This window comes from Mustela nivalis (assembly GCF_964662115.1).
Source record: "Mustela nivalis genome assembly, chromosome: 7".
In the NCBI taxonomy this organism is placed as follows: domain Eukaryota; kingdom Metazoa; phylum Chordata; class Mammalia; order Carnivora; family Mustelidae; genus Mustela; species Mustela nivalis.
Window position 1 is genome coordinate 90,479,930 of NC_139026.1, and position 102,191 is coordinate 90,582,120.

The 102,191-nt window shown below is 49.8% G+C and overlaps 5 protein-coding genes across 13 annotated transcripts; 4 read left to right on the forward strand and 1 right to left on the reverse strand.

The window, feature by feature from the left end:
* The first annotated feature begins 691 nt into the window (after positions 1-691).
* Positions 692-33,095, forward strand: EIF4B (eukaryotic translation initiation factor 4B). 4 transcript variants are annotated; one of them, XM_082741438.1, is made up of 15 exons: positions 692-965; positions 9,215-9,352; positions 10,408-10,616; positions 14,337-14,453; positions 16,303-16,357; positions 16,854-16,988; positions 22,171-22,308; positions 22,412-22,585; positions 26,097-26,325; positions 27,217-27,329; positions 28,786-28,999; positions 29,538-29,593; positions 30,142-30,247; positions 30,527-30,599; positions 30,971-33,095. In XM_082741438.1, exons 1-15 carry the CDS (start codon positions 953-955, stop codon positions 31,049-31,051), a joined length of 1,851 nt encoding a protein of 616 aa, XP_082597564.1. In that variant the 5' UTR covers positions 692-952; the 3' UTR covers positions 31,052-33,095. The 4 variants fall into 4 exon arrangements, with proteins under 4 accessions (XP_082597564.1, XP_082597563.1, XP_082597565.1 ...); XM_082741437.1 differs by having other exon boundaries at positions 703-965; positions 30,139-30,247; XM_082741439.1 differs by having other exon boundaries at positions 703-965; positions 27,217-27,314; positions 30,139-30,247.
* Positions 33,096-37,681: 4,586 nt separating this feature from the next.
* Positions 37,682-53,855, forward strand: TNS2 (tensin 2). 4 transcript variants are annotated; one of them, XM_082741434.1, is made up of 29 exons: positions 37,682-37,853; positions 42,331-42,439; positions 42,886-42,923; positions 43,797-43,835; positions 44,132-44,170; positions 44,316-44,365; positions 44,548-44,719; positions 45,010-45,060; positions 45,383-45,505; positions 45,593-45,657; positions 46,494-46,577; positions 47,033-47,145; positions 47,240-47,300; positions 47,586-47,661; positions 47,907-48,036; positions 48,118-48,183; positions 48,257-48,370; positions 48,568-49,779; positions 49,917-50,067; positions 50,195-50,787; positions 50,903-50,992; positions 51,329-51,454; positions 51,658-51,750; positions 51,878-51,955; positions 52,129-52,206; positions 52,616-52,784; positions 52,867-52,935; positions 53,052-53,081; positions 53,211-53,855. In XM_082741434.1, the coding sequence occupies exons 1-29, from the start codon at positions 37,779-37,781 to the stop codon at positions 53,347-53,349; spliced, it is 4,233 nt and encodes a 1,410-aa protein (XP_082597560.1). In that variant the 5' UTR covers positions 37,682-37,778; the 3' UTR covers positions 53,350-53,855. The 4 variants fall into 4 exon arrangements, with proteins under 4 accessions (XP_082597560.1, XP_082597562.1, XP_082597559.1 ...); XM_082741436.1 differs by lacking the exon at positions 37,682-37,853 and adding an exon at positions 39,601-39,652; XM_082741433.1 differs by lacking the exon at positions 37,682-37,853 and adding an exon at positions 40,626-40,715.
* A 240-nt stretch (positions 53,856-54,095) lies between these two features.
* On the reverse strand, positions 54,096-69,324 carry SPRYD3 (SPRY domain containing 3). 3 transcript variants are annotated; one of them, XM_082741441.1, is made up of 11 exons: positions 69,206-69,324; positions 67,379-67,525; positions 66,326-66,401; positions 65,689-65,813; positions 65,231-65,366; positions 64,209-64,394; positions 57,332-57,481; positions 56,844-56,901; positions 56,051-56,170; positions 55,792-55,964; positions 54,096-55,472 (listed from the first exon to the last, which is right to left on the reverse strand). In XM_082741441.1, the coding sequence occupies exons 1-11, from the start codon at positions 69,226-69,228 to the stop codon at positions 55,338-55,340; spliced, it is 1,329 nt and encodes a 442-aa protein (XP_082597567.1). In that variant the 5' UTR covers positions 69,229-69,324; the 3' UTR covers positions 54,096-55,337. The 3 variants fall into 3 exon arrangements, with proteins under 3 accessions (XP_082597567.1, XP_082597569.1, XP_082597568.1); XM_082741443.1 differs by lacking the exon at positions 64,209-64,394 and having other exon boundaries at positions 69,206-69,315; XM_082741442.1 differs by lacking the exon at positions 57,332-57,481 and having other exon boundaries at positions 69,206-69,315.
* Positions 69,325-84,753: 15,429 nt separating this feature from the next.
* IGFBP6 (insulin like growth factor binding protein 6) lies at positions 84,754-88,443 on the forward strand. The gene is made up of 4 exons (XM_082738231.1): positions 84,754-85,185; positions 87,175-87,314; positions 87,501-87,620; positions 88,098-88,443. Exons 1-4 carry the CDS (start codon positions 84,858-84,860, stop codon positions 88,218-88,220), a joined length of 711 nt encoding a protein of 236 aa, XP_082594357.1. The 5' UTR covers positions 84,754-84,857; the 3' UTR covers positions 88,221-88,443.
* Positions 88,444-89,330: 887 nt separating this feature from the next.
* SOAT2 (sterol O-acyltransferase 2) lies at positions 89,331-99,238 on the forward strand. The gene is made up of 15 exons (XM_082738255.1): positions 89,331-89,635; positions 90,083-90,138; positions 90,598-90,734; positions 91,078-91,137; positions 91,457-91,564; positions 92,992-93,268; positions 93,686-93,755; positions 94,553-94,637; positions 95,133-95,178; positions 95,388-95,517; positions 96,473-96,570; positions 96,994-97,092; positions 97,842-97,977; positions 98,444-98,589; positions 98,785-99,238. Exons 1-15 carry the CDS (start codon positions 89,560-89,562, stop codon positions 98,833-98,835), a joined length of 1,575 nt encoding a protein of 524 aa, XP_082594381.1. The 5' UTR covers positions 89,331-89,559; the 3' UTR covers positions 98,836-99,238.
* Positions 99,239-102,191: the final 2,953 nt, after the last annotated feature.

The window sequence follows — 102,191 nt, forward strand, 5'->3', positions numbered from 1 at the left end:
AAAAACATACTAATACAGTATAGGACAAATAATATGTAATAGAATGTAGCATAAGGTAGGGGATGAATAACACTTGGCTGTGAAATCCTAAGCGCGGGGATCTTACTGAAGATAGTCGATGAAATGAAGGACTAATTGAGCTACAAGTTCATGGAAATTAAGTGTTCGTTATTTGTTACTTCCTTAATCCAGACCCGCTGTTCCCTCTCCTGTGCCCTTTACCAATTACCAAATTTAATTCCAAAATATATCTGCATCTGTCTCTTTCCATCCCTACACTCACATCTAAGCCACCATATTCTCACATCAGAATTACAGCAGCCAGGGGCACCTGGGTGGCTCAATGGGTTAAGTCTCTGCCTTTGGCTCAGGTCATGATCTCAGGGTCCTGCAACATTCTAAACATGCCGAATTAAAATCATCCTTAGGTAAGATTGGGCTTGTTTTCCTTCAACAGAAATCGACTTTAAAAAAAATCTCAATTAAATTAACCACATACGTCTTCACGCGTGGAAAATCAAAAGAAAAGAAACTTAGAATCTTCCCTTTCATAAAATGAATTGCGGGACGCCTACTCCTGATTCCAGCCCACCTCCATTCCGCCCCAGACTACTGGAACCTGCAGGCCTGGCCCCGCCCCTTCCGTTTACTGCACCGGCAGGAAGTTAGCCGATCGTGAAACCTGCCCCCTCGTAGCCCTTCGTAAAGCGTGAGGGATTTCGCGACAGCCCAGGCCCCACCCCTTTCGCCACATGTCGCGCAAGTCTTCCCATCCGACGCCGCGCCACCTCCTCGCGCTGCTTTACGAACCTAGAGCAGCGCCGCTCCGCCTCCTGTCTCCCTCCTCACCTCCCCGCCCCCTCCCAGTTTCGCATCTCCTAGCCCGACGCTCCCGCTATAATCACGTGATTGCCTCATCCGGGTCCTTTGCGTTCTCTCTCCCTCTCCCAACATGGCGGCCTCAGGTGAGTGAGCGGCCGAGCGCGGCCAAGGACCAGGCTCATCAGCCACTCTCCGAGCCTGATCCACTGATACCCTGGAGTCGGGGAGAGGGCGGCACCGCTTTCCTTCGGGCTTTGGTGCTGCGGCAGGCTGGCGGCTTGGCCATGTTAGGTTATCGCCTCGGGATGTTTGGGGGGAGGGGAAGGACACCTTCCCCTCCCCCTCACACCCTTTTCACCCCGTCAGCGCGAGGTTGGAGCGGGGAGTAATGATGGACTCTGGCTTGAGTTGGAGTGATGAGGCGCTGAAAGATCTGCGGGAGGCGTGAGGCCTTCTCATAGACGTGAAGCACTGTGCCCGCGTGGAGGAAGGAAGGAGGCGGTTGGCGCGCGGACGGGTGCACAGTAGAATACGTCTCCCAGGCGCGAGGCCGTTGCGGACGGGAGTGGGGGCAGGGGAATAAAGAGGGGGGGGCAGTTAGAACACGAGCCCGAGTCGGTGGAGGGGCGGGGGGAGCGACGACGCGCCTGCGCGGTAGCAGAGACAAGGGTAGCGGAGACCGGCGCGCCTTAAAAGCACGCGCGAGGGCCCAGATGGGAAGGTTTTGCGCGCATGTATTGCTTTCCCTATGTCCTTCCACTTTCTGCTCTTCCCGTTTTAGAGTGGGGCCTGGCCCCTATATTCTTCCAAGGGTGAAAGTGTTAGGTTTGGAGGTTGAAGCTGCTGGAGTTAGGTGGGGGTGGGGAACCCAGTGTGGTGCGCCCACGTGTTGGAGGAGAGAAAGCAAGGATGGAGACCTAGATTTCCTCTAGGCCTTTTTTTTTTAATTCAGTCAGTATTTAAATCAATCAGTTTACTGAGCGCAGACAAGGGTAGGCGTGGTTCTAGGTGTTGGGGTTGGATAAAATGGTGAACAAGATCAGAACCCTTGACAGCTTCCATTTTGGTTTATTTTGATAGCTCCGATAGTAGAGTTACCTTTTTTTTTTTTTTTAATAACTGCACAACTGGGGAGTGCTTTTTAAAATAATACTAGTGAATAGAGTTGGGGGGGGGTTAGACGACTTTGGAGTCGAGAATATCCGTGTCCTACAGGTCAGCTTGCGTTTCTCAAGGACTTGGCATTGGGCTTTGGAACATTTTCAGCATCCGTTTATTCTAGTTTAGGGGGTGATAGTTTCTCTCTCTTGATCATGCATTCTACAAAACAGTGCTTGAACCTTTGCTATCTGTAGACACTCACTTCTCATCAAGAATTTATTTACTGTGTTACATAGAAGACGAAAAATTATGTATGTTCTTGAAGAACGTTGGAGGAGTTGAGGTGCATTTGAACATGATGCCTTTCATTGGTGTGGCTCTTGACAGTTAACCAGGCTCTTGTGTGTATGTTGTCTCATTTGATCCTCTGAGATAATGTAGGCAGATGGTGGTATCTCCCAGATGAGAAAGATGAAATTAATTTGTCCAAGGTCACATGGCTGCAGGTAGCAGAGCAAGGTCAAAATCTTTGAGACTCCTGACTGCCCTCCACTATCAACTTGGAAATAACAAGGTTGGCTTCCATGTTATCATGTGTAGGGTACTTATTAGGCCTGGATTTGCCTCTTGACGGCTTAGTGCCATAATTTAGTGAAAAGCCTACATTCCCTTTTCACTAATTTGTGGAATTTTTAAGGGTAGAAGACACTTCGGCGGTCTCTGCCCATCATTTTACAGAACTGAGTGAAACCAGGACTGGTTAAAGGGATTTGCTTGATGTCCCCTTCTCCTGCTCTTCCACATTTACTCTACCCACTTTGAGCCCCTCATCTCTTTTCTTTAATTTGGTTCCATAAGTCTTAGCATTGTAGTATATGTAAGGGACACTGATAGTACTAGAGTACAAGGTTACATCTGACAGTCTGCCTTTGATGAATTTGGGATTTATCAAACTTCTTTTCCCATTTAAATCTTTTCCAATCTCATTGATTTTGTTCAATGGCTAATATTCCCAGATTTGGCTGTGTTAATGAGACTATAAAATTCTTCATATATTTTCAAATACTTTTTTTTTTTTAAGATTTTATTTATTTATTTGATAGAGATCACAAGTAGGGAGAGAGGGAGGGGGAAGCAGGCTCCCCGCTGAGCAGAGAGCCCGACACTGGGCTCCATCCCAGGACCCCGGGATCATGACCTGAGCCAAAGGCAGAGGCTTTAAACCACTGAGCCACCCAGGCGCCCCTATTTTCAAATACTTCTTGATGGTGCCCAGTATCTTGTTGAAAGTTGATCTTATATTTTCTCGGTGAAAATATATGATAGAACTTAACAATACTCTTGTAAATGAAACTGAAAAATTCTTTGCAGCAATACCAGTATCCAGTTGACCCATTACTGATTTTCAAGAAATCAAAGTGTCCCAGAGCAGGTTACTGAACTGCTTACTTATAGGGAATCAAATGTCTTTGATACAGGTTAACATTTTTTTTAGACAAATGCTTTCAAATTGGAAAATAGTGCTGGTATGCACAGAAGGCTTTTCATTTGCATAGTGCTTCAAAATGTCATATGTGGCATCTCGTTTGGTTATTTTCATGGGAAGAGGACAGTATCCAACAGTTGGTTTCATACAGTGCCGGTCCTTACAGTTTAAAAGAGTTTTATTATATGCTTTTCATATAGTTTACCCTGCTACCCAGATGTAGAACATACTGGTTTTTTGCTTTGTTTTTTAAAGATTTTATTTATTTATTTACTTACTTAAAAAGAGAGCATGGGCGGGGGAGGGTCAGAAGGAGAAGCAGGCTCCCTGCCGATGCGGGATTCCATCCTGGGATTCCAGGATCATGACCTGAGCTGAAGGCAGTCACTTAACCAACTGAGCCACCCAGGTACCCCCCCCCCAAGTGCATATTTCTAAGTATGTGTATGCACACTTACAAGTACCCACACCAGAGTCCATTTTGAATTTTTATAGCTCTTTTACCGAGAAGCTCCCAAGTACTTTTTGTAGTGGTTAGCATAATGTGTGTTGGGTGCTTGTTTTGTATTTTTTAAGTAAATGAACAAATTGAGTATGGAATGGTAAGGGGAAGGCAGTATGGCCTTTTTTTTCCAATTGTGTCAATTTGAAGAAGTTGGGTCATGGAACTAAACTGGTGGGTCGAGGTGTTGGAGCATATTCTGATTTGGTTTTCATTCTCCACTGTGCTCAACTGTAGCACACTAAACAGTGAGACCTGTTGACACCATGGTATTGCATTGTATGAAACCTCATGGCTTGGCTCTAAGGAGCAGCATAGGGGTGCCTGGGTTGCTCAGTCGGTTAAGCATCTGCCTTTGCCTCAGGTCATGGTCCCAGGGTCCTGAGATTGAGCCCCACATCGGGCTCTCCGCTAAACGAAGAGCCTGCTTCTCCCTCTCCCTCTGCCTGCCCCTCTGCCTACTTGTGCTCTCTCTCTGTCTCTCTGTCAAATAAATTTTTAAGAATCTTTTTAGGGGCGCCTGGGTGGCTCAGTGGGTTGGGCCGCTGCCTTTGGCTCAGGTCATGATCTCAGAGTCCTGGGATTGGGTCCCGCGTCGGGCTCTCTGCTCAGCGCAGAGCCTGCTTTCCTCTCTCTCTCTGCCTGCCTCTCCATCTACTTGTGATTTCTTTCTGTCAAATAAATAAATAAAATCTTTAAAAAAAAAAAAAGAATCTTTTTAAAAGGCGGGGGGCAGCATAATTAGTTTAGTTCTAGGCACTTTGGTTGGGCTCATTGTATTTATACAGACCATATTGTTTTCTTAAGGAAATATTTGTTGATCATGAATTCATTTTTAATTATGGAGGATTTGGCAGGATTCACTTTCCAGAAAAAAATGTCTTGCCCCATTAGAAGTCATTTTTTCTGCCACCCCCCCATCTGTTTCTTTGTATTTACCTATTCTGAACATTTCATATAAATGAAATCATATAGCATGTGGACTTTGTAACTAGCTTCTTTCATTTAACATTTTTTTCAGGGTTCATCCATGTTACGGAATGTATGGGTGCTCAGTTCCTTTTTATTGGAAAATCTATTGTATGGACATCTACATTTTATTTATCCATTCATCATTTGATGGAAATTTGGGTTGTTTCCAGTTTTTGCCTATTATGAATAATGCTGCTGCAGTCATGTACAGGTTTTTAGGATACTTTCCAACTTCCTAGCCTGTAGATACTAACATTCAGAAGAATTGGTAATCCTGTAAAATAAGTGGGACTTAGTTTAGCAAGATGTAAAATGAAGAAACTTAAGTTTTGACACAGCCCCCTCTGATTGTTAAGAGTTTTGTGAATTCTCCTTCCTAAATAAGAAATAATAGCTAAAGATACAGAAGTAGGGATGCATTGTACAAATAAGCTTTATTGCTAATAGTGCTTTAAGATGTCCTTTTGAGGGACACAACACCTGGGTGACTCAGCCCATTAAGCGTCTGCCTTTGGCTCAGGTCATGATCCTAGAGTACTGGGATTGAGCCCCACTTCAGGTTCCCTGCTCAGCAGGAAGTCTGCTTCTCCCTCTGACCCTCCCACCTCTTGTGCTCTCTCTCTCAAATAAATAAATAAAATTTTTTTTTTTTTTTTAAGTGTCCTGGGGCGCCTGGGTGGTCCAGTCCTTAAGTGTTTGCCTTTGGGTCAGGTCATGATCCCAGAGTCCTGGGATCCAGCCCTGCATGGGACTCCCTCCTCAGCAGAGAGCCCACCACTCCCTCTCTCACTCCCCTCTCACTCCCCTTGCTTGTGTTCCCTCTCGCTATGTCTCTGTCAAATAAATAAACAAAATCTTTAAAAAAAAAAAAAAGTTCTTTTGAAATTAAGATCTAATAGCCAGTCAATAGATTTTGTCACTTCAGTATCTGACAGTTGGTGCTTTTATTGCTAATACAGTACAGTGGTAACAGGGAAACGTTCTAAGAAAACTAAATGAATCCTCTAATCTTTATATACTGCAGCCTGTTAAGTCCTAAAGACTCAGTTTATTGCAGCCACTTCCAGTAGTGTGCTTTATATAGGGCTAACATCCCTTTTTATTTGTCCTTTTATGTTTTGATGTGAAACCACCACTTAAACCAGTGGTTCTCAACCAGGAGACAATTTTGTCTCACCCACAGAGGAGTCACTTACAGTGTCTGAAGGCATTTTTGGTTGTCACAGCAGGGTGAGGGTTTTGGTACTGGCTGGAAATGTTGTTAAACTTCCTACAGTGCACAGGACAGCGCCTGCACAACAAAGAATGACCCAGCCTAACATGTCAATGGTGCAGAAGTTGAGAAACTATAAATAAAGAGTTAAGCTGGTGTTAGTTGTAAAAAAAAACCCAGTTTATTAAGGACACAGGTGTTTTGTCTCTTGTTTAAGGACTTGTAGACTTAAAAGTTTTTGAAAATGCTATCTTTTAAGCTCTTATTTAACCTATACGAGTATATAAAAAGCTTCACAAATACCTGGTACTTGTTCAGTAAGTTGCAGTAGTAACTAAATCAGAGGATTTAAAATTCCTGGGATATGTGTGTGTTTTCCCTTAGTCCATGTGGTTTTGACCTTAAATAATTGAGACATTTACCGTTTGTTACATGAAGTGGTTGGTTAAACTTTTCAACCAATTCACATCAGATTTAAAGGAAATTAAGAGTTGGACCAGTTAGATCATGTGGCAAGGAATTGATAAACCTGGAACATTAAACAATGCTTTCCTTAATCCACAGAAGACTGTTGAAATCCTAAACATGTAATGGGCCTAGACTCTAGAGTAGCAAAGGGCATGGAGGATTTAGATAACATCATTTCTCAGTTATTCAAGTAAAAATAGAGTGGAACAAACACTGGCATCCACTTTAGTTTACTGATTTTATTTTCTAAGGGCTAGTTAGTTCCTTTAAATCCGTTTCTTTTTGTACTAAGTTACTGCTGCTGCTAGATTTTAAAAAATGTAAGTTACAGATCTTGTGAAAGAATATTATCTTTAAATGAAGATCATCCATCATCCAGTGATTTCTCAGAATTTTTGGAGGAGACGGCAACAGAATCAGAGGAGAAATGAAGATACGTGTTTTAAAAAGACATTCTGAACAAACGGTGCTTTAGTGCCTTTTTTTGTTGTTGTTATGATGTTTAGTTCATTATTTTGAAACTTCCAGTAACATTAGAGAGGAAATTTTGTTGGTCAAGAGTCCGGGGTTTAAAAAAAAAAAATTAAGGGATACAATTGGAGAAACCCTGATCTAGAAAGTTGGTATAAGCCAAAAATCAGACCAAAGACAGGTTAATTCCAGATTCTGCTCTTTTTGGTAATAGATACTAACGTAGGATGAAGGGGATGGGGATGCCTTAATCGAATTATTATTTTTATGTTAAACTTGACCTCATTGTATGGACTAGCCATCAGTTCTGTTTTTATTTCCCTGGTGACTAAACAGATCAATAATTGGGTATTAGCTTTGGATACTAGATTAAGCCCCATGAGGGTAAGGATCTCTTGCTGGCATCATATTAGTCCCCATCACGTTGAATTAGAGGATGTGGAAAAGGTGAAAAGAAGCCTGTACACTGTGCGCATTCAACCTCAGAGGCTGGCTCTATGTCTTGTTTGTGTTCGCTTATTAAATTTCTCCTAGGCCTTTGCATATAAGCTAGGGTCAGTATCAGTGCTGTAGGACCCAACCTCTGTATTACTGCTTTCTTTCAAAGCATAGAATAGATCCAAAGTATAACCTGGTTAATCAGAATTTCAGAGTAGGACTGGTAAGAAGTCACTTAAAAGAATTAAGAAAACTATGTTCAGTACCATCTTTTCTCTGTCTTATTGCAGTCAAGTTCATCTGGTCACCTCATTGAGACCATATGCTCCAGGTCTTAGTGTGTTCATTAACATTCATAGCAAGCAGGTCATCTTTATTTCTAGAAAGTTGGGTGTTTTGTTGTTTGTTTAAAGTGGGGAGGACAGAGGGAAAGAGAGATTACCTGCCGAGTGCAGAGCCCCAAGATGAGGAGCTCAGTCCCCCCACCTGGAGATGATAACCTGAGCAGAAATCAGGAGTTGGCCACTTAATGGACTGAGCCACCCAGTCCATGAAAGTTGGATTTTAAAAGAAAAGGTCCTGGTGAGAGAGGAACCTTCAGTTAAATGCTTGCATCATGTTACAAATTCTTAGTCTTCTTGGGTTGAAAATTAGATGAGAATTGGAACATGGAGGAGAAACTCAGGATTATAAAAGCCACAAAACTGGTCTTTGTTACAGCAAAGCTGCTTGCTTTTTTCTTATGATGTAGGGGCTGCTCTCAGGAGCAAGTTTTAGAACCTCAGTTATTCCTTTCAGCTCTTCTGCTATAGCTGCTAACTAGAGCCATGTCAGAAAAAGACCTGAGAACTAGATAATTAAAGAGCCGAGGTCAGTCCGCTAGAGAGAGCCATTTGGAAATGTGTAAAGCTTTCATAACCATAGAAAACCTTCATATATGTTGGTTCTTAAGGTCTCTTATGTTTTCCCTTCCATACCCTATCTCCTTTTCATGTGTGGTGTTAGGGTAGGGAAGGAGAGAATTTTTTTCCATAGAGAGCAGGAAGAGCCAGCTCTGTGTAGAGTCATATTGTGTGAACACTTTGAAATGACAGTAACACAGTTTACTGTGGTTATGATACCCTCCTTCTCCCATAGAACTAATAACAAGCTTAGAGGCTGGGACTCCTGTGGGAAGAGCTCTAGATTTGGTATCCAAAACCCTGGGTTTAATTCTAGCTCTGCTATCTAATATCTTTGTAACTGTAGGCTAGTCCTTTAACCTCTCTGAGACTTAGTTTTCTTTTCTGTAAATTGATAGTAATGATTCCTTCCTCATGTGGTCATTTTACAATCCTCATAAATGCCAAAAAGAATGTTATTAGGGATGGGAGTTTGTTTTAGTTCTTTGTATACCAGGAGTAATGGATATGGTCACCTGTCTTAAACACAAGTAGTTACTAAATAAAAAATTTCCCATGATATATGAGTGAATATAGTTGAAATTAAAAAGTTGACCCCCACCCGAGTCTTAATGTTGAAATCTTTCTAGACCCTTTCCCATACATAAAAATTTATTTTATCAGTTTTCATTGGGTTTTCTTGCTGTGCCAGGATGTTGTGCTTTGTCCTTATTTATATCTGTGTAATATACCATCACATCCTTTGGTGGCCCTTTATGTTGCTTTCTTTAACAGTAGTGCACTGTACAACTCTTTAATACCCAATTAATGACAGTGTTTCTTTTGCCTTTTCGAAACAGCAAAAAAGAAGAATAAGAAGGGGAAAACTATCTCCCTAACAGACTTTCTGGCTGAGGATGGAGGGACTGGGGGAGGAAGCACCTATGTCCCCAAACCAGTCAGCTGGGCTGATGAAACAGATGACCTGGAAGGAGATGGTAATTTTTTCCCCCCATCATGCTTGGAGTTTTCCTTCTTTTCGAGGCCAAACCCATTCCATAGTAATGGTTCACACTTGTAATCTGAAAGGAACTTACTTATTTTATAGAACACCGAGTCTTATATTTGTATATTCCATAGAATTTTTAGGTTTAAGCTATAAGTTTATGATTAGGGACTGAAGTGATTCAGGAGAGCTTAGTACCTGTTCTGGCTCTTATTAACAGGCTTTTCTCAAGGTATTAATTTAACCCTCATTTTCATTTCAAAAGTGGAAGACTGGATTACTAAAATTCTATGACATCCTGATACATGTAATCTATGAGCTGTTTATGTTCAGAATCAAAGGATAATTTGTTCTGGGAGCTATTTTGTAGGAAGTCATAGACAAAAATGGTCTGAGGAATGGGACAGAATTGAGCTTTATTTGCTTTGTTTCATTTTTAAGAGGAGGATAAACCATTAAGAAAACACTGTCCACCTAAAAAGTTAGGAATGTAAGAGTTGTCAGCAGTGTTTAAATCTATTTGGACTGCAAGGGTTTGAGTCCTGCCTCTACTAAGATTATCATCTACTTCTCTGCCATCTTTGTGATCTTGGGCAAGTTATTGAATATTCCTGAAATCTGCATTTCTGTTTCTGTACAGTGGGAACAGTCTCACAGGGTTAGGGAAGAGATAAGATGGAATATAATGAATATAAAATACCTGGCTCATCCTAACATTCCATAAGTACTTGATACTTTTCTTTTTCTTTGCTGCATAAGGAATGAGAGTTACCATGATACTGTTAATAAAAGCCTGGGCCTTTAAAGGCCTCAAAATACTTCAAAACCAAGAGACAGTGAATATTGAGTCTTTTTGCATTGTTAACCTTATTCTGACATTTCAGAAGCACTTTCTCTTTGATAAAAAAGGGACTTAACCAAGGGCACTTTACAGTTCTTTCCTGATGTAGCTTATTTAATCCTTGGCAGTTAGCATGAGTTCTCTTAGTCTATACCAGCGGTAAGGGAAGTTTGCTCTAATTTCTTCTGTTCACTTTCCTATCCTAGTTTCAACCACTTGGCACAGTAATGATGACGACGTGTATAGGGCACCTCCAATTGACCGTTCTATCCTGCCCACTGCTCCACGGGCTGCTCGGGAACCCAATATCGACCGGAGCCGTCTTCCGAAATCGCCACCCTATACTGCTTTTCTAGGGAACCTGCCCTATGATGTGACAGAAGAATCCATTAAGGAATTCTTTAGAGGATTAAATGTAAGTATAAAGGGTTAAGGCAATTAACTAGACATGGAGAATGACTAGATATAATTAACTAGACATGGAGAATGACTAGATATTAACTAGACATGGAGAGAGAGATACTGGTTGTGACTATCTCTGAATTTCTAAGCTAGGAAATAGTCTGAGATTGAATCTAGATGTGGAAGAAACGGGTGTTTAGGCCCTTTGAGAATGTTCTTGTCCCACACTCTTTTTTAGATTTTATCTGTTTGTTTGTCAGAGAGAGAGCACACAAGCAGGGAGAGCAGGAGGCAGAGGGAGAAACGGACCCCTGTAAGTGATAGACCCAGGAGCACCTGCCTGGCTCAGTCAGTGGAGCATGGACCCTGAGACCCTGATCTTAGGATCATGAATTTCAGCCCCACATTAGGCATATAGATTACTCAAAAAGTAATAATAATAATAACCCTGTTAGGTTGTAAGGCAGAAAGTTTGTCTGAACTCAATTCTGTTAATGACACTCAGGTTTATATCAAAATCAACTTTTTAATTTTAAATATGAATACGTTTAACTGGAAAATGTATAATTTATACAAACAAGAGTGTGCTGAAATGTATTAAAGGTTCTGTGAGCTTGGTGCGACATATAGTGGAATTCACAGTGTTTATAAGCATGCTTAAAAAGCTTAAGGGAAGATGTTTGGAATGCTGATCTAGAAGATTCCAGAAAAATGGAAAAGTGAGTATACAGGTCCTCAGGAGAAGTCCTTTTTCCAAACTTTGATTTAAAATAATACTTAGGACATGGGGTGCCTGGGTGGCTCAGTCCATTAAGCATCTGTCTTCAGGAGCACCTTGGTGGATCAGTCGTTAATCGGCTGCCTTCGGTTCAGGTCATGATCCTAGGGTCCTGGGATCAAGCCCCACCTCAGCCTTCCTCACCAGTGGGAAGCCTGCTTCTCCCTCTCCCACTCCCCCTGCTTGTGTTCCCTCTCCCACTCTGTCTGTCTCTGTCAAATAAATAAATAAAATCTTTTAAAAATATAAAAATAAAAGCATCTGTCTTCAGCTCAGCTCATGATCCCAGGGCCCTGGGATTGAGCCCTGCATTGGGCTCGCAGCTCGACAATGAGTCTGCTTCTCCCTCTCCCTCCGCCTGCTGCTCCCCTATTTATGCTCACTCTCTGTCAAATAAATAAATAAAATCTTTTTAAAAAATAAATAGAAATACTTAGGACACCTGGCTGGCTCAGTCAGTAGAGCATGTGACTTTTGATCTTGGGTTGTAAGTTCAAGCCCTGCGCTGGGGGAAGGAATTACTTAAAAAACAAAATCTTAAAGAAAGATACTTAAGACTTGAAAAATCAGAATGAGTCACAATTTCCGGTCCTTTTGGGTTTTCTCTAGAGTTTTAGCCTGTGGGAGCACATTAAATAGTACATTTCCTTGGAGTGTCTGGCTGGCTCAATCAGTAGAGCATGTGACTCTTGATCTCAGGGTGGTGAGTTCGAGCCCCATATTGGGAGTAGAGTTTACCACCACCCCCACCCCACCACCCCCCACCCCGCTTTAAAAAGTGTGTTTCCTTTAAAGATCTGCTGTCTCCTTCAGTCTTACTTTGTTTTTTACTCCATAGAGTCTATTCTCTGCACTGGGCTACCAACTTACGGGTGGCTTTTTTGGTGGTGGTTTTGTTGTGTGTTTTCTGTTTTGTTTTTACTATTTTTTAAGTATCTCAGCACCCAGTGTAGGGTTCAGACTCAACCCTGAGATCAAGAGTCACATGCTCAGGGTGCCTCGGTGGTTCAGTCAGTTGAGCATCTGACTCTTGGTTCCAGCTGGGGCCGCGATCTCATGGGTTTTGGGATTGAGCCCTGTGTCAGGCTCTGTGCTCAACAGGAAGTCTGCTTGAAGATTCTCTCCCTCTGCCTATGCCCTGGCTTGAATGCTGCTCTCTTTCTCTCTCAGTTTCTCTCCAAAATAAATAAAATCTTTAAAAAAAAAGTCCCATGCCCTACTGACTGAGTGAGCCAGACACCCCACAATGTGATTATTTTTTGACTGGTGCCTATAAATGTCCTCTCTGTACGAATTTGTAGTAGAACTAGAAGGCTGACCTGTTTTTGATTTCACTTTCTTGGCCTCTTCTGTATAATGTTGAATAACCTCTGGCCCACTCAGGCTTCTCACTGTTTTTTTTTTTTTTTTTTTTTTTTTTTTAAGATTTTATTTATTTATTTGACAGAGAGAGAAATCACAAGTAGGCAGAGAGTCAGGCAGAGAGAGAGAGAGAAGCAGGCTCCCGCTGAGCAAAGAGCCCGATGCGGGGCTCGATCCCAGGACACCGAGATCATGACCTGAGCCGAAGGCAGCGGCTTAATCCACTGAGCCACCCAGGCGCCCCAGGCTTCTCACTGTTAATGCTCTAGAATTGGTCTGGAGCTACTTCTCCTGTGGCATTTTCTTTTCCTGCTCTATGGACGAGCTGGCTTAAACTATAATTTAAAAGAGGCTATAACAAAATCTGTGTCTTGGGAGCACATCAGTGCTGCAGAAGAATATAACTTGAATACATGCAGAACCAAAGGATTGAAGTAAAAGGGTAAGAAAATATATGGAAGCCATCAAAAAGCTGGCCAGAAAATAGCTAAAAGTATTTGGAAATGGTCCTAAAATTGGAAATGAAGATTACATGCCTGTTGTAAATAATAAATACAAATTAGAGCCAGGGAAAGTTTTTATATGAAACTTGAAGGAGTCCTGCAAACCTATTAGAAAACACAGGGTAACTTCAAAACCAGGTTAGAGTAAATTTTTTCTGTGCTTTAAGACTAAGAGTTCACCAGTTTGCCGTCTTAGAACTCAACAGAAGAGGTAGGCCTGGTAGGGGTTTACAATCCAGGTTTGATTCAGCCAAGCTATTGTTAATATATGAAGATAGTAACATTTCTCAGGTAAGGTCTCCAAGAAGTAAACAGCCTAGAAACCTGGCAGAAATGGAGTTGAATTTCTGAAATAGAATTGGAAATAATGTATTAAAACCAACTGTAAGGGGGCGCCTGGGTGGCTCAGTGGGTTAAGCCTCTGCCTTTGGCTCAGGTCATGAAATCAAGGTCCTGGGATCGTGCCCCGCATCAGGTTCTCTGCTCAGCAGGGAGCCTGCTCCCCCTGCCCACTTGCCTCTCTGCCTGCTTGTGATCTCTCTTTCTCTCCGTCCAATAAATAAATAAAATCCTTAAAAAAAATAAAACCAGCTATAATACAGGCATAAGGAGATTACTAAAATGAACTGATTCTGGAATGGATAGTTGATTTTTTTTGAAAACTAAAAACTTGACTTGTAGAATGAGGCAAAAGTCAGGGATACAAGGACTACCCTGAACTCAGGTTCATTTTTGTTTGTTTTTTGGGTTTTTTTTGAGGGTTAAATTCATATTATTCAAATGGGAAAGTTTCAGTGGCTTAACAGTGAAGTCTGTCTTCTGTCCCTTTGCACCAGTTTTCCTTCTGGAGACAACCAGGTTCTTGTGGTTTTTTTGTTTTCAGTAGGCTCTAGGCCCAGTGTGGAGCACGTTGTGGGACTTAAACTCACGACTCTGAGATTAAGAGTCAAGCGCTTAATGGACTCAGCCATCCAGACGTCTCAGTTCTTTCGTGTTCAGAGAAATTCACTGCATATGCAGTGGTTGGGGGGGCGGGGGGACAGATGAACAGGAACACTCAATTGGGAAATATGTTTCTTTACTCCTTCAGATCAGTGCAGTGCGTTTACCTCGTGAACCCAGCAATCCAGAGAGGTTGAAAGGTTTTGGTTACGCTGAGTTTGAGGACCTGGATTCTTTGCTCAGTGCCCTGAGCCTCAACGAAGAGGTAAAGAAAAGAAAAGAAGGTGGGGAGTTAGAGGGGTGGGAGCTAACCAGTCTTAACATTTATCAATATATTTTTGGTTGGGTTGCTAGCTATTTCAAAGATTGTCGTAATATGTACAAAGAAAAGCACAGTGTAACAGCTGACATTCAAAAATCTAGCAGGTCTCATTTTGCTTTAGCAAATTCAGTAGGCTCCAATAACTCAGGGAGGTACTCTGGTGGAAAATAATGGAAGAAACCCACCATAACCAAGTCTTTAATAGAAGCTCTCGTTCATTCGTTCACAGCTTTGTCTCAACTCTCATGGCTTTGGCTTTTTAAAATAATCTGACCAGGTCAAAGCAAATAGAAAAATGATATTAATCAGTTTAGTGTTAAAGGCATTATCTGGTTTTCAGAGAAGTTAATAGTGTTTTTGATAATTTTAAGAGAGTTTGGAAACATTTCTCAGTTGAATGTCATTTGTAATACATTTTCCTAGGAATCTTCCTGCAGGAAAATGATGATCAACATTTAGTACTTCTGCTTTTTAACATTGCCCATAGATGTTTTTCTGTCCAGACACACAAGAGATTAGTAGGAAGAGGATATTGAGCTATTAATACATGAGGGGGATAGACTAATTAAAGTTATTTGAGTAATTTGTGCCATGCAGTGATCCTTAAGCTAGCCCAAGCAGGATATTTTAAAGATTTAATTACCTGTTAGTTACGGAAGTTTCTAGTGTAAGACCCGCTTTTGTGTTTTGTTTTGTTTTGTTTTGTTTTTTAACCTCTAGTGACTAAAAATCAAACTAATTGTATCTGGGAAGGAAAGGGGCTTTTTTTTTCCTCTTTTAATTCCAGAAACCCCTTAACTTTCTTGAGAAGGCAATTTCCAGGGCCATTTGTGCCAAAACTCTATGGTCAAATCTGCCATTTGACGAGATTGAAATCAGTATTCCTCCTTTCTCATAATTGAGTACAACCATATAATCTGAAGTAAATTACAAAAATGAAATACATGAAAAGCTTAAAGTTGTCCCAAAGTTTTTTCTTGTCAGATCATTTTCAGGTTTTATTAACCTTACTAATTTTTAATATCAGTCTGGATAAAGGGAAGACTACCATACAGTTTTATTATTTGAAGTTTGCTGAATTGTCTATTAGGTAAATGCTGTCACGGTCCAGACTTAGGAGTTACTTTGTTTCTAGAGATTGCATCATAGTGGCATTTAATATAATTCCGGGTGTTTTCAACTAAAACTGGCTGTTATCCTTCAGCTGTAGATTCTACTGTGAAATGAGGAAAAATCAGCAGTAGAATTAATTGGGTTCAAAATGTATAAATAATGATGTGGGAAGGGGAAGTCAGAGGGTGTTCTGGAGGAACTGATTTATCCAAAGGTAGTGAGTGGAAGAACTTGAGATAATAGAGACTATGCTTGTTGCACCTTTGCTGTGCATAGTAGGAGCTCCACAAATGTCTGTATGAATCATTGTTCTGGACCCAAATATGCCTTTTATTAGCTAGTTGCCCGGGAATTATTTTTAGTTTATTACACTTGATAAATTGCCTTTGATAGTTAGAAGGCATATTTTGTGAAATATAGCTTTATAAAAACCGTAAGATAATTGATGTGATGTTGATATAAGCCCAATTTAAATTTGTTAATTCTAAGGGGTTATTTCAGTTTTCAAGTCTTTATAAAGGATTCTTTAGCCAACAAATTGGAGTGTTGGCTAGATTACAGTGTTTTTCCTTTATCTTCCTTCCCCCAGTGCTTCTGCTATGCCCAGACGTTCAAGGTCACTCATGGGATTTGTGCATAATGGGGCAAAAGGTTGGTTAATGTGGTCCTATGCTCTCAGTCTCTAGGTAACAGGAGAATTCGAGTGGACGTTGCTGATCAAGCACAGGATAAAGGTAAGAAAGCTGATAGAAATCTTACTGTTTTGTTTTGGTCCTGAGATGACAAAGCAGAGGCACTCCTTCCCAGAAAATTTTCATAGCATTGGAGAGCGGTAGGCCCTCCTGAAACAAGAGCACTAGTTCTCAACTAAGGGTGATTTTGCCCCACAGGGAGTGTTTATCAGTGTGTGGAGACATCTAGTGTTATCAGAACTGGGGAATGCGGCTGACCCTTACTGGGTAGAATCCTGCGGTCGATCGTAGGACATGCATAGGACAACTCCCCACAGCGAAGAATGATCTGCCCAGAATATTGATAGTATTGAAGAGGGGAAACCCTGATTGATCTGGGTGAGCATGAATACGTAATAAATAGATGAGGTGAACCTAGCAGAAGAAGAAGGGCCTGATTCATTTATCCAGTCTGTCGGAGGTGGGGTCTGGGTGTGTGAGAAATACTAGGCAGAAGTTTTTGTGCGCTAACTTGTGGTTTTTAAATTTATATCTATAGACAGGGATGATCGTTCTTTTGGCCGAGATAGAAATCGGGATTCTGACAAAACGGATACAGACTGGAGGGCGCGTCCTGCCACAGACAGCTTCGATGACTACCCGCCGAGGAGAGGTGATGATAGCTTTGGAGACAGTAAGTTCATTTTTATCAAGTGAGTTTCTTCTGTGTTCTGAGGACTTTGTAATAGGATATTACTTTTATACTCACTTTTATCAAGTGAGTTTCTTCTCTGTTCTGGGGACTTTGTAATAGCATAAGTATATGAATGTAAATGACCACGTAAGTATAAAGGGAGGGAGCAGTATACCCCCCCCCCCCCCAATTTTTTTTTTAAGGATTTTATTTATTTATTTGACAGAGATAAGTAGGCACCCAGGCGCGCACACACACACACACACACACACACCCGCGCGCGCAAAATCTTATAATACCCAGAGGAATTGATAGAGGCAAAAGAATTTTTTTTTAATTTATTTTTTATTTTCAGCATAACAGTATTCATTATTTTTGCACCACACCCAGTGCTCCATGCAAGGCAAAAGAATTTGATAAATTTATAATTTTTTTTAAGTACTCTTAAGTTTGTGGGTTTTTGTTTTTTTTTTTTTTTAAGATTTTGTTTATTTGACAGACAGAGATCACAAGCAGGCAGAGAGAAAGGAAGCAGGCTCCCTGCTGAGCAGAGAGCCCCATGTGGGGCTCGATCCCAGGACCCTGAGATCATGACCTGAGCCAAAGGCAGAGGCTTTAACTCACTGAGCCATCCAGGCACCCCAGATTTATAATTTTAAAAAAAAAAAAAAAACTTGCCAGATAAAGAATAAATCAAGATTTCTCTCTCTTTTGAGAAACAGTTGTTTAGGGGCACCATCGTGGCTCAATCAGTTAACCTTCAACTCTTGGTTTTAGCTCAGGTCATGATCTCAGGGTCATGAGATCCAGCATCTTGCCAGGGTCCATGCTGGGCATGGAGCCTGCTTAAGATTGTCTCTCTACCTCTGTGCCCCTCCAAAAAATAATAATAAAATAAATAAAAATAGGAACAGTTGTTCACAAACCCAACTGACCTTATAAAGAAAGGAACAAAAGTTCAGCAAGATTGCTGGGTTAAGGGGCACTTGGGTGGCTCAGTGGGTTAAGCCTCTGCCTTCGGCTCAGGTCATGATCTCAGGGTCCTGGGATCGAGCCCCCATATCGGGCTCTCTGCTCAGCAGGGAGCCTGCTTTTCCCTCTCCCACCCCCACTGCTTGTGTTCCCTTTCTCACTGTATATCTCTCTGTCAAATAAATAAATAAAATCTTAAAAAAAAAAAAGATTGCTGGATTAAGAGCATTGTACAAAAAGATTGGTTGCATTATTAGCCAGCCAACAGTTAAAATGGAATTTTTAAATATACCTTTTAAAATAATAGAAAATTCATTCACCTCAAAAATAATAAATGTCAGGCACCTGGGTGGTTCAGTCATTAAGCATCTGCCTTTGGCCAGAGTCCTGGGATCAAGCCACAAGTCAGGTTCCTTGCTCGGCGGGGAGCCTGCTTCTCCCTCTCTGCTCCCCCTGCTTGTGCTCTCCTGTGTTGTCTCTGTTAAATAAATAAGTAATCAATCAATCAATCAAAAAGAAGAAGAAGAATGTCTACCATGTGCCAGATAGTGTTCTAAGCTCAGGCTCAGCGGGGAGCCTGCTTCTCCCTCTCTGCTCCCCCTGCTTGTGCTCTCCTGTGTTGTCTCTGTCAAATAAATAAATAGATAGATAGATAGATAGATAGATAAAATCTTCAAAAAGAAGAATAATAATAAATGTCTACCATGTGCCAGATAGTGTTTAAGCTCAGGATATAGCAGTGAACAAAACAGACAAAATTTGTACCCTCATTGGACATTGTTTATACTGGGGGAAAGAAATGGTACTCAAATAAATCAACTATAATTTAGAGAAAGGAGAAGGGAAATAGAGAATGTCCTTAGGTAAGTGTTGGGGTGAATCCACAACTTCTACATATACCACCTAAATCCAACAAAAGATAGACAAAACTTTCATGGGGAAAATCGGCAACTTTATTGAAATATGTGAAGAAAGACCACTAATGCAGTAAATAAATGACAAACTTTTCCGTATAATAAAATTTAGTATACACATAATGATCTGGATGAAATTCAAAACCTATAATGTTGAGGGGAAATGGCAAAATTGTGTAAAAATTTGAGAACTGTCATACAGTGTTAATATGTAAATTGTAAGAACGTATGCATAGTAATGTAACTAACCACCACCATCAGTTTGGGTGAGGGTAAAGGGGGCCCTTTATCTATATTTGTAACCTGCTACTTTTAAATTTAAAAACTGAAGTAAACATGGCAAGCTGTTGGCATCTCCCAAACCTAATAAGTACAGGTACAGAAGTCTGTTACAGTTGATTCTGTTCTTCCTTGTGTGTTAGAAATATTTTTATAAGTAAAAAGAAAAAGAACAACCTCAGTTCATAAGTATTTTAATTTTGTGAAGACATTTTGTGAGGTCTGTACCAGATAAAATTGAGGAAGCAACAAGAGATTTCTGTTTTTGAAGAGTCCTCCCTAACCTAAGAAGATGTCAGAGAAGGAAGAAGGAATCAAGTTTATATCTGGTTTTTCAGTCAAGATTTTGTGACCAGGCAAAGTCTTGGGGAGAACTACCTTTCATGTCAACATTTATGCAAGAGGTTCTGTTGTTAACAGGAAGAAATGACTCTTTTTTTTTTTTTTAAGATTTTATTTATTTATTTGTCAGAGAGAGAGCGAGCGAGCGAGAGCAAGCATAGGCAGACAGAGTGGAAGGCAGAGTCAGAGGGAGAAGCAGGCACCCTGCGGAGCAAGGAGCCAGATGTGGGACTCGATCCCAGGACGCCGGGATCATGACCTGAGCCGAAGGCAGCTGCTTAACCAACTGAGCCACCCAGGCATTTCAAGAAGAAATGACTCTTGAAAGAGAAAGCAGTCAGACCAAGGGTCCTGTTTTGAATTAAAGAACAGGACTATTTTCTCAACCTTGAGCTTGGGTAGGGAGTCTGGGTGGCTCAGTTGCATTGGGAGTTTGCCTTCCACTCCGGTCATGATCCCAGGGTTCTAGGATCAACCCCCATGTGGGGCTTCCTGCTCAGTGGGGAGCTTGCTTCTCCCTCTCCTCCCTCTGTTGCTCTCCCTGCTTGTGCTCACACTGTCTCTCTGTCAAATAAATAAATAAAATTAAAAACAACAAAAAAAGAAACCTTGAACTTCGAGCAAGCAGGATGGATAACAAAGAGTGAATGTGAATTACAAAGCTGCCAAGTTTGTAAGGCTAGGTGATGGCCCCTACGTCAGCTCTGCCAAGTTTTCAGAGACTCCTGTTCTAGGCATTAGGCCCATAAAAGATTCAGGGGGTGGGGGTAGTTAACTAAATGTTACTGTAAAAATCTCAGCAAACATTCGTATGTTTCCTGGCCAACTGTTTCAGTGAGAGCAAGCTTATTATCTAAGTAAGTGTATAGTTCATCTGCCTCTAGAAATCAGATTTGGATTTCAAAATAAACACTAGGCTGATTCTTGGTTTTTGAATTCTGTTTTAGATTCTCTCCTTTGTATAATTGTTTTGCCAACATTAGCATGTCCTTTAACTTAAAATTTAAGCTAACAGGGAATGTAGACAAAATGATAATCATTTCTAAAATTAAGTCATTGTTTTAAAGGAAGTAGTAGTAAAATTAAAATCCTTGTTTGGTCTGCATGTATAAATTATTAAACTCAAAATATTGTTAAGGTTTTTCTGTTTGTTTTAATTGATTCATGTTTGGGAATTGAGATTTTTTTTCATGTAAAAATAGGGATTACAGCTTTCTCAGAAAACTGGAAGATCTAGCACGTTAGCCAAAGCTAATTAGCCCCCACCTCCTTTTATAAATGCCTTACATTGTGTAGTTTGCCACCTGAGCTCTACAACAGTCTTAAACAAATTTCTGGTATTTGGGCACCTGTGATACTGTTACTCGTGTATGTGTTAAAATACAGTTTTCAAGTGTCATGAACACGTACAGTCAGTCCTTTTCTTGTTCCATTTTTAATGGTTGCTTTGTATGGATGCCCCCTGATTTATTTAATCCATAGGTTGTGCACTCAACACCTTCAGTATCACAAACAACATTGCAGGGGCACCTGGATGGCTCAGTCTGTTAAGCGTCTGCTTTCAGCTTAGGTCATGATCTCAGGGTCCCGGATCAAACCCACGTCGGGCTCCCTGCTCACTGGGAAGTCTGCTTCTCACTCTTCCTTTACCCTCCACTCGTGTATATGCATGTGCTCTCTCTCCCTCTCTCTCAAATAAATAAATAAAATTTTTTTAAAGAAATATTGCAGTGAGCCTCCTTATACATGTGTCTTCATAATATTCCCACTTGTTTTCTCAGGATAAATCCCGAGAAATTGAATTGTTGGCCCAGAGAATATACGTGATTTTAAAGCTGTTAGTGTATATTTCTGGAATAACTTTCAGAGTGGTTGTGCTATTTTAGACTCCACAGCAGCAAAGGAATCGACTTATTCCCCTAAACTTTGCCAACATCAGTGGTACCTCTTATTTTTAGTCTTCGCCATTTTGGTGGTGGGAAACAGCCTGTTAATAAGTTTCTCTTCCTTAGGTGATAGCCAATTAATCTGCTGTCCTGTGTCGTACATATTTTTCCCATTTTGTTTGCCTCTCAGCTTTGGGGTTTGTGTGTTTTCTTATGCTAACTTTTTAAGTGGTCTTTGATTCTTTAGAACCAACCAGAAAAGATAGATTCCACCTATCTTCTAATGTATTTAAGTCTTTAATGCTGGAAATCCATTATGAGATATATAGAGATTTTTCTCTTTCTTAATTCCTAAAATTATTAGCTTGGCAATGTTTATTGAATGACCAGAGAAAATTTTTTAAATCAAATACTAAAAAAACTTATTTCAGTTTACATTTTCCCACTTTGGATTTAAGGTTTAAAAAAAAAATTTTTTTTTAACATTTTACATATTTATGTGTGCAGAGGGGGAGCGGCAGGCTGTGGTGGGGAAGCAGACTCCCCACTGAGCCAGGAACCTGATGCAGAACTGGATCCCAGGACCCTGGGATCATGACCTGAGCCAAAAGCAAACACTTAATCAACTGAGCCACCCAGGCATCCCATAAAGTGATTTACTTTCATGAAAATAAGCATAGTAGTGACTGAACTCATGAAATCAAATGGACTTCATGGGCTCTCAAGCTTCTTCCTATTAATGGTGTCAAAGAAAAGGGAATGACATTACCTTGTCTTTTTTCTCTCTAGAGTATCGAGATCGTTATGATTCAGATCGATACCGCGATGGGTATCGGGATGGGTATCGTGATGGCCCACGCCGAGATATGGATCGATACGGGGGCCGGGATCGCTATGATGACCGAGGCAGCAGAGACTACGACAGAGGTCATTACAAAACACAGCCAAGTGAAATTGCTGTCTTTCAAGAACCCCTTTCTTGCCTTTGTTCCCTCCAGTGTGATGATCATAATTTGGAATATATTTACAGGCTACGATTCCAGGATAGGCAGTGGCAGAAGAGCATTTGGTAGTGGGTACCGTAGGGATGACGACTACAGAGGAGGCGGGGACCGCTATGAAGACAGATACGACAGACGAGACGATCGGTCATGGAGCTCCAGAGATGATTACTCTCGGGATGACTATAGGCGTGATGATAGAGGTAATCATTTCTTTTGCTTACTAATAGAGCAGACTACCGGAGAAACTGATTAGAAAATTATCAGTTATGTCTCAAACCCCTTAAGTGGGTTTTAGAAACAGGATGGGATTTATGTTATAAAAGGTGTGGCAGAGCGCAGCAAAAAGACCACAGGACAAAGGTGACCTAATGGAAATAGAGCAAAGTCGAGTTCTTCTAAGTTGCCTTAGCATAGAGATTTTTCAGTTAAAATTGATGGAATATACAGACGAGAAAAGGAGAACATTTGCCACATGGTCTCCTAGGCAGTGATTGGCACAGCAGGATTAAAAACTGAATGTTGGTGATTTCAGTGCCATTACTCCACGGTCATTGTTAATTAACGGTGAGGTGTCAGCATACCTCTTCTTAAATTAAGTCCCTCGTGTTTTAACATTTATAGAAAACTATTGTGTTACAAACCTCCAAAAGTATCAATAAATGGCTGATACTTGCATCTGACTTCATTAGTATCATCCAAAAACTAAGATGTCTGACCCAGTTTTTCTCTTCAATTATTTTTAGCAGCATGCCTAGCCTTAACATCTCAATGTTAGCCCTGTGCACCAAGTTGTTTTTTTTTTTTTTTTTAAATAAAACTTCAATTTATTTTTAAAGCATTGCTGTCATTGCTGTTAGCAGTTTCTCTCTTCCCATGCTGCATCCTAGAAATACTAACACTGAGCATTTACTCTGCACCAGCAGTGAGCTAAGTGCTCTCACGGGTATCACAGTCTTTTTTTTAGATTTTATTTATTTATTTAAGAGGGAGAGGGAGCACAAGCAGGGGAAGGGGCAGAGGAAGAAGAAGAAACATATGTTCCCCACTGAGCAGGGAGCCCTATTTGGGGCTCCATCCCAGGACCCCAGGATCATGACCCAAGCTGAAGGTGGACACTTGACTGACTGAGCCACCAAGGTGCCCCACAGATACTATACAGTCTTGAGAATTCTATCTGGTATAGATAATGTTTCTCCTTCCCACTTTACTAGAGAGAAAAGTGGAGTTCTGGGTGTGGACTTTGAGTCTCCTTGACTCGTGACCTTTTCCTCTCTCACATCATTCTTTCCTCCCTCAGTAACTGCACACCTCATCTCTCTTTTCCAGTGATCCTGCCCTGCGCCTCCTCTGTGATCTGCCCCCTCAGCTCCAGAGTCACTGCCACTGTTTTATTCAGACCTCATTGCTATACCCACATTACTGACAAATTTCCCTGACTCATTCTGTCTTCTCACTAGCACAGATTGTCTTTTGAGAACAAGAGCTAATTAGATTATTTTGCTCCTATTCTCCACGGCCTGAAAGATAGCCATTTGTCTGTGCCCCCGACATACAGGGGTCTTCACTCTTCTGCCTACAGTTTACGTATTTAGTGCTACCTACCATTAGGTGCTTGCTAAGTTTTCTAGACTTTAAGGAGTTCCCATTTTGAAGCCTTCACAAGCTTCTCCAAACAGCCCCAGTCTAAGAACTTCCAGGGGGCATAAATCGGTTCTGTAGAGCTTAGCATACTGTGTTCTTTTTTTTTTTATTATTCTGATCCTCCCATTAAATTGTGCTCCTTGCAGGCAGGAACTAAAAACTAGCCAACTATCATATATCTGGCCTTAGCGCAGTATTTGTAATGTAGGTGCTCGTCATTTTTTGAGTAGCTAAAACAAACAGAAATTATCAGAGGAAGAAAAAAAAGACATTATGTGTACTATAGTGGGAGGAACATAGAGTTGGTTTGACAATACAGATTTCATCCTTTGGTCTTCCAAATATTAGGTGTATGGCTTAAATGAGTTACTCTTTCTGATCCCCAGTTTTACCCTCTAAAAGAGGAGTTAATGGGCCCTTCGCAAACTTACACATATTAAAAGTGGATCTCCAGAGTTGGGGTGGGTCCTGATTGGCTCAGTTGACAGAGCATGCAGCTCTTGATCTCAGGGTTCTGGGTTCGAGCCCCTCATAGGATATAGAGATTACTTAAATCCTTTTTTTAAAAAAGCTGTATCTCAGAAGTTTTATATAAATTGCCAGCTTAAAACCCTTACTGAGGGGCACCTGGCTGGCTCAGTGGTTTAAACCTCTGCCTTTGGCTTAGGTCATGATCTCAGGATGGTGGGATCAAGCCCCCACATCGGACTCTGCTCAGCAGGGAGCCTTCTTCCCCCACCTCCTCTATCTGCCTCTCTGCCTGCTTATGATCTCTGTCTGTCAAATAAATAAATACAATCTTTAAAAAAAAAAAAAAAAAAAAACCTTACCGAAATTTAAATTTTGGGGTACATGGGTGGCTCAGTTAAGGATCTGTCTTTGGTTCAGATCATGATCCTGGGGTCCTGGGATTGAGCCCCTTTTCAGGCTCCCTGCTTGGTGGGGAGCCCACTTCTCCCTCTCCATCTGTTAATCCCCCTGCTTTTGCTCTCTGGCTCTCTCTCCCTGTCAAGTCAATGAATAAAATCTTTAACATACCTGTATTTTAAAAATATAAATCTTGCGGTGCTTGGGTGGCTCAGTGGGTTAAGCCTCTGCCTTCAGCTCAGGTCATGATCTCAGGATCCTGGGATCGAACCCCACATCGGGCTCTCTGCTCAGCAGGAAGCCCGTTTCCCCCTCTCTCCCTGCCTACCTCTCTGCCTACTTCTGCTTGCCCTGTATGTCAAATAAATAAAATGGTTTTTTTAAATAAATAAAAAAAAAATTGTAAATCTTGCTAAAAGATCCTCTTTTTGCAGATACATGTATGTGTTCCATAGTAAAAGTATAAAGACCTGCATGGAAGTGATAAGCCCCAGATTTGAGCATAGTGGTTATGAGAGGACAGAACACAGCTAGACATGTCATGAGGGGAAAGATCCTCAGGAGCCTTCTGTGTGGATTTTAGGATGTTTTATTACTTAAGCCAGGTGGATGGTTGGGACATGTAGGTTTTATCTTGTTTATCTTTTGTATGTCTGAATTATTTAGGATAAACACTGATTTTGAGAAATACGATTCTGTTGAAACACTAAGGTTTATCTTGATTTTGACAGCTTGGATCCAAGAGGAAATCCGATTCCTTTAGCGTTTACATCAGCTGTTCAGTGCTTTGTGAATCACTGTCAAATTCACATTCTACACAGACAAATGTGTAGGAACTAGTCTTCCCCATGATACTGTCATGAGCCCTTCTTAGCCTCCAGAAGTAGTCCATCTTCCAGACCACATTTTGACCAAGATACTTTCAGAAGCTTATCATAATTGGACATTCTTGCAGGTAGTACTAGTTGTGGTGACTCACCATGTGTGTAATACAAGTGTTTACCTTTCCCAGTCTCCCCTTCAGTGTCGCGCTGCCTCATGGGTATGGTAGTGGAGAGACTGACTGTTCTTGGCTGTGTTGGCTAGGCCAGTACTGCGAATCCCATGCCTCAGTTTCTTACACCCGTGTCTGGGCATCTGGCTTTGAGCCATCAACTTCTGGTGATTTTGAAAAACTGTTACTTAGAGTTTTATTTAACTTAGGTCCCCCTCAAAGACCCAAACTGAATCTAAAGCCTCGGAGTACACCTAAGGAAGATGATTCCTCTGCTAGCACCTCCCAGTCCAGTCGAGCGGCCTCTATCTTTGGAGGGGCAAAGCCTGTTGACACAGCTGCTAGAGAGCGAGAAGTAGAAGAGCGGCTGCAGAAGGAGCAGGAGAAGCTGCAGCGCCAGCTGGATGAGCCAAAACTAGACCGTCGGCCCCGGGAGAGGTGAGGTTCTCCTCCATTATGGCTTTCCTGCCTGGAGGTGGAGTGGCTCCTCCTGGTGGGCCGGGCAGCGCATCCTTAGGGCACCCTTGGGAAATTCATGCAGGTGTTGCTGGTTGTCACTTACTAGCAGTTAGTGTACATGGGCTGGGCCGCTAGGGGCGCTGCAGTATATGGACAGTCACACCTGATGAGTTCGTTGCCTGGCCTTAGCAGTTTTTAAAAGGGCTTAAACGGCCTTAACTTCTGGCAGGTAAAAATTGGTAGTGATTTAATATAGGAGTGTGAAAATTATGGCTTGTTCCTTTTTTATAAATATAGTTTATCTGACTCAGTAAGAAAAAAATTGCCAAATCTGGCTTTAGTGTATGGAGTAAAATCCCACCATGGTGAGGTTAGTGGATGTGCCTCCTGCCCAGGTTACTGGGGTAGAGTAGAGAGAAAATGTTTTCACTCGTGTTACACATCAACTGTAAGATATTTTTCATTTAATTTTACTTGGGTGTATGTTAAAGGAGTCATTACTGAAGTGTTTGTTATTAAAAGGTGGAATTGGATCCAGTAGGGTAGAAACCTCTTGTAATAATACTCTGAAAAGTGGCCTAGTTTTGAGTGGTTTGTAGAGTTGGGTTACTAGTCAGGGTAAGGCTGTAGGTTATATAGGAGAATATTCTTAACCCTGGTTGGTCCTTGAAGTGTTTAGAGCCAAAGTATCTTAATGTCGGCAGCTTTCAGATGGTTTGAGAAAGAGAGACAGGATGTGCACACCAACCCCACCCATAAACACAGCATGGTAGAATATTAGTTATAGTTATTGAGGGGTCAGCATGGGTCCAGGGTGGCCTTGATTGAGCTGGACATAAGTTGTTTTCTATTTTTTAAATCTTTGTACAGACACCCAAGCTGGCGAAGTGAAGAGACTCAGGAACGAGAACGGTCCAGGACAGGAAGTGAGTCATCACAGACTGGGACCTCGGCCACATCTGGCAGAAGTAAGTCAGACCAGGGTGGGTATCGTGTTATTACCCCTTTCCATAAACGAGCCATAACCAAATTACGCAGAGACTTTAGGGTTTTAAATTGAGTCATGGAAGCTTTATTTGGATTAGCATAGATTGATCAGAATGTCACGTGTCCTGGTCTGAAAAATCTGACATGAGCACCAGAAGAGACTTAGGTGATCTGTTTAATAATCTTCCACTGAAGAGTATACTTGACTATTAGGTTTGTCCCTTTCTTTTATGTCATGATGTTCCAGAGTTTTCTTTAGAACGGTCACCTTCACACAGCACTCTCACCAGCCCTTTTGGATGTCAACATATGACCAGAGCAATGTCTCAAGTGATGATCTTCTGCTCTTGATCCATCCATCCATCCTTCCTTCCTTCCTTCCTTCCTTCCTTGAATTTATCATTTGTCACAAACATGTTTAGTGTTTTTGGAAACCAAGTGATTAAATCATAACATCTCCCTTCCCTTATTGTGAACCAGTGTTTTTTAAGTTCTTTCTTCCCACCTCTAAATTGATTTGTACTTAAGCATTTCACTTTTTTTTTTTTTTTTAAGATTTTACTTATTTATTTGACAGAGATCACAAGTAGGCAGACAGGCCGGCAGAGAGAGAGAGGGAAGGAAGCAGGCTCCCTGCTGAGCAGGGACCCCGATGCAGGGATCGATCCCAGGACCCTGAGATCATGGCCTGAGCCGAAGGCAGAGGCTTAACCCACTGAGCCACCCAGGCGCCCCTGTACTTGAGCATTTCAAAGCATGACTCTGGGCTGAGAGGATTTAAAAATTCATCTAGGTGTTTTAGAAGGTTTCTGGAAATTATTCCTACTGGGGTAGCCTTTTAGTAACAGGATGGTAATGCCTCTGTTTGTAGCCAGGTGAGAGTGTGATGGTTGGGTTGATTATGTACTTGAGGAGGCTGCACAAAGAACCGGGCAAGTTTTGAGGAGACACTTGGTGCCCTTAAAAAAGAAGTATGTTCTGGGGTTTTTTGTAAATGTGTATCTGTGTGCATGTGTTTGTGTTGAGCCTCCAAATTGAAGTTTGATCAGTGGTTCCTGGGGTTGGAGGTTCATCAGAGGTCCTCTTCCACAGAGGATACATACTCTCCAAGTACAGACATTTTAACAGTGCGCTGAAAACGTGGAAAGACTGTAATCCTAAAATAGAGTACTCATTCCTAGGAGAGGTCAGGTGGCTCTCCTTGGAGAGCCATGATTTTTCCTCTTTTTCTTGAATCAGTAAAAAATGTTACTTTTCTCAACATGACATATAGTAACCACCGATTTGGGGATAATTTCATCTGTTGGGCCCCAGATACAGGTCTGTATTTAAGAATAATGGTGAAAAGAGGTCAGCTTAGGTGTGAACCATTTTCCATTCTCTTGAGATCCTGAATAGATGTTGTTTAATAGCTTTTCCTAATAAGGCAGCCTTCCTATTCTGACTTCACAGATGCACGAAGGAGAGAGAGTGAAAAGTCTCTAGAAAATGAAGCACCCAGTAAAGAGGAAGACTGTCACTCTCCAACTTCCAAGCCTCCCAAATCTGAACAGCCTCTGAAGGTAATGCCAGCCCCTCCGCCAAAGGAGAATGCTTGGGTGAAGCGAAGTTCCAACCCTCCTGCTCGATCGCAGAGCTCAGACACAGAGCAGCCATCCCCTACCAGGTGAGTCAGCTTGGGAGCAGAACAGTTGCTTAGCTGTAGAATCTTAAACATGGTGATGTCATAATGGAAAGGGCCCTAGCTGTTGGCCTTACAGCATCTTTTTAAGTTATGCTATCTTTGCTCTTAGTTCAGAATCAGTGGTGTGCTGGAAGAGGCTCATTGAAGCCATTATTCAGTTTTCTAGAGTTCTGATAACTGGTTGACATCTACTCGAAATCTGCAGATCAGTAATCAGGAGTTGCTGCTGCCACAGTTCGCAGCATGGCTTTGGGGGTCCATTTACTTCCCTAAGTATTGGGATTCTTCTTTGTAAAATAGTAATACTCCCCTTGCATGCATGGTGATCCTACAGGACATCGTACTTCGTGAGTGTTCACATAATTGCTTTCATTGTTGTCTTTCCTGTATTTTAATGTTCCACAATGTTAAGTATGTATTTTGGGTTCTCTGTAAAGTTTACTATTTGGAGAATGATTATACATTTCTTTTCTGTTCCTTCCCTAAGACTGACGAATATAATTACATGTTTTCCTTCTAGTGGTGGGGGGAAAGTAGTTCCAGCTCAACCACCTGAGGAAGGTCCAGCAAGGAGAGGTAAGACCAACAGGAAGTCAGTGTTTCACGTAGCTAGAGGCCTCAAAAAAGGCCTGTAGGGGTCTCATGAAATGCAGAACTCTAGTGTAATTTTGCACCTGTTTTTGTGTTTAAAATTCTTAGACTATCTGCTCTTTCTTACCAGTAGAGGGCAGGAGTGGTCTCTTTGGAGAAGGGCATGGTGCCCTGCCTTTTCCTGGTAGAACATTTCTTTGAAAGGGGAAAAAAAGAATTGGAAGGAAATTAACATGCTCGGTCCAGATTAGAAATGTCACCATCTCTAAGGCCAAGGTCCCTACACAGCATCACAGTTCTTCATTTCCACTTTGCTGTTAATGATGGCATAACCCTACTGTGGAACTTTTTAGTGGGTCTTATTTGGGGGCGGGGGAACGTGGGAAGAAGGTTTTGGGAAGAAAGTCTGGGTTGGGGTGAGGCTGAATTTCCCTCGGTACAAACGGGCATGCTTTTCTGCAGCTGAAGGGATACCTAGGGCAAAGAGAGTGGTTACTTGTTTTTCATTTATTTTTGTGTCCCCACTCAAGCAGATGAAAACAAAGTAGATGGGGTGAGTGTCCCAAAAGGCCAAAGTGGGAACTCCAGCCGTGGCCCAGGAGACGGAGGGAACAAGGACCACTGGAAGGAGTCAGATAGGTATGAGTGTTCTCTCATCATTTGTAATCTTTCATCTAATGCTAGGTACATGTGTCTTTGTAGTTAAGTTGTTCTTGGTCCTCCAAGCGTTGCCAGATCTCCTGCTATAAACAAAGGAAAGTCAACCAATATGGACAGTCAAAGTTCTAAGAATCTAGAAACGAAAGTCCGGATAACAAGGACTGCTGACTGGAGGTACCTATTCAGTGCCTCCCAGCTACCTGTGGGAGTTGGGACAGTCCTCTCCTAAAGATTGGTTTTACCCTTACGCCTCTGCAGGAAAGATGGCAAAAAGGATCAAGACTCCCGATCTGCACCTGAGCCAAAGAAACCTGAAGAAAATCCAGCTTCCGTAAGTGTTGGGTGCTTGCTCATGTCTGCCCTTGAACTCTATGTTCGGGGCTCCCAGGGAGTGGTGAGGAGTCAGGCACTGCTGTTTGTTCAAGATAGCAAATGCACCTGACTGTTACCGTTTTCTCCCTTTCGTGCCTCTCATCCCCTCTCAGAGATGAAAGGTGGTGGAGGGACTTCAGTAAGAGTACATGGTCCTCTGAGCCACTCACCTTAGCTACTCTACAGTGAGAGATGCTGAGTGAGTGAGTGAATGAGTGAGTGTGGCCTGGGCTGTCCCCTCCATTTTGCCCAAGTAGCTGTATGCTCTTTCTTGGGTTTTGATGTGAGATTTCAAGGCGTTGGTGATTTTTTCCCTCTTGTCTATTCCAGAAGTTCAGTTCTGCAAGCAAGTATGCTGCTCTCTCTGTTGATGGCGAAGATGAGAACGAGGGAGACGATTACACCGAATAGACCTCTGCATCCTGTGCTTTCTCCTAGTCTCTCCACCCTGGAACATTCGAGAGCAAATCAAACCTCTATCCAGACAAGACAATAAAACTCACCATCTCCTGGAGACCTTTCTTAACTTTTTTTTAAAAAAACAAAAAACAAAAAACAAAATGAAATGAAATTCTTTTGCATGCTGCTGCAGCCTTTAAAGTATTGAACTAACTGGAGAATCGCCAATGTAGCCAGAGAGAAAGAGACGTACAGCTTTTCATGGGAAGGTTGTGCGTTTTTGCGACACATGCAGTTGCCTGTGTGAGTAGTACCTGGGGGCCTCCATTTAGCAGAATGGCAGTGACAGCAATGCAGTGTCTGGAACCTGGTTGAGCAGTAGGGCAGGCTTAAGGAAGAGTGTGAGATTTCTACCTTTTAATTCTTATGATCCTGTTGTGGCATATATGAATTCTCAAACATTATCTGAATAAATTTTCCATCCTTGGAAAGGTAGGTTTAGTCTCTGAAGTTCTAGTCTCTAGGAGGCTGCCTGCCCCTCCTCTTTCTTAATTCGGAGTTCCTGGGGCTACCTGGGGGGATTCTTTCATTTTTACTCCCCAGGGGGGTAGTTGGGAGTGAGTCTCTGGACCACTAAAGAACAGGACTGCTTGGTGACCAAAATACGCAGGGAAGTCGTAGTTTGAAAAGAGGCTATGGGAAAGGGACTAATTATTTTGCACCAATGATTGGGGGGAAATGGCATGACCTCCAGTGAACACTGGAGCAGGAAGCATTTCAGGATCATGGGAATTCCCAAGTCTTTACTGTGTCCTGGTTTTGCCCTTTCTTAAACACTATCCTTTCTGGAAGTTCACATATATCCACAGTCTGTTGAAATCTTGAAGCTTTGAAAATTTAGGCTCTCCTCCTGGTCTCCTATCCTCATGCTACTCTTCGCTGTTAGCTCCCCCAAAGCAGCTTCTGCTTGAACCACACACCTGACCTGGGCTTTTTCTGTCCACCCCAGGGAGCAGAAGCAAATAAGGAATCACAGGCTCTTCTCCAGCAAATCTTGGCTCTTTCGTGTCTTTTGGACTCTCACTCCTTTTCCTCCATTCCTGCTTCGATTTCTTTGACCCCTGTTACACCTCAGAAAACTGGAATTAATGGTCTTGGGTGGTGAGTGAGGGTGGAAAATAGGGACACTGTGAGCTGTTCTTACAACCTTGATGGGGGCTTTTTGGTTTTCTTAAGTTTTCCTTCTCCACTGAAATTCCATACCAGTGTTTGGATTTATAATGTGGCCTCAACCAATGTGTGATTTTTGGTGGTTTTGAGGGGGTTTTTTGTTTTCTTTTCTAAGCTTCCCTTGAAAGAACAAATAATGGGAGAGAACTGTTTAACAAGGTCCTGGTTTCTGTTGTACCACAAGAGCTTAACTTCCCTCCTTTTATGTGCACCTTTGTACTGTCAGCCCAGGGGACGGTGTCCTTTCGGGTAATACTGAGACCGGCAGAGAAATGACACCTTGGTCTCCTGTTCGCGAGCCCTTCTCCCATCAGTCCTAGGTTAGACCCTGCCCTTCCGGCAGACGTGTCAGTGGAGTGCTGCAGCAGTGAGCTAATGAGTCCTTTACCCCGTGGACCTAAAAAGACTGACCAAGTGAAGTAACTTTTTAAATAATTGGCATGGATTGGCCAGTAGCCAGGAAGTGGATTTTAGAGAAATACCCAAAGGCTGAAAGGGGTTGGTGTTCTGTTGTTGTTGTTGGGTTTTTTGTTTCAATACCATTGAAAAGGTAGGTTTTGCCCTCTTTGGGTCTACTCCTTCCAAATGGTTGTATCCAAAAAAGCTGTTTTTTCCCACTCCCCTCCTGCCCCCGTTTCCATAGAAATGGGTTCTGTCCCGCTCCTTAATACATGTAAAATTTGTACAAAATATCTTCTATGAAAATGATTTGTAATCTGTAGACTTAATACCTGGGAGATCTCTTGAGATGTAAAATCCCATCCTTTGGGTTGTGGGCTTTTTTTTTGTTTTGTTTTCTCCAAATAAATCTGATCTTTAAAGTTCACCTTAATGCTGAAATTCTTTTGACCATATACCTGTGCCTTTCTGTTGCCTCCCCACCCCCATCTCTCTGGTCCTGTCTGCAGGAGTCTGTTCTGTGCAAGAACAGAGGGTGGGGTTACCAAGGGAAGCTAGGTTTATTGAGGCCCAAGAACTGGGAATTTGCACCCACTCCCCTCCAGCTTTTTTGTCTGGTGTTAACATTTAATACTTGATATCTGCTCCGCCCTTCAGCAGCCTGGAGAGGTTCTGCCTCTGCTTTCCAGGCTACTCAGCACGGGAATGGAATGACCTTGACAAGCTGTGCTGGGTTATAACTGAGACCCCTTTTCTCTTAATTTCTTTTATTTTTCTTTAATCAGGTTTTTTACTGTTCACAGCAAGTTGCCTGTTTGGGGGCAGGGGTTACCTATTTTTTGCGGGTTTTTTGTTTTTGTGTTTTTTTGTTTTTTTCTTAGAAGTGAGGGAAGGGACAGAGTTGGAAAAGAAAATCTTAAGCAGACTGTAGGCCCAGTGCAGAGCCTGATGTGGGGCTTGATCTCACAACCCTAAGGTTCCTGACCTGAGCTGAAATCAAGAGTCAGGCGTTTAAATTTGACTGAGCCACCCACGCACCCCTTTTCCCCTTTTCTCTGTCATAGACTTCGTGGGAATTTTCCAAATGGCTAGAGACAGATTGTTGGATTGCAAGGCAGGAACAAGGACGGTGGCTGAGAATCCTTAAGGTCAAAGGGGGTGGAACAAAACCCTGGAAACCCCCGGAAACAATTTGGAGGAAGATGGGGAGGCTATGCAGACAGGAGCCCAGCTACCCAAGTGGCTTTTGCAGTAGCTGCTCTTGGGGTTCCTGCCGGTACACTGATCTCTTCAAACGTGGAGGACTAGGGGCCCTGTGCTGACTGCAAGTCTTCCACGTGGGTTTAGGTGGGAACAATATTCCCAGGCCACCTGGGAACCCACCTCCACCACTGGCATCAGTCTGCCGCTTTCTCCAAGCTTTCATTTCAAGCTCCTCTCCACAGTGCCAGGAAAATTATGGAAAGAATAAAAATGGAAAAAGCTAACTTAGAGCTTCACACTGGTTGGGCACATGAAGGGTAGAGAAGGCACACCCTGTACTGTGTCCCAAGAGGGCACTCGAAATCCAAGGGAAAGGTAGGTGCTGGGATGGCCCCGTCCTCAGGATGTGTGGACACACTCAGAAGCCCAGCAGCAGAAACGGATCCCAGAACTGGTGTGTCCTGTTATCCTGCTATGAACCTTGAGTGACCAGAAGGGATCAGGAATGGCATCCTGTTCTCTAAGGGTCACTTCCAAGCAGCTTGGATCCTCTGTAAGTACACATAGCGGAGATTCTCCCAAACAATCACACACTAGGCTCTGGGACCCTGGCAGTGAGGTCCCAGCCAGGCCCGAAGGCATCACCTCAGGCACAAAGCAAGCTCACAGCATCTGGTTTCTCAGAAAGTGGGAGAGGAGCTACACATCTGCTCCTGGGAAGCATTAGTTCTCAAATAAAACCTCGTTTCTTGGCAACCATTATAGCCCCCAGGGCCACGAGTGAAGGGGGGACTGACTTCCCTCACCCTCCCGCCTCACCAAAGAGGAGTTTGGAAGAGGCGAGCTGTGCTGCTCCACGCCCAGCTTCAGCAACATCCCGGTTGGACAATACGCCCTCTGTCCTCTGCCAGCAGATCCGCCTCTGGTCTCAGCTCTGCCCCTTCCCCTGCTCTTCCTGGTTCCCAGCACCCAAACCCTCCACCAAAGGACAGCCCATGCCCCTCAAGGCCCTCCGATGTTCCCCCACCCAGAGGATCTGAGCACACACTATCACAGGCATGGGATCTCCCCAGACCTCGGAAGAGGGGGTTCAGCCTTCAGTCCCCAGATGGGCTGCCCTCTGCATAGTCAAGGTAAGAAAACCTGCATGGAGGAAAGGGTCAGGGGGTGTTCCTGAAACTCTGTTCCACCTTTACTAACACCATCCTTTCTGCTCCCTTTCCCCTCCCTTCAGAGGCTTCCACCACTCGCCACTCTGGAATGGTAGTCAGGATGTCTGGCTGGCTCCATATGCCACCCACGTTAATTTCACTCCCACCAAGCCACCTCCTATATATACTTTTTCACTTTCAACCTTCCTCATCATCTTCCCTCTGGCAGGCCCCTAACCACCTGTTTCCTGGGTCCCTCAAGTCTGAGCTGGAAGTTCAGCTACCCATCTTGTAACTCCCAATTCCTTGGAACCTTAGAAGTTCCTCTCAGGGGCAACACCACCAGCAGGATCGTGAGGCTCAGCCCTGCCCCCGGCTCGGGGATCCAATCAAGGGCCTATTTTCTAAGTCCCAGTCTCTCCCTTGGTACCTTTAAAGATTAGAACCTGGGGTGCCCGGCTGGCTCAGTCAGAAGAGCGTGGGACTCTTGATCTACGGGTCTTGAGTTCAAGACCCACACTGGGAGTAAAGTTAACTTAAATAAAGAAGCTTAAAAAATAAATAAAGCTTAGAACCTACCCCTTCAGCAGGCATCCCAGTCACCTAGCCAATGACCCCTACTGAACTCTGGGAAGGACAAGATTTTAAAAGAGATGGCTATAAAGGAGCCCCTGGGTGGCTCAGTCGGTTGTGTCTGACTCTTGATCTCAGCTCTGGTCTTGATCTCAGGGTCATGAGTCCAAGCCCCTCACTGGGCTCCACACTAGACATGGAGTCTACTTTAAAAAAAATTTTTTTTTAAGATTTTATTTATTTATTTGACAGAGATCACAAGTAGGCAGGGAGGCAGGCAGAGAGTGAGGAAGGGAAGCAGGCTCCCCGCTGAGCCGAGAGCCCAAAGCAGGGCTCAATCCCAAAACCCTGGGATCATGACCCAAGCCAAAGGCAGAGGCTTTAACCCACTGAGCCACTCAGGTGCCCCTAAAAATTTTTTTTAATTTAAAAACAAAAGAGTTAGCTATAGACTCCAAAGAAATGAGCAAATTTTCCTGTGTTATCTTGATTACATAATCAAATCTTCCCAAAATACACAGAATGACCCTTACCCCTGCCCCCTCTTCACTAGCCTCTGATAACTGTTGCTCTCTTTGGGGTTCCCCAAACTCTGGCCTCCCCCCTCCTCCCAGTGCCTCCCCCTCTTCCCCTCCCACACAATTCCAAACCCTCTGCCCCTCACCCCGCCCTCCCTCCAGTGGTTCCTGCTGCTCTAACCTCTTAGCAGACTGCCTACTAGACATGAAACCAGCCACAAGCAGTAAGATCCAGGCTCCCCAGTCCCAGCCACACCCACCCCTTCCAAATGCCAGTCTCTGAGGGACCCACTTTGTCACCATGTCTCTCCCAAGCTGCCAGACTGGAATCAGAACCAGACTTCTCAGCCTTTGCCAAAGGCAAGAGGAGCACAGAGATGACCCAGTTGAGAGCTGAGACAGGGAGGGAGAAAGGGCCTTGGAGCTGGTGGTACTGGCTGCCTTCAGCAGGCATTGGACATTGAGCCCTGGGCACTGGCTTCTCAGAATCCACCCCCCCCCCCCACCACCACCACACACACACACCAGTTTGCATCATGGAAAATCCAGTGGGAGGGTGAGGAAGGGCAGGAGGGAGGGTGAGGAAGTGCTCAATACTAGAAAATACCAATGAATCTGAGAATGCGAATCTATTCGGAGTTTCTAGAAAAGCATCCCTTCCCTCTACCTTCCCCCCCCCCCCCCAGGCTGACACAACTCAAATCACCCCAGGGCCCATTCGTTTCTATCCAGTACCAGATCCAGACACTGCATAAGGGAATGGCAGACCACAGACTGAACTTCTATTTCCACTGGAACACCTGGGACTTAAGTTAAATAGGAGGAAGACTTTCTTGTTCTAGGCTCAGAAAGTGGGCATCACCATCCAGGTCCAGCTCCAAGGCAGAGTGATGGATGAGCCGACTGGAGCTGCTTAGGGGGTGGGAGCTTGAACTTGACGTGGAGGTCCTCGGCTGTGAATCCTTAGGGGAGAAGAGGTGGCCAGGATGTCTCCCCGGTGGCAGAGGACTAGGGAAGGGTGTCCAGCGTCTTGGGACACCAGGAACGGCAGGCATCTTGATCTGAGTCTGGCTCCCCGTGGGGTAGGTGGCACGGGCCCCACCAGACCAGGCCGAGGGTGGGTCCTGACTTAGGGGTCAGGCTCAATCCCAAATACTCTACTGTGGAGGGGACGACTGAGAGAGGCCGCGACAGCTCTCTGTAGCGTTTCTAATCCTTCTGGACCTATGGCCACTTTTTCTTCTGTGTCTGTCTGGCTCCTGCGTTCTGTTTTGATTTTTGCTGTGTCCTGCCGGGGTCGTCTGTCTCGGGCTCGGAGCCTTCCCCGTCCGTGTGTCCTCCGTGTCCGCCTCCTCCCGCTCTCCCCATCCCGGTCTCTTCCTGTCTCCGTGCGCCCTTGTGCCAGCCTCCGCGTCCCTCCTCGCCCTGCGCCCTGGGAGCGCGGGCCCGCAGAAGGCGGGGAGGACGAGAGGGAGCAGGAGACGGCCGAGGGGCGGGGAGCGGGGGAACGTGGGGATTGGAGCCGGCAGGAGGGAGGAGAGCAGCGCGGGAGGGGGCGAGGGCGGGCGCGGGGCGCGGCGGGAGCGGGAGGGAGCCCGGGCGAGCGCGGCGCCCGCTCGCGCCTCCTCCGCCTCCTCCGCGTCCGCTCCGCGCGGGCCGGGCGGGATGGGCTGGCCCGGGGGCTCCCCCTGCTGCTGCCCCGCCCCGGCGCGCCCCCGCCCCGCCGGGCGCCCCCCGCAGGTGAGTGGCCGTACGGCGCGGGGCGGGAGGGCGGCGGCCGGTGCGTCACGGCGGCCGGGCGGGGCCGGTCGCCAGGGGGCGCGGGACGGGGCGGGCCGGGGGCTCGGGGGCCCGGGGACCCGGGGAGGCCGCGCCGGAGGTTGGGGCTGGGGCCGGGGGCCGGGGAGCGGGAGGGCGGGCGGGCCGCGGCGCGCCCAGCGGCGGGAAGCCCAGCAGGGGACCAGGGGGCGGGGCGCGGCCCCGGGTCACACTGCTGTCCCGCCCTCGCGCGTCCTGGGCGCCCCGACCGCCACGGGGCGCACGTTGCCCCCACATGCGGGCCGGGGACCTGGGCGGGAACGGGAGGCTGCGCGCCGGCCTGGCCCGAGAGAATGTATGCGAGGCTTTTCCTTTTCTAGTTCACTTCTGGGGAGACTGAGGCTGGTTCGATTTTTCAGCCCCACTCCTCAGCCCCCCTTTCTGCTTCTCCCCTCAATTCTACAGATCCCTCCGGGCGCACTCATATATCCCGCCTCTCCTTCCCGGGGCCTCACCCCTCCTCCGCGGCTGGGCTCCCAGCCTCTCATCCAACCACAGCTATTTCCAGGAAGGGGGAGTGTGGGTGGAGGGGTTTCTCCAAACAAACCCAAGGCTTCGAGTGAGAGGGGGCCAGGCTGGGGGAGAGACTAACAGGCTCCGAATGTTCCAGGCAGGAGGAGGGCGAGGGTCCTAGGGGGTCTGGCCATGTCTTCCAGCCCTGCCCCTGTGAGCTCCTTTTCTCTCAACTCTGGCATTCCCCATTTCCATCTCACTTCGGAGGCGCCCCACGGAGTGGGGAGAGACTCAAAGCCATGCTTCCCTGGCCAACCCACACAGGGGTTAGTGAGTCCCCCAGAGGGAACTACCGTGTGAGGGGACCTTACAGCTCCTCTGGGGACAGCAGGTACATAAGGAAGAATGCTGAAGGGGTATCCTGGTCAAGGTACGTTCAACAAGAGCAGAGAAAGGCCACCCCAACCTACCCACCCACCACAATGCTCCTCCTCTCCTGCAGCTCGGCTGCCAACTGGACCGGGCCAGACCCAGTTGCCAACACTGGCCAGGGGCCTGGAATGTCCTGGGACCCAGCCAGGGTTGATGGGATGGGAGTGGGTCGCAGAGCCAGTGCCCCTCTCCAGTTACAAGCTAGGGGCCCAAGCCTGACCAGAGATAGCTCCCTGCCCAAGGTACTCTGGGGACAGACTTCCTGACCTGAAAGGAGAATTAGGGCTTCAAAGGCGAAGCTTCAGCCCAGGCCCATGCCAGGCAGGTCCAAAGAAGTGTCCCGAGTGGGCTCTCATAGGGGAGCTCATCTCAGAGATGGCAGGATTAGACCAGTCCCTCCGGCATGAAGGAGGGAGAGGCAAGTCTGAGGACCTGGTGGGAGAAGCCTGAGCTCTGGTACATTCAGTAAATACCATGCAAATGAGGAGAGGCATATTTGCGCATTCTTTCAAGTGACAGCTCCAACCAGTCAAAGGGCTGCTGTCCAAGACTTGGGGCTGAGGACCCCCTGGCCCTTAACCCCATATATTTTTGGAAGATTCCATCCCTCCCGTCCCCCCCCCCCCCACACACACACACACACACTTCCAAGGCCCCAGTCCACCTCCTTCCCTTGACTCCTGGGACAGGAAGTTGGCCATACTCCCAGGAGGGAGGCAGGAGGCCCTCAGAGGGAGGTGGAGTATGTGTTGGGAGGGGGAAGCCTCCTGTCTGTCAGTCCTTAGGCCCTGGGACAGCTACTGAGGAAGGAGAGCAGAGCTAGGAGAGCCATGAAGGTAATACTCAGCCTGGGGTGTTGGAGGGGTGCAGTGCAGATAGGGCCCAGCCCTAGGACCTGGGTGGAGGGCCTACATAGCAGGACTGGGAAGAGGGGCTAGGGATCTGGGAAGTCTGGCAGGAAGAAGCTAAGGAATGGGGGTTCAAGGAAGTGGGGTGGGGTGCAGGGGAGGGAGGGAGGACTGTCAGGAGCAGAGCTGCTGCGGTGCTCTCAGGAGAGAGCCTCCAGCACCTTGGGCTGGAGCAGGAGAATGGAGCACTCCTGTGGGTAGAACACTCTTTTGGCTGGAATTAGGCCTTCCAGTGTGTATGGGAGGGATGGAGGAGGTAGTATGTGTTCTCCTTTTCCTATTTCACAACCAGTGAAACTGAGGCAGGAAGCTGGCCCTCAGTTTATTTTCCCTGCCCCTCAGGATGCACTCCTGATTCTGGCCTAGCTGGAGTAGTGATTCCTAGCTCCCTCTTCCTCCCCACCAGAGGTCCCCTGAGAGCCTGAGAGCTCAGGCTGGGAGGCTGGCCTGGTCAGGGACACAGTGTTCCCCACTGGCCCTTGAGCCCTGCCCTAAGACCTAAATCCTCACACACAGCCCCCCCCCCACCCCAATCCCGCCCCATCGGGGGCTGGATCTCGGGATCCTTGCTGATCCCTGGATAGGGTGGATCCCAGGACAGGGGCAGCTCCAGAGCCAGGGGACTGGGGGCAAAAGATCCTGGACTGACACTCCCAGCAGGGTAGATCCTGGGAATCTGATCTCCTAGCCTCCCCCACATCCTCCCCCCCCCCCCCACTTCCTGGAGCAGCGACCTGCCCCTTTCCCGCCTGCACTCCCCTCCACTTCCAGGGCCGGGCTTCTCCTCACACCAGCCAGACAGCCTACCCTCCACCCAGGGGAAGCAGCTGCCTCCGCCAGGCCGCTTCCAGGAAGCCCCGGGCCGGGCCCCAGCATTGTTCAGGCCCGCAGTCAGCACCCCAGCCAGCCGGACATCATGAAGTCCAGCGGCCCCGTGGAGAGGCTGCTCAGAGCCCTGGGGAGGAGGGACAGCAGCCGGGCCAGCAACAGGGTAGGAGTGCCCGCTGGCTGGGCAGAGGAGGGACAGGGGAGGAGGTATGGGCAGTGGGGGAGGGGACCAGGACTCAGGCCAGACCCCCCCCCCACCACCACCACCCTGCATGCCCTCACCACACTGCCTCTTTAGAGCCGACCAGACTGTGGTGTGAGCAGCAGAAGTCTGGATTAGGGCAGAATCTGGTGTCTGCTTTGGCTCCTTCAGCTTCCCTGCCCTAATTGATGGCGACCCTGGGGATCCTCACCTCTATACCTGCACTCGGGTATACAGACTTCATGGTAGCACTTTTCCAGGTCCCACCCAGAGCCCCAGAGCAAGGCTAAGAGATCAGGCCCCTTCCCTGAGCTAAGAAGTTTGGGGGAAATGGAGGGGAAGTGGCAAACAGAGGGTGGTGGCAGCTTTAGACACTGGGGCTTTGCTTTCCCCTGATATCGTCTGTGTGCACTGTTAGTGCCAGAATGCACCCAGCTTTCCTAATGGGTCTGACTAGGTTGGTCCAGACAGTTCAGTTGGGGTTTAATCCAGCTGCTTTGGAACAGCCAAGAGACCAAAAGTGCTGCCTGGGTCCCCAGGATGGGGAACCTGGAGGCCTGTCATTCCATTTCCCCCTATTTTCTCAGCCTTACCTCCAAAAGCAGCAGCTCAGGGCAACATGAGACTATTATGGGGGTGGGGGGGGGGACTTGAACTCCTTATGGAGGAGAAACATGGGTAAAAGGGAGAAGACACGTACAGTCCCCAGACAGAGGGTGAGTGAGGTGAACCCACAGTGGGAGAGATGGGACTTCAGGGCCATGAGAGGGCATCCCTGCCTCACTGCACTCCAGGTAGGGAGGGGGTCTAACAGGGCATCTAGTACATCCCTTCTTATATTCCATGCTGGAATCCCACTTGAACCTTCACAAATGACGGGGTGCTCCCTACATCCAAAAGTAGCAAGGCAGCTAAAGGTCTCCCTCAGTGTGCCGCCTCTGTCTGCCTGTCCCTCCAGCATCACCACCCCCTCCTTACACAATTGCTGCCTGCCGCCTCAATGCACACTGAGTAAACATGTTGTTCTGACAGTAGGGGGAGGAGGGCATGTCAGCTGTCTGGAGCGTGGGGACAGCGGGAGCCAGGGGAGTAGGACTGGCTGAGGCCACTCCTGCCAGGTCAGTCTGGGTGTCATGTGACTGACATCCTACATTCCTGTCGGACTCCCCTCCTGCTCACTCTCCACGGGGACCATCATCTGGGGAGGGTATATGGGAGGAGAAACAGGGAACCTTTGTACAGCAAAGTTAGCACCCCCAACCAGGAGAAAAGCTCCAGCACTTCAGGAGGCAGTGACCACAAGGGTCTCACACACCAGGGCCACATGAGGGGCCTGAGTGATCAGGAGGTGACCCGGCTGGGGTGATGCAAGGGGCTAGATCCCACACACCATCAAAGACAGGCCCCACAGTGGCCTGGAAACAGGTGTGGCCAAGTGCGTCTTAGGAGTGTGGGAGCTTTATCAGGACGGAGAGAGCAAGAAACCAGTGCCATGCTAAGACCCTGGTTCAGTCTCAGAGTTGGGGCCACTGAGAACTGATCTGATACCTCTGCCCATGTGTCCCTCCACCCCCAGCCCAGGAAAGCTGAGCCACACAGCTTCCGAGAGAAGGTCTTCCGGAAGAAGCCACCAGTCTGTGCAGTGTGTAAGGTGACCATCGATGGGACTGGCGTCTCCTGCAGAGGTGAGGTGCCCTGTCCTGTGACTGAGACCCTCCACCCAGCACCACTTTGGGCACAACCGCAGAAGGCAAACTCACGGAAATCATAATGAGCCTGCTGCCCCTGGACCAGGCAACACAGGAGCCAGGAGGCAGTTGCCTCCCCTCCAAACAGGACTTGCTCTCCATGACAGACAACCAACTACCCCAGAACCCAGGAGACCCACTGCTCCCCACCACTTCCCCCACTGTGACCTGTTATGTGGACTTCCCTTCCTCCCTCCCTGGCCTGGGTAGTACTACCAACTGCCGTATGCCTCCCTTGAACTGCCCCTGCCCCTACCCCCACTCCATCTCAACACATTTGTGGAAGTCCCAAGATCTGGTCCCAGGGCCTGGGGAGATGAGGGGAGGGGTGCCCCCAAAAGGCCCTTGCTAACCTCTCTCTTCTCTGCACCATCCCTCTCTAGTTTGCAAGGTGGCAACACATAGAAAATGTGAAGCAAAGGTGGGTGCTTGACTGGGAAAGGGGGACTGGAATCCCTCGCTCTGAAACAGGCTTCTCTGGCCACACTGACATCAACCCTCCACCCAGCTCATCACTGGGGAACCTCTGCTGGGGTGGGAGAGGGTGTTGTACTGGGCCCTTTAAGAACCACCCTACTCCACCCCCTGGAGGGCTGGCCCAGGCCGGTGGACAGGAGACAGCGTTTGTCTTGGTGCTGTGCCCAGGCTGCAGCTGGCGAGAGGATGGGGGTGGGGAAGAGGAGGAGAATGAGGAGGAGGAAGGGTGGGGTGGGTGGGTGGGTGAGCAGGATTTCAAAGACTTGAGCAGCCGGATGGGCTGTGCCTTCCCTCTGGGGAAGGGTCCTCAGGATGCCTGGGTGGGTCTCGTCCTGGGCCCTGGAAAAGGCTGGGCAGAAAGTACAAGATAGCACCACTGTCCACTGGGGACCTGAGACAGCCCCATCTCTGCAGAAGTTCCCTGGTCCTCGTCCTGCAGTGCGGGGGGTCCCAGGGCTTGGAGTTGGTCTGGGGGAGCTGTGTGCCCAGGGGCGGGGTCTCCCGGTGAAAGAGGCCAGTGTCCGCTCCTGGCCATGGCCTGCCTCCACGGCTCTATATATAACCCTTGCCCGCAGCTGGATGAATGGGGGTCTGTGTGGGAAGGGGGCTGGGAGCCAAGAGCAACAAATGGGGGGCCCAGGGGTGGGAGACCAAGAGGCCAGAGGGGAGGCTCTCTTAAACAGAGGAACCTCAGCTGGAGTGTGCGCCCATCTGTGGAAAGCCCCTCCACCTTGCTGAGGCCGAGGGTAGCCCCATCCTCGAGCCCAGGAGAGCCCACCGCACCAGGAGCTCAGTGCCTCACTCGGTCCCCTTCCAGGTGACTTCGTCCTGTCAGGCCCTGCCCCCTGCGGAGCTGGTGAGTGCGCTCTGAGATGAAGTGAGGGAGGCAAGGAACCTGGCTGAGGTGTCCCAAGGTCTGGTGGCCACAGACCGGGGGCCCCCAGGGGGTTAACTCGAATGGACTACTGTGGGTGGAGAGGGAAAAAATGAGACCTCTGCTCTTCTTGCCCCTGGGCCAGCTGGGGGTTAGGACTCCTGTCCCCTCGCCCAGTAGAGCCTCCACAGGGACGCGGGCGGGCCCTCTCCGCCAGCCCCAGGCTGGTCCCTGCCCCCGCCCTAACCCCTCCCTTCGCTTTCTCCATCTCCCTCCAGCGGAGAAACACGGCCCCTGTGAGGCGCATAGAGCACCTGGTGAGTGACGCTGGAGGAGGGGACGGAAGCAGGTAGCTCTGGGAGTACGGACCTAAGTTTCGTCTGGGGACTCTGGAGCGGGGAGCCTAGACCGGGGAAGAGGGGGGACACCCGAACTTGTGCACCGTCTCCTCTCATCCACCAGGGATCCACCAAGTCTCTGAACCACTCAAAGCAGCGCAGCACTCTGCCCAGGTAAGTGAGGGTGCCGGGGTGGTCCCCCATCTCCGCCCTGCGCAGCGTCCCCCAGAGAAGCTCTCCCGGGCAGCCCCCGCCCGCAAGCGGCCCCACCGACCCTGGGAACCCCCGAGGCCTCGCCCTCCGCTCCCATCGGGAGCCCCACCCCCGAGCCTGATGCAGCCTTCGCCCCCTCCTAGGAGCTTCAGCCTGGACCCGCTTATGGAGCGCCGCTGGGACTTGGACCTCACTTACGTGACGGAGCGGATCCTGGCCGCCGCCTTCCCCGCGCGGCCCGACGAACAGCGACACCGGGGCCACTTGCGCGAGCTGGCTCACGTGCTGCAATCCAAGCACCGCGACAAGTACCTGGTGAGGGGCGGGGCCTTCCACAGTCGGCCAATGATAGGGCTGGGAGATCCAGAAGGGCGGAGCTGCACCGGATGCCAATCTCGCAGAGGCGCGGCCCCATGGGGGCGGGGCACGGGGGCGGGGCCGCGGGAGCCGATCGGGAACACCCCCTTTGGGCTGTCAAGGCTAAACCCGGCTCTAGGGACCGCGATCTCCTCGTTTAGAAGAAAGACTTTGCTTTAGGGTTACGGCAGGGAACTGTGCCTCGCTCCTTGAGGTCACCTCTGTCTAAAGCTCCCCTTTACTTTCAGCTCTTCAACCTTTCAGAGAAAAGACATGACCTGACCCGCCTAAACCCCAAGGTAGGAGAGGGGATTAAAGCCATTCAACTGAGCGAGCCCCACCCTTGAAGCCCCCAGTCTCCTCCTCACTAATAGTAGCGACTAGCATCTACTTCGCTCTTAAGCACTTTCCCAGGTGACTTATTACTTGAGACACTCCAAAGCATGGTGCAGCAGGCATCAGCCCATTGTACTTGTAAGAAAATTGTCCAGGCTGTCTTGGACAACCAACAGTACCTTGACCTTGGCCTCAAGCGACCCCTACCCCTGGTCCCTTTTCCATCCCCACCCATCTCTTTTTGCCTGTGGCCCCCATCATCAGTTGTACCCCCACACATCCCAGGTCCAGGATTTCGGTTGGCCTGAGCTACATGCACCCCCGCTGGACAAGCTCTGTTCCATCTGCAAAGCCATGGAGACGTGGCTCAGTGCTGACCCACAGCATGTGGTCGTACTGTACTGCAAGGTGGGCTGGGACCTCAGGTTCAAAGGGCTGGGGGGCTCTCAGCCTGGGGCCCCAGCTTGCCCTACATTCCTCCCTCTCTGTCCTCAGGGGAGCAAGGGCAAGCTCGGGGTCATCGTCTCTGCCTACATGCACTACAGCAAGATCTCTGCAGGGTGAGGCTCCCTGGCCCCTTACTCCCCAGTGACCCTTCCTCCAGTGGGCCTTGATGAGCCTGTCTCCCTTGAAGCCCACCTCTGTGTGTTCAGAGAGCCATTTACTATCAACTTGGCCTTTCCACCTCCTTTTTCTCACTTGTTCTTCACCAGGGTTCCCAGTGGAGGGTTGGCATCAGATTCCTGGGGCCAATGGAACAAAGTGGCACAAACTAAGTGACTTAAAACCACAGAAATTAGTTGCCTCGGTTCTGGAGTCTAGGAGTCTAAAATGAGGTGTCAACAGGGCTGCACTCCCACTGAGACTCTGCGTAGAACCCTTCCTTGCCTCTTTCTAGCTTCTGGTGGTGACCAGCCATCCTTGGTGTTCCTTGGCTTGCTGCTGTGTCACTCCAGCTCTGCCTGGGTCATCACATGGCTTTCTTCCTGTGTGTGTGTCTGTCTGTCTCTTCTCTTCTTCTAAGGGCACCATAGTGGATTAAGGGCTCATCCCTACTCCAGTATAACATCTTAACTAATTCCATCTGCAACGACCCTATTTCCAAATAAGGTCACATTCTGAGGTACATATGTTTTGGGGAGTCAAAATTCAACCCATAACATGGTTTTATTGCCCCATTTTATAGAGGAGGAAACTAAAAATTCAGGGAACACTTGCCTGAGGTCCAACAACTAGTCAAGTGACTATCTGTGGGGTTTCTTGCCCTCTTCGCATGGCTCTGGGCTTCCTCTAGACTCAGGGGATCACCCGTCTCCACCCTCCCCTGGGGCTTAGGGTTGGGAGGCCTGGATGGATACCTGCCCCTGATCCCCCACACTGCCCCTGTGGTCCCCAGGGCAGACCAGGCACTGGCCACGCTCACCATGAGGAAGTTCTGCGAGGACAAGGTAGCGGCGGAGCTACAGCCCTCCCAGCGCCGGTGAGCAGCCTGGGTGGGGATGGGCCGCAGGAGCTGCTCCCTTTGTGGCCCCAGGGCCCAGATCCTCTCGTTCATACAGCATACCCTAAGGGAGCACCTTCTGTGTGCCAGGCACTATAGCAAGTGCTGAGAATTCAGAACGAACGAGGTCCCTGCTCTCACAGAGCCTGTGATAAAGAGAGGCGTGCAGTCAGAGCCCATCTCTGTCACGGGAAGCAGAGATCTGGGGGAAAAGGGCATTCTAGGCAAAGGGGCCAGCAACTACAAGCCTTGGAGACAACAAGAGGGATTGAGGTTAGACGCAAGGAAGAACTTTCTGGTGAGCCGGAAGATGGGAAGGCAGTGCTAAGAAGGGCAGGCCTTCTAAGGGTGAGGGGGGTGTGCGTAGTAGAAATGATACAAAGGGATCCCCCCGAGGGAGGGGCTTATGTTCTCACTGACACGTTCCCTATCAGATACATCAGCTACTTCAGCGGCCTCCTATCTGGCTCCATCAGGATGAACAGCAGCCCTCTCTTCCTACACTACGTGCTCGTGCCTGTGCTGCCAGCCTTTGAACCTGGCACTGGTGAGTCTGCCTAGGATGTGCTTGACAGGGAGGACCATCCCCCATCCCCTCCTCTCAGCAGCCCCCACATGCCTTCTCCTTTCTGCGCCTCCAGGCTTCCAGCCCTTCCTCAAGATCTACCAGTCCATGCAGCTGGTCTACACCTCTGGAATCTAGTGAGTGCCCTGTTCCCAGGCCCCTGCTCCTGGCTTCCTGTTCCTCCAGCCTCCCCAAGCCCCCACCCCTCACCACCCCCAGCTCCTGCCACTGCATCCAGAAACGTATGCCCTCATGGAGTCCATTTTACAGACGGAAAGGCTGATGCTCAGCTAAAGGTCAAGGTCTATCACTCAGGGCTCAGACTCCAGTCTCCCAGCTTCCTCCTGGCCCTCATACTCCCCACCCCTGGCCCAGCCCAAGTGCCCCAGATTTCAGCCTCTGCCTTGTCCTCTCTTCCTCAGCCACATCACAGGCCCTGGGCCTCAGCAGCTTTGCATCAGCCTGGAGCCAGCCCTCCTCCTCAAAGGCGATGTTATGGTGAGGGGGGCCATGGGGAGGGCGTTACAAGGGGTGATGTTGTATCCTACCAGGTGCATAGTCTATGGCGAATCATCCTTTCAAGGCAGACTGCAGGGCAGAAAGTTAGTCAGGGGCCGGGGGGTGGTTATCGCCTTGAGTTGAGATGGGGCAGAGCTGTGACCACACAGTCCCCAGGGTGGAAGCACAGAAGAGACATAAGTGGCCAGGAGGGCCTGACCCCCAGTCTCCATTCCTGCATCCAGGTGACCTGCTATCACAAGGGTGGCCGGGGGACAGACCGGACCCTGGTGTTCCGAGCCCAGTTCCACACGTGCACCATCCACGGGCCACAACTCACTTTCCCCAAGGACCAGCTAGACGAGGCCTGGGCTGGTGAGTTGGACACAGATGTGGGGCTGGAGCCCAGGTGAAGGCAGGCAGGGGGCCTAGCTCCTCACCGTCCATTCCCCGCAGATGAGAGGTTCCCCTTCCAAGCCTCAGTGGAGTTTGTCTTCTCCTCCAGCCCTGAAAAGATCAAAGGTAAGAGCCAAACCTTGGGGCGGGGCTAAAGATTGGGTCCGTGCTCCCCAACACCTGGGTGGACCTCCCATAGGCAACACTCCACGGAATGAGCCTTCGGTCTCTGTTGACTACAACACCGCGGAGCCCGCTGTGCGCTGGGATTCCTACGAGAACTTCAACCAGCACCACGAGGACAGTGTGGATGGTGCGTGGGGCAGGCCCAGGGGTGGTGGAAGGTGTAAGTTTGGGGGCACACTCCTTCTTCCCTGGCAGATTCCCCCTCCCAAGAGACACCCTGGAGCACTAGTCTCCTGCACGGTCCCCTCTCATTCACTTGCTCTCTTGCTCTCTGTCTCTCCATCTCCCCACTTGCCCTCCCTCCCCGGTCCTCTCCCCACTCAGGTTCCCCAACCCACACCCGAGGACCCCTGGATGGCAGTCCTTACGCCCAGGTGCAGCGGGCCCCCCGCCAGACCCCGCCAGCGCCCTCTCCGGAGCCACCTCCACCCCCCATGCTCTCTGTCAGCAGTGACTCTGGCCATTCGTCCACGCTGACCACGGAGCCCGCAGCCGAGTCACCTGGCCGGCCGCCCCCAACAGCTGCTGAGCGGCAGGAGCTGGACCGCCTCCTGGGTGGCTGCGGCGTGGCCAGTGGAGGCCGGGGAGCTGGGCGAGAGACAGCCATCCTAGACGACGAAGAGCAGCCCCCCACGGGTGCAGGCCCACCCCTTGGGATGTATTCAGGCCACAGGCCTGGCCTCAGCCGCCACTGCTCCTGCCGCCAAGGCTACCGGGAGCCCTGTGGGGTCCCCAATGGGGGCTACTACCGGCCGGAGGGCACCCTGGACAGGCGGCGGCTGGCCTACGGGGGCTACGAGGGGCACCCCCAGGGCTACACTGAGGCCTCCGTGGAGAAGAGGCGCCTCTGCCGATCACTGTCCGAGGGGCCATATCCCTACCCTCCCGAGCTGGGGAAACCAGCCACCGGGGACTTTGGCTACCGGGCCCCGGGCTATCGGGAGGTGGTGATCCTGGAGGACACCGGGCTGCCTGCACTGTGTTCGTGCCCTGCCTGTGAGGAGAAGCTGGCGCTGCCCACTGCAGCCCTATACGGGCTGCGGCTGGAGAGGGAGGCCGGAGAGGGGTGGGCAGGCGAGGCCGGCAAGCCTCTCTTGCACCCGGTGCGGACGGGGCACCCGCTGCCCCTGCTGGTGCCTGCCTGCGGCCATCACCATGCCCCGATGCCCGACTACAGCTGCCTGAAACCCCCCAAGGCGGCTGAGGACGGGCATGAGGGCTGCTCCTATGCCATGTGCCCTGAGAACAGGTATGGGCACCCAGGGTACCCTGCCCTGGTGACCTACAGCTATGGAGGAGCGGTTCCCAGTTACTGCCCAGCATACGGCCGGGTGCCCCACAGCTGTGGCTCTCAAGCTGAGGGCAGAGGGTACCCCAGTTCTGGCGCCCACTCCCCACGGGCTGGCTCCATATCCCCAGGCAGCCCGCCCTACCCACAGTCCAGGAAGCTGAGTTACGAGATTCCTGCGGAGGAGGGAGGGGACAGGTACCCCATGCCTGGGCACCTGGCCCCAGCAGGCCCCTTGGCATCTGCAGGTGAGGGTGCTGGGGTGGGGAGTGCCAAGGGAAGAGGAGGGTTCTGGAAGATGGTGGGGAAGGTACAGGGTGAGAGAGAGCTAAGCCGGACAGAAGGGACTTCTGACTCACAGCCCCTTTTCTCACCTTTCCCATAGAGTCCCCTGAGCCAGGCTCTTGGAGGGAGGGCCCGAGCGGGCACAGCACCCTACCTCGGTCTCCCCGTGACGCTCCGTGCAGTGCCTCTTCTGAGCTGTCTGCGCCTTCCACACCCCTGCATACCAGCAGCCCAGTCCAGGGCAAGGAAAGGTACGAGCAGAGGCTGGGGCTGTCCAGGCTCCAAGGCAGCTGGCAAACTGGGGCTGGGGGCAGCTCCCACAGGGGCTCTGGAGCCCTAGTTACCTACTGATCACCCGCCTACCCTCCCAAACTGCAGCACCCGACGGCAGGACACCACGTCGTCCCCCACCTTGGTGCCCACTCAGAGACTAAGTCCTGGCGAGGCCTTGCCATCTGTTCCCCAGGGAGGCGCTGAAAAGGCTCCCGAGCTGCCAGGAAGAAGCGGGCTAGAGCTTCCGGCCCCTAGCCCCTTCTCCCCAACCTCCCCGCCCAGCTCACCCAGTGACTGGCCTCAGGAGAAGAGCCCTGGGAGCCGCTCCGATGGTGCCAGTCCGAGGGGCCCCGTGCCCACCACGCTGCCTGGCCTCCGCCATGCCCCCTGGCAGGGACTTCGAGATCCCCCAGATAGTCCGGATGGGTCCCCCCTCACTCCTGTGCCTACCCAGATGCCCTGGCTCATGGCCAGTTCAGAGCCATCTCAGAGCTCACCCACGCCTGCCTTCCCCCTGGCTGCCTCCTATGACATCAATGGCCCCACCCAGCCCCCACTTCCCGAGAAGCGCCACTTGCTGGGACCTGGGCAACAGCCAGGACCCTGGAGCTCAGAGCAGGCATCACCACCAGCCAGAGGCACCAGTCACCATGTCACCTTTGCACCTCTGCTCTCGGATAATGTCCCCCAGCCCCCAGGTATGGAGGCCTTGAGGAGGGTGGGACCCCCTTGTGAGAACCTGTCTCCCAAGGAGAAGCATGGCATGGGCACTGGGAAGCACTGGGGGCCAAGCTCGGTCCCTCCCTGTCCTAGAGCCTCCTATGCAAGAGAGCCAGAGCAACGTCAAGTTCGTCCAGGATACATCCAAGTTCTGGTACAAGCCACACCTGTCCCGTGACCAAGGTGAGAAGCCAGCTTGCCCCTCCCCTCCCACCCGCCTCCCCCCGGCTGCATCTTGGCTTAAGAACCCATCCTTCCAGTTGACACCCTTGGTGCCTCCTCCCTGTCTCATCAGGTTTACCTGGGCTGTCTCTCTCACTAGCAGATGGTTCTGGGCTTTGGGCCCAAGGAGGTTGACTCAACACTGTCAGTGCCCTTTTAACTTGAAAGTTCCATCCCAGGTGCCCCAAAACACCACAGCCATCGGGGCAAGAGGTCTAGGGAGCTTGGGTAGCAGAGGTAGACAGGGCTCTGTGGGGCTCAATCACCACTGTGAAAATTTCTCCCACATCCTCCCAGCCATTGCTCTACTGAAAGACAAGGATCCTGGGGCCTTCCTGATCAGAGACAGTCATTCATTCCAAGGAGCCTATGGATTGGCACTTAAAGTGGCCACACCGCCACCCAGCGCCCAGCCCTGGAAAGGTACAGAATGCCCAAACCTGAGGGAGAAAGGGAGTGATGTGGAGGGAGGTACCAGAGGCAAGACAAGGTGGGGTGGGCCATGACCCTTCTCTGTGGGGAGAGGCAGAACAGGACCTCTCTCCAGTTCTGGAAAGAATCCCAGCAGGGGAGAAAGCTGAGACCCAAAATCTGCTAAAGCCTTCCTTCCTCTCCCCTCCCCTCAGGGGACCCCTTGGAACAGCTGGTCCGCCATTTTCTCATTGAAACTGGGCCCAAAGGGGTGAAGATCAAGGGCTGTCCCAGTGAGCCCTACTTTGGTGAGCAGCATGGACCAAGAAGGTTCCAGTGGGTCGGTTTTGGGAGGACCAAAGGGTCTCAGGAGGGTGAAGGGAGAGCTGGGGATCTTTGGGGACACTGCAGGACTCCTCTCACCTCTCCCTGCAGGCAGCCTGTCCGCCCTGGTGTCCCAGCACTCCATCTCCCCGCTGTCCCTGCCCTGTTGCCTGCGCATTCCCAGCAAAGGTGGGTGTCTCGTGGTCAGTCCTCCTACTTCCCCTCACCTGCTGCAGCCCAAGGCAGTACCCTCCAGGCCCTGGCTCCCAGCCTGCCTTCCGGTGGGACCAGCAAAGAGTTCTCCAGTCCCTGGGGAATGTGGCTCCCTGTTGACCTTCCCTGTTGGCCCTCATTTCCCTCAGATCCTCTAGAGGAGACCCCAGAGGCCCCAGTGCCCGCCAACATGAGCACAGCCGCAGACCTCCTCCGTCAGGGTGCTGGTAGGGATCTCCCCTCCCTTCTTCCCTCTCCCTGGGCACCTAGTGGGGCACTACAGATGCAGGCAGGAGGTGCTGAAAGGCCTGGAGGTGGGCGGGTCCTTCTATTTGTAGTGAGGGTAGAAGGGGGTCTTCAGACTAAGACCCCAAAGTCATGAACTTGAAAATCTTGGTGGGGGTTGGGGATGGCCTTGTTAGAATGCAGATTCCTGGGCCTCTGTCCAGCATTCCTGACTGTAGATCTGGGGAATTGTAGAATCTGCCTTTTTAACAGGTGACCTGTGATTCTAACAACTTTTGAGCAGCACTGATGGGGGAAAGGGCGAGAGCCAGGGGTGTGGAGGGATAGGGGAAGACAGATCTGGGTGCTGGTGAAGCCAGTGCTTCCCTCCAGCCCTCTCCTGTCTCCTAGCCTGCAGTGTGCTCTACCTGACCTCAGTGGAGACGGAGTCACTGACGGGCCCCCAGGCAGTGGCCCGGGCCAGCTCAGCAGCTCTGAGCTGCAGCCCCCGGGCCACCCCAGCAATCGTCCACTTCAAGGTCTCGGCCCAGGGCATTACACTGACAGACAACCAAAGGAAGTGAGTATGTGCGCCGAACCCCCAGGGACCCCGGAGACCCGTTTCTGGCTGTTGTTGACTTTCCCCATGATCCTCCTTGAAGGCTCTTCTTTCGCCGCCATTACCCAGTGAACAGCATCACCTTCTCCAGCACGGATCCTCAGGACCGGAGGTGAGCACAGCCCCATACTCCCATCAGGCCCCCCAGACCGGGCAGCCCCCAGCCCCAGCCCTCCTTCGGTAGCTACACCCCGGGTGCATTTCTTCATGGTTCTTCTCTTTCTTCAGATGGGCCAACCCTGACGGGACCACCTCCAAGTAAGCCTCCACAAGTACCACCCCTTCCCTCCCTGGGACTGAGGCGCACCCTTCCTCCCCAACCCTGGCTTTGCTGTCTTTTGTGGAAGGGATGCTGAGCCCCCTCCCCACCCTGCTTTGTATCCCTAGGATCTTTGGTTTCGTGGCCAAGAAGCCGGGAAGCCCCTGGGAGAATGTGTGTCACCTCTTTGCAGAGCTTGACCCAGATCAGCCTGCAGGTGCCATTGTCACCTTCATCACCAAAGTCCTACTGGGCCAGAGAAAGTGAAGGCAGGCCACAAGCTCAGAGCCCACCTCAACACCGCACGCCTCTCAGCACCCCACAGTCCTCACTTCCCCTGGCCCGGGCGCAGGAGACCCAGGAGCCAGCCACCACCCCCCATAGGAAGGGGTAATGGGCCTCAGCCTGGGACACTGCTCTCCTTCCCTGCCCCAGCCTGCTAAGCCAACTGGATAGGCCTGTGAGATGACTTTGCATGTGAGCAGATGGCAGAGATGGGCATGTGAAGGGTGAGGAGGCAGCAGTTGGAACCCTGGAGGGGATCTCTGGACAGCCCCGCCTGCAGGAGAACATCAGCCTGGAGGGTGAACCGGGCCTGCCAGCTCTGCCCAGTGGCAGGTCCCAGCCTGGCAGGGAGAGGCGTAAGAGGTGAGGAGAGCAAGGCACTCCCTCCTCTGCCTCCCCCCACCGAGCAGAGAGATCAGAGTGGGATCACATGAATAGGGGGAAACAAAGAGTCTATTTTTGTCTAATAAAGAATTTCTATAACATTATTTTGGAGTTGGAGTTGAACCTCGTTCACGGGAAGGTCAAGGCCTCATGTCTCCCAAGGGCATACCTGTGCTTCTTGGGGGGCATCCCAGGCCCACAGCCAGGCCCACGAAGTGCACACAGTCCCTATCCCTGGCCTCATACTAATCCACGTCTCCAGTGAGCAAGCTGCTCAGTTGCCCGCACCTCTGGCACTGTCCCTGCCCTGTGGAGTGGCAAGGACTCCCCTGTCCAGGCCGTGCTGATAAATACAGAAACTCCATCTTTATTGGCTGTATAAACATCTCTGGGCTGTACATACATTTCATACATTGTAGTGGAGGGCTGAAAGAGGGGACCCCAGCAATACAGCAGCTCACCCCCTTTCACCAAGGCCCACCCACTCTGTGCAAACCAAGGTCAACAGCTCCTGCTCCCTCTTCCTCCCAGAAGTCACTGTATAGGAAGGGGGTCAGGGGTCAAGGCAGTAGGAGACAGGAGGGCTCAGTAGGGGAGGACACATGTAAGTGCTAGAATCAAACACTGAAGCAAAACAGGCAACTGGCACAGGCAGCAAGCTGGGACCCGGGGTGGGGGGTTGTGCAGGGAAGGGGAGTGAGGGGCCAAGCTGCCCTCTGGGCTCACAACCACAGCTCTGGGGTCTTGCCCTCACCACGGCAAGAGAGATCCCCTTTGGAGTCTCTGCCAAAAGCCTGGGGAACTGGGGACAAGGAGGCCGCAGGTATCCCAAGGATGGCAAGGGGGGTACAGGAGCCAAGACCCCAGCCCCCCTCACCGAGTAGCCCCTCTCATTCCATTGAACACATAACAGACTCCCACCTAGGTGCGTACAGCTGGGGGAGGCCAGAGACTCAGATTCTCAGTGGGCAGGCGAGCAGGCAGTGAGGGAGAAAGAGGCTCTCAGGGGAAAGAACAGAGACCCTGGAATAGTACTCCTGGGACAGCAGTCAGTGGAAGGAGAGACAAGGCCCAAGAGAGCCCCCCTAGCCCAGCCAGGGGGGATAACAGCAGCAACTGGTCCACACAATGAGGGCAGGGAACAAAAAAAGAGAAGATGCAAGGAGAAATACTGTGGTTAAATAGGGGAGCGGGCAGTCTCTACTCCACCCTCAGAAGAGCCTCGTGCCCACACAGCAGCGGAGACAGGTGCCCACTCCTCTCCACTCACACGGCCAGGGGGCAAAGGGGGGTGCGAGAGTCCACCAGCCAGAGCAAGTGGCATGCACCAACAGAGCAACACCACTCTTTGGGCCTGCTCCTTTCCAACCAGGGACTTGGGCCCAGGACTGACTGATGATCAGGGTGTTATCAGGTCAGGGACGTGGGCACAGAGGGGCTTGGCAGGGGCCTGATCTGTGAGAGGTGGAGGGACTATACACTCCCTGGGGCCTGCTGGGTAAACAAATCCTGGAAGGTAGGAACTGGGCACCTGGTTCTGCAAAGGGCAAGGAAAAGGAGACGGGGCAGGTCTAGGGGCAAAGCCCCTAGCCACTCAAGGGATGCAGATCCACTTTGACTTTCTCCCCACAGCTCAGCATTCCTATGGTGGGGAAGAAGCCACCAGAAGGTACGACAGCATCCTTCTTTCCGATGATCTTGCCATTCCGAGTGAAGAAAACCTGGGGGTGGGGGCACAGAGAGGAGTGGAGCAGACTGGCTCTGGCCTCCTCTGATGATACAGGCTTGAAACCCAAGCGCTCGAAGCTCCCAACTCCCAGAACCACCAGAGGGGAGAGACTCAGGTGACGTGGGAAGTGACCGCAAGAGGGCGTCTGGAAACCAGCTCCCCACCGTAGTCTGCCTGCATCCAGCATCTCAGAACACGCCCATCACGAGGCTTTCCCTCTTCCTGCCTCTGGCTCCCCTCCTATTCCCCACTACCCCAGCCTCTGCCCAGGCCCAGGAACCCCAGTTTAAGCCCACACTCTCCCCACTTACCACCACCTTCCTGCCCTCATGCTCTTGCTCAATCTCTTCCCCATCTTCTTCCTCTTCTTCTTCCTCCTCTTCCTCTTCTCCCTCCTGGTGCAGGTACATGACATTCCGGACGTTCCGGACGGCTCGGGCAGTAGGGGACAGGATCACTGTGTCACAACTGTCATCACTGTCACCTAGGAGGCCAGGAAACCTGAGCTCCTGTGGTGCTGCCCCCACCGTCTGCCCGATCAGCCTGGCTGGCCACCCCTACCCCACTCACCCTCGCTGTCCAGAATGTAGTCCCGGGGGAACATGATTCCGCAGCCCATAATGTCCCCTTTATAACAGCGTGGCCCAAATGGGTCGCCCACACCACTGCCATGGAAGATCTTCCCGTCATCTGCCGGGGAGGAGGGGAGACGATAAGGCCCACACTTGAAGGAGGGGCTGACACTTCCCCTCACCCAACCAAAGAGGCCTGTATTTTGAGCAGAATCCTTGCTCACCTCCCTCTCTGGCCCTGAGGAAGAGAGGGAGTCAAGATGAAACAAAAATGGAGAGACAGAAGTAGGAAGAGGCCCCAGATTTTTTTAAAAAAGTGATACAATGTCTGTCCACTAAAGTAGCTTAGGGGCTGACTCGCTCAGGGAGGTGGCAAGAGAGGCGCGAGGGGCCGAGAAGGGGATGAGGGTGACAAGAGGAGCTCACGGCAACTCCTTTCTAAAGAAAGCCCTAAACAGAGTCAAGCCAACCGAAAAACAAAAAGTGCAGAATCTGCAAGAAGGGCGCAGAGGGAGCCAACTCAGAGGCCTGGAATGTCCAGTTCGGGCCCAGATCCCCCCGCCCCTGTTCGGCTCCCCTCGTTTTTCAGGCTGGAAGGAAAAACACAGACGAGGAGAAAGCACTACCAGCCTGGGAAGGGGAAATGATACGGCAGCAGAGAAAGGCTCTCCAGCCAGATGCTAGAGGGGAGACCCATCTGCAGGGGGCACAGGGGGGGTTCAGGAAAATGGATGTCCCTGTACCTGTATATGCCCCACCGCCCTGATGGCCTCAGGACAGCCCCAGCTCACCTGCATGATAAGCCACAGAGCCTCTGCTCCAGCCAGGGTGTCTGTTCTTGGGATAATCCTGCACCAAGAAGGAAAAAGAAAACCTATGGTAGCATGCATGGAAAAAGGACAGGAGAGGGCATCTGAACTTTCAGTCTTCTCAGACAGATGGCTGCTCATACCCCTGCGGCCTCCCACAGCCTTCAGGCACTGGGAAAGCAGGACAAGCAGGGAAGGTGACCAGGAGACCTGGCTTTCACAGCCGCCGGTGCAGGCTGTGCCTAGCCCCACCTTCAGGCTCAGTGTGCATGGTACAGTCACGACCCTCTCTTGGGTTGTGACGGAGGAGGGGGAAGGGTCTGTACCCTCCCACAGTGAACACATATAACCATACTCTGTCCATGCCTGCCCAATGCCTCTCCCCAATTTCCCCAAGAGTCTCCAGGTCCCATCCCAATAGGCCCAGGCCTGAGTAGCAATACAGGTAAAAAGCCAGCATGAGTGCCCACCTTCCGGGCCAGCCCCAAGGCGATGTAGCATTTCTCTCCAGGGTCCACGATCTCCACCTCAAAGTAGTGGCTACGGGTGCTCAGTGGGTGCCGGGCCTGGGCCAGCCCCACGTCAACGATGCTCTTGCCCTTGCCCAAGTACTCCAGCAGCTGCGGGGGAAGAGCCAAAGGCAGTGGGTGGTGCGGAGGGCAGATGGACACCCGCCCTAGAAACCTGGTCCCAAGGCACTCGAGACCAGCTTCCTGGGTCTGACAAAACCTCTGGCTGAAAGGGAAAGGCCCCTAGCAGCGCACCGTGGGCCCCTACGTTCTAGGCAGGCATGAGAGAATAGGTTGGACTGGCGGGCAGCAAATGTGGCAGCATGGGCAGCAGGGGTGAGCCCTACACACACCTGCCGCCTGAGCCGCAGTCTCTCCTTGCTCTGGAAGAGAAGTGGGCATAAGCCCAGCAACCCGGAAGGCTGAGCTCCAGGGAGCACATGGCGGAGGGTGGGGGGCGGGGGAGTTCTCCAGGCTGTGGCATCACTTCCCTGAATCATCCTGCTGGATGAGGCCTCCCCAAGGGCCCTGGGCGCAGAGAGGAGGAGCCCTGAAGACCAGGCTGAGCAGACCCCTGGAGGGGCCTAATGGGGAGGACAGGGAGGGTGCGAGTGTTCGGTGCCTGCTCCAGATGTCTGAAGAAAGGGAGATGAGCTCAGAAACCGATTCTGCCTGGGATGGGACTACAACAATTCCTCAAGGTCCGTTTTACTCGCCTTTGGACAGCTGGGTCAGGCAGCTGGGTCAGGGAGGTGCCGAGGGAAGCCAGAGAACCCAGAATGACCAGCTCTACTCCTTTACTTAACATGAGGGCAGGCCAAACACATGAAGGCAAGCTTTCCTGCTTGCAGGCCCTCATAGCTCTTGCAGAGGGCTGGGGTATGTGGGACTGTGGGGAGAGGGGAGGTGACTGATGGACTCTTGGGACTCTTCAGTTCCACAGTGGTCCTGCCTGGGCATGATGGGGCGGCAACCCCCAAGCTGGGAGGATTTATTTATCAGTTGTCATGGTAATGGTGAGGTTATGACTCAACCCCATCCCCTCTTTCCCCACCCTCATCATCACCTGGGAGTCCTTAATCCCTTTTTAATTAGCCAAACTGCCCCTCAAGACTTTATTCTATCCTCCCGCCCCTCCAGCCCCAAAGAAAACACTGCCTGGGGACCTCCTCCACTTTCCCTGGCAAGCCTTTGGACTGGCCTCTCACCCCCCTGAGAACTCGTGCCTGAACAGGAAAGGAATGAGGCTCGCCTGCACCAGCATGGAAGCCTGCATGTCTCCAGCACAGGCAGGGCCTGCAATCCGCACCACTGCTTCAGAGAGGAACTGGAGGAACTGGGCCCCCTTCTTGGGCTGGGATCCCCAAAGCTCAGACACCTCAAATCCATCCTCTCTTCCCGCTCCAAAAGAGAATGGAGGCAGGGGAAAAGCCAGGGCTGCCTGGGACATCCACACCCAGGCCTTTCAATGTCCTCCAGCCACCACCCTGCGTGTTTCGGGTTACACTGGCTCTTTCATAGTCACACCCCTAGCCCAGGTCTCTTCTGTTAGTTCCCACTGCTTTCTTTCCTCAGAATGGGGGTCCCTGACAGGCCATCTTCTGATTTACTCACTATTCCACACTGCTGGAATTCCCCACTCGGCCCTCTGTGCTGTCTGCCCAGCCGGCCTCCTCCTCCAGCTCCCTGCAGGCCTGAGGGGTTGGCGTCTTCGCAGGCTCCCAGCCCGCCCAGTGTGCGCAGCCCCCAACCCACCCTCTCCGGCCAGCATTGCAGAGCTGGGTGGGGGACCCCACAGCTGCCCTTGACCCATTTCGTCCAACTGGCCTCGGCATAGGAAACACAGTGTTCTTCGCAGAGAGAGCCAAGAGACAGATGCTCCAGATCCCGATCATTGGGAAAAACCCGCCCAACCATTCCCTCAGCCTCAGCCCTGAGGAGACTGCAGACTGTGGTCTTGGGCCGCACACAGCATGGGGCCACTTTCTCCAGCTAAAAGGTCAGGAGGACCAAATACATGACCCAGGACTCTGCAACCCACTCCCCAGCCGGCCCACCACTCAGACATGATGACTGATGGCTGGGAGGCTAGGTCCCCGCAATGCTGCCCTCCACAAGTGAGGCACAGCCGCCCCGCAGACTGTAAGCCCCCCAACTCCCCTGCTGCTCTCTCATGGGATCTCCTGCTCCTGTCTGGTGAAGGCCCCCCGAGCCCTCACAGTGAGTCCCCCCAGAGCGCTCCCAGCACCTACAGAGGCAGTTGGGCACTGTGGCCTCATGGTCAGATCCTAGCTCAAGTTCATTCCCCCTTCCTGAGACCAGGGCTGAGAGCAGATTGGAGCTTTACCCCTGAGCTGCCAGACTCTCGATACTGGTCCCTCAGCCTGTGCCTTGGAAGCCTCTCCGTTAGAAAGAGAATCGCATGGACCCAGGTTCCAATCTTAACTCCAGTTACTTACTAGCCACTAACTTCGAGCAAGTGATTTCCACTGCTTTAGGCCTCAGTTTCTTCAACAGTGACATAGGGATACTACCACCTGCGTTTCCAAAATAAATGAAGGGTGTCAAGTGCCCAGCACAGAGTCCTCACCCAGCAGGGGCTCAGTAGCTGTTTCTACCTTTCCTGAAATCAGGAAATGGGGCTTGGACCTGAACATTCCAACACGTCAGTGCTCCCTAAACATTAACAGCCACTCCAGAGCTACAACAGACTAGACCTGCCAATCACAGAAGGAAACGATCCATCTTAGCCCTTACTTCCAACTACAGTGGCCCTCTAGGCTCCCAGAACTGGTCACTTCCCCCCCCTAGGAGAGCTGAGCCCCAGATGACTCTATCCCAATCCACCAGCTGTCTCCTCTTAGTGTTTCTCCTCCAACAATGCCGGACCAACAGGAATGCACCCCTACATCTTTGGTGGGGGCAGGGTCACGCACTCCTTGGGGCTCTCAAACCCCCCTGACTCTTGCACCTCCTCCTCACACCCCCAAAGCCTGGGGAGGCCAAATAGGTGGACTCGAAGGCACAGGGCTGAGGCTGCAGCACCTGGGGCAGAGAGTCTCCTGTGCTCCAACCCCCCACTGAGTACCAGCAGTGCGCCTTCCCAGTCTCTTCTCTCCTGCTGGTATCCGCCCTCCTCCTCTGGCAGCCCTTCTCCTCTTGCCAGCAGAGACCCTAATCCCTCTTGACAGGAGCAAGGGAGGGCTCAGTGCCCTGAGGGCCTAGAAGCAGCTGAAATAGGAACCCAGAATATGCTCCCCACCGGCCAGCTCAGGCCCCAACATGGTCTCCTCCTGGGTTGGTTGGGGGAGGACCCCAGAGGGTGGGGCCTCCTTCACCCCTCTTTGTATACCAGAGGTGTTGTCCCGTCACTAAGGAGTTGCCAGAGGAGCTAGGAGCAGGAAACAAAGACAGAATGAGTCTAATCCCCCAGCTTTACCTACTGCCCCCCACCCTCCCACACATGACTTCACTTTGCAAGGCCTGCGGGCAGGGATGAGGTGAGGGGCAACACCCCCATCCCTGAGCAAACATGGCAGCAACTCTTCAACACCCTCAGTGCTCTGCAAAGTGGGGGGGAACTCCTTGGGAGGGGAAACTGAGGCCCCAGGATGCAGGGGGAAGAATTCTACCCAAGAAAGAGCCAGGTTAGTCTGGATATGACAACGGTTGAAGCTAGGTAGTGGGGAGATAGGTGCTCACTGTGCTGTTGCTTCAACTTTTCTGTATGTTGGAAATCGTTCATAATGTAACATTAGAGCCAAAAAAAATGGGAGTCAAGAATTTGCTCTTCTTTGTGGGAAGAACCGCTGAGAAGGGAAGAGAGAGGATAACTGAGACTCCGAATTGAGAGAGAGGCCTAGGAGGCAAAGGGTCCCATGGCAGCCAGGTAAGTTCCTCTAGAAGGACGGGGGCGAAGGGAGCTAGTCAGGAGACTCACAGGGCAAGTGGGAACTTAAGCCCAGAATTCCGGATTCATCTTATGAGAGGGGCCAGGAGGAGAGACGATGGGCTACAGGAGAGCAGCTAGGGAGAAAGGCACAGCATGTATCCAGCAGTGGACAGGACCAGGGCAAGGGATCCAAGAATGAGTGTCTGGGCTTAGTTTCGTGGCTAATTCACTGTTTGACATTTGAACCAGTCTCTTCGCTTCTGAGTGGGGCTGTCTTTTCATCAGCCACACAACAAAAAGAGCTGTGGGAACACGAGGGCTGTCATGATGACAAGGATGACTACAGGAGGGAACTCCAAGCACTGTGGGTCTGGGCGCCGGGGACGCTGCAGGCCATGCGTGTCAGGGAATGGTCTCCAGCTCTGCACTGAGAAGCCCTGGTCTGGATGGCGTCAGAGCCTCTCTCAAACCTTTATGGTTCTAAAGGCACTCGACTGGAAACTTCACCAAAGACAGGCTCCAACCCACAGCAAGAGGTCTGAGGCTCCAGGGAAGGGCTCCCCACAGAGGGGACGGAAAACAGGAAGAGCAAATAGGAGAAACAGCTGAGCTAGACATCTTTAGAAATGGGAGGCACAGGAATGGCCCTACTGACCTCTCCCAGGCTCCTCCAGGAAACAAAACTCTAAGGGCTGGATCAGAACGACACTGGATGGTCAGAAGGGACAAGAGGGTGCAGGGCAAGAGATAAGTGGGAACGGAAGAAACTGGGTAAGTCACCCTCATTTGAAAGATGACAAGAGGGGGTGCCTGGGTGGCTCAGTGGATTAAAGCCTATGCCTTTGGCTCAGGTCATGATCCCAGCATCCTGGGATCGAGCCCCACACTGGGCTCTCTGCTCAGCAGGGAGCTTTCATCCCCCCTCCCAACCCCAACCGCTACCTGCCTCTCTGCCTACTTGTGATCTCTATCTGATAAATAAAATCTTAAAAAAAAAAAAAAGAAAGAAAGAAAGATGGCAAGAGGAGGAGAGAGGCAGATATCCGTCAAGAGGCTCATGCCCTAGTCTGCCCCAGGGGAGCAGGTGCTCAGGGAACCGAGTGCCCACCCTGCTGGCAGTCCTAGCCTAGGGTGAGGGTCTGAGACAAGAGCCAGACTTCACGGCTCATGTCTAAGAAAGAAAAAATTCTCCAAAGTGTGACCTGAGGGCACTGGGGGAGGGCAGAGAGGAAGGAAGGCTATTTATAAATGTCTACAGGATTCTACATCAATTAGAAAAGATTGCCTGGGAGGAGCTGGGGGCAGAGTGGGGACAGGTCCAGGCAGGGAAAGGATGCCAGGAAAACACTCTTGAGGAGAGGTCAGGGATGAGAGCTGGAACATCACCCTGGCTCAGTCCCAAATTCAACTCTGTAGATGTTGTCAAAATGATAGTGGATAGTGGAAGGGGGAAAAGATACGAAAGAGATGAGGGTCAAGGAGTGGGGATCTGAAGCCCCTGGCTTGCAGCCAGCACCATCCTCAGAACCCAACGCCAGAGGGGGTGTGGAGTATCAGAAGCAACAGGAGGGCAAACATGCTGCCATTTTCCTTAAGTCTGACTCACCTTGAACTCCAGGATGGGGGGAGCCTTGCTCATAATCCACTCCCGCCCCCCACTGTTTCTGTTTTGCTACCAAAGGCTGAACTGAAAACAGCCTTGGTTCGGGTGAGAAGGCCAGAGGGTGGAGAAAAAGGTTGAGCCAGGAGCCAAGAGGGCAGCAGGGGGACAATTCGAAGTGGGAGGCCCAAGCAGCCCACTGGAGGTCAGGGCCAGACCCCTGATTCAGCAGCCATTCACTCCCAACCCAGCATGAGGCAGAGAGAGTAAAGGTGAAGAATTTCCCTCTCCCAAGGTTCAAATATTCCCCAAGAAAGTTTCAAATCCAGGGAGAGACCAGACCAGGTACACTGGGAAGATGTCTAAAAAAGCAAGCTTTGCGAAGTCCAGGACGCTCACGGAATTTTCATCTGCCTCTGTTCTTGTCCTCTATTAAAATGTAGCGGGGGGGGGGGGCGCCTGGGTGGCTCAGTGGATTAAGCCGCTGCCTTCGGCTCAGGTCATGATCTCAGGGTCCTGGGATCGAGTCCCGCATCGGGCTCTCTGCTCAGCAGGGAGCCTGTTCCCTCTCTCTCTCTCTCTGCCTGCCTCTCCGTCTACTTGTGATTTCTCTGTCAAATAAATAAATAAAATCTTTAAAAAAAAGATTTGTAGCGGGGGACACCTAGCTGGCTCAGTCATTAAGCATCTGCCTTCAACTCAGGTCATGATCCCAGGGTCCTGGATTGAGCCCCACATCGGGCTCTCTGCTCAGCGGAGAGCCTGTTTCTCCCTCTCCCACTCCCCTTACTTGTGTTCCTCTCTCACTGTGTCTCTGTCAAATAGATTAAAAAAATATTTTTTTTTAATGTAGGGAGAAGACGGAAGACTCTGATAGTCACGCTTACTACAAAAAGATCTCAGAACCTTCCCCCACGGGACTGGGACTTGTGACCGTGAATGGAGAGTTTGGACCCGCTGAACTGGGATGCGGTGAAACGGGGATATAGGCATCCCACTTGCAAGTGAGCCCCAGCCTTTCAAAGGCAGGTGTATAGGGCAGCAGAGGGCACCGGGTGCAGAAGGAACCAAAGAAGGCAAAGTAGAACCTAGTGCCGTGCCGAGAGTAGAGCAACTAACCTGAGCTCTCCGGGCCGGGTAAGGGAAGAAGGACAATCAGCACTAAGGGGAACATGGATCTGGATTCAAAGAATCATGTCAAGGTCCCAAATTCCCATCTCCCAAAACCCTACAAAAGACACTGTCTTCACTCCCCATTCTAAGTAATTCAGACCCGCTTATGCGGCCCAGGGAGGTTCGGCCCAGCCCTCCCCGCGACCACCCCCATCCCACCGCCTGTCACTCACAGTTCCGCAGACTCGGACATCATGCAGCCGGCCCCACTCATCCTCATAACTGTCCACCATCATGACACTGTCGTCTTCGCGGCCCAGCTCAGCGTTGAGGTGCAGGCGCACCTCCTCACCCAGAGAGTGCATGCCCACCGCCGGGAACAGTCCGTCTGGGGACATGGGCATGATGGTGGAGCCCACCTGCAGCGGAGGGAGGGAGGGCCGGAGGGAGGGAGCTGCCACCTGGCATCCTGTTCCTCAGTGCACCTAATTCTCACCAGGGTACTTCTGAGATGATGCAACAAATAATTATCACACACACTGACAGACAGAAAAAAAGAGGTACAGAGAAGTTTAAAAAGTGGCTAAGGATTCCTGGACAAGCAAGGCATCCACAGCGCTAGACGGCAAACACAAGTCTCTTGACCTTGGGCATGTGAGTGTGTTCTGGAGCAGGAAAGAGCAGAGGCAGAGACACTAAGGAAGGACGTTGTCGTGGCCAAGGCCTGAGAAAGCCATCCTCCCAGGGTGGGAGAGGGAGTTGGGTAGGAGAAGAAAGAGAGCTGGGGGTCCCTCTCTTCTACTTGCTCTTCCCCATCCCTTCAGCACTACTAGGCTCTCTCTGAAGAGGGAAGGAAAGATGTGAAACAAGAAAAAAAACACAAAAAGGACATATCCTCAAAAGCATTCAAGTCAAAGCTCCGAAGAGGACCTCCAGCTTATGCGTCAAAGCCATAACCTCTCCCTCTCTTTTTTTGCTCAAAACCTTCCCCCACATCACCCAATCCTGCTTCCCCTACCCCATTTCGGTCCACCTGCCCCTCTGCATCTCTCGTCTAGGCTAATGTCCCAGCTTCTCTGGGCTGGGGAAGTGGCTTCTCCCAGGTGCAGACTTCGGGGGAAGCTGAGGATGGCCTGAAGGAGGTGGGAACTAAGCCAAGAGGTCCCTGGGCAAGCCCCCGCTGGGCAATTTTCATTCCCACAATTTCTTGGATGGCTTCAAGCCACTTAAATCCCACCCAGGATTTCCCACTCACCCGTTTCCCGTTTTTGGTGAAAAAGATCTGGGCAGTCTGCACATCAAAGGACACAGGCTCGATGCCGCAGCCAATCCGGTCCCCAGAGTTGCACTTTGACCCAAACTGCCGGCCTTTGGCTCGGCCATTGTATAGCCTGTGGACGGAGCAGCACAGACACAGGACCTGACTCTGGCCTCCCAACTTCTTCAGAGCACCAGACCCTGGGGCCCCTCTTGCTGCTCCCAGTCATTCTGTGATGCACCTACCTGTGTCCACGCATGAGCTCCACCCTCCCCTCTAAGTCTGCAAACCTCCAAGGCTCGCTATCAGGCCACCTTTCTGTCCTGATCAGAAAAGTCCATGAAAATACCCCAAGATAGGTGAAGGAAAGGCAGCAGTCACCCAAGGTAGTCCTTTGTTATCTAAGGTCCCCAAACCCATGGGAAAGGGGTAAGATTCCACAGACGGTAACTTACTTGCCGTCATCAGCATGGTAGGCTACAGAGTCAGGCAACCAGCCAGGCTGATGATCCAGGCTGTAGTATTGTGGGACAAGCCCCACAGCTATGGTGCCCCGGACCCCGCTGTCCACAATCGATACCTGGGGAAAGGAGAGCAGGACAGTCAGCAAGCACCAGAAATGGGATGAGTTGCTGGGGGCTTGGGGAAGAGCAGTCAGACATCAAAAACTCAAAGAGGCTCAGAGAGGCCAAAAACATGTGAATCAGAGAAAAGTCAGGGCACTCAGAGGAGCACTGGGGAGACTAGGGGCCTACTTTGTCAGGATTACTTAGAAAATCATTTCCAAATTATGGAAACAAGACAGGAGATGGAGCAGAGGCTGGGCTCAGGTTAGCAGGTGGGAAAGGCCATGGGTCAGAGTCTGGGGTATGTGTAAACGTCTACCTAGCTGAGGGGCAGGAGAACAGAGGGACAGGGTGACAGGACTAGGGCACCTCTCAGCTGAGACACCACACTATCCTGTGCGCTTTCCTCAGCCAAGGAGACAGCCCTGATGGAAAATTAAAAGGATCAGATCAAGAATCTAGTAAAAGAGCTCCCTAAAGCTTAAGAAGCTCTCCCCCTGCTCTACCCACCCACTGCCTTGATCACCTCAAAATAATTGCTGTCCTTGGTCAGAGGTCGAGAAGCCACATAGCAGCCAACTTCACCGGAGTTTCCATGGTAACTGAGGGAAGAATGAGGGGGGAGTTCCATGAGCAGCCTAGCCCAAGAGCTGCGGGGAGGGCCTCAGCATCTCCACCCCCAATCCCCCACCACAAGGGCCAACACAGAGGAGACTCCATCAGGCCACACTTCAGGACATCTACACAGACACCATAATGAAATACTTGAGGTCACCCACCCCTCCCACTGCCTCCAGCCAGGGTCCAGCCCACACCAGACCAACACAAGCCTGGCTCCTTCATTTCCAGGGGGAAAAGAATGCAGAGCCTCCCCTAGTTGCCTAGTAGGGGTCTCACAACCCTGTCTAACCTCAGTCCCTCATACTACAGCTTCGGCCCTTTTCCTCTGGCTCTGTCCTCAATGGAGCTAAAGAAAGTCTGGTCTCTATCCTCTGTACCAAAGCCCTTTATAGATTGGAAGATGGGTATTCGGTCCCCACTCCTCAGCTTTCTTGTCTCCAGGCTAAAAAGCACTACTTCCTTCCCCCCACTCAGGGACAGCTTTGTGAGAAAATTAGGCTCAAAAGGAGTCAGGGAAGGGGATCAAGCCAGAAAAGAGAGAGAAAACAAACACAAACAAAAGGGTTGGACGGTGGCAGGCAGGGAACGGTCCTTTCCAAAACAGGAAATCCACTGCCTCTGATATGGCTACTCTCCTCCAAACCCAACCCTTGAGACCCAGGCTGTGGAGACACAGACACCCCACACTGGAGTCCTCTCAACAAGGCGCTGGGGCAACTCAAGGCACTATCTCTGACATTTCCTATCTCTGACATAATTCCTTCCAATGTGGACCAGGACAGAGTGACCCAGAAACAGGCAGGCTGTAGGCGCACATGCTACTCCACTCAGAAAGGCCTTCGGGGTCAAAGGCTCGCCCAGTGTAGACAGTCCTTGCTTCCAAAAAAGCCCTTTTTCATCTCTAAGATCTGGCAGAGCAAGGAAAATGTGAAAGCACACCCCACCCCCGCCACCTCACCTCAAAGTGTCTCCATCTACAAGAATGTGCTTGAACCTCTCCTGGTATCGGAAAGCCCGGACCTCCCGAATCTCCCGGATCCTCCGGCGCCAATTCAGAAACCGGTAGTGCAGGTTGAGGTCATCCATCTTGTTCATGAGAACAAACCTGCCACGGGGAAAAGGGGACTGAGAAGGAAGCAGGGCCCTGAGCAAAGCAGCTCAGCCTGTTTGACGCAGAAAGTGGACAGGGCACTGGACTCGAAGCCATCCTTTCATTCGGCAAACATGTACTGACTCCTGCTATATGCACCAAAAACAGGTGGCATTCCTGTTCTCACTGCACTTCCACTCTAGTTGGGAGGCATGACAGATGAGACACACACCCGACAGTGTTGGCCAGTGGAAGAAACAACAGAGTGGGGTGACACAGAATAATGGGGTAAAGTCTAAAGACTACTTTGGATACAATGGACAGAGGAGGCCTCTCTGAGGTGACATTTGATTTGAGAAGAGGCCAGGCATGTGACAAGCCCAAGGAAGAGTACTTCAGGTAGAGGGGAAAGCCAGGACACAGGTCCTGGGCTGGAGGGGAGCAGGCATGGTAGAGGAACAAAAAGGCCAGGGTTTCTGGTGTGTAGGGAACATGTGGGAGAATGTTCAAAAAGAGGATGGGAAGAAGGCTGGAGCCAGAGAGAAGTCCTACAAGGCCCTGCAGACCATGTTAAGGAGTCTGGATTTCCTTCCAAGTGGGATGGGAAACCTCTGGAGGGTTTTAAGCAAGAAAATGATAGGATTTTAAGGCTTATCAGATCTTAAAGATCATTCCTGCTGTTGTCTGGAGAATCGATCATAACAGAATCAAGAGCAGAAGTGGAGAACAGGGCGCCTGGGTGGCTCGGTGGGTTGGGCCACTGCCTTCGGCTCAGGTCATGATCTCAGGGTCCTGGGATCGAGTCCCGCATCGGGCTCTCTGCTCAGTGGGGAGCCTGCTTCCTCCCCTCTCTCTCTGCCTGCCTCTTTGCCTACTTGTGATCTCTCTCTGTCAAATGGATAAATAAAATCTTTAAAAAAAAAAAAAAAAAGAAGTGGAGAACAATTAAGCAGGAGACTGTTCCAGCAGCTCCAATGAGACATGGTATCCATTAGGATGGTAGCAGTGAAGATGGAGAGAAGCAGAATGACCTGGGTATTTAAATCACCACAATGCTAATGAATGAATGAATGAATGGATGGATGGATGATGGATGGATAGGTTTTTTCCTGGAAGCGAAAAGTGAGAAAAACAGGAGGTTATTTTCTCTTCCTGTCACCCAGCACTGGGACAGGGGTTCCATCAAGGCCGGACAGTGCCTTGCATACAGTAGATGCTTAAATAAGCCTCAGTTGGGCTGAATTTCAATCCTTCAATCCTAAAGCGCCCCCTCCTGCAGTAGCTGCAAGCCACCACGTGGCCCAGAAGGGTAGGCACCAGCCGGGCTGCCCTCCTCGCACGCAACCAGGGCTCCACCCCAGACAGATACTGGCCCCCAGACCTGGGGACGTCTGCTCGCCCAGAACCGCACAGCCTCGGCACCCACGAGTGGCAGCCGCACCGGGTACCTCCTCCAGCTTGGGCACGGCCTGGTCGCTCAGACGAGACCCGGGGGCGGGGGGTCCGGCTCGTCCCCGCGACTACGCGCAGGATCCCCTGGCCCGGTACGGAGGAGGGTCCCGAGGCAGGAAGCCCCGTGACCCGGGCTCACGCCACGCCCCTGACCCCGAAGCCCCCGCCCAGGACCCCCGCCTCCTGCCTCAAGCTCCGGGGAGACCCGAGGCCTCCGGGACCCCGCCCCCGATCCCCGCCTACCGGGGCCGCCGCGTCCTCCTCATCCATAGGCCTCTCAGCTCCGCACCCTAGCTCTTCGGCCGCCGCCACCACACACATCCGGGTCCCCGCCCTTCCTACGCTCCCCCGAGGCCCGCCCCTCCTCTCCCACCCCGGCCAATCTGCAGCGGCCCAGGACGACGGACATCTGCAAGGGCCAATCGGAGGACGCAGGCAGAGTCGGGCGCGGCCCGGTGAACTGGGTACCTAGCGCAGGGTAGGGGCTGGTAAAGCCGAGTGTCGGCGGGTGGGAGGCGGCGACGTGGCGGCGCGGAGGTCGCGCCCGGCGCCCTGGGCGCTGACTGGGCAGCCAAGGGGCGGCTCCCGCGCTAGGCGGGGAGAAGGTCGCTGCGCACCTACGGCGACTGCCAATCTTGCCCGAGCGCTCCTTCTGTGCGGGACGTGCCGCGGAGGAAGGCTTCGTAGCAGTGTCCTTTTAATCCACTCCGCAACCTTCTGAAATGAATCTTGTTATTATCTCCCTTTTGCAAATGAAGATCCTGAGGCTGGCCTCCATAGCACCTAACAGTTCCCGCATGCTTTATATTCACCGGAGCTGTGCTGTTACCGTGTGCTCTCTATTCGCCGGAGCTCTGGGTCATGTCATCTTCCGCTCGTTCTGGGAAGGACAGTCCATTCTAGGAGGAGAGAACTTTGGATGCGTAAAGCTCAATGGCACGAAACGTCACGCTGTTCCGGACTAGAGGCTCTTAGTGTGACCTAAGTAAAGTTAGGCGGGAGTCATTACGTGAAGGGTGGAAGGATACTTATATTTATTGAGCACCTACTTAAGAGTGTTTGGAGCTGCCCAGATCGCCTCCCATCACCAGATCTCTCTTCCAGATTGGAGGGTTTTCCCTCCTCTGCATTCTCAAACCATGTCATTTGGGCCTCATCGCTAGCACTTTTTTTCTACCCTTTATTATTTAACTGTCACCTCTGTATATAGATCGGTCTCTGACAGACTGTGGTATCCTTCAGAGCCTGGGCTTTATCCCATTTTTATAAATATTGTTACAAATGTTGGATGGGATGGAAGCCATCATCATCTTGTATACCAAACAGCAGCCACTTGGCCACTTGGCATGATGGAAATCGATGAGGGAAGTAAATGCAGATCGGAAATTGGGAAATCTGGATGAGAGCTTCAGTTCAGTCTGTGCCTGAGGTCAGGCCTTGGTGTTCTTACCCATAAACAAAAATTTTGAAGCATGTGATCTCTTAGCTCCTTTCCAACCCCTGGACTGCAAAAATCGAGTTACTTTTCCCAACTCATCTCTGGCTCCTGTTTCCTTCATTGCTTCTCTTTGACCTCCTCTTCCTAAGCTATGACAATAGCCCCCAGCCTCAGCTCCACTCCTCCCAAAGGCAGCCAAAGAGCAACAGGCCAGGGCTGCTTCCAGAGTCACAGCCATCCCACACAAGGTCTCCTGGCTCCTTCCAGGAACTCGCTAGCTAGTTTGGGCCTGAAATGGAAAGATGTCAGAAGAAGATGTTTTCAGAGTGTTACTGATGGTGATTCCACCTGAGATTTTCTGATCAGGTCCCAGGTGTGGGGCTGGCCCTTTCAGCGAATCCTCCATCTGTTGGCATTCTCAGGATTTAATCGATAATTTGTGCTTGGTATCTAAACGTATTTGATCAAACAACTTTATTGAGATATAATCGACATACAATAAACCCGACATATTTAAGGTGTACAATTTTGTAAGTTATGTATATACCCATGAAAATATCACCACAGTCAACACAGTGAATATCCCGTCACTTCCAAAAGTGTCTTTGCGCTCTTTTTGTAATCCTTCCCTCTCACTCTCTCATCCCCAGGAAACAACTAATCTGCTTTTGGTCACTAGTTGAGTTTGCATTTTCTAAAATTCTACATAAATGAAATCACGGGGTATATGCTCTTGTGGGGGAGGAGTGTCTGGCTCCTTTTATTCCGCATAATTACCTTAAGATTCATCCATTGTTTTATTGCTGAGTAGTATGCTCCTCTGTGGTTATACCACAGACTGCTTATGATTCACCTGTTGACAGATGGACATTTGGTGGTTTCCAATTTAGGGCTGTTATAAATAAAGCTGCTATGAACGTGTGTGCCAAATCTGTCTGGACGTACTTTTCATCTTCTCTTGGGAAACCCTTAGGAAGGAATGGCTGTGCCACGTGGTGGATGTATGCTTCACTTTTTGAGAAATTGCCAAACTGTTTTCCAAAATGCTTGTATCATTTTAAATTCCTATCAGCGGCGTATGAATGTTCCATTTGTTCCCCAACCTTTCCAACGCTGGTGTTGTCATTCTTTTTCACTGTGGCCATTCTAGTAGGTATGTAGTGGTATTTCGTTGTGATTTTCATTCGCATTTCCATAATAACTAATGATACTGAAAATCTTTTCAGATGCATACTTGTCATCCATATGTCTTCCGTGGGGAATCTTATTATGTCTCCTTTTTGTAGGTGAAGATCCTGAGGCTAATCCATAACTAATCCTAATAAGTCCACAATCAAGAGAGTGGCCATATCTGTGCAAGTCATTTGTCCGGTTTTAAAAATCGAGTGGCTTCACTTAACCCTGCATTTTGAAAGTTCTTTATATATTTTGAATTCAAATCCTTCATCAAATATGTGATGTACATTTCTTCTAGTCTGTGTCTTGTCTTCTCATCCTTTAACAGTGTTCTTCCAGGAGCAGAAGTTCATAATCATGAAGATGTACAAATTTTCAAAGTTTTTAATTTATGAATCATGCTTTTGGTGTTCCATTTAAGAAATGTTTGCCTAACCCGAGGTCACAAAATGTTCTGTGTTTTCTTCTAGAAGTTTCATGGTTTTAGATTTTGCATTAAGTCAATAAACCATTAATAATTTTTTTTAAAATTTTGAAACAGTTTATACTTGTGCATGGAATTCCACGTGTTAATGTTAACATCTTATATAACCATAGTATAATTAGTGAAAACCAGGATATTAATGTTGGTATAACACTATTAAGTGATTTACAGACCTCATTCAGACATCACCTGTTGTTCCACTAATATCCTTTTCCTTGTACAACATCCAATCTGGGATCCGACATTACATTCCCTTGTCATGTCTCCTTAGTCTCCTCAATCTGAGACAGTTATTCAGTCTTTCCCAAAGAGTACAGTTGACCCTTGAGCGGCATAGGTTTGAACTGTGCAGATCTACTTATGTGTGGGTTTTTCCTGGTAAATACGATACATCTGCATATAACTTTTAATTCCCCCAAAACTTAACTGCTAATAACCCACTGTTGACCAGAAGGCTTACTAATGACATAAGCATAACAGAACATAAACATAAACAGTCAGTTAACACATATTTTGCATGTTATACAAATATGTTGTATTCTTACAGCAAAGTAAGCTGGAGGAAAGAATGTTACTAAGAAAATCATAAGGAAGAGAAAATACATTCATAGTGCTATCCTGTATTTATCGGGAAAAAAATCTGCTTATATGTGGACCAGTGCGGTTCAAACCCATGTTGCTCAAGGGTCAACTATATTTGATGGTGATGTAATAGATTTAATTGCTACCCCCCTTAACTTACTCTGGTTGTTTAATATTAAATTCTAGGCTTTCAGGCCAAAATTTTAGGGAGGAAAAAGAAATATTTACTATGACCAATGTTTTGTTACAGCCTAGGATACTTTCTTCAACAGCTTTGCCAGAGACAGGTTATAAAGAGGGCACAGCTGGCCTACCAAAAAGGGCAGGAACCCAGACTTCAATCAGCCCCAGGTTGCTTTTAGAAAGAGCCCAGACTTAAGCTGAGGGTATTCTCATAGCTCAAGAAGAAGAAAAAGAGAAGGTCTAGTCTTTTCATGACTTACCAGGGATCTTTTACATATGATCTTATTAATTCTTTTCTAACTTCTTTCCTTTTTCAGTCTGAGCTGTATATCATAATAATACATTTCTTGTGTTTATTCCCACCCTACCCCCAACATAAGGCTACCTTCTTTTTAGTTGCCTTAAAACAACCTCTCTCTAGCTCTAGAAGTTACATGTGGTTTGACTATTTAGATAATTTAGCAAAGAAGTCTGTGTTTAACTTATCCAAAGTCTTCATGTTTTTTTGCATCATGAAAGTTTTTAGGTTGAAGTGAAAAGAGCATTGAACTCGGAATCCAGTGGATCCCACCATCTAGCTATGTGGCCTTTGGCAAGGTATTTAACATCTCTAAATAGGTCTTCTTATTTGCAAAGTGGAGATGATAATGGAACATGGTGAGAATCATGCAAAATATAAGTAAGCATTCAGTGAACTTGAGTTGTCTGAATATCTCTGCCTCCTCTTCAGACTGAACAGCTCTCATCTATTTGGTTAGCTCTCACAGGCTAGTATCCTTGCCCTGCTGAAACATTGCTGAAAGATCAGGATCTTTTCCCATCCAATGAGGCCTCTCAAAGCCCAGAGTTCAGATGTGAAAGTGATTTTTGAACCAGGGTAGGATCATTCATTCATTAAATGCTGAGTACATTAGTGTGGGCCAGGAACTTTATTCGTTATAGGAAAACAAAGACAAAAACACTGAGTACCTACCCAGTATGTCACATGAATTTCCCCTAACACACTTACAACAATTCTGTAAAGTAGGTTTTACAACCTGCATTTTGCATTTTGCAGAGGAACAGAAATAGAGGATGTGCACTTGGCATCAGGGAAATACAAATCAAAACCACAATGAGATACCACCTCACACCAGTCAGAATGGCTAAAATTAACAAGTCAGGAAATGACAGATGCTGGTGAGGATGCGGAGAAAGGGGAAACCTCCTACACTGTTGGTGGGAATGCAAGCTGGTGCAACCACTCTGGAAAACAGCATGGAGGTTCCTCAAAAAGTTGAAAATAGAACTACTCCGTGACCCAGCAATTGCACTACTGGGCATTTACCCTAAAGATACAAACGTAGTGATCCGAAGGGGCACGTGCACCCAAAGGTTTATAGCAGCAATGTCTACAATAGCTGAACTATGGAAAGAACCTAGATGTCCATCAACAGATGAATGGATAAAGAAAATGTGGTATATATACACAACGGAATACTATGCAGCCATCAAAAGAAATGAAATCTTGCCATTTGCGATGATGTGGATGGAACTAGAGGGTATCATGCTTAGTGAAATAAGTCAATCGGAGAAAGACAACTATCATATGATCTCCCTGATATGAGGAAGTGGAGATGTAACATGGGGGGTTTGGGAAATAAGAAAAGAATAAATGAAACAAGATGGGATCAGGAGGGAGATAAACCATAAGTGACTCTTAATCTCACAAGACAAACTGAGGGTTGTTGGGTAGGGGGGTCGGGAGAGGGTGGTGGGGTTATGGACACTGGGGAGGGTGTGTGCTATGGTGAGTGCTGTGAAGTGTGTAAACCTGGCGATTCACAGACCTGTACCCCTGGGGATAAAAATACATTATATGTTTATTTAAAAATTTTTTTTAATTTTTAATTTAATTTTAAAAAAGAGAAAGAAATAGAGGATGTGGGCACTTTCCTAAAGGCATTCATAAGCCAATCAGAAGAAGATAAGATATGGTATATGAAAAGCTGCTAGAAATACAAAATAAACTATAAGGGATGTTGAGAGGAGATACAAGATGAACAGTCATGTAACTGGTAAAGACAGGTGCTATTCCCACTGCCTAGAAGCCTTCTCCTCAGTCCTTCCCTGTGAAATTTCTACTCCTTCAAGAGTCAATCAAAGCATCACCTCCCCTGTGAAGGCTTCTCTCTGATTCTCCCAGACAAACTTAGGTTCTTCTCCCTTTGTGCCACTTAGTCCTTGGTCCCTCCTATCTTTATGTGGTGACATTGCTTTTCTGTTTTCCCCAGAGACTGTGAGCTTCTTGGGATCAGGGTGAACAGACTCAATTTCATCCAGAGCTTGGTAATAAAAAATTAGAAAACATAAGGTTGGAGAAGAAGGGAAAAGTTAGGAGTGTGATTATGAATAAAACCTCAGGAGTAGGGTGCCTGGGAGGCTCAGTCGGTTGAGCATCTGCCTTCAGCTCCAGTCATGACCCCAGGGTCCTGGGATCAAGTCTGGAGTCAGGATCCCCACTCAGCCGGGAGCTTGCTTCTCCCTCCACCTGCCACTTCCCCTGCTGGTGCTCTCTCTCTCTCTCTCTCTCTCTCTCTCACTCACACTCTGTCAAGTAAATAAAATCTTCATTTAAAAAAATTGCTCAGGGGCACCTGGGTGGCTCAGTGGGTTAAAGCCTCTGCCTTTGGCTCAGGTCATGGTCTCAGGGTGCTGGGATCGAGCCCCACATCAGGCTCTCTGCTCAGCAGGGAGCCTGCTTCCCTCTCTCTCTGCCTTTCTGCCTGCTTGTGATCTCTCTCTCTCTGCCAAATAAATAAATTAAATATATTTTTTAAAATGCTCAGAAGTATGAATTTAAAGAGCATATTTGGTCAAGGGGTGGGTGGTTCTTGTAAGGTAATAATAAGGGCTATAGAACAAGTGGATTAAGAACCAAGGATTTGGACTTGATCCTGGATTTCTTAGGGAGTCATTGAAGGTTTCTAAGCAGAGGAATTATATGCTCTATTTTTCATTTTAGAGAGAATAGTCTGGGTACCGAGTAGGTAGTGTGTAAAAACAGGGCAATCCAAAAGAAGCTATTGGCTTGGTCCAAGTGAAAGACAATGAGAACCCCAAACCATCAGGATGCCCATAGAAATGGAAACACTTTCAGACCAGGTTGGGGGTGGGGTGGTACTTGGGCGGTTCAATCAGTTAAGCATTTGACTCTTGATAGCTCAGGTCTTGATCCTAGGGTCATAAGTTCAAGCCCCACACTGGGCCACGCTGGGCACGGACCTACATTAAAAAAAAAAAAAAAAAAAAAAAGACCAGATGGGAGAACCAACTGGAATATCAACAGATATATCCAGGTAATTTCAAAAGAAAAAAGTGTGGAGGATGACTGGGAAATTGGGAAAGTATTGAGACCATTGGCAAAATAGGAAAGCTGAGGAATGGTTTGTGGGAGGACAGAATAAGAATGGTTTAGATGGGGCGCCTGGGTGGCTCAGTGGGTTAAAGCCTCTGCCTTCGGCTCAGGTCATGATCTCAGGGACCTGTGATCGAACCCCACATTGGGCTCTCTGCTCAGCAGGGAGCCTGCTTCCTCCTCTCTCTCTCTCTTTGCCTGCCTCTCTACTTACTTGTGATCTCTGTCAAATAAATAAATAAAATATTTTATCTATCTATTTATTTATTTTTTAAAGACTTTATTTATTTATTTGACAGAGAGAGATTACAAGTAGGCAGAGAGGCAGGCAGAGAGAGAGAGGAGGAAGCAGGCTCCCCACTGAGCAGAGAGCCCGATGAGGGACTCGATCCCAGGACCCTGAGATCATGACCTGAGCCGAAGGCAGCGGCTTAACCCACTGAGCCACCCAGGCGCCCAATAAAATATTAAAAAAAAAAAAAAAAAGAATGGTTTAGATGTGTTGGGCTTGAAACAGGTACAGCTGTAAAATTCTATTAGGATCTTAGGTAATGTCTCTGGTTTATTACCCATATTCTTTCTTCTGATACTTAATGTTCTGATAGCCATGTTGACCATAGCAACATATTAAAGGCTCAGAATTTAACCACTGATGCTCCCAGTCAAGATAATCATATTTAAAGAGGCCTTTTGTGGGTGCCTGGGTGGCTCAGTGGGTTAAAGCCTCTGCCTTCGGCTAGAGTCATGATCCCGGGGTCCTGGGATCGAGCCCCGCATTGGGCTTTCTGCTCAGTGGGAAGCCTGCTTCCTTCTCTCTCTCTCTCTGCCTGTCTCTCTCTGCCTGCCTATGCCTACTTGTGATCTCTCTCTGTCAAATAAATAAATAAAATCTTAAAAAAAAAAATAAAGAGGCCTTTGGGATATGGATTTGCCCAGTAGATGGTTCTAAGCAAAGACCTCCAGCCAACACTGCTGAAGGCAAGTAGGAGGCCAGAAACAACGAGGCAGGTCACAGAGGGTTCAAGTGAGATCTGAGTTCAAACCCCTGCTCCAACACTTCTCTCTTTGAAGACTTGGTGTTTTCCTATAGGAAGAACAATGGGAATAATAAACTGTAAACTTACTGTAAGCATTAAATGTAAAGTACTAGTACAGTTCTCAACATATAGAAAACATTAGATAACATAAGCTACTATTAGCATTATTATTATTAATTATTATCATTATCATTGTCAGTAGCTCATATGGATATCCTCTGTAGACTGTGATCTCCTTGGAAGTAGGGGCCATCTTACTTCTTTCTTTTTTTTTTTTTTTCAAGATTTTATTTATTTATTCGACAGAGATCACAAGTAGGCAGAGAGACAGGCAGAGAGAGAGGGGAGGAAGCAGGCTCCCAGCTGAGCAGAGAGCCCGATGTGGGGCTCGATCCCAGGACCCTGAGACCATGACCCGAGCTGAAGACAGAGGCTTTAACCCATTGAGTCACCCAGGTGCCCCATCTTACTTATTTCTGTATCCTTAGCTCAGGGTATAGGACATACAAAACTTTTGTTTGTTTGTTTGGGAACTGAGATTAGGGGTGCCTGGGTAGCTCAGTCAGTTAAGTGTCTGCCTTTGCCTCAGGTTATGATCCCAGGGTTCCGGGATCCAGTCCTGTATCAGGATCCCTTCTCAGCGGGGTGTCTGCTTCTCTCTCTGCCCCTCCCCCTGGCTTATGCTCTCTCTTCCTCCCTCTACCTCTCTTTCTGACAAATAAATAAAATCTTTTAAAAAGAAACTGAGATTAAACCATTGCTATGATATGTATTTTTAATAAGCCCTTTATTTTGCAATAATTTTAGATTTATTGCAAAGTTGCAAAGATAATATGGAGAGTTCCCCAATACCTCTCACCCAGTTCCTCCCACTGATATTATTTTATGTGTCTATAGTATATTTGTCAAAACTAAGAAACCAACATTGGTATATCGCTATAAACTAAATTCTAGATTTTATTTGGATTTTTAAAAAAATTTTATTTTTAAGTAATCTCTACCCTTAACATGGGCCTTGAACTCATGACCCCAAGATCAAGAGTCGCAGGCTCTACCAATTGAGCCAGCCAGGCACTCACTGCCCCCTGACTTTTGAAAAACTTATTTGGATTTTTTTTAATTTTTTTAAAAAATATTTTATTTATTTATTTGACAGGCAGAGATCACAAGTAGGCAGAGAGGTAGGCAGAGAGAGGAGGAAGCAGGTTCCCCGCTGAGCAGAGAGCCCGATGTGGGGCTTGATCCCAAGACCCTGAGATCATGACCTGAGCCAAAGGCAGAGGATTTAACCACTGAGCCACTCAAGCGCCCCAACTTATTTGGATTTGATCATTTTTCCACTGATGTCCTCTTTCTGTTCTGAGATTCAATCCAGGGTACCACATTGCTTTTATTGTCATCTCTCCCCAGTCTCCCCTGGTCTGAGGCAGTTTCTCAGTCTTTCTTTGTTTTTCATAACCTTGACAGTCTTGAGGAAAACAGGCAAGGTATCCTCTAAACTGTCCTGCAATCTGGATTTGTCTGATATTCTTCTCATAGTTGGATTGGGGTATGGATTTGTGGGGAAAAAATTCACGGAGGTGAAGTGTTTCCCATGTCATCATATCAGGGGACACGTGAATACCCATTTGACAACTCTGGTGAGGTTAACCTTGATCACATGGTTAAGGTAGAGTTTGCTAGATGTCTTCCCTATGAAGTTACTATTTTTCCTTCCCGAAGTGTATTCTTTGGCCCCCATCTCCCTCTTTTCTTGGAAAAACAACATTCTGTATTCTATTCTTTAGAAGCATGGTCACCAAGTCTAGCCCAAGGTGGGAGAGGTATTAAGTTCTTGCCTTCTGGAGAGCAGAGTATCTACATACATTGGAAATCTCCTGGAAGGAAAATTTATCCTCTTGTCCCCATTTGTTTGTTTTTTTGTTTGTTTGTTTATTCAACCACTTATTTATATCAGTGTTATGGACTGAACTGTATTCCTCAGAAGAAGAAATGTTGAAGTCCTAACTCCCAGTACTTCCGAGTATGATCTTATTTGGAAATAAGCTCTTCGCAGATTTAACCAGGTTCAGATCATTAGGACAGATCCCAATCCAATATGACTGGTATTTTTGTAAAAAGGGGAAATTTGGACAGATACACACAGAGGGAAGCCAACATGAAGATGCCCATGTGATGCCAGAAGGAGAGATTAGCCTGATGCATCTGCAAGCCAGGGGTTGCCAAGAATAGATGGTTACCACTAGAAGCTAGGAAAAGGCAAGAAAGGGTTCTACCCAGAGTCTCAGAAAGAACATGGCCCTGCTAGCACTTTGACTTTGGACTTCTAGCCTCCAGAACCATGAAGCCATAAATTTCTGTTGTTTTGAAACACACAATCAATGGTACTTTGTTGTAGCAGCCTTAGCAAATGAATATGATCCATATGCACTTGTATATTGATTTTCTACCTTATTTAATCCAAAATTATATTATTTAATGGTTGCATAAAATTTTTTCAGCTTTGACCTTTGAGAGTCCTTTCAGGTTGGTTCTTACATCTCTTTAATATGTTCCCATCTTTTTGGTTTTTTGAGCACTTCCTTACTTTCTTATACTACAAGGTGTTCTAGTTCATCTTGTATTTCCTGTACCAGACCTAGAACCAGCTATTTCTCGAAAGAGTTTTGCTTCCTTTTGTTGGAGAATGGTAGTTAGAAACCAAGATCTGGGTGCTAGTTGTGCTCACTGCTATTGGAGTGCCATTGTTTCTAGGCCCACTCAGAGAACGGAGTTAGATAATACATACGCTAAACCCTGTAGATACACATATCTAGAGTTGCTTCTGTATTCACCCATCTGTATATATATTAAGTGAAATATGAGTTCATACTGGGTCTCTGATTTCTAACCAAACATCACAGGATACATTCCAGCCTGTCCCTCTTACTTATCTGTGACTTCTCCCACCAACAGTGAGAAATCTGGTTTCCTCGGGTGCCTAGGTAGCTTAGTGAGCTAAAGCCTCTGCCTTCAGCTCAGGTCATGATCCCAGGGTCCTGAGATTGAGCGCCGCATCGGGCTCTCTTCTCACTGGGGAGCCTGCTTCTCCCTCTCTCTCTGCCTGTCTCTCTGCCTACTTGTGATCTCTCCCTGTCAAATAAATAAATAAAATCTTAAAAAAAAAATGAAATCTGACTTCCCAATATCCATAACTTACTTGTTCAACCCAAGTATACATGAAAGCAGTTTCAAAAATTTGTAATCTATAAGCCCATGAGAAACTTTATCAACTAGAGCACAGTGTTCATGTAGATTATGCTGTACATTTATCTTTATCCTTAAAGTTCCCAAGCAAAACCCTGAGGTTTTTTAAAGATATTACTTATTTACTTGAGAGAGAACACAAGAGCAAGAGAGAGAGAAAACACAGAGGGAGAGGGGGAGAGAGAAGCAGTGAGCAGAGAGCCCAATGAGGATCTGAGGACCCCAGGATCATGACTTGAGCCAAAGGCAGATGCTTAAACAACTGAGCCATCCAGGTGCCCCAAAACACTGTTTTCTAAAGTTACTTAGGTCAGCACCTTTTTGCCCCACCCCCTTTATTGTATTTATGTCATAGAACTATAATACAGTTAGATTTATTTGCAACGGACTACATTCTACCCCAGAATACCATAGCATCCCTGTTTTTTTTTTATGTGCTTATGAAGTATGTGTTGGATGGACAGATATAAATCTTAAGCTCTCTGAGAGCATAATTTCTCCCTATTTGTGTCCATATAACCTATTTACATCCACATAAATAGATGCTCTGTGAATCTACTGAATATACTTTTATTCATTCAATTGCAAAGAAGTAAATCTCAGATCCCCAGTTGCTGCTCCTTGTCTACTAATGATTCCCAGTTCCCAAACTGGCTGGCTGACTCCAGCCCAGTCTAGAAAAGTGCCATGCTGTCCTCCCATCTCTTCTCCCAAATTCTAGTATAAAGTCATATTCTCCAGAAAGCCCTCTTTAATTTATTCCGGGGCCAGGTCTCCCTCTCCTATTGTACCCTGACTGTCCTCTGGGCCTCTTAGACTCTCTGGCCGTTACCCTAAGAGCAAGGGGGAAAAAGAGGAAAAGAGAGAAGAGGGCTGAAGGGGTGGGAGGGCCAGGAGACCTCTTGGGGTGGGCTGCACTAGCCCAGAAATTCAGGAACAATGGTAGAGCTTCCAGAAGAGGTACAATGCTCCTTCCTTCACCTCTCAGTTCCCTTTGCTCCCACCAAAAACACCAACTTCTACTTGTATCAGTGTCAAACTCCTTAAATGGTAGCTGATGGCCCAGAGATGAAGACGATGTGGGACCCCTGTCCTCAAAGTACTCCAAATCCAACCAGAAAAGTAGGACACATGAAAAGATAAACAAAAATTTAAGACAGCAGCACAACGATGTGGATGAAATAAAAGGAAAGAGGAGAGCTGACCCAGCCACTGAGGAAGAGGTGATAGAATTTGGTGTATATTGAAGGGAATGAGGGTTCTATTCCTGGGAGCTGAAAGCATAGGGTCCAGAGGAAGAAATCTCCTCTGAGCATCAGTTAGGCCGCACATCCGCTTCTCCTAATCTCTGTTCAGGCCCAGAGGTGGGAGACCACCAAGGGGATTTTGGGGAGGGTGAACCAGCCAGTGCTTTCAGGTTCACTGTCTGCAGGGCCATGGATGGTAGATGGGAGCCCAGGTCTTTTTTTTATTTATTTGACACAGGCAGAGAGGCAGACAGAAGGAGAGGGGGAAGCAGGCTCCCTGCGGAGCAGAAAGCCCAATGCCCATGCTGGATGCTGGGCTCTATCTCAGGGCCCTGGGATCATGACCTGAGCTGAAGGCAGAGGCTTAAGCCACTGAGCCACCCAGGCGCGCCTTATGCGTATGGGAGGGAGGGGACCTGGCATTTCAGCGGAGGTGTTCTGAGGAGGAGAGAGTCACATGAGGAGGACTGGGTACCTCAGGACCAACAGGAAGGCTGTGTGGGAGAGACACTGCTGGAACTGGAGGCTGGAGGCCAGCTGAGGTTATCGCAACAGTTCCCATCCAGCCCACACCAGACTTGGGCCACGTCCTAATGTGGTCACTGATCAACATCCCCAGGTCTTTCCGTCTGGGAAATGAGCCATCACTGTCATTCCTCAGACTCAAAGCTCGAAGGGTCTAGGCAAGCCCTTTCCTTCACCCCTTGTTCTCTAAAGGAAGCCAGCCCCTGGGGTGTCAGGGATTTGGACAGACAGGCTGTGTGTGTGAGACACACAGTGCATAAGGGAGCCAGAGAAGAGAGCATCCCAGGCATGAGAAGGAGGAGGTCCAGCAGCGTTTACTTCTGGAAAAGCCTGTTTTCACAGTCCTGGCAAAGCTTTCAGCTAACTCTTCTGTCACAAGGAGGCTCGAGTCCCACAGGTCTGCCCCTTGGCCCGTGCTCCATCCTGAGCACTTGGCAGGTCCTGAGGTTCCCACTGTTTCCGGGGCTGCGGTAAAGGGCATCCCAGAGGGAGGAAAAAGCTAAATCCCAGAGTCTCAGTCTGCAAGAAAAAGACTAGTTAGACTCCAATGCCCACACAGTGCAGCTCTGGACGTCCGTGCTGGAGGGCTGGGGGAAAGGGCAGTGTGGTGCCCCCGGCGTGGTGGTGGTCCTGGACTGGGCGTCCAGCACACAGGGCAGGGAGGGAGAAGGTGGGCGGGTGGGAGCAATAAACAGGGCAAATCTCTTGTAAGGGTGGTGGTGATGTGGGAGGGGGGATGGGGAGTTTGAGAAGAGAGCACTGAGAAGGAAGGGCGGATGGGAGAGGCTCCCACGGAAGGCTCTCCTGCAATATAACCCACAAAGGAGAAGGATGACCATTTAAAATGTCACACTGGAATCCTGCAGGGAGCACATCCATCTCTTTCTCATCCCAAACTTCCTTTGGACTTCCTGTCCGATGCGGGAGCAACAAGCTGGAGCCCATCCGCAGGGCAAAATAAACAGTGATAAGGGTTTGGGGACAGGACAGAGCTCTCCACCCTGGGCTCACAGCTTGGGGCAGGTCACAGAGTCTCCCCAGAGTGGAGAAGAGCTTCCCCCTCCCAGGCCCCCAATTCTCTTCCAGCCCGTCTCATCTGCCTCAGTGTCTCACAGCTATTACAGGACACTGCTCCCCCAATTCATGTTCTGGGGTCCCAGGGTAGCGAGAGCAGGGGGTGGAGTGGTGCTGGGAGTGAAGTTTTTTTTTTTTTTTTTGTATTTGCATAAAAGTTCCCGAAGCCCTTGCTGACATTGTTGCTTGGGGGCCCAGCGTTTTAAACTTAAGTCACTGGCCTGAGCCCTTGTTTTAGGAAAGAATGAGATGGCTCTTGTTGCGTAATCCTGAGCAGGGCCTGCGGGAGCTGCCAAGAGGTCCTTCTTCCTGCCTCTGGCCTCTGGGAAGGCAGGCTCAGCTAGGAGGGCTGGGGATGGGCGGGACACTGCCCTGGAGAGAGAAGGTGGGTGTGAGGGGCTGGTAGACAGTGTAGTGAAGACAGAAATACCCTGACCCAGCGGGTCCAGTGCCCCCCTGGGCAGAGCAAAACCCGACAGGGAATCCAGACAACCCAGTGGCTGATACTGGGGGTGAAGGGGCAGATTCTAAGAAAGGAAAGGAATGGAAGCTAACCTAAAGGACAGAAGTTGGGAGGGGGGGGTAATCTGTTCTCTGTCCACTGTTGCCAACAGCACCCAGAGTGCCCCACCCCCCTCCACCTCTGTTATGGCAGCAGGCCAATCCCCCACCACTACCCTGTCCCTACCTGCCGGGTGTTCAGCTATTCTCACTCTTGCACACCAGAATATTCTGGTGGCCCCACCACAATCCAAGGGTTAAAGCCTGTACATTCGAAGTGTGTCTCTCCCCACCCTCTCCCCACCTCTCCCCTTGTTCCCCTCAACCCCTTCTACCACCTTCACCCAGTCTGACCCCCATCCCCCGTTTTCCCATAAGAATATCTCAAACATCTCTTCCTCTCCTCTTCCTTAGGCTACTTTCTCCCCTCAGCCGTGGGTTTTCCCAAGACCCCATTATCCATCATCTCTGGCCTTTTGTCTTTTACCTTTGCACACATTTCTCCTGTGACTCCCACACACCATCCCTCCCCCTTCCCTTCAGACAATAGGCCCCTCACTCCCCACCGGAGTCCCTACGCCCCTTCATCCCCCAGGCATACACTTGAACCCGACTCCACGTTTTTCTGTTTCATCCCAACTCCCGCCCTCTCCTTCTTCCACCCCTCCCCACCCTCTAGTGCCTCCAGCCAGCTGTCCAGCTCCCAAATTCCGGCCACGAGTCCCGGGAACAAAGCAAGAAAAATCAGAGTAATTTGGGAAGTAAACAGAAACTTGGAAGGGAGCGGGGGAGAGAAAAGTGGGGAGGACCCAGGTGGGGGGGGCCCTCTCCAGTCCCACCCAGTTTAGGGAATGCCCCTGCCTTCTCCCCCACCCACCCCCCCTTCACCTGGCTCTTAAAGGGCCCGGCCCCTGACCGGCGGCTACTTAAGGCAGAGGGGCGGCGGCGGGCAGCAGCTGCGCTGCGAGGGCTCTGGGAGGAGTGGACCGGGCAAAAATCCTGACCATGACCCCCCACAGGCTGCTGCTGCCCCTGCTGCTAACTCTGCTGTTCGCTGCCCATTCAGAAGCCGCCTTGGCACGGTGCCCAGGCTGCGGGCAGGGGGTGCAGGCGGGTTGTCCGGGGGCTTGCGTGGAGGAGGAGGATGGGGGGCCACCGGCGGAGGCCTGTACGGAAGCTGGGGGCTGTCTCAGGAGGGAGGGGCAGCAGTGCGGGGTCTACACCCCCAACTGCGTCCCAGGACTGCAGTGCCACCCGCCGGAGGAAGAGGAGGCGCCTTTGCGGGCGCTGCTGCTGGGCCGCGGCCGCTGCCGGCGGGCGCGCGGGCCCCAGGGTGAGTCGGCGCCCCGCCCCTGCCCCGCCCACGTGAGCCCTGCAAAGCCCCGGGCAGGGTCCTGGAGAGCAGACACCTGCCATCCTCTGGGTTCTGTACAGTGATGCTTCTTCTTCCTAGCCCGGGGCTGGGCGGGGGGTGGTTGGAGGGGCACGTTTTGGGTGTGAAGGGACAAGAGCGGGAAGCAGCTAGAAAGTTGGGGTGTGGCTACAGGCTCTGGGGACAAAGCAGGGAAATGTCTGAGCTCTGAACCTCCCCCCACCCCCAATTCATTTCCTCTTGAAGGGAAAGGTGAGCATGGAGGGGTTTAGGGCCATGCCATATGCCACAGCATCCCTGCTCCTTCCCTCAATCCCCCCCACCTCCATCCCCCACTCCCAGCTGGAGAAAGGACCCAGATGTTGTTCCCAGCTTCCATTTGGAGAAGGAGAGAAGGGAATCCAGACTCCAAAATCCTGCACACACTGAGAAATAGCCCCTCCTTCTCCCCTTAATATCAGGGTGTCCAAAGCACCTGAGCATGGGCTCTAGAACAGAAGATGTCCCAAACCCAGAATTGTTTCAGACTAGACTAGGGTCAGTGGGCAGGCTCTGGGGGCCTCAAGAGAAGGGGATAGAGGTGGGAAAAGAAGGAAATCTGCCAAATCAGGGTTATGATTTAAAGCTGCTCAGAACCCTCCACCCACCCTACCCCACCCTACCCCAGGGAGGAAAATAGAAGTCTGAGTCATTGGGTGGGTAGGACAGAAGTGAGTCAGGATCCAAAAGATGGGGGGCAGCAAGGACAGGGGAGGGCAGGAAATGAAAGCAGTCCCCCCACCCAGGGGCTCCTGGTTTCTTTCATGGGAAGGGATGGGAAGTTAACTGGGAGTTTCTTTCAGTCCAAATGCCTGTGTCCAGACTGCTAGGGGTCCTCCTAGAAAGGGTTGTCTAGGTGGGTCAGAGAAGGTAGTGGGAGCATGGTTGTGGTAGGGTGCTAAATGGAGGCAATGAGGGGCAAGGTCTGAGAAGGGTGGAAGAAGAAGGATCAGAATCAGGATTGCAGAGGGACTGGCTCTTGAGCTGCGGGTATAAGGAAAGTGGGAGCAACTGTCTAGGCTTGAGGACTGGGTACTTGAGCAGAGCTTGTCTTTGGGCATGGAAAGGAAGAGCTGATCCCTTTGGGGCCATAATATCTAATTTTACAGCTGGGACAAGTTCCAAGCAGTGCATACTCCCCTCCCTGCCTTTCCTCACCCTGACATCCTGGTGGTACCAATTTACTTCCTCACCCCCTCCCGTCCTGAGCTTTCCTAGGCTCCCCAGACACCATGTATGACACTTTCTCCAGAGCCAAGAACAACCTGAAGGTTAGAAGTCCCTCATTCCCTGCATCTTTGCAACCTGTCCTCTGCCTGTCCTGGTCAAGGGCTAAGTACCGGCTCCTGGGACCCCTGGGGTTGAGGTCGGTTGAGATATGGGGGACCAGAAGGGAGAGGCCCCCACTGCGGTGCCCCAAAAGTAACCATGTCTAAAGCCTGGGAGGGATGGGCTGAGTCACAGCAGGTTCACACCAGGGACACACATTCCACTTGGGTCCCCGCTAACCCCCTCCCACAGCCCTTGCTCTTCTGCCTCATCTCCCTGGCTTGGTGCACCCCCTGCTGGCTTCTGTGGGGAACAGCCAGGTCTTTTCACTGCAAGCCCAAGGCCTCCCAATATATTTGTGCTTACACTTTGTGTTTGCTTTCCAAAGTGCTTCTGCCTTAAGACTAGTCTGGACATATTGTCAGGAAAGGTAATATCCCTCTTTGTCAGAGAGAGAAACTGAGGCCAGAAGAAGGTACAGGTGGAGGCAAGTTCTAACTGACCTCATTTCCACTAGTTGGAAAGATCTTTTCTTCCTCCCGCTTCAGGGAGTCAGGGTGAGCAAGGCTCTCTTCCATTTGGTGCTGGTCTTTGACTCCCAATTTCTGGACTCTTCCTTCCCCATTCCTCTTGTGGCTGTAGGAGAGAATCCTAAGGAGAGCAAACCCCAAGCAGGGACCACTCGTCCCCAGGATGTGAACCGCAGAGACCAACAGAGGAATCCAGGGACCTCTACCACTGCCGGCCGGCCCAGTCCTGGGGGTGTCCAAGACACTGAGATGGTGCGTTTGCGATTGGCGGAGAGCCGGATGGGTGGGGAGCCCTGGAAACTCCCATCACAGGCTGTCCCCTTGGGCGTGGAGAGTTTTCCCACGTGCACGTCCTGGGAGCCCACCTGGGGAAGCCAGGGATGGCATGGTGAAGCTAGGCTGGGCTGGTTCCAAGCTGCGTGCTCTCCCTCCTCCCAGGGCCCGTGCCGCAGACATCTGGACTCAGTGCTCCAGCAACTACAGACTGAGGTGTACCGAGGGGCTCACACCCTCTACGTGCCTAACTGTGACCATCGGGGCTTCTACCGGAAGCGGCAGGTGAGGCCCCTTGTCTCCTCTCTGCCCCTTGGTCCAGCAGCACAGGTGCCTACCAGGGATGGGGTGAGGGGCGCTTACAAAGGGCATTAAGGAGACTGTCCCTGCCTTTAAGATCTTCCCACTTTAGGACCCACACAAACACAGAGAACAGCCACATGCTATAGTAATGGAGCCAGACTGCCTGACTCAGGAATGCCTAAGTCCTGGGCTCACACTGGTGAGACAGCTCTGGTCACCTAGGGGCCTAGGGGCTGTGAACTCACAGGGAAAATTTGCATTTCTAAGCTGTCCCTAGTGCTGATGCCGAGGCTGGTTTGGGAACCGCACCTCGACAATTGTGGTTCAGGCCTGGAAGACTAGGGCCAATTGAGTGAGTGGAGAAGAGCAGAACAAGAGACTCAGTACCCATGGGCCCTTCTGTCCCTCCTGCCAGAGCCTGATGGTGGCCCCTCTGATCCTCTGTGCCTCTCTCCCCAGTGCCGCTCCTCCCAGGGCCAGCGCCGAGGTCCCTGCTGGTGTGTGGATCGGATGGGCCAGCCCCTGCCTGGGTCCCAGGATGGCGATGGAAGCTCCTCTTGCCCCCCAGGGAGCAGCGGCTAAGACTGGAGGGCTGGGGTGGGGAGATGCAGCAGGGCCCCTGGAAGGAGCATGGGGCTGCCATCTTGGGTCATTTGTTGAGTGATGAGTAACTCAGGAGCCCTGAGCCCCATACTCCACCTTCAGGCCCTACCCCCACTGTCCCCCCTCACCCCTAGACCCCACACACGGGAAGATTATTAGAGTGGGCTTTGGGTGTGAATAAAGCTGTGTTGGGGGTCTCTGGCCTATGTCTCTGTGTCTCTACATCTCACATGTATGGAGCCCCAGCCCTTCTTTCTCCCACTTTCCGGCCACTGGCGGAGGTTTCCAACCCTCGAGCCTCTCCCAGCTACCCCCCAGGGAATGGGAGCAGGACACACATGGAGGCCATGGCCTTTTTCTCAGTTTGTGACCTTGTTTCTAACACTAATATTTGGACACAAGGGGAGAGGGGAGAGAAAGGATTAATAGTTAATCCCCAGCAGGAACCCAACAAAGAGGAACTCTCGAAACACTTACCTTTCTGTTACATTCTACTAAAAGGGGAAGGAAAGTCTTGCTTATCAAGCCCCTCCCATGGGCCAGACCCTGGAGCATGGGCTTCTGGGAGGACTTCCTCATTGTGTGTTTACAATAACCTTGTCAGGTAGGGACTTTTGCCCCTGTTTTTACAGAGGAAACTGTGGCTTCCAATATTTGGGTCACTTGCCTGAAGTTACACAGCTGGTAGATGGAGATTTAAATCTTGTTCTTCCGTCTGTGACAATGCCTGGCCTTCCCTAGACCCAGAATAAGTGTTTGTTTTGCGTCCTCTCTGCCCACATGCTAACCCCAGCAGGTGTAGGGAAGAGCTGCCGCTTGGGGGCCCTGGCACCCAGCCCCTCCTGGAGGGGCCACAGCATCACCTTTGTCACAGGTGGTACCCCATCATAACATGAATCACACGCATACAACATGCCTTATCGCTCGGTCTAAGGGAGCTGAGCTCCCTGTTACCTGAAGAGCCTGCAGGCTGCTGGGAAGGCGAGTGTGCTAGGCGACAAGCCCCCCTCCCCACGACACACAGAGATGCAAAGCCACCGTTCTAGAGGGAGGCGTGGCTCCCTCAGCTGGACATCTGGGTGGCCGCTTGGGCTGCTGGGGGTGGCAACCATTCCTGGGACAGCCAGCACTCTGGAACTGAGAAGCGTTACCCTCTAACCTCCTGAGCTTCTGGAGGTTCCCTCCTCCTGAAAGGACTTTAGTCTTTGGAGCTGTCGGATGAGCTGAGTGAGATAAGAGCTTGGCAGGCTGCGAAGGAAGGGAGGGGACACTTCTCCGCCACTTCTCCGCTGCCTGCTGACCCGTCAAGACTCACATCATGGAGCCAAAGGCGGCCCGATTGCGGAGGGGAGAAGGGTTGAGAGGAGAGCAAGAGGACCGACCCTCGGCAGAAGGTGAACCGTCCTGGAGGGGTGGGCAGAGAGCTCAAGGGGGCTGGAGGTGGGGACGCCTTGTTGAGGGCGTCCCTCCTGTCTTGGGAGGCAAGGGAAGGCAGCCACTGTCTCTGCCCCTCACTGCCCAGCCAGGAGAGGGAAGTGAAAAGAGATATTCAGAGCTGAGGCCTTGCCCTATCTTGTGGGCTCTTTCACTCCTGAGGGTGAACCGAGTAACTTCCCGTTTCCCAGGTAATGTCATCAGGCTCCCAGTAGCCTCCTCACCCTCTGCAAAAAAAACTTCCCCTTCTGGTCACCCCACCATAATACAAGATACTCCCCTGGTTGGGGGCAGGGAGGCTGCTGAGCTGACAGGGTTTCCTGGACAGAGGAGGCTTCTGGGTCTGTCTGAGGTGGCAGAAGCCTAACTCCTCCCCCTTGGATATGCCCTTTGACCCCTCCTCTTAGGAAACTCTGAGAAGGACAGAGGCCTGGACTTGGTGCAATGGACCCGCCATATGGAGGTGAGGGAATCAGAGGTCAGAGGTCAAGAGGGACAGGTCTTGGGAGAGTGGAGGGGCTCAAACCCTTCAGATGAGGTGAGAGCTAAGGGTTAAGATAGAGGGGTCGGAAATACTTACCAGGAGGCCAGGGGCCAAAGGTCAGCCAGTGAACAGTCTTCTGTTGGCGGGATAAAGGTCAGGAGAGGGAAGGCTGGGGAGAGGGAGAAGAGAGTAGGGTCAGAGAGGACAAGGTGGTCGGCATCCAGACCCTGGCCGTGAAAGTGGCTTTCCTTGGTCCTCACTGCTGCCCTGAGAAGCCAGGGAGAAAGAAGTCTGGGGGGAACCCCTGGGCCAGAGCCTTGCCTGTTCCTGGTACTTAGCGACATGGCTGGTGCGCAGAGAAACTCAGCAAATACATGGTGAACGAAAGGACGGCTCACTGGGAGAGTGACCACCGGCCTGCCCTGCTCTGTCCCGTAGGCCGTGAAGATGCAGCTGTTGGAGCAAGCTCAGGGACCGCTGATGGAGCTGCTGGATCGGGCCATGTGGGAGGCTGTTCAGTCCTACCCACCGCAAGGTGGACCTCCGCCCTCCGCGCCTCCAGATTCCTCGAGCAAGTGAGCCTCTGAAGAGCTAGGGGCTGGGTTCCTGTAGCAGGCGCCTCTTCTGCGAGAGTTATGAGCCCTACATATCATCTCATGCATCCTTTGTCAGTGTGGGCATGACCCCGACGTCAACCTTCTCTCTGTTGTCCTTATGGCCTCTGCCTGCCTGACACTGACCTCAACCTCTGGGCCTTGTTCTGCCCTGGCCCTGACCTTCCACCTGGTCCTGCCCTCTGGCCCTCACCCTGATCTTCCTCTACTACTGCTCCCAAGTATCCACCTTCTGCAAGGCTCTGCTCTCTGCCCAGAACCACCTTCTCTCATGTCCTGACCCAGAACAACTGTCTTCATTCAGGGCCCGGGAGCCATCCCTGGGGAAACGGAAAATTTTCATCACCCGAAAGTCCCTGCTTGAGTAAGTCCACATCACTGACCCGGGATGGGAGGAAAAGAAAGAGCTTTGGCTGGGGTCCAGGACCCCTCGATTCAAATCCTCAGGTTCTAGGGGTTTGGAGGGAAGACTTGGAGAGAGCTTCTAAAGTTCATGTTCCCCATTTGCCCTGGGCATGATTGTGGAAGAAAGGCCACCTGGATAAGAAGTCCCAGCCATGTCCCAGCCCTTAGCTGCAAGTTCCCAATCACTAGTCCCCATCCCACATGTGTATCATGCCTGAGCTGGTCCCCATGACCTTGAAGACCCTCCCACACCAACATCCGGGCCCCTGTCCCTGCAGCGAGCTGATGGAAGTGCAACATTTCCGTACCATCTATCACATGTTCATCGCTGGCCTGTGTGTCTTCATCATCAGCACCCTGGCCATCGACTTCATCGACGAGGGCAGGTAGGCCCCCCTCCCGCCTGAGATAGGCACACAGATCAGACCCCTAGGTCCCCAGTGTTCCACCTGCCACTGGCCTGAGCAACCACAGCTCAACCCCCCCACTTTGATCCTTTGATTACTGGATACACATCACCATCGCTTCCAACAACCTTGCCACCTAAAAGACACTCTTAGACTTCTTCCTTCCACAGCCTTGGATGGCCCTTGGTCTGACCTCCCGGGTCAGCTACTCCGCAGACATTCTGTCTCCTGCTCAAATACTTTTCAGTAGCAACCATGCCCAGATCCATGTGAACACACAGGCACACTTCCTACCTCTCACACTCCCTCCCAAGTCAGCACTGTTTGATCCAAGTAACTTCCACTGGGCACCTTCCAATTCCCCGACCTAAGGGCCAGAGATGAGAGCCAGACCCCATCCCAGTCTCTGAGGCACTCCCAGTCTTGTGGGGAACCCAGACATGCCCACTGACATCCCCCCAGAGCACTACCAACTCTGGGGATGAGTCTTAGAGAGGTGAAGAGCCCGGGGTGGGGGTCTGTATTTACACCTCCCCTGTCTCACCGGAAGTACAGTTTAGGAAGCAGTAAAAAGAAGAGGACCAAGAATCTGTGGGTTCAGCAATAGAATTGCCTTCTGGCAAAATCGTTATTAATTATATGAAGAATAGAAGGATCAAATTTCAGTAAAGAGTTCAAATACACGTAAAAGTGACAGACCTTCCTGACCACTCCACCAGCCCCAGACCGCTGTCAGAGATAACATTTTTAACAGTTTGGAGAGTTTCCCTCCAGTGCATTTTCCTTGCGTTCACATCCACATGTGCATAAGAACCAAGAAGGTGTCTGTTGTGAGGCTTTGCATAAATAAGATACTTACTGTACTTACTGTTGTGTTTTTACTCCTTAGTAACTTATCTTCCTATCTTAAAGATTTTTCCATGTCAGCCCACTGTCCTTTACTCACTCATGGACATTTAGGTGGTTTCCAATTTTTCCCTGTTACAAACCATACAATCTAAACATAAGCAAATAAAACACCCAACGACCTGCTTTCTACTAACTTCGTCTACAGCTACAGACACTCCAAAAGAACACAAGTAACGGAAACCAAGCTAAACTCTGAATATCCCATATTTTAATACCAGCAGCATACAAAGTTCTGAGCCCTCCTGCAACACCTAAGATTCAGACAGCTCTAAAGGTCATGTGTAAGCAAAATCACCCCACGATTGAGTCTTTTCAGGCAATACCCTGTGCTAGAACTTCGGGACAACAGAGGTGCCATCTTGAAAACCTTCAGATATGGGGCGCTGGTAACTTTCACAAAATACCTCGGTTTGTCTTCCAAGAGTTCTGACTGCAGAGGGAGGGGACAAAGATGGGCCACACATTTGTCTCCTTTGTTTCTCCCTCTCAATTCCAAGGCTGATGCTGGAGTTTGACCTACTGATCTTCAGCTTTGGACAGCTGCCCTTGGCGCTGATGACGTGGGTCCCCATGTTCCTGTCCACTCTGCTGGTGCCCTACCAGGCCCTGCGGCTATGGGCGAGGCCCCGGGCTGGAGGGGCCTGGACGCTAGGGGTAGGCCTAGGCTGCGTGCTGCTGGCAGCCCACAACGCGGTGCTCTGCGTCCTCCCAGTCCACGTGGCCCTGAAGTATCAGCTCCCGCCGGCTTCGCGCTGTGTCCTAGTGTTCGAGCAGGTGATGGGCGAGACGAAGCTGTGGGCGGGGCTCGGGGGGGGGGCACTAGATACTATAGTACTGGTGGGGGCGGAGCTAGTTCCTAGAGGCGGAGTCCGTCTTCAAGGGTTTGATCGCACCAGCGGGGGCTCCGAGGAAATTTGCTGCTGTGCAAATGAAATCGGACTTTGCAAGGAGTCACCGGTATTGGCTGACTGGAAGCTCCGCCCTGGCCTTTCCTGTACCCGTTTACCCTTGACTCATTCCAGGAGCGACCTGTTAGGCTATAAGACTTTCAGACAAAAAGATAAAATACGGGCTTTGACAGTACAGATTTTGCAATCCACCTGCCTCTCTTCCGCCAAGGAGCGCACAGAGATGTTAAGTGATTAGCTCAAAGCCACACAGCAACTTAACCTCCTTTCCATTCCATCTCAGGTCAGGCTCCTGATGAAGAGCTACTCCTTTTTGAGAGAGGCTGTGCCTGGAGCCCTTTGTGCCAGAGTAGGTGAGGCCTTGCGCCGTGAACTCAGGCCTTTTGGCTGTTTGAGTGAAGTCAGCGGTTGCAGGATTCTCATACAAGCTCTGGCTTCCTGATCCTGTGCTGCCCCCAGGGCAGAACTCTGGCCTCCCAACTGGACTCTGTGGGCCTTAGTCATCAGGCATTCTCAAGTCCAGCCTCTGAGATATGGCGCCTCTGACACCCAGGACTTCCGGCACTTTCCAATTTCCGGGCCTAGCCTGGAAAGACCCAGGGTATGAGAGCCTTATATTAGGAAGTCAGAACAGAAGGAGAGAAAGAATGTGTGGTGGAACTTGTGGGTGCCAAATGAAAAATGACAAAGCAGGTCCTGTACCAGGAAGTAGGGCGCCTGGAATGGAAGCAAAAGAGTGTCAAAGAGCAGCTTCAGGGGCACCTGGGTGGCTCAGTGGGTTAAAGCCTCTGCCTTTGGCTCAGGTCATGGTCCCAGGGTCCTGGGATGGAGCCCCACATAGGGCTCTCCACTCAGCGGGGTGCCTGCTTTTTCCTTTCTCTCTCTCTGCCTGCCTCTCTGCCTACTTGTGATCTCTATCAAATAAATAATAAATAAAATCTTAAAAAAAAAAAAAAAAGAGCAGCTTCAGGTCCTGCGTAGTCTCACCTTGCCTGCCACACCTCCAGACTCAATATCCAGCCCCTCACCCATCCCCTAAACCCCTGTCCTACCCAGCCCTCCACCCACCTGGCCCATCCCCAGCCCCCACCCCTCTCCCACTCTCTCTCCCTTCCCCTTTCACTGACAGAGCCCTCTCACTCTTCCCCAGGAGACAGCAAACAAGCCCCCAGTTTCTCCAGCTACCTCTACTTCCTCTTCTGCCCTACACTCATCTACAGGAAGACTTACCCCAGGTAAGACCCTGTACCTCTTTCCCAAATGCCCAGGCCCATCAGGGACATCGCCCTTCTCTTTTCCTCTCTCTGGGGTCTTTAGCCTCACCCCAGACCCTGGCCAGTTTCTCAAGAAGCTTCCCATAATTACAATGGGAAATAAGTGGCAGGTAGACTATCCCTTCTGCTTTGCACAGCCCATGGTGACACGAGAGTGACCAACTGTCCTGGCTTGCCAAGGGCTGCCCCAGTTTTAGTACCAAAAATCCTCCACCTTGGGAAACCGGTCAGTCTGGAGCAAACTCCTGATGGTTAGTCACTTTAGTTGACATTCGAGCTAAAAATCCATTTGCCGTGTCTAGTATGGATGGTGCAGAATGTTCTAGACCTTTACCTCCCCAGATTATCCTCCCAGGCCTGAGGAACTTTGGGAGATTCAGAGAGAGGGCCTGTGCCCTTGCAGGCAGGGAACAAAATAAAGGGTTGGGAAACATGTTATCCCCATTGCTGTTGCAGGACACCCAACGTCAGGTGGAATTATGTGGCCAAGAACTTCGCCCAGGTCAGAAATGGGGTAGAAGGGCACACACGTGGTGGCTGAGGGGGCATTTCTGGGAGTGAGATGGGAAATGCTGGGGAGGAGGGCAGAGGGTGGTGCTAAGGTAAGAGGAGGCAGGTGCTGGGCTAGAATCCAATTCCAGAAGGAGGGGAAGCTGCTTGTGACTCCTCTTAAAGTGACATGTCCCTCACTCCTCCCGCACCCCTCCCCAGGCCCTGGGCTGCGTGCTGTATGCCTGTTTCATCCTGAGCCGTCTCTGCGTTCCTGTCTTTGCCAACATGAGCCGGGAGCCCTTCAGTACTCGGGCCCTGGTGCTCTCCATCATGCATGCCACGTTGCCAGGTGTGGCCACCAAAGGCAGGGCTGGGGAGGGTTGCACCCGGGTGAAGGCTTCCTAGTAGGGGACTTCTCCCTCCCCTCCCTCTTTCCCTTCAGTCAGGTTCAACACCTCCTGCCGCTGGAACCTCTCCCACCTGCGGCCCCTCTCTCTTCAACCTCTCCCACCTGCGGTCATGGCTCACTTCAGATGACCACTCCACTCTCTCTCTTTCCACATTGGCCTTCTCACCTGTCTCCTTACCCCTTCAATCTTTCCTCCCCCGCCTGCCCCCGACGAACATCCCTCCTCCAGGTTAGTCATTCCCCACCCTGGTTCAAAAACTCCAGTGACTTCCCATTGGTGGCCTCTCCAGATACAGTTTGATCCCTTGGCCTGGCATTCAAGGCCCCTTCCCAGAAAGCCCCTCCTGTCTTCTCATCCTGCCCCAGGCCCTGCCCATTCCTTGAAAGATACTCACTTTCATGCCTCCAGGCCTTCGCTGATACTGGTCCCTCAGCTTGGATTCCTTTCCCCATTTTCTAGCAGCGAAGTCCGGTCTGTTTTGGGGGCCTCCTCCTCCAGGAAGCCTTTCAGTTTTAGCCATCAATCACCATGACCCACCCCTTTTTCTGCACTGCTAAGCCCATCAATGGCCACCATGCTTAGCTCCCAGCACACTTGACCTTGATGCATGGTTGGACATGTCTCCGTCCCTATCTTAGCCTCTGTCTCTCTCTCTCTCTTCAACCACTCCATGAACTCCTGAGGGTCAGGGGTTTTGAGTTTCATCTGTGCATCCCTGGCATCCAACATGGGGGTCATGAGCAGATGGATGGATTAATAAATGCATGAGTTAGTGAGTGACAAATAAGTGGTTGGTAGGATTTAGGGCCCTGGTTGTCAATGAGGGGCCCTTGGAGCTTCCCAGGGGATCCAGGTGGGCCAGTCTGACCTTCAGCCCTTGTCCCCACTCACCAGGCATCTTCATGCTGCTGCTCATCTTCTTTGCCTTCCTCCACTGCTGGCTCAACGCCTTCGCAGAGATGCTACGATTTGGAGACAGAATGTTCTACCGGGTGGGTCCTGGACCTGACCCCTTGGGAGCTGGATGCAGTGAGGGCTGGAGAGTGATCTGGGGACGTTGGTGGCTCCATGGGGTGTCACCTCCGCTGTGCCATCAGTCTCCCACATGAGAAACGGGCTTCCCTGGATATGGTTCTGATGTCACCCCTCCACCTCCCGACTAGCCAGGGCCAAAAGCTCTCGTTCGCATCTTACTTTGGAATCGTCTTCCCCTGAGAGGGAACAAAGGAGGGAGGTCCCCAGATCCTGAAGAGGCAGCTGGGAGAGTACCTGCTGTCTCTCTTCAGCCAGGGGCCAGCCCCCGGGGAACACTGGGACAGGGTGCAGGAAGCAAGGAGTTGCAGCTGGGGCCCGAGAAGAGTCAGGACCCTGATGCTCACCTCCTTCCCCTAACCCTGACCCCATTCTTCCCCCAGGACTGGTGGAACTCGACATCCTTCTCCAACTACTACCGCACTTGGAATGTGGTGGTCCATGACTGGCTATACAGCTACGTCTATCAAGATGGGCTGTGGGTAAGAGCTCAGCAGACCCCCCCCCCCCCCACTGCACCACCAGCTCCCACAGCTAGTAGAGTCTTTCCAGGACATTCTCTTTCCCTCTGTCTACACCATTCACATTTTCCAGACCCAAGGGCCCCCTTGACCTCCATCTACGCTCTTCTACCCAACCCAGTGGGCAGAAAACCCTCCTTAGAATCTGACTTCCTTCCTTCCTTATCCTTTTTTTTTTTTTTCAAAGATTTTATTTATTTATTTGACAGACAGAGATCACAAGTAGGCAGAGAGGCAGGTAGAGAGAGAGGAGGAAGCAGGCTCCCCACAGAGCAGAGAGTCCGATTCGGGGCTCGATCCCAGAACCCTGGGATCATGACCTGAGCCGAAGGCAGAAGCTTTAACCCACTGAGCCACCCAGGCACCCCCTTCCTTCCTTATCCTTAACTCCACTCCCCACAGCATTTCCCCCTCCTTAGACTCCTCAGGAACATGTATATAGCGACTCTCAGTTACCAAGACTTTTTTCACATACATGATCTGCATAGTAACCCTGACAAGCATCATTACATCCCCTTTTAAAGATTGCATTAGCCCAAAGAACTAATAAAATGCTCTTAAATAAGATATACCAGCCCTTCAGACCCCAAATCCCGTATTCTTTCCATATTCTTTGTACCATACACTCTTCTGGCTTCCTTAAAGAGGGGGCTCTTTGTGGAGAAGTCTTGAGGAGACTTATTCCACCCTCCTCCCCCCACCCCTGCCAGCTCCTTGGTGGCCGGGCCCGAGGGGCCGCCATGCTGGGTGTGTTCCTGGTTTCTGCCGTGGTCCATGAGTACATCTTCTGCTTTGTCCTGGGATTCTTCTACCCCGTCATGTTGATACTCTTCTTAGTTATTGGAGGTGAGCTGGGCCTCCATGTGCCACGGGAGGGGGAGCCATCCAGAGGGAGGAAGCCTGGAGTCCTGCTTCTGGAAATTCCAGACTGACAGGGGAGGACACACACCCTTCTGGAGGGGGAAGCATGAAAGTTGGGGTGTGAAGGAACTTGGGAACAGGGAGGGAGGCAGCAGGGGTTTTCTTGGGGGATGTGGGAGAAGATTTCTGGCTAGAGAGGAGCATCTGAGTGGGGCACACATAGAGGGAGACAAGGGGGAGAAGCGGCGTGGGGATGGAAGGTTTAGTATAAGATCCAGAATACTGCTATAAACAGAGGAATCCTGCTTTCACATGAGCCACTTGAGATCTCTATGGGTTGCTAGATCTGGGTTCAAGTTCCTGTCATCACTCCCCAGTGCCCTGGGATGAGAAGGCAGCCAGGGAGACGAGGTGTCTGGAGTTGGAGTAACAAGCTTTCCTCTCACATCAGGGCTGATGAACTTCATGATGCATGACCGGCACACGGGCCCAGCGTGGAATGTGTTAATGTGGACCATGCTCTTTCTGGGCCAAGGCATCCAGGTCAGCCTGTACTGCCAGGAATGGTACGCTCGGCGACACTGCCCCCTCCCCCAGGTAAGGGACCACGACCGTCACTCAGCTCCCCATCTAGAAGGACACACCTCCCCTCCACAACAGCCAGCCCTCTATTGTTCCCCAATTTAATAGCCATTTGGTCAGGGACCAGGGCCTGGTGTGGGGCTTCTGTGTCTTGGATGTGTAGGGTGGGCACAGGGGAACTCATGTACAATTCACCTCTCTCCGGCACAGACGACCTTCTGGGGGCTGGTGACACCTCGATCTTGGTCCTGCCATACCTAGAGATCAGAGCACCCTCACTGCCCAGATGATACCACCAAGTTCTTCTCTGCCTGCAAAGCCCGGGACCAGGGTGCCCCTCCCTGCACTCCTGGATCTAGCTCCAAGTCAAGGGGGCCTGGCAGGCATGACCAGGGAACTCCAGAGACGGAGATCCATGGACCCAGAGGGCCACTGAGCACAGACACGGAATGGTGGTAGCTCTTGAGCCTCCAGCCCCCTAGAGCAGGCACAGGGTCCCCTCCTACCTCATGACTGTCCAGACTTGGGAAGACTTGAAGGATCTTACAGATCTGGTCAATGCAAGTTGACCTAAAGAAGCCGGGACCGCCAAGGTTTGAGAAGGGTTTGGCTGGCGTTTTGTACTGTTTCCAGTACAATAATAAACTGTGTCTTTTTTTATTCATTCATTTGTTGATTCCTTCATTCATTCTTTGATGAAGGCCCACTTTGACAGGCACACTGGAAGAGCTGGGTCCCCAAAGGCAAGACTGTGTGGTGGGAGGGGCTGAGGGTCTTGGAAGACACCCATTGCCTTTTTAATGCCATCCCCTCCCCCAAACCCAACTTTGCCCTCCTTTCCACCTCTATTCCTCCTTCACCTCACATTTCCACACCCCTTAATTCTTCTGCTCCCAGCAACCTCATATCTGGGACGGCCCACAGCAGACCCAGGAGAGGAAGTGCCTGTACAGACCTGATGCGATTATCTCACCTTCCTGAGCCCCATTTTCCACAGCTATAAGGGGACCTTAAAATGAAGAGTGTCCTGACCGTACGGGTTCAGAAGGTCAAAAGATTCATGTTCAGCACCATTCCAGAAACCAGACTGTGTTGTCACTCTAAGGAGAGGATCGTTTCTGTCCTCCTTACACAGGTCCCCCCTCACCTGGTGTAGGGAAAACATCTAGACCAGTAAACTTTTAGGGAACTTAGCCCCGGGACACAGAGGATCAAACAAACCAGGATTCCTGAGAGAGGGATAGGTACTTCTTTTTTTTTTTTTTTTTTTTAAGATTTTATTTATTTATTTGGCAGAGAGGCAGGCAGAGAGAGAGAGAGGAGGAAGCATGCTCCCTGCTGAGCAGAGAGCCTGATGCGGGACTCAATCCCAGGACCCTGAGATCATGACCTGAGCCGAAGGCAGCGGCTTAACCCACTGAGCCACCCAGGCACCCAGTACTTCTTTTTTTAATAAGAATCTTTTAAAAAATTATTTTAGGGCACCTGGGTGGCTCAATGGGTTGGGCCACTGTCTTCGGCTCAGGTCATGATCTCAGAGTCCTAGGATCGAGTCCCAAGTCGGGCTCTCTGCTCAGCAGGGAGTCTGCTTCCTCCTCTCTCTCTCTCTGCCTGCCTCTCTGCCTACTTGTGATGTCTCTCTGTCAAATAAATAAAATAAAAAAATCTTTAAAAATAAATAAATAAATATTTTATTTATTTATTTTTGCGTGCATGCAAGAGAGAGTAAGCCCAAGCAGGGGGAATGGGCAGAAGGAGAAGCAGACTCCCCGCTGAGCAGGGAGCCTGATGCAGGGCTTGATCCTAGAACCCTGGGATGACAACCTGAGCCGAAAGGGGATGCTCAACTGACTGAGCCATCCAGGCGCCTGGTACTTCTTTTTTTTTCTTTTCCATGTTAACAGTGTGAATGGATATCTTTTCATGTCAACAATATAGATCTATTTCCTCACTTTTTTTTAAAAATATTTTATTTATTTATTTATTTGCCAGACAGAGATCACAAGTAGGCAGAGAGGCAGGCAGAGAGAGGAAGGAAGCCGACTCCCTGCTGAGCAGAGAGCCTGATGCGGGGCTGGATCCCAGGACGCTGGAATCATGACCTGAGCCGAAGGCATAATGAGGCTTTAACCCTCTGAGCCACCCAGGCACCTCTATTTCTTCACTTTTACTTACTGCATGTATACACTAGAAGTTATTTAACTATTTATAGACATTTCAATTGTTTCCAGTATTTGGCTCTTATACACAATTCTATGATGCACTTTCTTGTGTATATATATACATCTTTGTGCATTTTCCTACAGCAGTTTTCGAGAAACAGAATTACTAGAACATTGGGCGGTATTACTCTCAATTTTGTATAAGTTGCCAAATTAAAAACTTCCCTCTGGAAGTTATATGAATTTAAGTTATATGACATCGCCCATTTCCTAATGCCCTTGCACATATGGGGTTGGGTCAGCTTCTTTATTTTGGCCAACCTTATAAGTAGAAAATTATGATGTCTATTGTCTTCATTTTGCTTTATGATCACTGCTTTAAAAATGGAATACGGACGCCTGGGTGGATCAGTGTTTAGCCTCTGCCTTCGGCTCAGGTCATGATCCCAGCATCCTGGGATCGAGCCCTGCATCGGGCTCTCTGCTCAGCGGGGAGCCTGCTTCCTCCTCTCTCTGCCTGCCTCTCTGCCTACTTGTAATCTCTGTCTGTCAAATAAATAAATAAAATCTTTAAAAAAAAAGAAAGGAATATACTTTCCTATATGTACCAACAATTTTTGTTCACTGTTTTACTTTTTTTAATTTTTTTTTTAAGATTTTATTTGTTTATTTGACAGAAATCACAAGTAGGCAGAGAGGCAGGCAGAGAGAGAGAGAGGGAAGCAGGCTCCCCGCTGAGCAGAGAGCCTGATGCGGGACTCGATCCCAGGACCCTGAGATCATGACCTGAGCTGAAGGCAGCGGCTTAACCCACTGAGCCACCCAGGCGCCCCTACTTTTTTTAATTTTTAAAAAAGATTTTATTTATTTGACAGAGAGAGAGAGAACATAGGTGGGCAGAGGGAGAGGGACAAGCAGGCCCTCCACTGAGCAGGGACCCCAACGTGGGGGTTGATCCCAGGACTCTGGAATCATGACCTGAGCCAAAAGGCAAACGCTTAACCAACTGAACCACCCAGGCACTCCAACATTTCATGGTTTTAAGCACGCAGAATTTGCACATCTGATTTGTCTCTCAGTATTTCATATGTTTTAATGCCATTTTCTTAATCTTAATTTATTATTGTTCATTGCTAGCATATTGAAATCAACTGATTTTATGTCTTATTTTGAATTATGATTTCCAAAATTGAAGGAATGGCACATTTGGTTTCAATGTGTTATGTATCATATCTTGTATCATATGTTCCTTTATCATGCCATAGTGAGTTGCTGCTGTTCCCTCCATTTTCCCTACTCTCTTGTTGTTTTGGAAGTTCAAGTGTACTTTTCCAATCCCTTGATAGTTACCCATCCTTACTTGCACGGATAATCCAATACCTACTTCTTCATCATCATTTTTAAATATACCAATTATGGGACACCTGGGAGGCTCAGGCCGTTAAGCATCTGCCT

What these genes read in the sequence shown, in the direction of transcription:
- IGFBP6 (XM_082738231.1), top strand. Translation starts at nt 84,858, where the DNA reads ATGACCCCCCACAGGCTGCTGCTGCCCCTGCTGCTAACTCTGCTGTTC. An exon ending in GCGGGCGCGCGGGCCCCAGG is followed by an intron (nt 85,186 to 87,174) that starts GTGAGTCGGCGC and finishes TTGTGGCTGTAG; the next exon opens with GAGAGAATCCTAAGGAGAGC. An exon ending in GCTTCTACCGGAAGCGGCAG is followed by an intron (nt 87,621 to 88,097) that starts GTGAGGCCCCTT and finishes CTCTCTCCCCAG; the next exon opens with TGCCGCTCCTCCCAGGGCCA.
- TNS2 (XM_082741434.1), top strand. Translation starts at nt 37,779, where the DNA reads ATGGGCTGGCCCGGGGGCTCCCCCTGCTGCTGCCCCGCCCCGGCGCGC. An exon ending in TGGTCGTACTGTACTGCAAG is followed by an intron (nt 45,506 to 45,592) that starts GTGGGCTGGGAC and finishes CTCTGTCCTCAG; the next exon opens with GGGAGCAAGGGCAAGCTCGG. An exon ending in TCCTCAAAGGCGATGTTATG is followed by an intron (nt 47,662 to 47,906) that starts GTGAGGGGGGCC and finishes TCCTGCATCCAG; the next exon opens with GTGACCTGCTATCACAAGGG.
- SOAT2 (XM_082738255.1), top strand. Translation starts at nt 89,560, where the DNA reads ATGGAGCCAAAGGCGGCCCGATTGCGGAGGGGAGAAGGGTTGAGAGGA. An exon ending in GGACCGACCCTCGGCAGAAG is followed by an intron (nt 89,636 to 90,082) that starts GTGAACCGTCCT and finishes CCCTCCTCTTAG; the next exon opens with GAAACTCTGAGAAGGACAGA. An exon ending in AATGGACCCGCCATATGGAG is followed by an intron (nt 90,139 to 90,597) that starts GTGAGGGAATCA and finishes TCTGTCCCGTAG; the next exon opens with GCCGTGAAGATGCAGCTGTT.
- EIF4B (XM_082741437.1), top strand. An exon ending in AGATGACCTGGAAGGAGATG is followed by an intron (nt 9,353 to 10,407) that starts GTAATTTTTTCC and finishes TTCCTATCCTAG; the next exon opens with TTTCAACCACTTGGCACAGT. An exon ending in GAGCAGCCATCCCCTACCAG is followed by an intron (nt 29,000 to 29,537) that starts GTGAGTCAGCTT and finishes TTTTCCTTCTAG; the next exon opens with TGGTGGGGGGAAAGTAGTTC.
- SPRYD3 (XM_082741441.1), bottom strand. Translation starts at nt 69,228, where the DNA reads ATGAGGAGGACGCGGCGGCCCCG. An exon ending in AGGAGGACGCGGCGGCCCCG is followed by an intron (nt 67,526 to 69,205) that starts GTAGGCGGGGAT and finishes TCCCCGTGGCAG; the next exon opens with GTTTGTTCTCATGAACAAGA. An exon ending in GTAGATGGAGACACTTTGAG is followed by an intron (nt 66,402 to 67,378) that starts GTGAGGTGGCGG and finishes TTCTTCCCTCAG; the next exon opens with TTACCATGGAAACTCCGGTG.